General features: G+C 41.7%; 2 protein-coding genes across 3 annotated transcripts in view; one reads left to right on the forward strand and one right to left on the reverse strand.

The window, feature by feature from the left end:
• Positions 1–63,384: 63,384 nt before the first annotated feature.
• Positions 63,385–118,454, forward strand: TMEM178A (transmembrane protein 178A; the record flags this gene model as incomplete). 2 transcript variants are annotated; one of them, XM_084234313.1, is made up of 4 exons in its annotated part: positions 63,385–63,784; positions 103,546–103,663; positions 108,280–108,467; positions 118,213–118,454. In XM_084234313.1, the coding sequence occupies 4 exons, from the start codon at positions 63,385–63,387 to the stop codon at positions 118,452–118,454; spliced, it is 948 nt and encodes a 315-aa protein (XP_084090439.1). The 2 variants fall into 2 exon arrangements, with proteins under 2 accessions (XP_084090439.1, XP_084090440.1); XM_084234314.1 differs by having other exon boundaries at positions 103,546–103,659; positions 108,330–108,467.
• A 19,992-nt stretch (positions 118,455–138,446) lies between these two features.
• The window catches only part of THUMPD2 (THUMP domain 2 tRNA and snRNA guanosine methyltransferase), a gene marked incomplete at both ends in the record, with an annotated part of 25,537 nt that continues 19,804 nt past the window's right edge, over positions 138,447–144,179 (reverse strand). Inside the window, one exon of the mRNA XM_084234776.1 lies at positions 138,447–138,807. Within this exon, the coding sequence (XP_084090902.1) occupies positions 138,447–138,807 (361 nt within the window). The remainder of the gene's footprint in view (positions 138,808–144,179) is intronic.

Here is a 144,179-nt window from a genome sequence, read left to right on the forward strand (position 1 = left end):
ACCCTTGGTCTAGGGACACATGTTGAGAATCAAAGATCCAGAATGATGGTTCTCCTCTATCTCTGCAAGTGTCACTTGTGATGCTCTGAGAAAACACAGATGCCCAGGCCCCTCCCTGATATATTCTTAGTCCTATAGCTGTACCAAAAAACCCCACTCTACAAGTAGGGAGAGAAACACTTTCACACACTGTTGGTGGGAATTCAAATTGATGACAGCCATTTTGGAGGTTGATTTAGCAAAACTTTCCTGGAAGAAACCATAAGAAGCCAGCTGGCAAGGCAGTTTGGGAAAGGCAGTTTATTCATTCCTACTCCAGAGTCACAAAGCAAAGTGTAGGAGGATGGGCTTTGGCAAAGAAAATAGATACATGACTGGCATGGGTACATTCTCTGTGACCCAATAGCTCCACTTCTAGGAATTTATCTAAAAAATGATTACTTGTATCTAAATATACATATAAGATTGTTCGATTCCATGTTTCCATTTTTAGCTTTTTAAAGATAAATCCAGATTGCTTTCCATAATGACTGCACCAGATTACATTCCCACCATCAGTATAAATAGGATTCCTCCATGTCTGTATCTTCTCCAGTACTTGTTGGGGTCTTCTTAACATGTGCTCTTCTCATGGGTATGAGATGATATCTCATTGGAGTTTGTTTTTTTAATATTTTATATATATTTTTACATCATTTTTCATTTTTGCACAATGTATGCTTTTTCGTCTTGGTTATAGTCCCCATGCAATTCCCATGGGTAAAATGATGGAGCTGGAAGGGATCATGCTCGGCAAAATAAGCCAGAAAGAAAAAGAAAAATACTGGATGGTCTCACTCATAGCAGGAATTGAGAAAACCCAAATAAGGGACCAGGAGAAAGACTAATCATTGGGGTTTTAACGTGCATCTCCCCTATTGGTACTGTGTAGCATAAGATTTTTGCCTTCATCCTTGTTATTTAGAGGTATTACATTGTATAGATATATCACAGTTTATTACTAATAGATACCTGGGCTTTTTCTGATTTTTGGATGTTGAGAGTAAAAATTCTCTGAATATTCTTCGTTAAGTATTTTTTTTATATACATTTTCATTTCTCTTGGGCAGATGCCAGGAATAGGAATCATTTCATCATAGAGTACCTCTATAGGTTTAGTTTTGTAAGAAGCTGTCAGGTATTTTGAAGTGGTTATACTAATGTACACTCCTATGAACAGTGTATATAAGAGTTACAGTTCTTTCATGTTCCAATACATTTGCTCTTGTGATTCTTTCTATCATTTTACCCATGCAGTTGGATGTATGGTGGTTTCTCATTGTGGCATTTATTTAAGTATATATTCAATGTATCTGTTTGTGTACACACATATAAAAGATTTTCAATAATTTATCCTGAAATAATTTCAGCCCCCAGAATATTACTGGTAACTCCAGTACTCTCTTCCCCAGATCCTTCCATTGTTAATATTTTATGGCATTTGCTCCATTGTCCATTCTCTCTCTACTATACCCATCATCATTAGTCTTTTTCTGAACCTTTTGAGAACAAGCTGAAGATATGATGTGACATCACCCTCACACACTCTATGTATTTCCCCTAAACAAGACAGTCTTTTACAGAACCAACATACAGCTCTCCAAATCAGGCTGTCAACATTGGAATAATATTGTCCAGTCCACAAACCACATTCAAATATGCCAGTGACCCACCTTGCTGCCCAAATTCTTCTGTTTTCCTTTTTGTTCCAGGATACTATCCAAGAATATATGCTGTATTTAGTTGACACGTCTCTTCAGACTCCTTTAAACTTGTACATCTCCTCTATCTCTTTCATGTACTTAATGGTTTTAAAGAGCACAGGTGTTTAATTCTGTAGGATGACCTCCAACCGGGGTCTGTCTGATATTTGTTTTCTCACGGCTGTACTGAGGTTGAGTATTCTTGGCAGTAATTCTATAGAGATGGTGCTTTGTTCTCACTGTCTCTCACTAGGGGGCACATGTTGTCATCCCTCCTTATTACTGGCCAAGCTCACCTTGACTGCTTGATCACGTTGTGGTCTGCTGTGTCTCCCTGCCTTAAATTCTGTATCTTGGTTTTTGTAGTTGGTTAGCATTTCATGATGACAAAAACAGATATTAGTCGATATTTTATTCCTCCTCAAACTTCTAATGACTGGCCTAAGTATCTCTTGACTGAATTAACCACTTTTGTGAAGGTTGTCAAATATGATATTCTATTTCCATCATTTTCTTTATTTTTTAAAGAAGCATTTTAAAAAATATTTATTTTTATTAGAAGAACTGGGGTGTAGACCAGAGGTGTGGGGGTGAGGATTCCCCAGGGACAGAGTGAGGAGCAGAACAAGCAGAACAGGCAGCTCTACTGAAATACATTGCTGAGGGGAACAGCAGGTGAGACAGGAGAGGTCTGCTGTGCCATGTGGGTTATCTCCCTGGCTGGGAATCGAATTCAGGCAATAGTGGTGATAGCGGTGAGACTTAACACCTAGGTCACCAAGGAGGCCCTATTTCCATCATTTTTTCTATTTTTAGTAGTTGGCATTCTATTATAAGAAAATTTTCTTCTCCCTCAGTTATTCATTTAGTTATTCCAATTTTATTCAGCGGGTTGTAATCCTCTATTATTATTATTGTTATTATTATTATTATTATTATTATTATGCTTATTGCCTCCAAGCTTGACCCTTTCAAGCTCACTCCTGTGTCCTTTTAGCATAGTCTTCATTATCCATTGAGAATTTCCTTATTTTCTTGCATAAAACAGTGTTTCAGATTCAACTTGTTCTTTCTCTGTTACAGCCCTGGGATCATTTTCTAAAGGATTGTTAGTTTATTTTAATACAAAATATTAGTTAGGTACCAAACTTGGGCACTCATTGTTTTATTTCATTTATTTATTTATTTACAAATTTCTTTTTTTAAAAATTAATTTATTTATTTATACAAACATTGGGTATAGTCAGAAGCGCAGGAGGGTGAGAGAATTCACCAGAGACAGAGCGGGGAGCAGAGCAGGCAGAAGGACCGAAGTACACTGCTGAGGGGAGCAGCGGGCTGCAGGAGAGGTCTGCTCGCCATGTGGGACCCTCCTCTGGTGGCCGGGGAGCAGCCGGGGATCGAACCGGCGCTACAGAGGCTGCGGGCAGCTTTGCAACCCAGCGCTCAACCGCTGCGCCCCGGGGAGGCCCTGGGCACTCATTGTTTTAATTGTTACCAGGATCTCACTGGTTTTACTCTCACTCAGTGGACAGATAGGAAATACCTATGTATGTGCATACATACATCTATCACCATTTTTATATCTGTGTATATGTACACATTCACATGCACACATAATAAAACATAAATTTATATGTGTAAGGGCAGGAATGGACGGACACAGGGCAGGTTTTTTAGGATCCCATACGAATGGGTAAAGGAGGAGTCAGAGTCCTCAGTGGCTTTTTGCAGGTCTTTTATTGGGATTTAGCGGGTACATGGCAGGCAGGAGTGCTGGGGGGCTGGGAGGCTGGCAGTCCTCCCAGCCCCCAGCAAATGTTCACTCTATCTGGGCTCTCTGGCGTTCTCTGCTTCTGCTGCTTCTTCTCTGCTTCTCTCTCGGCTTCTCTTTCGGCTTCTGCTGCTGCTGGCGTCCCCGTGATGGTGCCCTTAAAAGCCCAGTCTTAGCCCAGGTGAATCCCATCTACCTAAGCCCACACCCTATTCCAGGTGCCCGCCATCAGGCATGCATTCAGGACTGCAAGGATCCATCATCTATCCTGATGGCGGGAGGGCAGAAAAGCCTGACATTTTTTACCTTACCCTACAATATGTCAATTTGACACATATGGTTTCTTTCTAGACTTCTCTGTTTTGATGTTCATAAACGAGAGTTTTGACTCGTTACCCTCAATATATTTATTTACGTGCTGTAGGGTAAGGAAAAAAATGTCAGGCTTTTCTGCCCTCCCGCCATCAGGATAGATGATGGATCCTTGCGGTCCTGAATGCATGCCTCATGGCGGGCACTTGGAGTAGGGTGTGGGCATAGGTAGATGGGATTCACCTGGGCTAAGACTGGGCTTTTAAGGGCGTCATCACAGGGACGCCATCAGCAGCCAAAAGCAAAGCCGAGAAAGAAGCAACAGAAGCCAAGAGAAGAAGAGAAGCCAAGTGTAAGGGCAGGACTGGGCACAGTGCAGGTTTTCTGATCCCATGCAGACCGGGTAAAGGAGGAGTCAGAGTCCTCAGTAGTTTTGCAGGTTTTTTATTTGGGGTTCACCAGACATATGGCAGGCAGGGGTGCTGGCTGGGGGGCTGGGAGGTTGGCAGGCCTCCCAGCCCCCAGCAAGTGTTCACTCTATCTGGACTCTATGGCGTTCGTTCTGCTGCTTCTTGGCTTCTGCTTCGGCTTCTACTGCTGCTACTGCGGCTGCTGCTACTGGTGCTGCTGGCGTCCCCCAGTGATGCCGCCCTTAAAAAGCACAGTCTTAGCTCAGCTGAATCCCATCTACCTATGCCCACACCCTATTCCAGGTGCCCGCCATCAGGCATGCATTCAGGACAAGGATCCATCATCTATCCTGATGGCGGAAGGGCAGAAAAGCCTGACATTTTCTTTACCCTACACCAAGAGAGCCCAGATAGAGTGAAGGTTTGCTGGGGGTTGGGAGAACTGCCAGCCTCCTGGGCCCCCCAGCACCCCTGCCTGCCATATGCCTGGTAAAATCCCAATTAAAGACCCATAAAAGCCACTGAGGGCTCCAGGACTTCTCTTTTACCCGGTCTGCACGGGATCCTAGAAAACCTGCACTGTGGTATTCCTGCCACTACACGAGCTCAATCTCCCAACCACCCTGGCTGTCTCTTCCACTCACCATCTCCACATTGCACCTCTGTGTACCATCCACTTTCTGATCTGCAACCTTTGTCTTCCAGTTTCCTGTCCATGTTTCTCTGGTTTCCTAAACCCCTTATTTCCTTGTGAATTCAGCTGCTGTGTCAACGTCTCCATGCTGGGAAGGGAAGTGAAGGCAGCATCAAGCTCACATTTGTGGTAAAAAACCCCAAATGAACAAAACCAACCCATTGTCCCATTATCATGGATTTATTTCCTGGCTCCTGGCTCCGAATTTTTTAACGAGGAAAAACACTGAAGTGTTGTGTTTTTTTGTTTGCTTGTTTTTTGTAAGGGAAGATCAGCATGTTACAATTTAAAGGTCCCAAGTAAAACAACTTATAAACAGCTTATCAGAATTAAACCAATGCATACTGTAGAATCAACTCAAATCCATTGTGATGTGGCTCAGCAGGGGCTAATCGTGTTCTGTAACAAGTGAAAACACTTATGGCCTGCAAAAGGGTTTATCAATAACAAGGAATATTTGTAGAAGGCTCCATTTGCAGCCATCTTGGCCTCAGTGGGCACAGCAGACAAGGATCCCAGCCACTCACACCAGTCCTCCGGCCTTCACATGTAGGTGGCCTCAACCATGACAAGCCTACAGGTACCAATGTTAGACCCACTGACTTGAGCTTCATGGGAGCGCTCTCATCTGACCCTTTGCCTGTCATCTGAGAAACAGCAATAGTTAGTTTCACTGTTCTGAAGCCAGAGAAATAACTAGCTTTTGGAAAACAATCTGATAGTGCTTTCTGGAAATTGTGGGAGGTAGGCACACCCTGAGTGCACCAAGCCCCATGCAGGCACTGGCACTTCCAGTTCTAGTTTGGTGTTTGTTCATTTTCACACTATACAGTCCCTGCCTTCGCCATAAAGCATAGATTCTTAGCTTAGTACAGATCAGATTGCATAAAGCTGGGAACTCTCAGGGTCTGCCTTTATCACTTGCCATACACTCTCTATGTACCAGGGAACCCACTTAATCATCTCTGAAATATGCCTCATTTGCAGGCTTGAGGCAGTCTATGACCTAAGATAAGGATGGAAAATTTGTTTCAATACATATGCCAGCTCTGATGAATTGTTAATGCAGGCATGAGAGGCTGTATGATAAAGGACTTAGAGAACTCATTGCAACCCCAAATAAGAAAGAAAGCTAATATTGATTAGTAATGTCTGCCATGAGTATGGAAGGGAGGAATGGAGTAAATGAACACCATATTTGCCATCCCTATCCTAGGATTTAACCTCATGTTCCAGTAGAACATAGGTAAGATAGTTTTGCCTTAGGCAGTTGGCAATTAATTTCAAAACTGTATTTGATAGTATCTCATGTCTGTTGTCCTTATTGATTTCATTAATAATTTGGCACATGTGGTTACCTGACTAATGATAAGAAAATGAATATCTATTGAGCATTTACTAATTGTCAGTTACTTCTTTTATTGGGAGCTTTAAAACTATATGTTACTACACATTGAGATAATCATTACTGCCTTTAAAATAATAAAGAAACTCAGCCTTATAAAAGCAAAATATTTGCCTAAACAATAATACAAAATTTCAAGTCCAGGGATGATTCTCATATTCTGATATACTTGGGCAATGGTTCTCAATCTTGGGAGCATATTGGAATCTCCTGGGAAGATTTTAAAAACATTTGAAAATAGCGATGACACCACCTTGGCCCAGAACAATTACATCAGAAGCTCTGGGGCAAGGGAGGAGCAGTCATAGAAATGGCTTTTAAAACTCCCCAGGTTATTCTCGTCTGTAACCAATGAGATAGGGAGCAGTATAACTGACATTTGCAAAATGCCCACTCTAACCCTAGTTTTTTTTCTTTTTCTCCCATATTCTAATTTAATTTTCATATAATTACTTAAAGGAAGTATTAGGAGCCTTATTTTACCAGTGGGGAAAACTGAAGCTCAGAAAACATAAGGCCACTGCTGAAGATCTTACAGAAGAACTAGGCTTTGAATGCAAGCATTTTGAAAGCTGGCATACTGAATCCTCAGGCCTATTGCATGTCTGACTTGAACCTGAAAAACAGGGCAGGGGTAGGGGGAGGAGGAGGAAGAGGTGGAGATGATCTAGGCTTTGAATACTATAGTGGGCAGGAAATGGGCACCGAGCAGGTTTTCTGATCCAACAGACCGGGTAAAGGAGGAGTCCTGGAGCCCTCAGTGGCTTTTCAGGCCTTTATTGGGATTTACCAGGTACACAGCAGGCAGGGGTACTGGGGTGCCGGGAGGCTGGCAGGCTTCCCAGCCCCTAGCAAGTCTTCACTCTGTCTGGGCTCTCTGGTGATCTCTGCTGCTTTCGTGGTTCTTCAAGCTTCTCTGCTTCTTCTGCTTCTGCTCTTTTGGCTTCTGCTGGCGTCCCCATGACATCCCATCTACCTATGCCCACACCCTATTCCAGGTGTCCGTCATCAGACATGCATTCAGGACTGCAGATCGGTCATCTATCCTGATGGCAGGAGGGCAGAAAAGCCTGATACTTTTACCTTACCCTACAAATGCAAATTTGTAGGTTTCCAAAGCACTTGTTCTTTGTACTTTTCAGTACCCCTTCTGTCAGGTCTCTGAAACCAGGCTCCACCCTTTACCTTCGTGTTGGGCAAATCTAGATTCCCCCTAATTTCCAAATCTCATTCCAACCTGCCTTCTTTCTTTGGTTCTCTAGCTCCAGCTCCAGCACCATTTAGGCATTTAAGCATTTGGTTCCATGATAGAGAAATGCAAGAGGCACTGAAGTTTCCACCTTCTGTGCTTTGGGCTCTGGGCAGCTGAGAGACAGTGACATTGTCTATCTAGGGCAGATAAGTTTGGAGTCTCTTCTTTCATCCCCAGGCAGTTTAAAGGAGGAGTTGTGGCCTGACTTCCTCATACTGTCAGTTGTAGGCACCTGTGTAGGCTTTGGCTGTTGTAGAGCACACTGATTTTAGCTCCTTTGGTCAGAATCACGAGCCTCCATGAGATAATTGAGTGAACTATGAAAACCTCAGAACTGAAATGGACTTCCAACTTGATCTTGTTCCAATGCCTGCTGAGGCAGAAATGCCCTCTCCAGCACCATTGTCAGAAATGTCAGACTCCCTTTAAATGCTTCCCAGGGATGCAACGACACTATCTCCTGCTTAATTGGCACAGTGTTAGGCGAGTCTGGCAGGGCAGAAACTTTTAAAATGAAGCTTACATATTGCTTCCAATAATTTTCAAGTTCCTTACCTCATTGATTTTCCTCAATCTTATCAAAGATTGATTTCTATAAAACCAACTCATGAACCAAGTAGTTTATGGAAATTAGGTTGGACAGAGCAAGGGTAGCTCTGGGCAGTATGATTAGGGTCTCCAGTGGAGTTTATTTTCAGTGTTCTCAGTCATCTGCCTTCCTTTCTAGTCTGACTTTTCTTCCTCCATCTGAATTCCTGATCAGAAAAAGTCTAGAAACTCAGCCACCTTCAAGTGTAAATGACTGAGAAAGCATGATTGTCTCCTCCTAGGAGCATTTGCAGTTTATTAAAGATGAAGCCTTGAAAGGTTTGCTATAAAGGAACATGTTTGAAATGAATCTTAGTCATCAAGCAGTTTGAGGGAGTGTGGGGGTCAGAGAACAAACTTTGTAGAGCTTATGTTACCTCACCAAGGGGAGCCTTCCTCCTCCAAGAGCTGCTTTCTGGTCTCTTGGGGGAGATGGCATGGAGCAGAGGGAAGCTGCTTGTTTGAGGTTTAAGTGCAATAGGAAGTGAACGATTTGCTAACACTAAAGCCCCGTTGGATTTGACTAGCCACCCTGGGTTTGACTGATGATCTGTTTTAATTCTCTCCTCTAAGATGGCACCTCCAGTGGTGCAATGTCCTCTCGACTCCTCCTGTGACAGAAACAGGAGTGAGTATGTTGGGCACCAGATGACGTGAAAAACCCCACATTGGGCACCATATGTTGTCGTTTTTGGAGTCTGTGGGTTTGGAGTGCAGGGTCCTGGGGTTCGCTCTGGAAAAGGTTTCACCAGATCTCCTGTTTCAGTGACAAGTGGCGAGTTTCCCTGCGAGTTTCTCTGCGAGACAGAGACAGTTATATTTAAAGGGTAGATTTATTAGAGAAGGGATGAAACAGTTAAAGACACTTGCATAGACACAAGCAGGCAGGTAGAGCTGTCCCAGAAGGGTCAGGTTTGCTAAAAGAGGCCTGCATGGTTGCAGGCTGGTGGCCTTGACAAGTCACTGGCAGGCAGGAAGGCTGCTGCCCTGCAGAGGGAGAGGGTTGGTGAAGAGGCACCTGCATAGTCTCAGGTGGGCAGATGGAGTGCTGCCCTGAGCCTGTGCGGACACTGAACTGATATAGTCTTCTTCTGTTTGGGAGGGCCTCACTCTATGTGAGCCCAACTAATTTTGGATAACTATATAGAATTTGAAAGGGACTGTAAATTCTATAATGGGCTCAATCTCCATATCTTTACCTTTGGATGCACCTGCCCTCAGATACCTGCTTGGATGTTATGCTTTGTAATCTAGGCTTCCGGGCCTAAGGATACCATTCTGCACCTAAGGATATGAGTTTCCGCTACTGTGTCGCCTGTGCCTAAGGATCTTGGTTTCCATAGCTGTGTCAATGGCTATGCTAATCTCTTCTGCCTCCACCTCCTTGTGTGAGCCAGGTTTCTGGTCTTGTGGCGCACCTCCTTTTCAGTTTTTTCTATTCTTGTCCTCCTTCAAATACATCTTTGGAGGGAAGTTTTCCTCAGAACAAATGACTACATCCCTTGATGTAAGGCACACACAATCCCTGAAAGGCTTTCTGTTCGAATCGACAAGGTCCCAGCCTGCCTTCCTTTCAAAGATGAAAATATCACAGCCTGTGGTGGATGAGGGCTCCGTGGATGCTGAACTCCTTAGCCCTGAGGTGCAGGGATGGGCCTGTGTGTTTCATTTATTATTTACTAAGAAACCTGTCCAAACATGGCATTTTAGAAACTGGTAAGAAACAGATAAAAATATGAGTGCCCAGGGCATAACAGAGTCTTTGAAACTAGGACTGACTTTCCTAACAGCCTGCCTGGAGTCTGTGGGCAGGAGGTTTGTATGCACGACCCTCTCATCCTCACAAATCAATTTTTAAACTTGGTTTAGACTCTGGGAAGCAGTGAAATTGGGGATTTCAAATGAGCCTTTTAGTCCAGATGTGTCCATAATAGAAACCACTGGGCAGTGGGGCATAATTAACTCTCTCTCCTTCTCTGAAACCACAGAATGGCATTAATTTTGCCAACTGGGCTTGACGTGAATTGGCTAGAATGTCTGAGTAGATTTCCAGCTGCTGCTCATGTAGCTCTGGCTTCCAGCAGTATTTGCATTCCAAATAAAACGAGGCCTGAAATAGATGTGCAATACATGTTCAAAGCTATTTTTAATCAATGATCACTCGGTTTGCCGTGAAAGATTATCAGCAGGTCACAATCCATTTCAGATTTTGCTGTGTCCTGCAGAACTGATCTAAACACACAGCGACTTCATCTTCTCCTGCAGTTACTGTGCTTTGTCAGCTCAGTGGGTGAAGGGAGGAAGGGACTTGAGTGGACAGAAGCAGCACATATGTGCTCATAGTTTCAATACCAGACCTCTAGGGTCATTTCCTCAGGCCAATTCCCTATTTAAGTTTGCCTTGGTCCCATAGGGAAGCTTCATGGAACAATCCTAAGCCTGAGGACTCTGTCCTCTGAATGTCCAGCCTGAAATTTACTGTGCTTCTGCCCAGCAGGTCAATCAATCTCAGTTCACAGGAGAACTCAGAGAAGTGTTTATTTCTCATTTACTAACCCCAGATCTAGCTGTGGGGATGCTGTAAGCACAGTACATTTCTTTATAGGTAGTATCTTTCTGGAAGCTTGAGGTTTCTGTAGGAATTTCTGCCAACATCATCCGCTTTTTTTTTTTTAAATAATAGCACCTTACATTTATTTACCATTCTTACTGTTTGCAAGCAGATCTATAATCTGATTTGCAAAAGGCAGTTACATAGTATGAATACTTAAATACTTACAATTGCATATTATTTTTGTTGAACAGAATATGCTAGTATTGCCTTTCTCTTCCATATATTCCCTTCTCATTTTTTTCTATTCTGTGTTTCCCTTTTTGATCCAGCTCTTCTGACATTTTTATGCAAGTGTTGGCATCTGATCCCCAGAATCCTTAGTTTTAGTGATTAAAAAATCGTGTATTTATCATATTCATTTTCCTTCATTTTTCGTCTCCCCCAAATATTAATTATAGTTTCCAAAAAGCTATAAATTTTGTCATGGTTCATTTAGAATTAAGATGTGGCTTTTCCCCCCTCCAGAAAAGTAGAACTTTTCTATTCTTCACTTTTCTATTCTTTCTTTCTTCACTGTGTGTCTGTCAGGAGAACTTGATTGTATTGTCATGTACATGAAGGAAGGAGATAGGTACCTGGATTTCACAGATACTTAAATAAAAATATAGGTAGGGAGACCAACTGTCTCTGTTGCCTGGGACTGTGCTTGTGTTAGCCCCAACTATCTAACATCTGAGAAAATCCTCAGCCCTAAAAAAGAGGGGATGATTGTTCAGTCTAACTCCTGGGGTGACTTCTATAAAAAGAGAAAATACAACTGACCAAGAAAGCAGAGATTTGATGACTCCTCTTTTTTGCTTGCATCCTAAGGGGATTAAATAGCATGCACTGGCTCCCTGGTAGAGGAAGGGGCTGTTTTGTCATCAACTCTTCCTTTGTTTTTTCTAATCTCACTTTTATTTTTTCTATCTCTATATCTATCATTTAGAACTTCCACCTCTGCATTTTGACTCTGGAAGCCAGGACAGAACCCTGGATGTAATCAAAGGAGTATTAAGTAAAAAAAATAAATTCAGGGAATAGGGGATAGGGGTGTGTGTGAGTAAGGAGTTGAGGGGTGAGTAGGCCCAGGGTATACACTAAATAGAAGAACTCTCAGATCTAAGCTTACTTAATTTAATATCTTCTGTGACATATTCCATGTTCTTATAAACTTTTAAAGAGCTTAAAATGTCTTCACTGATAAACCCACCACCAATCTCTGTTTTGAATAGACGTAGACTCCACTCAGTATTTCTTTGTATATGCTTTGTTGATTTTGCCTTTAGAGATTACCAGCCTTTGTTCTCCACTCCACTACTGTATTCTAAAGGCATGTTTATAGGTTGCCCCTTTTTGCTTAAAACAAAAACAAGCCAAAAGAGTTTAAAACAGATTCCACAGTTAGCCAATCTTTTAATATCTGAAGGTAGACTTTGACGTTGTTTTTCCATTGTTGTTTTCTGCCTTATCGAGACCAACACATTAAGCTGAAATCAGTGATTTCTCTGCCTCCGTCATTCAAATTTATTGTACTGTTAGAGGTTAAGGAGACCTTCTCTAGGTTTTGCTGATGGTTGATATAATACCTACCTTCCCAGATAGCACTGCTGTTGTGCCCTCAATGTGCACACGCCCTCCCCCCACATATTAAATAGGGTTGATGCACAATTAAGATATTGCAGAAATAATGGTTGTGTGACTTCTGATACTAGGTCATAAAATACATTGTGGCTTCTGTTTTGCTGTCTTTATTGAAACATCTCTTGCTCTGAGGGAAACCAGCCACTGTGTTGTAAGAACTGAAGCAATTCATGGAGAGGCCCACATGGAAAGAATTGGGAACTGCTACAATCACCTTTAACTGAGCGGACCAGGTCAGAAACAGAGTCTCTAAGCCCCAGTCAAACACCCATGTAACTGGAGCCCCAGTTGACAACTTAGCTGCTACCTCTAGAAATGGAACCATAAGCAGGCTGCTTCCCAATTCTTGACACATAGAAACTGTGTGAGATAATAAATCTTTATTGTTGTTTCAAGCCACAACGTTACACATAATACATAAACACATAAAGAATATAGTCTATAGAAGAACTTCATAAGAGTTTTTCTTTCGGGCCTCCCCGGTGGCGCAGCAGTTGAGCTCTGGGTTGCGAAGCTGCCCGCGGCCTCTGCGGCGCCGGTTCGATCCCTGGCTGCTCCCCGGCCACCAGAGGAGGGTCCCACATGGTGCGCAGACCTCTCCTGCCGCCCGCTGCTCCCCTCAGCAGTGTACTTCGGTCCTTCTGCCTGCTCTGCTCTCCGCTCTGGCTCTGGTGAATTCTCTCACCCTCCTGCGCTTCTGACTGTACCCAGTGCATGTATAAACAAAAACAAAGAAAGAAAGAAACAAAGAAAGAAAGAAAACATGCCTAAAAAAAAAAAAAAAGAGTTTTTCTTTCACTTACCAGGACTTCAATTTGCAATTAATGGAAAATATAATTAACACCAGAAACTATACAGTTTTACCCATTTTCTAATGACAATTTCCAAATCCTTCCCAAATTTGTTTTCTCTTTTTTTTTTGCATTCTTTATTCTTATTTCCCAATTTTTGTCTGCCTCCTGTCCCCTCCACAGCATGTAAGATAATTTTTATCATCTATACTCTTAATACCTCTAATAGTATTATGTTGTATTTTTTTAGTTTAATATTCTTGTGTTCTATTGACTTTAATAAAATTTGTTTCTTCAACTATTAAAGTAATATATGTTTATCAGACATATGATAATAAAGAAAAAGCAGAAGGAAGAAAAATTGCCTCCCATGATTTTTCCATCTGGTGACAATTAGTTCTGTCATTCAAGAAATAATTGAACATCTACAGTGTGCTAGATACTGTGATCATAATCATAAAGAAGATGAGGTATCTGTTCTCACGCAGCTGATAGTCTAGAAAGTAATATAGAAAGGAAGCAGAAAGCCAAAACACAATGTTATCAGTGGAAAGATAGGAGTATGTGCAAGACCCTTTTGGAATACATAGAAAGGCTCAGTTTGGGGGTCTTCTGAAGGCCTCTTAGAGCAAATGACCATTAGATTCATCTTCACTGAGAAAAGAAATGCATCTTGAGATACTTTTTATCTCGCCACCACCAAACGTATTGTCCCGTCAGCGGTGTCCTTTTCTTTCATCCCATTACAGAAGCGCCCCCATGATGCGAAGGACTTCACTTCAGAGCAGCATTCAAACATGCTCTAGAATATCTTATCTTAAAAGAACTCTCCCTTGACACCAATTCCTCTTCTAGTGGTGCTACACTTCTCTGCTCTACTTCACACTGAACTGTGTAAATGAGTTGTCTTTACCTGTTTTTCTGTGTTCTCGCCTTTGATTTTTCTCTTCAACTAATTTTTACCATTTCACTGAAGCTTTTCTTACCAAGATCACTAATGAAAGATACAGTCTAACTGTTCTAGTACTGACCTCATGCAATCTGATTTTCTGGGAAAGGAGCTGGTCTTCTTTAGAGCTCCATAGAGCCCAGCCATGGCCAACAGCATAACTTGTCAACCATAAGGGTTGGATTTTAGCTTCCTTATTGTGCCAGGAGATGGTCTGCTTCTTCCACAAATTATAAATAAATACTGAACTGGAAGGATAGGGCTGGGTCTTGTGTGCACAAAAAAGACCACTCTTGTGTGTCCTTGACTCTGCAGGCTGAAAACCTCTTAGCACAATGGTTGTAGTCCTGCTCCTGGAATCTGACAATTCCACCCTGCTAGATCTTGGTGCATTGCAACAGGCATCCCCATGCCTATTGCTCTTCCTATGTCTTTGTTTGCCTCCATGAATGCTGTTTCATTAGGCCTGCAGATTGTGCTGCCATTTGCCCTTGTTATCATGGCAACCAACTAATCCATGTTGCCAAACTGAATCCCCATTTCTTTGTCCTCTTGTCAATCAGCCTCTTAGCAGCACTCAATATAGTTGTCTTCCTTTTTGTAAAAATACTCTTTTTTTCTCTTGGATTCTGTGATGTCAGTCACTGTAGGTTTTCTTTCATTTTACCAGTTGCTTCTTTTTGGTCTCCACTGCTGCTCCCTCATTGTTGACCATATCTCTAGATGTTAGAGTTCACTGTTCAAACTTGCGCTGTCTTCTCTAGCTGTACTTGCTCCCTGGAAAATCCCATCCTGCATTTTTGTATGCCAACTATTTTTCCATATACATAATATAATGTTTGGGGATGGCTTAATCCCTACCTGAAAATGGAGATATTTAGAAGCAATAAGTAAATCCTTTAAAATAGATCGGTGGCATTGTATATACATGATTACTCTCAATTTTTTAAAAAAGATTTATTTATTTATGCATACAAGAGCTGGGGTACAGGCCAGAGATGCAAGGTGGGGGATTCACTAGAGACAGAGTGGGGAACAAAATAGGCAGATTGACTGAAGTACCCTGCTGAGGGGAGCAGCAGGCATGACAGGAAAGGTCTGCTGTGCCATGTGGGTTGCTCCCTGGCCGGCTGGGGATTGAACTTGTGCTGCAGAGGCTGCGGATTGCTTCATAGTGTGGTGCTCAACCCCTTGTACCACCAGGGAGGCCCAATTACTCTCAGATTTATATCTTCTGCATTGAAGTTGTTACTGAACTCCAGACTGTAGATCCAACTGTCTTCCTGACATTTCACTTGAACGTCTAATTGAAATCTCAAAATGAACATAGCTGAAACATGTTGATTCTTTATCCCTGCATCCCCATCTGTTACTTTCCTAGACTTTTTTCCTCAGGACATTCTCTTCATCTTCCTCCTATCCAGTCTATCAACAACTCCAATCAAGTCTTCCCCATAACATAATCAGAATCTGCCATTCTCATGGTTCAGGATGACATCATCTCTTGTTTGAATAGCTACAGTAGTTTTCTACCTGGTCCCCCTGTGTCTTGCCCACATCCTCTGTTCCCAGTGTTTTTTTTTTCTTTACCCAGTATTCATAACAATCTTTTAAAAACATAAATAATACCATTTCTTTTCCTGTTTAAAACAGTTGTTTTTATTTCAAGGCTCTTCTCTATCCTTCCAGCTTAATTTCACAGCACGCTCCTTCTTCCTACAGACACCAGGCCCAGGGGCTGACTTGGTGCCCTCATATATGCCAAGCAGACTTAGGGCCTCAGCCCTTAGCCCAAAGTCATTCTTTGCATGACTGACTCATTCAGATGATCAGGTCGTTCAGTGGGCCTCTGCTTAAAAGTAGCTTCCTAAGAAATGTCTTCCAAGACCATCTAGCAAATAACGAAAAACCTATGTACTTCTCCTGCCCTCTGTGACTTTATCACTTTCTGTCTTATCCCAATTTATTTTCTTCTTCACACATTCATGTGTTGAAAAGTATTTTGCTTGAGAGTTGGTCTAGAATAACAGGTAAGAGCCTAGATTAGGAAACCAGACTTCCTGGTTTGAATCCAACTCTTCTTAATATCTCTGCACAAAGTTTCCAATCTCTTTGTACCCATTTTCTCCTCTGTTAATTTGAGGTTATTAGATATTGTGAATATTAAGCAAGTTGTAACATGTTACGTGCTTAAAATGTACCTGGGTTTGCAGAATGTTAACTATAATGATGTTTGTTTTCCTCTTCTAGAATATTTGTTCAGTAAGATGAAGGTTGGTGTTGAATGTCTTTCATTTGTTCTTCCAAATTCATGCTTTGCCCTTCTTCATTTGCTTATTGACCCAGCAGACTGGCTAATGTGGTCTACATTAATAGCCCTTGCCTCTGGCTTCTGGTTGGGTTATGGAAATGGTGGGAAACTGAGGTCATGAAAAGAGTAAGTTTGGGGAATTTATTCCTTTGGCTCCATTCCAAAGAGGGGGATTGAGGTGGTGCCACATTAGGATGGTTGTGTCCTTGACTCACAGGTTCTGTCTGGTAGCCTGTTCACAAGCTCTCCAGATTCCATTAAACACTGCTCCTTTAGACCCAGTCATGTCCGTGGTGACCACCCCCTGTGCTTCCCAGATAGCCTACCTACACCTTCTTAAATTATCCCTGTGTTAATTTCCCCTCACTGTGAAAGTATCATCTGCTTTCTTTCTTTCTTTTTTTTTTTTTAAGATTATTTATTTATACAAGCACTGGGTACAGTCAGAAGTGCGGGAGGGTGAGAGAATTCACCAGAGTCAGAACAGGGAGCAGAGCAGGCAGACTGACAAAGTACACTGCTGAGGGGAGCAGCGGGTGGCAGAAGAGGTCTGCGTGCCATGTGGGACCCTCACCTGGTGGCCGGGGATAGAACCGGCGCGGCAGAGGCTGCGGGCAGCTTCGCAACCCAGGGCTCAACCACTGCGCCACCGGGGAGGCCCCTCATCTGCTTTCTTGATGATACACTTAATGGCCCTTGATGATACAGGGACTTTGATGTGTAGCAGTTTACCCCCAGACTCCTAGCATAAAGTAGAAGCTCAATAAAATTTTGTTATAACTAGAACCAGTGAATAAATGCACAAACAAGTAATCTGAGATCTGAAGGCTGACACAGTGTTAGCATGGGTAGAAAGCTGGAGAAAAGGGTTCCCAGAAAGAAGCAGAATAGAAAGATGTGGCAGGAACAGAAATCAGCATTTAGAGTAACCAAGTGAAATTAATTCTGGCTGGATTGTGAGGTTGTGGGAGTGAGAAATGAGGCTGAAGAGGAAAGAAGGGTAGACTGAAGTAGTCTTGTCTGTGTTAAGAAGTGGGATCTTTTCCTGAGGGCAATGTGGAGGCAATAAGGGAAGAAAAACATGTCTGTAGAGGGTGTGCTTTTTAAAACGAAAATAGCAAGCTTATGACATAAATCTTTTCTAGAAGCCTGTTGTTTTTATTAAAAAAATTAAGCAAATCTTAAAAGTAAGGAGGCAAAAATATCACCTAAAATTTCAAAACCAAGTTAAATTCTCTGTATATTTTGTATGATAGCAAGCATCACAATAGCTAACTTTGATTTAATGCCTACTAAGCACTTCATAGGTGGTTTATATTTAATAACCTAGTTAATCCTCATGGTCAACCCATGAGGCAGAACACGGGTCTGGATGGAAGATGACAATGCAACATGTTTTTAGTACCATGGGTATTAACTTTTAAAATACAGAAATTCTTCAGATTTCTCATCAATGAAAATGACTCTGTCTTTGGGGAGAGGAAAACATTTCATTAGTAATTTTCCCATAGACAATTTAGATACTGGTAGCAAGTTAGCACAGAACACCACCAACTATTGTTTTTTTCTTTTTACTTTACTTTAAATAAGCTTAGACATGCATAAGAGTTACAGAAGTAGGACATATAGGCTTTTACGTCTTTTCCCCAACTTCGCCTAATACTAACATCCCACATAACCATGATAGAGTGACCAAAACTAAGAAACATTGATACCATACTATTAACTGAACTGCATACTTTTTCCAGATTCTACCTGTTTTCCCACAAATGTCCCTTTTTTGGTCTAAGAAAAGTTAAAATGAGCTCATTGCATTTAGTCTTCTCCATGTGTCTTCAACCTTTCCCTGTCTTCCATGACGTTGAAGAGTCTGATCAGATATTTCTTTCATTAAGGCCATCCCTTAATGCTTTCTCATGGTTAGATTGAGAGTATGTATTTTGTGGGTTATGTAGCCTTCCATATATTTGATTATTTAATTAAAATTATTATTTATTTTATATTTATTATGTATCTTCTTATCATGTTAAAATTGATCAGTGGTTAAGGTGGTATCTGCTAGATCTCTCCACTGCACAGATACTACTTTCTCCTTTGTATTAAATAAATATCTTGTGGACAGTATTTGGAGATTGTGCAAATATCCCATTTCTTTACATTCATCCATCAGTTTGAGCTTTCATCAGTAGATCTTGCCTGTAGCAATAATTACTATGGTGTTCTAATCGTGATTTTCTATTTTCCTCATTCCTTCTATGTTTCTTTTTTTTAATTTAAATTTTATTTTTATATTCCCCATACAATTACAACCCCCTTATTTTGATCCCAATCCCTCCTTTCCCCACCCCCCACCCTCCATAGAGTGTCTCTGGTTCATAGTTGTTTGTTGATTTTGATATTTTCTTTCTTATAGTTATTCTTTTTCCTGGCCCCTTATTTAAGTTTTCTAGATTCCTGCTATGAGTGAGACCATCCGGTATTTTTCTTTTTCTTTCTGGCTTATTTCGCTGAGCATGATCCCTTCCAGCGCCATCCATGTTGCTGCAAATTGCATGTGTTTATCTTTTTTGAATGCTGAGTAATATTCCCTGGTATATATGTACCACATCTTCTTGATCCAGTCATCTATTGTTAAGCTTTGGAAACAACCCTTCTGTGTTTCTTAATTGGAATTCCTCTGTAAGGAAGACTTGCTCCTTTGTTGTTTATTTATTCAGTTATATCAGTATGGACTGATGGATCTTCATTTTATTCATTAAATTATAACTCCATACAATCATCATTTATTTGGTTATGTAAGTTGATCCAGCTTTGGCTAATTGGAGCCAAATAAATAAAAGAAATAGAACTTTTTAAAATTAATTAATTTAATTTATATATATTTTACATCATTCTTTTTTTTAAAGATTTATTTATTTATACAAGAATTGGGGTACAGGCCAGATGCACGGGAGGGTGAGAGGCTTCATCAGGGACAGAGTGGGGGAACAGAACAGGCAGACTGACTGAAATACACTGCTGAGGGGAGCAGTGGGCGAGGCAGGAGAGGTCTGCTGTGCCATGTGGGATTCTTGCCGTGCAGCTGGGATCGAACCCACACTGCAGAGGCTGCAGACAGTTCCACAGTGTGATGCTCAACCGCCTGCACTACCAGGGAGGCCCCATTCTTCATTTTTGTACGATGTATGCGTTCTCCTCTCAGGTGTAGTCATCATAAAATTCCCAGCACTAATTCACCTGTGCACCATCCCATAGTCCCTTGTACTCTTCCCTCCCCTGTCTTAATCCCTCTCTCTCCCCCTCCCCTGCAGGATGTCTCTGATTTAGTTGCCTGTTAATTTTTTTTATTTATTATAATTTTTTCCCCTGATCCATTATTAAACAAAGCTTAATTCCCAAGTTTAGGGCCAAACCTGAAAAAAGGAAGTACACCAGTACTTATTAGTACCTGGATGTCTTTCTATGTAATATATTAATTTTGGTTAGTTGGAATTCTTCAAGAACACTTTTCAAAAAAGATAAATAGATAGTATATTTGCTGATCCCATGAATATTTGAGAATTCCTGCAATTATAGAAGACTAATATGTCAGACTGATGGAACATCTGTTGTGCTTTTTTGCTCAATGTACTGTTTTTTTATTTTTCATTGAGGAATATTTATTCACCAACCCATTATTTTGTAGCATTATCACTACAGGTTGGGACCATACCTACAGCTGCTTAAATGTGATGATCTGTCCACAATTCAATTCAGTTCTGACACTACCTAGAAATAGCATCAGTTTCCACAGATTAAGCATTCAGTCTTCCAAGACTGATCCCCTCTCTACTTCATATGCCAATCACAAACCAGAATGTTACCTGTGCTTCTGATCCACTTGTTATATAAATCAGATGTTCCCATGAAACTCTCCTTGAGTTTGATTAATTTGCTAGAGTAAATCATAGAACTCAAAGAAACATTTTACTCACTAGACTACTGGTTTACTATAAAAGGATATAATTCAGGAACAGCCAGATGGAATAGATGCATAGGGTAGGGTATGGAGAAAGGGTGGGGAGCTTCCATGTCCTCTTCATGGTGCCTCTCTATGTGTTCACCAGCCCAGATACTCCCAAGCTTTGCCCTATGGGTTTTTATGGAGGCTTCATTACATAGGAGGCTTCATTACATGTTGATATTCATGTCCACAATGTCATATGCAAGAGGTGGGCATATAATCCATAAAGGACCAATCAGGGTCCTTGAATTAAGCTACCTGTATGGTTTATAAGCTGTATGGATCTAGAGTTGAGTTGCCAGTCCCTGTGGACAGGCCAGGATTTAATCATTGGCCATTAGTGATTTATTCTACCTCCAACCCTAGAGGTTGGGCTGGGAGCTTGGGGGCTAGAACTGAAAGTTCCAACCTTGTAATAACAGGACTGGTTCTCTTAACAATTAGCTCCCATCTTTAGGTCCAAAGTCACCTCCTAACATGATAAAACACACCTTTGTTGCTTTTCTCACTTAGCAAATTCCAAGGGTTTTAGGGGCTCTGTGCAGAAAAAGGGACAATGACCAAATATATATTATTATAAATTGCAATGCTGCTTAAGCCAATACATTGTTTTAGTTTTCCTTAAGATAGTTTGAGCTGGGTTTCTGTCCTTTACAACTGAGAAAAAGAAAGGATAAAGTTGGTACTATTGTAGAATAGGCCATTTCTAGAAACGACTCTATAATGAGGATTTGGTTGGGCCTAAGTGTGGCACAGGATGGAGAGAATACCCTTACCAAGGACAGTAAAGTTGGCAGTCTTTGTTATGCTATTATGAAACATGATTTAATAGTTACCTGTTCTTTCTTTGAACTGTTGAAGAAGAGACAACAGGCCCTAAATGGAATCACTTGTGCCAAGCCCCACATCAGCTAATCAAGACTTAATACCTAACCTAATTAAACAACATTGGCCAGAAATCTAACCTTCAATGGGGCACTCTGGAATTGTCCAGTTAGCACTGATGATGCTAACTGGGAAGGTGACTTTGTCTGAAGCAATCCTTTTATTTTCTTTCACCCCCTTTCTGCCTATAATAGCATTCCGTATTTTTAAAATTTGTCAGAACTTCTTTATAATTGCTAGATGAGATGCTGCCTGATTTATAAATTGTTTGGTAAAGTCAATTAGATCTTAAATTTACTCAGCTAAATTTTGATTTTTAACAGGACTTAGACCACATGCCTGCTGAGACCAGCATTTTGGGGGAGTTGTCAGATATTCAGGATATTGTCTGCTTCTTGCATGTCTTTCAAGAAAAGAAGTATTTTCAGTGTAAATTGGTCCCTTTGAAAGTAGGAAAGAAATAGTATCTAACTCTGTAAAGAGATGCCTTTCCCTATTTGGATGTGAGCAGTAATCTAAGACTGCTATAGGTCAGATAATTGTGCACCTCATGGACCTACAAAACTCAAATCTTCTGCCTCAAGCTGAAGTTAGTGTTGGCAGAGATTGGAAGGTGGGAGTCACAGTAGGCAACATAATTGGGATTCAGGGACAATTTGAGAAATCCAGAAACCTGATCTTTTAAGTCCATCCCCAAACGATTTTGCTGAGCACTTCTGGTTGTGAAGGGAACAATTTTTTTCCTAGTAAACAGTAAACCAGTGGGTTCAGCCTGGGCACAGAGCCGATTAGTTCTGCCTCAACACCTCATCCTTAGTCATTTAGGAGTCATTTAACTGAGGGCTAAGACCAGCTGCTGAAAGACAGATATGCAAATGAGTCTGGTCTATAATCAAGGACACAACTAGACTTCTGGTGTTCATTTACAGAAGCAGCCTCAACCAGTGGATGACTAGGGTCCCCAGAGTAAGGATTCCCAGAGAAACGACAACACAAAGGGCCTAGGGATTGTTGGGCTTCTAAAATGATCTTTGGGTCCTTGTTACAACATCAGACATGCTAAGAAGAAGGACCTCTGGAAGGATTTTTGCCTTGCACTCATTTCAGGCACAGCTTTGGAGAATAATGAATTTGGGTCGCCATATTGGTACTACTGTAAATATGTAAGTCCTCACTGTGTTATTCTGTAGGATCTGGTATACAACACTAGCATATGTCATACATTCTTTTTAAATGGAATTTTAATTGACGATAACTTGTTTTCTCTCCTGTATGGTATATGGAAGTATAGGGGATCATTACATTGATCATTTGAACTGCAGGTTCTTGGAGCCTCCTGGTGGTCTAGCAGTTAAGTCTCAGGGCTACCACTGTTAAGGCCTGATTTGGATCCCCCACCAGGGAGCTAACCCACATGGCACAGCAGACCTCTCCTGTCTCATTCGCTGCTCCCCTCAGCAGTGTATTTCAGTAGATCTGCTCCCCACACTGTCTCTGATGAATCCCCCTGCCCCTACACTTAGTTCTATGCATAAATAAATAATTAAAAAAGAAACTGTAAGTTATTGATTAAGAGGAGCCATATCAGGATGTCATAGTTATGTCCAGACCCAGAGATCTTGGACATGAAGATGCATTGGTACCTGGATGTGATTCTGAGTTGTCTCTTCTGAGTGTGATATTGGTTATATGTTTGTTGGACAAACATTAGGTGGAAGAACTTTTGGAATTACACATACAGAAATGTGTATGACATTGTGTTAAGCAGACATGGGGGGAAATACAGTGGATATTTGCTTTCATTGTCTATCCATCTTCTCTGTGAAAGAACCATCCCTCTCCCATCCCATTAGGTCTTTATATGACTGTTAATCAGAGTATCCCCAGTTTTCAGGAATAGTAAGTGAGCCAGGCCTGACCAAATAGGGATAAGCCTCTCATCCCTGGTAACAGGACATGGTCTGAGTACCAGCAGCCAGAGTCTTTTAATGAGATTTAAAATCTCATGGATATAGGGTGTCTTCTTTCCATTTGAATCATGTGATAAAGTCATGTGGGCTTGGAGTTGTTTCCTAGTATAGGAAAAGGATATACTTACAGTGGAAGAGAATGGGGCCAATATAAAAAGAATAGCAGAATGAGGCTGAAGCAAGATATGGTGGAATTGAAGGTGGACAGGAAGAGAAGGAGGGAGGATGATTTTGAGCATCTGGTCCATTTGTACCTCAAGTTACCTTGGAAGTCTTATGAGCCAATATATTCATTTATTTCCTCTTGAGCTGTTTTAAACTGGGTTTCCTCAGACTTGCAACCAAAGTTGAACATAAAAAATTTGCAACTTTTGCCCCTTAAAATTGTGTGCACTCTACTTATTTTCCTTCCAGCATGTAATAATACAAAGGAGCAGTCTGAGAACTGTATGACTTTTCTTCCCTTATATGCAATTCATCATTCCTGATGTTTGAAGAGGTTTTTTTTTTATTATAATAACATTAAAACCTCTTCCAAGAATGCACTTAGTTGAGATTTTTCTCACAATATATACAATTTTTAATTCTGTGTACTTTGTGGCCTCCTTAAATCTGTAAATTGAGGTTTTTTTTTTTTTTTATTTTCTCCCTCTCCCCCCAATTATGTCATTGACTATAGTTTTCTTTCCACTTACTTTGGCTTCTCTTACCTGTGATTCATTAGTTGGATCTTTATAAAGTAGGGAAGGTAAGAAAAAATGATATTTTGACAGTCTCAAAAAGCAGCCAATAAAGGTCAGCTATCCAGTTTCTGTGATGGGACAGAGTGTGCATTCTTATTATCCCAAGGAGTCAGACTGTTTAGGAGAAATGAATGGTCTTTTACTGTGTTTCAGATGGACTGTTGTTCTGTTCTGTTCGGGGGCATAACACCAGAGTTTACCAGTTGCACTCCACAGCACAATTTCATTATCTTGATGGCTAATGAAATGTCTGCATTTTCAGAAGAGTTTGAGAATCCCCTATTCACAGATATTTTATGAGATATTTTAGAGTGATAGTTTCTGATGTCATTTAAAGGTGAAAGTCTTTTCTGTTGACTCAAGAGCCATTTTCTATCATGTACTTTTTGTTTTTAACACCCACTTAATTGATTATTTCAATTCACAAGCCAACATTATTGAGTGCCTTCTATGTACTAGACCCTGTGCTTGACTGTGAATGAAATGCTATTCAAATTCTTAAGGCCCTAGCAATCTGGTGAGGAAGATGTCAAAAACAACCAACTGTAAGTGACTGGTAAAGGTGGATATATACTCAGTTCTCTGAAAGCAAACTTTGGGAAGGCTTCTTAGGAGAAATCATAGACAGTGGCATGGAACTGTGTAGAATCAGTAGGCGCTTACCAAATCAATGCAGAAGTGGCATTGCTGTGTTCATCTGTTATCACTGGTAAGTGTCCTTGTAACTCGGTGTGATGGGCGTTTTGCCTATATACTCATATTTCTTTTCAGAATTTTACTCCACTTCTTTAAATTTCGCAAGACTCTTCTTACTAATGCAGGTCTGCATGCCACATGCAATGTATGGAATAAGTTGGTAAGAATTTACCTTCCTCCCCCTTCTCAGTTTAATTTATTTTCCTCTCTATCCAGTCTGCATGGGGAGGTGTATTCTTACATGTTTTAATTGCTTATCTGTTACCCAAATTATTTATGTAATTTTGAGGAGAAAATAATGGCTATACACAGAAAGTATGAGCTTAAAAGGGATAATCTAGTCTAACCTTCCCAACTCCCCTTACAGTTATCAAGGTCACACTGTTAAGCAAGAATGGAGTAGGAATAATAATGATCATGAAGATTGAATAATACTGGCAATTTTCACAAACATCATTTAATGCTCACAAAGATCCTCTGAGCCTCATATTATTATTATACCCTGTTTACCAGTGAGAAAATTAAATTTTAGCAATGCCAAGGTATTTGTTTAAAAAATCACATTAAGTCTATGAACTTACAGTTCAGTGCTAATGAAACCTCACTGGCTTTTGTTTAAGTTAATTCTCATTGAGAATACTTTTCAAACTAGGACCTGGAATTGTCTTTTGTTTAAAAAAATATATGATAAAATGCATAAATGGTATCAAGCATCATCTTTAATTTCCTATATTTCTTACAATCTGCATCATAAATAATATTTCCCCTGCTCCTTGATATTGTTCTGTTTTGTATTATTGTCTAATTTGTGTTCATATGATTTATGTGATTTGAGCAAAAAAATTTTGCCCTGCTCAAAATCTAGTAAATTTCCTTGGTACCCAGTTCACCAAACTGTCAGCTCTTTCTGTCCTCTCCATGGCAGACTGCCAGATTGCATATATGTTCTTATCAACCATTGCAGTATAATATTTGCCAAAATCTCTCACGCCTTCCTTCTTGGTTCTTTTAAATCATGCTCAGATCCTTTGTGTTAGGGGGAGACCATTTTGCCTTTGGTCTGTGTGCAGCCAGGTTTTTCCCATGGACTTAGTAGAAGCTGACCCTGAACTTTTCACTGTCAAAGGCACTCTCCTTGTTTAGTAGTTTCATCCCCTTGCTTCCTAAATTCATTTTTCCTCCAGTTTCCCTTGGGATCCCTAATGGGATTGATGTAACATTCAACACTGATCATGGACTTGAAAGTCATTCTCCACTCTGGCCCTGCCACTTTCTGCTCGTATTATCTTGGGCAAAGTTCTTCAACCTCATCTTGTAAAATGGGACCACATTGCTCCTATTTACCTGGCAGAATTGAGAAGGTAGAATTAGATGAGGAAGTAATGTGTTTAGAATAATGCCAGATACATTAAGTTTCTTCAAGAAAACATTGATTTCCACTTTTATTATTTCTGTAAATAATTGTCTTTGGTTGAACTTTTTCTTTGTTGCCATTCTAACCATCTTGTCAGATGTCACAAATTGGCCAATACTCCTCTTTTTGTAAACATTCTAAGTTAGTGGTTTTGTTTGTTTTTACCTAAACTCATAACTTTTGAACACCTTCACCCAACAATCTCTTTTTAGTCATTTTTGCCCTATTCCTTTCCTAAAAGTAATTAATGCCTAAGATGGTCCCTCCTGGTCTTTCCTTTGACATTCTTAGCCACTTAATATTCTCACAATAGCTTGCTAACTCCACATATAATCTGATAAACCTGTTCCCAAGAAGTCAATTTTAGTTAAGATAGTGGAATAATGGATTATCTATCACTTTGCAGTGATATGTTCTGGTAGGTCTGGTGACTCATTTCCCATTTCCTCCCAAACTCTTAGAAATGAAATCCCACAAATTATTATTCATATTAAGTTCATAGAGTATGATTGATTATATCCAAACCTATCCCCTTAGTTAAGGGAGAGTCAAGAGTCTCTCCAATTCTAATGTTTATTTTTATATAGAGGACTGTTACCATTAAACAAATATTTTTTGATAGCAATAACCATAAACCTTGCTAGGGTTCAGAGACACAAAGGTAAATAAAAGATTGTCCATCCTCCAAAGAACTCATAATAAGTTATTTGTTCTTATTTATTTAAGAGATATATCTGTCTCTTTATTTTTGTAATCATTAAACTAGGCTTAGTATATAGTCCTATATGTTTGTGATAATTCTCACCTCAGGATTATTCTAAGGCCTGCAATAAGGTGAAAAGAATTAGACAACTCTCAAAAGAAGTGGTTTGTAGTTTGTGTATAATTCGCTTAATATTCACATGTGCCTAGTTTGAAAAGACTTAGTGTTTCAAGGTAGAGCACTATGGTTATTTAAAGAGTGGACTTTTTGCTTCATGTCTGGTTGCCATAATTGATATAGAGTGCCTATTCCAGAAACATACAGCCAGAAGTTAGTTGACAGTTAAATGGAACAGAGAAGAGAAAAAAAATAAAACCAACAGTCTCAGGAAATTTTCTAAGACAGTAATAGCCCCATCTGGAATTTTCCTTTCTTCTGCAAGAGCTTTTACAGTTAATTAGAGTGTAGTGGGATTAGAGGCGGCTCTGGTCTGCCCGGTAAAAGTAGATGGTTACTACAAGTCTGCCCCATGCTCAGCTATTCCCTTTACTGGCCTTTGACCTGCTGTCAAAATAGAAATGTTTAGCACAGAATTTAATTGCTGCAAGAGATCTTACAGATCACCATACCATAGGGAGATTTCCAAGTCTTTTCAAGAATGAGAACCCTTTTTTCAAACTCATCATTTTTGGATTCTCATTCAGTGACACTTAGATTTGTGGTATCCATGGATTGAGAAGGTGGAGGGCAAAGAACCACTATGAATTCAATAATCAGCCACATAAATTTATAGCAAATTCATGTATTTGAAACAAATAGCTGTACTTATGTGAATGAGACATGTAATTTGTTTCCTCTATACACAACTAGGTGTACACATGGATTTAGAGTCCCTCCGGGACCTGTACCTTAGGAACCACTGTTCTAATCTCCTCTTTTAACAGATGAAAATAAATGTGGTTAATGGATACTAAGTACTCTCCAAGGACGCAGCCAGTTGGTGGCAGAGTCCAGTTCATGGACATACTATAACTGTCTTAAACGTCTCTGAAATGATTATTTGTATAGATCAGCAGAGAGAAGTATCATAAATGAACTAGCTCAGGGAAAACTACATGTGTACCACACATGGGATATTTAACAACAAAAATGCCCTTTCTGTTAATTAGATTAGAATTCTTGTATAACTTGTCCCTTTTGACAATTAAATATTTCTTTTGTATTGCAAGGAGGCAGAGACCAGTATTAAGTAGTTCTTATAGCCATAGAGTAAACTTGGAATGTATTAAATCTTGACCACAAATAATACTCCTTCTCCCCTAACTAAGAAAATTAAAATTTGAAAACCTTGAAGATAACAGATTTTTGACAATGAACAGGCATAAAAGTCAGGAAGAATGGATACCATCAACTTTGGCCAAGTCAGGAGATGCAGTTCTGGCTGCTGAGTTGAAAAGAGAAATGAGAAAAATCACCAGCCAAGAGATACATTATAATATTGGCAGACATAGGAGGAGGAGGAGTGTGTTAGAGATATTAAAAGGTCATTCAGTGTTAGAATGACTTGATTCAGCTGTGGAAAGATGAAAAGAAAAATTCATATTTCTTGGATATTTTTTAATGTTTACATAAAAAAGGGTGTCTCAAGAGTAGCCGGGTCTTCAGCCTAAAGTTTCTCTGTGTGATTGATACGAGGAAAAGGATGCTGAATGGAATGCTGTTCAATTCTCTTCTCTCCTTGGATAACCGTTTCTGTCAATACTGCATTGGTTTAGAAAACAGTAGGGATTCAACCCTGGTGAGTCTGGGTTGATTCTGATTCCTGTGAAAGTTTGGGCTGTTTCAGAGCAGATCTTGCATGTCCCAATCATACTTTTTTTTTTAAGATTTATTTTTTATTTATACAATTGTTGGGGTACAGGCCAGAGGCACAAGAGGGTGAGAGAATTCACCAGAGACAGAGTGGGGAGCAGAACAGGCAGATTGACCGAAGTACACTGCTGAGGGGAGCAGTGAGTGAGACAGGAGAGGTCTGCTGCGCCATGTGGGTTGCTCCCTGGCCAGCCGGGAGTTGAACCTGCACACAGAGGCTGTGGACAGCTTTACAGTGCTGCACTCAACCCACTGCGCCACTGGGGAGGCCCCCAATCATACTTTCTATATGGATATAGTAGTAACCCTCATTCAGTAGGATCCAGCAGTGTCTTAAGAAGATAAGGCTGCTCAGCTAGACATTATTAAAAAATGTGTCCATTTTCCACAGGTAGAAGATCTATCTTCAGAGCAAAGTTTGCTATCTTCTCCCAAACAAATGATTTGAAACTGTTTCATACAAAACCTTAGGGAGGATAGGACCGAATAAGAACAAATCCATGAATTACCCCTGGAAGGTATAATACAACCTGCATTGCCTTTGGGGGGAGCATGTCTGAGTGTTAGAGAAGCAAAGGGTAGATATAATTGGTGTTGAGAGATAAGCTGTACAAACAGATCATGATTAATTCTATAGTCCTTACTTACAGCTGGATATAATAAAGCTGGTAGCCAGAGAGTGGAGCTTAGCATCCATGTTCCCTACTGTCTCATCACTAAGACTCCAGGCGTCACAGGGTGATTGCCTTGGAGCAGAAGCCTTTCTCTTCCCATTAGCTCTCTGGTTAGAGCTGCAGTGCTGGCAGTGGTCCTGAGGCGGGCTTAGAAAAGTGGGCTGGTTAGCAGGAGCGTTTTCATTGCAGGCACATTCAGTTGCCTTGGTGAGGTCCCCACACATTTGGAGAGTGGCTCATCTGTTTCTGGCTGGTGGTCATTTGTGCTCACCCAGGTGTGGCCCCATCAGAAACGTGGGAGATCAGTGAGCAGGTGCCACTGAACTGTGAACCTTTAAGAATAATAAGAAAGATGATTTTATCCACTACAATTCTAGGAAGACTAATTCTTGAAGAAAAGCAGAGACAAATTTTCATAGTAAGAACCTGGGGCAGGTTGGGAAACAGAGAGACAGGAGAGTTGAGACAAAGCAATGAGAGGACTCAAGGTAAGTGTGGTGAGAGAGTCTTAGCTATTGCTTTGGGTGGAGAGAGTTATCAAGAAATGATTTAAAGGATGTGGTCTTTCAGACAGGCTGCATAAAACCTTTCCCCTGCTCCTTTAAGAAAATCAAAATAAAGATCACCATTCTGCTCTTTCCCATGTGGGAGCCAGTGGCCACATGCAGCTGTGGAGTCCTTAAAGTAACACTGGTCCAAACTGAGATGTGCGATCTGTGTAACACACACGCTGGGCTTGGAAAATTCAGGATGAAGAAAAGAATGTAAAATATTTACTCCCATTGATAATTTTTTCACATGAACCCTTGTTGAAATATTTTTTAAATACTGGCTTTGATAATTCATGATTAAAGCTTAAATTTTACCAGTTTCTTTTTACTTTTTAAAAGATGTGTCCACTAGAAAATTTGACATTACGCATGTGGTTCACATTGTGTTCCCCTTGGACAGCTATGACCTGCATCATTCTTCAAAGCTTCTGGGGATAGATCTGTGCTCTTTCTGGGTTGGTGTTGGCGCCATGGGGTTGTACAGGCAAACAGCCACACTGTGTCTGCTGAGGAACAAAATGGAGGGTCGGAAGTGAGGTAGCTCAGTCTCCAAATGCATTTGTCACCAATCTTCGTTAAGTGTGTGTTGAGACCTGCAGACATTCAAAAAGACTTGTAATCAGAGGAATATCTAGGAGAAATTGTGCCTACTCTCAAATATATCAAAAGTAGACTATGTTTTCTTATAAGAATGGAACTAGTGGTAATAGAGAAACCTTGGAGGACAGGATTGGAAATAAAGGATGTGTCTGAGTGAGGAGCAGGTGGGGCTGAGGGGAAAGGAGAGGAGAGAGAGAGGAGAGAGAGGGACGGACTCTGACTTCTCTGGCAGTGCATACACCCTGTGTCATCCCTCAATAATAATGCCTGAGAGGGAAAAGAAATAGGAAAAGAAGAAAGGAAGAAGAATGCAGAAGGGAAGAAATAGAACTGAATGGAGAAATACAGCCAGGCAAGATTAGATATGGTTCATGTGCCTTCTAGTAGATATAAGAGTTTGAAGCATCTTGCGAAATGATCAATCCATGTAGCAGAAAACCTCTGTAAAACCTCCACAAACTAAAGAAAATACAGATTTTGTCAGCCTTGAGTATTTTATTTGAGAAATGGTGTTGATGCTGGCCTAATTCTTTGTCAAGACAGGACTGAGGAACAGAGAGTGTATTTGCATGGTAATTAGGTAAGATGGCTCTAGGGTCCCTGGGTCTGCAAAGCGTCCCAGGGATGGTTCCCTTAGCGCTTTCCATCAAAGGTCAGGTTGGCCTATCTGAGGGAGTTCATGACTCCATCCTGGCATGGTATTACCATGTAGCTTTTTCTGTAACTCAACTATCCAGAGCACAAGTGGGCCCTTCAAGTTGCCAGAACAGTGTTCTTCATTTCATTTTAAGGCAAGAAAAGGCGTTCCATAGAAATATGGAAAGCCCTTCAACAGAGTTTAGTTTTTGCTCTAGGTATGAACAAGTTCAGTTCAATTTCTTATAACCTATAACTCCTGTGTCTAAGGAACTTGACAATGAAAATGAATGTTCTAAATAATGACCCGAGGCACTGCGAGGGTCTGAAGTACCTCACAAATCATCAAAGAAAGATTAAATTATATCCTGTACTTACCAAAGCCAAAAAAGTGAACTAATAATACATTTAGAAACAGTTGTTCCAGGAGTGGAAACAGAAAACATGGCAGCATTTAACATCAATATAACTAGAACATCTAAGCAACCAAAATCACCAACCCTTAATACCTCCCAGTTAATTGAGGATTCTTTTGCATATTAATAACAACATAAGAAACGTTTGTGTGCTAGGTACTCTTGAGGCAGCAATGTTCACGCTACCAGCCTGGTATACCAGTTGGTTTACCTGTGACCAATTAGAAATGCAAATTCTCAGTACATACCCTGGACCAACTGAGCAGAATCTGCACTTTAGCAACATCTCCAGGGGATTCATAGGCACACTGAAGGCCTAAGGGAATAATGTTATGAACAACCTTGTCATCAGTCTTTGTACCCATTTAATTCTTGGGTTTTTATTTTTTTTAAGGATAAAGTCTTTAAACAGCAAAGTTGCTAGGTTAAGAAGTACTGACATTTTAGAAATACATACCAAATTACCTTCGGGAAAAACTGCGCCATGAAGAATGCTGTCATCAATGCAGTAAAGAATATGAGCATTTGCATAGCAGGAATCTAGAAAACTTAAATAAGGGACCAGGAAAATGAATAACTATAAGAAAGTGAAAATCAAAATCAACAAAAAACTATGAACCAGAGACACTCTATGAGGGGTGGGGGCGGGGAGGGGAGGGATTGGGGTCAAAATAAGGGGGTTGCAATTGTATGGGGAATATAAAAATAAAATTTATTTTAAAAAAATAGAAAAGAGGGCCTCCCCGGTGGCGCAGCGGTTGAGCGCTGGGTTGCGAAGCTGCCCGCGGCCTCAGCGGCGCCCGTTCTATCCCCGGCTGCTCCCCGGCCACCAGAGGAGGGTCCCACATGGCGTGCAGACCTCTCCTGCCGCCCGCTGCTCCCCTCAGCAGTGTACTTGGGTCCTTCTGCCTGCTCTGCTCCCCGCTCTGGCTCTGGTGAATTCTCTCACCCTCCCGCGCTTCTGACTGTACCCAGTGCATGTATAAACAAAACAAACAAACAAACCAGCAAACAAATAAATAAAGCATGCCTCTATAAAAAAAAAAAAAAGAAACGAAAACAACAAAAAACAAAACGAAGCAAAACAAAACAAAACAAAAAGAATATGAGCATTCGTCAACACTGCTTGTTATTCTTTTTTGTCAATTTGATAGGCAAAGATTGAGCTCATTTTTTTTTTTAATTTGTATTCTTACTGAGGTAGGACAGTTTTTCATATGTTCATGGTTGGCATTTTATAATTTTTATTTGCAACATTCTTCTTTTTAATCACTCTACTGTCCTTTACAGAGGAAAAAAATGATTTCAGCAGCTGTCAGTTGTCTGCTTGATCCTTGTTCTAGTTGCAACTGTGACTTCCTTTATTTGATTACCCTTTCTAAAGATATACCAGCATCATATTGTCTTTCTTAGGATAATATTATTTGACTCTTAAAATAATATTTTGGAATAAACAGAACAAAAGAGGTGTAGAACCTATAAAATGGAAACTATAAAACATATTAAAAGCTATAAAAGAGGCACAAAAAATGGAATGATATTCCCTGTTCATAGATTAGGAGAATTAACATTAAGGTGGCTATTTTGCCCAAAGCAATATACATATTAATTGCAATCCCTGTCAAAGTTTCAATGATATTCTTCAAAGAAATAGGACTAACTTACCTTATATGGACAGTCAATCTACAGCAAAGGAAACAAGAATATGGAATGGGGAAATGAAAGGCTATCTCTGCATCATATATGTTGTTTGAAACCTCAATAAAACAATACAATTAAAAACAAAAAGAGTAAGAAAGCTGGAACTAAATAAAAAAAAAAAACCCAACAATATGCTGTTAAGCCCTTAGCTTTTTGTACGTAACTGTCCTATCAACATTCTATGTAGATGTTCTAGGAGAGGTGAACTGATCTCTTACATTATATGATAAAATGCCTGAGACCAAAATACTTAGGAGATGGAATGTTGGGCTTGGGGTAAAGAGAGAATATGAGAGATGTCAAGTATATATGCTCCTAAGGCATTTGCTTTTCTTAACGGAAGAGAGTTTTTCTTAACACTTGACTTATAAGGAAGGGGAGAGAAATCTATATGGGGAATTCACTTTCTTTTTAATCCTTGTTTTACTTCTAGCATTGAAATGATGGATCCTGTACTCCTATTGAAGTTGAAGTGTAGGTAATATTGGCTCTCTTCACAGAGAACCTGAAATGATTCAGGTAAAGACGATCAGATTTAGATTAAGGAGAGAGTAGGCTCATGGAGAATCATGGCCAAGATATTTTAAGAATGCAGGATGGTGGAGCATGGTATACTTCTCAGAGATATCCTTCTGTACAGGCTATAAACTCTGTGGTTTGATTCAACAGGGTTTTGCAAACTTCATGATGACGATAACCTCATGCATTTACTAAAAATAGATATTTCTTGAGTCCATCTTAGACCAATTGCTTCAAATTCTTCAGATGCAGGTCAGAGATATCTGAAAACACTGATTTAAAGGATCTGTGGGGAGGTGCCTTGTAGGAGTTAGCTTGCATCCAGCTGTAAGAGCCCCACCGACACTACTCCTTACCTATGGGTAGGCACATTGCATTCATATTTGAGTCATGTCACACCTACATCACTGGGAATGAAGTGAACCAGGATGTACCTATTAGATTCTCTCTCTGCAAGTTAGAAATTAGACATATAACCAGTATGTCTCATGAGCTGTGATGTGGTATCTCAAGAACATTGGGCAGCTTTATTCTACCATGCGACCAAAGGAATGGTTTAGATGATCTACAGGAAGGCTGAAAAATAAAGCATAGATTCCCTTTAGGCTTGGAGGAGCTTGATTTGTTTTCAATAACTTGCACTCCCAGACTAGGATACTCTAAAACTTAAAAAAATTATCACTTATACTTTACTGAAACCTTTGCGAAGATCAGATCAATTGAAGTTAATGGTTCTATTTGAAAATGTAAATTCTCCTTCAAAGATTAAGGATATCAAACTCTCATATTTTAATCAGACAACTGCACACTGAGGGGATAGAAATGTTATTTCTAGGGAAAAGGTAGGCAGCAGGCAATGAGGGTGACATGGGCACATGAGGTGAAACATCACAGTAACAGATTTAGCAACCAGCAGATGAGTGTGAAGACTGGATGTGTCCTCTCTATGTGGTGTTTACACATTTCTTCTTGTGTAATGAGTGTGCGAGTATGTCTGGTATGGGCTAGTCTGTCCACTTGCCATGACACAGCATGTATGCACATTTATTATCTATCAGACTCAGTTTTTGCTGCCTTAAATAATATCTAGGATCTTAAAAAGAAGTTTTGAAACTTGAGTGGCTATTTGAAGATGACTTGATGTGCTTGACTCAGAGTCCACTTGTCAAGTCACTGCACAATGATGTTTCAGTCCTTGTGCAGTGATGTTTAAGCTCCTCACAAAAAGATGAGACATATTCTTCTTCAGCAGAGATCTGGCAATGGTTCCTTGGGCATCAGGGCTGGGTGCATCTCTCTTTTGGGTATCTTCACCCAAGATCCCTGTTATTCTTGTTGAAAAGGCTTATGGATTTCTTGGGAAGTTGTCTCAGTGTTCTGTTTTGATCACGATTTCTAGGCTTTCTTCTGGATGGTTCAGAAGTTGTTAAAAACTGAACTTCTGGTTCATGAAATTTCTCTTTTGCTTTCTGAACATGTAGACCCCTTTGCTTGTTCTCCCCAGCATTTCCCTATTTTTTATGTCATGTGTGTAGTATGTGGGAGGGGAGAGTCTTTGTTATCTCCCAGGAAGACTTGCTGTTGAAGAGGAAACATCTGATTTCCCAAGATCTCTTTAAGTTTCTTCACCTTGTTCTTCCTCACAGTAAGCCCCAAATACCTGGAAGGAGGTGAAACCAGTCAACTTTGAAGATATTGGTAAACCTTTCAGGATTTGAAGAGCTCCTGCCTTTAATGCTTTATTACCACATCAGTGACTTATTTCATTGTTTTAAGGACTTTGATTTCTTTTTGGCCATGGAGGTAATTTTGAACTTTAAAATCCTCAGAGAACTAGAAGTGTGAGTTTAATTATAAGTTGTTTGATGCAGTTACTGTCTAATCTAATGGTGATTATATTTAGAAAGGAGTGTGGAAGCCAAGCCCTGGAAGTCCAATCCTAAAACTCTGACTGAATTCACAGGAAAACACTTGGCTGGGAGGCACATCTAGTCTCTTGAATCCAAAAACACCCTGAGACTGCATTCTGCCTGAGCATGGCTGACTGTGCCCCTTGACCTGCTGGTCCTTCATCTGTGGGCTGGGAGACATGAGCACCAGGCTGAAGAACTCTGTGCTTTCTTGATATATTTTTAACATAGGACCTAACAAACTGCAATGATTTGCATATATAGTAAATTCTTTTTTATTCATTCTTATGTAGCTTTTCAGGGTCCTTTGCATGTGTGAACCCTAACTCTCTCTATATCTCTGCCTTATTCTCTCATTCCTGACCAAGCAAACAATCATAAAGGGAGGCAATGACTTGTCTGAGATCACCAAGTTCATCAAACTGGCAGAGCTAACAGGCTGACTATCTCTTCTTGGACCTGTTGCCCAGCTGGTTCACCGTCACACTTTGTCTCCTAAAAAAGCTGCCATTTATAGCTCCTCAGAAAGCAGCAAATTCAAATGCAGATGGAAGAAAAGTCCAGTCTTCTCTTAACATTTAATTCAAACCCATGCTGTTAGACTAGAAGCACCCACATGATTTCATATAATCATGATTAAGTCTATAGAAAAAAGTAAGACACAGTACACTAACATTAATGTATATTTGAGGAGACAATTGTGAACTCAGAGGAATATACATTGATTTCAACCCCATGAACTATAGTGACTGCTATTTGTTTCTTTGTGTTCACTCAGGGATTAAATTGAATTTAAGCAGCCAGGAACATTTGATAAGTCTTCCTTTCAGCCAGGTACCAGGTATCCTGCCACTACTATCAGCGAGAATAGTAATCCACAATTGAGACGCTTTGGCTCTTTTTAGGCCCTCTACAGCCTGATTAATGTTGGAGTTGACAGTAATATAAGAAATGAATCAGAATGATGCAGAGCTAAGAGAATGAACTTTAGAGACAAATAGTCTTAGAATTCTGCCACTTAGTAAGGGTGTGATTGGGAACTCCCTGCACATTATCTTTCAGGAGATGATTAAACAGCCTATGATAGATGGGTAATAATAATGATAGTAGTGATAATGATAAATTTTATTTAAGCAGCTACCATTACATAAGTGCTTACTATAATCAACCACTAAGCTGAGTGATCTCACTTAATCTTTACAACAACAATAGTAGACATGTACCTCTAATACATATACATTTCATCAGTTTCAGTTGCTTTCTTACTTGGCTGAGCAAGTGTCTGTATGTATGTTGGCTACATGCAGACATTGTGCTGGGTTCTGGTTATTCAACATTCAACCAGATAGGTCATGATCCCTTCTCTGAAGAAGTCTCATGTTCCCAATGGGGAAGAAGACACAGGAAATACATCAAGACAAATGGAAGTCAAGGAGGGTTGAATCCTCAAGGCTCTGAGGCCAGAAAGGTTGTGGGACTGCTAGAAGTCAGGAACTTGAGTCCAGGGCCCCCTCTCATCATTGCTTCCTGGATGACAGTCACTAAGGTAAGGCTCTGGGAAGCTTATTCCTGAGGAAAGGATTACTTTAACGTAAACAAAATTCATTTTATTGTGAAAGTTTTGAGATTCACAAAAATATAGAGAATAGAATAATAGACCCCTCTGCCATCCTCCAAATTTAATAATTATCAATATTGTGTAAAAGGACACTTTTAATAGGGATGATTTTTTTTTTAAATCTTTTACCACTTTTTTAAAAAAAGATTTATTTATTTATACATACAAGAGCTGGGGTACAGGCCAGAGGTGCAGGAGGGTGAGAGAATTCACCAGAGACAGAACAGGGAGCAGAACAGGCAGATGGACCAAAAGCACTGCTGAGGGGAGTAGCGGGCGAAGCAGCAGAGGTCTGCCTTGCCATGTGGGTTTCTCCCTGGCAGGCCGGGAATAGAACTGGCACTACAGAGGCTGTGGACAGCTTCACAGCGCTGTGCTCAACCCACTATGCCACTGGGGAGGCCTTTAACAGGGATGATTCTGTGGAAGGCTCTGCTGGTGATTCCAAGGAAACTGAATAGGTCCTGCATCCTTTCCCCTTCTCCGAGGTCCATAAACTGGATCCTCTCTCTTCTGTCCCATTGTGAAGTCACCCTTGCGGTCCAACCTGCATGCCTGCTGAAGTGAGAGTCCCATACCTGGAGGAGCAGCCTCCTTTCAACCCAAGAAAGCTTTATTATTGTACTAATCAACATTACATTCTGCATATAAGGTTTTATTCCCCCAGCAGTCATAATGCCTGGCTTGGTGAACAATGCCCGAATGATCACACACCTGGTGCAGCATGGGTGTCTTTCACAAATGAATCAGACACAATGGGCGTCTTAGTTAAGATGCTAGACTTCATCGGGTGTCTGTTGTCACCCTCATCTGTTATTTGGCAATCACCTGGTGAATGCCAGTTCTGATAGTGAAAATAGATTTGGACTTTGTCATTCCACGCCTTGCCCTCCACCAGCCCTGGTCCCTGGGAAAGGCTTGGGTATAAGGCAGCATGCCCTGAGTGGCAATTTTGAAGGAAGTGAAAATTAAAAAAATGAGTGCTTAGACTACTAACCCACAGAATTGATTTCGAGGTGTGTTTTTTTGGATTACAAAAGAACTGATTGAGCTTATGAAACAAAAGTAAGTCATTTCTGGAAGGGAAATTCTTTTTTTTTTTTTTTTTTTTTTATAAATTTTATTGTTATATTCCCCATACAATTGCAGCCCCCCATTCTGACCCCAATCCCTCCCCTCCCGCCCCCGCCCCCCTAAAAGTGTCTCTGGTTCATAGTTTTTTGTTGATTTTGATTTTCACTTTCTTATAGTTATTCATTTTCCTGGTCCCTTATTTAAGTTTTCTAGATTCCTGCTATGAGTGAGACCATCCGGTATTTTTCTTTTTCTTTTTGGCTTATTTCGCTGAGCATGATCCCTGGAAGGGAAATTCTTTTTAGCACTCAGAGAAGAGATCAGTCGAGGTTTACCAAAGTTAGAATAGGTCTGCTTTTGTTGGAAAGGGAGTCTCTCATATAGGAGAAATCATTTGGATTATCAGTCTGGAGCAATAAGACCAAGTCTCAGGTTCTGCCTTGGAGGGCCAGGAGGTATTAGGCAATGCATTTCACACCTCTGCATCTCAGTTTCCTTATATGCAAAATATGCAAGAGCCTTTGAGTTTCTGATATTTTGTGTTGAGAGGATTGAATGCAGTGTAATGGTTAAAAGCAGAGACTTTTGGAATCAGATAAAACTAAGTTTCAGGCCTATAATATCTGCTTACATTCATGTTCAACATTAGCTGTATGAGCTTGAAAAACTCAACCTTTTTGTTCTCCATTTTCATCATTTGTAAAGCTATGACAATAGTAATAGCTACAGCCCAAAATTCTTTTAAGATTAAATGTATACTGCGCTTAACATAGTACTCGACACATGTAAACTCTCAGTAAATGGATGGTGCGCCCTTGTTACCTTTATACCATATTCTACTTAAATAACCAGAGATCCAAGAAGCAAACAAAGCCCTCAATAGAATGTTACAGAAAAGTGAAACAAAATACTTGTCCCTGGTGTTATTTTCACATGTAGTGCTAGCGTACATGAATATGATGCATTATTAGTTTAGTGCTAAATCTATGGCTCATTTCTAATTTTGCTCATTTAAACAACCAACCAGCATTCTAAGTTTGTGACAGTGCTACTGGCCTCAAGGATAAAAAGGCAAATGTAGTACCTTTCTTGCTATTACAGGGCTGACAGACAGCAGAAGGGCAGAGGTAGACTTAGGCAGTATCATCCCCTTATCTCCTTCACCAGGTCTTCCGTTCCTGTGCTTAATGGAGATCCTTCCAAAATCAGGGTCCTGTGCCAGTTTTTAAGGTTTTCTTGAAATCAGATTTCTCTGTGACCCTCTTTGGTTTAGACGTGTCTCTGCTTATATTTTCCGTCCCCATTATCTGATTTTCCATGTTGAAGTCTGAAATTGGTAGAATTCTTTTCTTTCTAAAAAGAGTTTATTTGGAAGAATATTTAAAACAAGCTGGGAAACTGTACAGATGTTTGTATAGTCATTTGAAACAATCAGACAAGCAAACAAACAATGCAAGAAGAGGGAGCAGCCGGGTTCCATTTCATTAAATGAGTCAACTTCTACTGAGTACTCAGTAGGTACCTGGGAGCACTCCTCTCTGTATGTAATGATTCATTCATCCTCACAACAGTCACAGTGAGTAGATTCTATAATTAATACGTGTTTGTCTGGTGAGAAAATCAAGAACAAATAGGCTGAGAAATTTGCTGATCAGACAACTAGTACCTAGCTAAGTTGGGATTTAATCATTTGCAGTCTGACCCTGGAATCAGGCTCATAACCAGTCATTTATGAATGGCACCAGATACTTGTAATAATTTTTCTATGTTTTATTAAATATTGAGCTCAAGAAAATTAAATCACAGCAGACTGCAAATATAATTCAAACTTTTATTAAATGTCAGCATAGTAGATCCTGGGATACATTTTACATCTGGGCAATTATCCAGGTTTGAAGCATATATTTAAGTATTTGCGGCTGTGATTATTACAGTGACTTATAGTGGCAAATCAGATCACAGTGAGGAGAATTAAATTACTGACACACACTTTTAAGAGGTTACCTTTTGATCTTGGTGTGGGAGTTAAGATGTTACCTTATAACCAGCAGGCCTTCTCCTGGCCTGAATGTTTCCTTTGAACTACCTGTTCTGTAGAAAGAGTTGTCATTTAACTTGCCACTTGTGAGTTCCAAAAGGGAAATTCTTTTTCCTTCAGCAAGGTGCATGCCCACCAGAAATATATGCTCTCAGTTTGTGAGTAAATTTATAGCTATTGTCACAACTATTTTCTGTTTAGTTTAGAAGATGTAAGATTGCTAACTATACCACCTTGTTTTTTCCCCAAAAGTTTTCTCAGACATAATTGTTTTAGTGAAATCTCTTTCTCTCTCTTCTATAAATAAGTCATCTTTTAAGTTTGTTCTCCTGCACCTCCTCCTCAGTTAGTTCTCATCGTCCTGATTTTGTCCTCCCTAATTCCTTAGAGCTGTACTTAAAATGCTCCCAATTCCAACCTCATGTCCATCTTGGTTACAAAGTTAATCCTGGCAGGGAGTGTATTTGCCTTACCTTTAGAATTAGTTCACATCCCCAGGCAGGATGTCCAATGACATGGTCACAAGCATTGGCTTCCAGCATTTCTCTGAGCTCTTTATCACACAGTGCCCACCAGTAACCTGCCTGTCCTCATAGCCTAGCCTGCCATGAGCATCTCTTGCTACTATGTTCCTCTCTTTGAGCTAAAGCTCACGTGTATACTAACTGGAAACTGTGCCTGTGCCCTTGACCACTAAGCCTAGAGACCGAGTCCTACCCTCTCTGCCCAGAGGCAAAGGGCCGAGTATAAGCTGGAGGTGTTGAGCTGGATGCTCTGGTTGCCTATGGCAGCGGTTACAGGAGTGGGCACTGAACATGGACCTGAGGGGCTGAGACACTCACAATTCTAGAAAAACAATGGAGGGCTCACCAAACAAGGAAGAAGAACCACTATGAACCTGGAGGTGAAGTTGGGGTGGGGGCAGTGGTCATGGCACAGAAGAACAGGTGGCCAGGAGTGCCCAGGTTATAATTGGGTCTGAAATGAATGCTTGGCAAGCACAGGAGGCAGGCAGGAATTTAGCAGGGGGTGGTGGTCATGGTGTGAGGATTGAATCGTGCTGGGCTTGTGGCCCCTAACCATCAGGTCAGACTGGGCTCAGGACCATTAAGGTCCCAGCTGGCCAGGTCTCTGCTAGTGCTCACCATCCCTGATCCTGCCTGCCCTTTGTTGCCAAGGCCCCAGCCTGCCTGAGTCTGGGCTCTGTCCCATTTTCAGTTTAATAGAATTGATGTTACTCAGTGCTCCCAGGACACATGGCACTGCTCCGTATGACTCTGGCCCTGATTTCAGTAGAAGGAGAAGAAGAAAAGAGGACTGCCAACAAAGCCGCTGCCTTCAACTGGACTTCCCACTGAGCCTCCTGCTTCTTTCCAGTGACTAGACTGCAGGATTCAGAGAAGACTTTTTGAATTAAAATTTTTTATCTGATGTTATCTGTCATAGAGCATACATAGCAGAGGGAGGAGAGTGTGTCTAGTTAAAGGCAAGGCAGACAATGTTTATCAAATGTCTAAGATTTTTCAAAAGTTACTGGTATCCTTAACCTGGTTATAAAAGTCATAAAGGAACAAATAACAGAAAATGTGGTTCGAGGTGTGTACCCAGATGTCATGATGACTTAACATTTGATGCTTATAGAAATGTAACTGATATTACAATCTAGTTCATGGTTTTAGGTACACCAGGACTCAAATTATGCCACCTGTAAAGAAACCACACAGAGAACCTTTGTTCCGGTCTTACATTACAGCACCAGTCTTTATTTATTTATCTTTAAAGATCTATTTATTTATGCATACAAGAGCTGGGATACAGGCCAGAAGTGTAGGGGGTGAGAGGATTCACCAGAGACAGATTGGGGAACAGAACGGGCGGATCTACTGAAATACACTGCTGAGGGGAGCAATGGGCAAGTCAGGAGAGGTCTGCTGTGCCATGTGGGTAGCTCCCTGCCTGGCTTCATAGGCTGTGCCTTAACCCCTTGTGCCACCAGCCAGGCCCATCACCAGTCTTTAAAAGACTTCTAACTTTAAATTGAAACTCTGAGTCCTTACTGTTAAAACCAGTAATAAAAACACACATACATGCATACATATGCCCAGATGCACTTCAACCTTGCATTCCTCACCAGTCTGACCAGCAATAAAGCTGAACAATAAGTAACTACTTGCTGGTTGAATGATCAGCCCTTTTATCATTCTGCACATTGGATCAAGGGACAGAAAAGTAGCCTCAGATAAAGTGAATGATATAATTTGCTTTCTCAGAGCGAGAGGCTCTCGTTAATCTCACACCCCTATATCTGATGTCCTTTCATTAACTATAGTAGTAGTCTACTTCTCAAAATTTCCCTGCTGGTGAGACATGCATTTTTTAAAGCACATTCTTAATTTCTGATCTATAAGAATAAACTATGCCTCTGGGACAGAAATGTGTTGCATGGATACACTTTGTGAAGGTAAATACACAGAGGCATTCTGCTTTCTGTTAATTAATGATAGCAATGCCAAGTTTTTATAGGAAACCAATTTTGCTTTTGAACACCAGGGAGATCTTTGAGCATAAGAAACATTTCAATTTAGGAAAACTATAGCACAGCCAAAAGTCCAAATGTAACAGGTGAATTACAGTTGGTCTAGAAAATTGGATATATTAGGAATGGTCTATGAATGTTCAGTAAATACAACTAGACTCCTGAAAATATTTTCTCAAAGCTAAAGACAACTCAGAAAACTGGGATTTGTTCCAGCATTTCCCAGGAGCTGGAGTTCAGAATGCATAGGTTGGGACTGTGAGAGCTGAGGAAGGGCTGGGGTTGTGAGCAACCCAACCATGCCTGGGGCATGCCAGGGCCTTGCTTGGCTGATGAGGCATCAATATTCCCAGTCTCCAAATGCAGACCGAGTTTGACCTTTTTGCAGAGTGGGATACTGGGCTTCCTCTTGTTTTTATTCATTAGGAAGTTATTTGTGAATGCTCACTAACTGTGACATGACCTCCTTGGTATATTTAAAGCAACCCTAGGCTGGTGTTTTCAGAAGCTGCATTGTACACACAGATGCCGCCAGGCAGCAAGAACAGCGGAGTTTGACAGGGTGAGAAACGAACGATGTGAGGCTGAGTCACTCTGCAGAGCACGCCAGATAACCCCTCTCTTATGCAACCAGTTCTATTCTGGTGCAGTTACCAAGTCTGCACCATGTCGACTTCATCTGTGTTAGGCTTGTGCATAATTGTCTGCCTGTAGGCGTAGTTGATGATAAAAGTATGATGAAAGTCAGGACTGTGAAAACACAGAAGTCTGCATTCTCTGAGCCCTCCCTGAGGTTATCTACCCTTTGACTTCCAGGAATCAAGTCTACAGAAATACTCAAACAAGTGCCAGAAATACTCAAACCAAGAAATACTCAAACCAATAATGTACAATGAAGTGAATTATAGTAGATTGTATAAGAATTAACTAATTGGGAACAACCTAAATTGGCAGCCACAAATTATGACTTATTGACATATGCAGTAGAATACTATATAGCTGTGAAAAATGGCCAGGAAGCTTTATAAGAATAAAGATGACCAGTGTTGATTGCTAAGAAGAATGTGAAATGACATATATATATATATATATATATATATGATTCCATTTATGTGTTTTAAGAAACCAAGTGTGTTTAATACTGCTGCCTTTGGGGAATGAGGTTGAGGACGGTGACAGAGGACCATAACTTTGTCTTCCTAAATTTCTGTATTATTGAAATATTCACTATTAACATGTATTCTGTAATTAAGCATATATTTGAAAAAGATTAAATAATTTAAGAATTTTTCAGTCAAGATTCTAGAGTAATCCTAGGGTTACATAGTAGCCAAAAAGAATAACTCCATAATTACAAATAGACTTCTGTGGTAGCTCTAGGCTATCAGATGAAACATTTTATCTGAGACTATTTCTAGGATATGTGTTCTGCCTTCTGAGAGAAGGTAGGAGTGTAAGTCCAAATTGTCTGTTGGTCTGGCCCCTTTACTCTATCAGTTTAATGATACCATTTATAATATACATTATTTGTTTCCCCATTTACAGTTTACAAAGCACTTTTCATATCTTGAGTAATACAATAAAGCTATGAAGGGTACTATTATCCTCATTTTCAGAAAAAGTAATTGAGGTTTAGGGAAGTTAATTGATGTGCTCTAAATCACACAAATAGGGCAGAATTGCAGTAGGATTCAGACAGGGATGCTATTCCCAAATAGGCCATTCATTCTAGATAAATCACTGTTTTTCTAGGTCTCAGGCTCCTCAACTGTAAAACTGAGATGAAGTATAAAAGTATGCATTGTTGAAATGAAACTGAGTAGCCTTTTCTTCACTCCCCTACCCCCTTGCCTTTGGAGCAATTCCATGGGTGTGTTTGCAGACACCTATGTTCTATAGACAGTGACTGGAACATTTGTGAAGGTGACTTAAAGGATGAATTCTGTCACTGCAGATTGTCTGGAAGACGCATAAGGTGAAATGGTTGCATTATCCTTATGGTGACTGCCCCATCCAGGGAGCACAGATGGGAAATGAGGAAGTTTCTGGACATCATACATCAGTACTAACTTGGGTGGTCACGTCCCTCAGTGGGGAATTGTGGCTTTCCTCTCCTGGCTTTGGTAGTTCAGCTATTTATGTGAAGATTCCATTTGAATTTAGAGGTGAAAGATGATTTTGTATATATCTATTTGGTATGTGGTAGCTCTAAATAAATATTTGCTAAATAATTGAATTTGCAGTGTGAATGTTTCACAGTGAATCAGAGTAAAACAAATTCACCTTTCTTATTACGGAATCATCACCTGTTCTTACTAGTAACTGTTTCCTAAACAACTGAATCCTAATCTTTCACTAATCAACACAATTTTTGTGAGCCTACACCAATAAGGCTGTGGTTAAGATGTAGATTTTGTTGTTATTTAAATAAGGTGAGGTCCGGGCCTCCCTGGTGATGCAAGGGGTTAAGACCACAACCTATGAAGCTATCCGCAGCCACTGCAGCACGAGTTCGATCCGCAGCCAGCCAGGGAGCAATCCACATGGCGCAGCAGACCTCTGCTGACTCACCTGCTGCTCCCCTCAGCAGTGTATTTCAGTCAATCTGCCTGTTCTGTTCCCTACTCTGTCTCTGGTGAATCCTCTCACCCGCCCCCCCATGCCTCTGGCCTGTACACCAGCTCTTGTATGCATAAATAAATAAAAAAAAACTTAAAAAAAATAAAAAGGTGAGGTCAACAGAGCAGGTAAGTGCCACTGAAAAGATAGTTTGTTTCTAATGATTTCTAAAGGAGAGGGCACTTTGTGCTATAAGAGTAGTGAATCAGAGTAAAACAAATTCACCTTTCTTATTACGGAATCATCACCTGTGGGTGAGTGGGGATTTGCCACAAAAGTAAGCACCAGGATCAGTCAGGAGGTAGATGGAGTGAAGGGAAATGTGAGAAAGAGGCTTTATTGTGCTTTCCAAGGGAAGAAATGCATGAGGCAGGGTGAACAGGTTTAGGGGGGTTTAGTTTGTATAATACCAGTGGGTTTAAGGAATACCAGCTGCTCTAGTTGTCTAGGCCAGGGGTGTTAAAAGTCCACAGGCTCAGCATGTTAAAAGTCCAATAAAGGGAGTGATTTGGGGTGACTCTGGATTGGTTGGTTTGAATTTGAAAGGCATACTCCAAGGAGAGTCCTTTGCTGTCTGTAGGAATTGGCTAGCCTTGGGAGGGGCACTCTCTTCAGGGTCAACAAAGTTCTAGATGTCAAAACATCTAAATAAAAAGGCATTCTTAATACAAGCCGATGTAAGTTAGGTCACTGTAGGGTAAAGAAAATGTCAGGCTTTTCTGCCCTCCCGCCATCAGGACAGATGATGGATCCTTGTGGTCCTGAATGCATGCCTGATGGCGGGCACCTGGAGTAGGGTGTGGGCATAGGTAGATGGGATTCACCTGGGCTGAGACTGGGCTTTTAAGGGCGGCGTCATGGGGACGCCAGCAGCAGCAGTAGAAGCCGAAGCAGAAGCTGAAAGAGAAGCCGAGAAGCAGCAGAGAACTCCAGAGAGCCCAGATAGAGGGAAGACTTGCTGGGGCCTGGGAGGACTGCCAGTCTCCCAGCCCCCCAGCACCCCTGCCTGCCATATGCCTGGTGAACCTCAATAAAAGACCTGCAAAAACCCACTAGGACTCTGACTCCTCCATTACCTGTTCTGCATGGGATCCCAGAAAACCTGCACTGTGCCCATTCCTAACCTCTACAGTCACCTTAGAAGGAAGCAAAGAATTGACTAGCAGGAGTACTACTAATAAAAATTGGATATATAACTTATCAGTCTGTACTATATTATGTGTACTAACATATTACACTTTTATTGCAGTTCACTGGTTTGGCATTAGTATGTGTGGGAAAGGCTTAATGTGCTTCTTTCTTCCAAGACCACTAGATTCTTTGTCATTGGAGATAGCTTATTTCTTCAGTTTTCCTGCAATAAGCTATATAATGACCAAGTGGCAGTGGGTTCTTCGTCGTGGGGTTTTATAGCCCCTTCCTTCTCCCCCTAAACATATGCACATGTGTTACCTCACTTAAGACAGAGCATATATTTACATATGTGTGAGTGTATGCAGGATGCTATATACACATACCTTTTGTTTATCCACCTGTGATCAAAGAACAGGAAGACAAATTATAAGCCTTAATACAAATACCATGGAATTTCAACAAAATGTTTTTAAAAGCTGAAAATGATTTATTGAGTCATTGGCCCTGCACTCCCTAATACCTGCTCCTTCCCTTGTCTAGTCAAAGAAAAAGCTTTCTGAAAAATGCACAAATAAGCACACACCTTTTGTTTTTCTATAGGATTGACTTTCATAAAGCTATCTCAGGGTCAATAGATTTGTTTGCTGTAACTTAGGGTACCTGGAATAAAAAATTAGCCCACATATGTTCATGAACGTTGATTTTGTTTTTAAGATGAATAATAAGTGCCCTCTGATGCTATTTTCTTCTACATACAGCCAGCTGGGTGAGCATACTGTCCTGAACACTGCTGAGTCAGGGGAACTACCTGGACTTTGTCCTCACACTGCTTTCGGGTTCCATGGAGTCCCATGGGATCAAGCTGCTACATAGCCTCTGTGCTGAAGGTTTCCTTCCATGCAGAACTGGCAAGGCAATGTTACAGAGTTGCCCCACTCCCTGACCCCCATCAGAAAGTAGAAGATTCCTATTTGCTATGACTTGGTAGGGTATGTTTTGGATCTGGAAATGCTAAAATTCTTTTCATGTAAGTGAATGGTAATAGTATTCCCAGATCCAAGAAAATAACCTACCAAATCATACCATAAAGGAACATTCTACTCAGATAGCTGGAGAAACCTGTATACAAATGTGTTTTTATTTATTTTTTGAGATAACATTTGTTTACAGCACACTAGGATTCAGAAGTATGGGATCACACCTCTTCACACACGTCACTATACCTCATCCCCTACCAAGGCACCCACAATCATCCCTCATGGTCCGTTGTGTCCCCTCTACACTTGTTCTGCATCCTCCCCCTCGCCATCTGGTAGCCTCAATTCTATAGGCAGGTTTCTAGGGTTTGTTATTGCTTTGTCTTTGACCCTTTGTTTTGTTTCTCTATATTCCACATAGAAGTGAAACCATCTGGATTTGTCTTTTTCCTTCTGACTTTATTTCACTTAGCAGTATTCCCTCTAGTTCCATTCATGTTATAAATGGCAAGAGTTTAACTTTTTTAAGAGCTGAGTAGTATTCCACTGTGTATATACACACCACATCTTAATCCCCTGATCTGTCATTGGGCAGTTAGTTTGTTTCCATACCTTGGCCATTGTGAATAGTGCTGCAATGAACATAGGAGTGCATCTATCTCTTCAAATTAGTGACAGATGCATTTTTATGACTTTCATCCATTTGATGGTTCAGCCAGATGAGCAACAAGTCTCCAGGCCAGGAGCTTATTCTGCTGGAAGGGTCCAATGTAACCCTTTAGAACGCAGCTAGTTCTCTCTTTCATGACCTCCTTCATGGATGCAAACAGCCCCTCATCCAAAGCCCTAGCAGGTCTCTTCTCAAAATGGTGCTAATTAGACACACGTAACCCAATTTCTGATAACTAGCTAGTATACTGTTTTTCTTGTCACATCATTAACAAGAGAAATAAGCCCAATGCTAGAGCACAAAAGCTGGCAGGTGTGATTCAGTTTTAGCTGAAATCTCTGTGTTTTAGATCTAAGTCCCAACTATGTTCTTGACACCTTTCACTTTTATGGTGCTAAGAATCTAAACGTGGTCTTCCCTGGTGGTGCAAGAAGTTAAGTCTCAGCACTGTGAAGCTATTGCCAGCCACTGCAGCATGAGCTCAATCCCAGCATGAGCTAACCCACATGGCACAGCAGACCTCTCCTGTCTCACCTGCTGCTCCCCTCAGCAGTGTATTTCAGTCAATCTGCCTGTTCTGCTCCCCACTTTGTCTCTGGTGAATCCTCTCACCCCCCACACTTCTGGCCTGTACCCCAGCTCTCGTATGCGTAAATAAATAAATCTTTTTTTTTTTTAAAAAGAATCTAAATATTCTTCAGTTTCTCCTTCCTTTTTTTCCCATTCTTTTGTCGCTGTTTCTCCAGAAAATATTCATCACCTGTCCAAACTCCCTTGGATTTATTAACTCAACTTCTTTTATTTTTACTTGTTAACCTTGATGTCTTTCCCTCCTCCTATGCAATAAATTCCTCCTCTGGATCAATACTGCTCACTCAGTGTATACCTGCCTTTTAAGCAACACTCAGAAATCTTGGGTCCTTTTTCAAAGTTCGTATTCCGAATCCAAAGGCAATGTGTAGGGCCTTGGTAACTTGGGTGCAGGTAATTAGGGTATAGCTACGTTTGCTTCATGCTGTTAAATGCCAGGTGAAATCCATTCTGGTTGAATTCAAAGTGAAGACAGAAGAAAAAACTTCCCAACTCTGTGATATAGAAAACAGCTCATGCTTCTACGCAAATCTCAACTGGATGCATCATTCCTGTGACTAACAGACACGATCATTTGCACCCAGGCTTCTCTGCTGCTTTCTGGAGCATCCACTAGAGTAATTCTCAAGTCTTTCCTGTTCCTGGATGGCAGACAGAGTAGCACCTCGGATGAGGGGAGGGGTGCTCAGCTGAAATAAATGCCGGAAGAAAATGCATGCCTGGCGCTGGGGTGGATTTGCTCAGACATTTATTCTCCAGCTGTTATGAACTTTAATTCTTATCTTCTGGAATTCAGAAGACCCTTGGAACATGATCAAAGAGGAAACAGGCTAGGAAGAAGGGGAAACAGTGGTGAATTGTGGACTACCTGTCTGAAAAAAGGAAGCCATTTAACCACCATCTTCCTTTCCAGTTGCAGCACAATTATTACCACTAACTCAAAGACTTAAAATAAGACAGTTTCTTACCTAACAGTTCTTAAGTCAGAAATACAAAACTAGTCTCATGGGAGCTGAAACAAAGGCATTATTAGAAGGGCTGCCTTTTCTTCTGAAGGGCTCTAGGGGAGAATTTGTGTCCTTGTCTATTCCTGCTTCTAGAAGCTTCCTGCATTCCTTGGCATGTGGTCTACCTCCTCTATCTTTAAAGCCAGTAAAGATGCATCTCTCTGAACTTTTTCCATTGTCAACCTCTCTGATATAGCCAACAAAGGGTCATGGGCTTTAAGATCACATGTGATTAGATTGTACCCAGTTGGATAATCCAGGAGCATCTCCTTCTTTGAAGATACTTAATAGAAGCTGGAAAGTTTTTCCTTTTGCCTTCTAAGGTAACATATTCATAGGCACTCATGGTGGGATGGTGGAGGCGCAGTTATTCTATTCTACCACACCACACAGTTCATGTCCTCACTGAGACAGAAAAAGGCAATTTCTACCTTTGAATCTACTTTTTTTTGTCTCCCTAAGATCTAATAAGATATTTACAGATTTAAAAACAAATTCTCTACTTGACATCAAATCAGTGACAAATGAAATTCTAATGCAAGCAAGTAATAATAATAATAATGAATCATAACTTGTCTTTTTTCAAATTACTTAATTTTAGTATTATGGGTAACTTTGGTCTTTCTCTGTCTCAATTTCACATTACATAAATACTCTCTGCTTTCAGACTCTTTAAATCTTCCTGTCCTTTTCTTCCCCTTTGACTGCCAAAATTCTGCAAAAATTAATTGAAATGTGTTCCCTTTATCTTTCCTCACCTTCTATTCACCCATCAAGCCCCAGAAGTTTGATTCTGCCCTAAGCTATCTATTGACACTGACCAGGGATCTGTCACTAAAAGCATCTCTCACTCTTCTACTGGATGAATTGCTAGATGTTTCTGCAATTCTTGATACCATTTGACTGGGCCCTCTTTCAAACTCCCCATCCTTGGTCTGTGTGACTATCCTGATTAACTCATGTGACCACTATTCTTTTCTGCACAGTCTCACAGACTTCTCAATATGGTTGCCTCTAGGTAGACACCTGCCAATTCTTTCCCAAATATCTGCAGGAATTTTCTATACAGATATCCTTTGTCCCCTCAAACTCAAATTGCCAATGCTTAATTGGTTCTCCTCTGACTGACTGACGTACTGGCTTTCGTAAAAGGTCGTCTTTGTCAACAGACCATCACTGCCCATTGCTTAATTTGCCTTAAATCTCCAGCATTTGTATTGGGTTCTTTTTCCCCTACTTTGGTCTATCTATTTTTATTCATGTTTCTTGCATCTCTTTCTTTGCTTTCAGTGCCGTTGTCATGAATCTCATCACCTCAGTGATTGAAAGTCCTTCTTATCATTGATTTCACCACCACTTTTAGATTATCTCCTTATCTCTTCATTGCCTAAGATCTTAGTGAAATTTAAACCCTCTGCATTCTGAACCTAATCAATATTTCCAAATTTATCCTGAACTTTTCATCACAAACCATGCAGTCTAGTGGACCAGGATGCTTACTGTCCCATGAACATAACTCGTTCATGAGTATCTCTAGTATCTCTTCTATAGTATCTCTAGTATCTCTTCTATTCCTGAACTGCAGCTTCTCTACCAACTTACTTTCATAGATCTTTTAAAACTCAAGTCCCAACTTCCTCATCAATACTTCTTTAGCTGTCTCCACTTAAAGGAGCTCTCCTGTCTCTGAACACATTAACATTTTCTGAGCACATTATAGATCAGTAGAAAACTTTCATAAGGTTCAATTATCCATCCGCTCATTTTCCTACAACTGTCACCATGTCCTCAATTTTTTTTCACTGTAACTGTGGATGAACTCTGTATTCACCCAGGACCATCTTTCCCCTTGTCTTGCAGATCTCTTCCCGCTTGTTCATTCACTGACTTGACTCCAGTACTTCTCCCTCTTTTGCCTATATCATTTTTTTCATCCCTCTTGGATCATTCTCATCAGCATACAAGCATGCTGTTATTTTCTCATCATCAATAAAACAACCCTCTTAATCTCATGTCCACCTCTAGTCATTACCCATTTTTTTTCTCCTTTTTTTATGGCAAGACTCCTTGAAAAAGTGATCTGATCTATATCCACTGCTCTAACTTCCCACTTCCCATTCTCTCTTGAGCCCATTCCAATAAAGCTTATATCCCCAACACTCCAGTGAAAATGCTCTTATTAAGCTCATTTTGCTAATTCCAATGCTCAATTCTCATTTCTCAATTCTTGCTTGACCAGTCAGAAACTTTGAGGTGTTAATGATTCTCTCCTGTTTGAAACACTTTCCTTACTTAGCTTCTAAGACTCTATACTTTACTGTCTCTCTGTCACTCCCTTTCAGTCTGATTCCTACTCATCTCCTAGATCTCAATATGTCATGATTTCCATGTCTCAGTCTTGGTCCTCTTCCCTTTTCTATCAACACCCATTCCCTGAGGGACATCATCAAGTCCAATGTTTTTTTTTTTTTTAAAGATTTATTTATTTATGCATACAAGAGCTGGGGTACAGGCCAGAGATGCAGGAGGTAAGAGGACTCACCAGAGACAGAGTGGGGAACAGAACAGGCAGACTGACTTAAGTACACTGCTGAGGGGAGCAGCAGGTGAGACAGGAGAGGTCTGCCACGCCGGCCGGGGATCGAACTCATATTGCAGAGGCTGCAGATTGCTTCATAGTGCGGTGCTTAACCCCTTGCACCACCAGGGAGGCCCAAGTCCAGTGGTTTTAAACTACCATCTGTATGTGGATCCTGTTGACTCTCAAATTTGTATTTTTAGCTTGAACCACTCCTCTGAGTTCTAGGCTTGTATATCTAATCAATCACTCAGAGTCTCCACTAAACATCTAATAGATATCATCTTGAACTCTGTGTGCCCCAAACTGAGCTTCTGACATTGTCCCTGCTCCAACCTGCATCTTCCATCAGTTCCCGCATGCCTGTGGATGACAAGTCAACGCAGTCACTTTCTCTCTTCCCAACACTTGCACATGCATATCAGTAAATCCGGTTGGCTCTCCTTTCAATGTCTACCCAGTATCTGACTGCTTTTTCCACTGTGTTATCATCTGGTCTAAAACACTGTCATAACAATACAAATAACAGTTAAAGATTGCAGGCCCTGCAGTCACACCATACAGACTTGAATCCTAGCTCTGCCACTTACAAAGAGTATGATGTTGGGCAAGTTATTTACCTTCTCTGTGTTTCAGTTTCTGCCTTTGTGAAATGGGGATAATAGCAATATTACTATTTATTGTCAGAAGGAGTAAAAGATATAAAGTGTTTGGAATAGTGTCTGGCAAGTAAAATGTGATAAATATTAACTGCTTATTGTTACTCTAGAAATCTATAAAAGCTTTGTGACAATAGGTGGAAATAGGCAAGATGATCAGGGAAACTGTGGAAATGGCCATTGTCCTCAGCTCAAATCATCCAAATCTTCAAATACCCAAACTTACACTGAGACAGGCCAGGGAGGTGTTGTTCCAAGCCACTCTGAGCTGTGTCTACTTCTTTATATGTTGTTTATTTTGTGCAGTTTTTTACCTGTAAATTTACAAAATAACAGTACAATGCTAACATTTTTTTGATCGTGTTCTATTTGCTACTGTCATTCTTTTTCCTTTGTTGAGAGTATTTTCTTCCTTTAAAAATGTATACTGTCTTATTGAGGTAATGTTGGTATAAAACACCCTTCATGATTCAAAGGTATAGTTCATACCTCTCAGAGGTGTATGTTACCACACCACTTCCACTACCAAAGCACCCATGATCCTCTGCCATAGTCCACTGTGCTTCTTACCTCCTTTCTTCTCCATTCTCTCTCCCCCTTTGGCAGCTTCAATTCTACAGTCAGGGTTTGTTTTGATTTAGTTTTGTCCATTCCTTTATTTTGCTGCTTTTAATTCCACATACGAGCCAATCATCTGGTACTTGTCATTCTCCTTCTGACTTATATCACTTAGCATAATGCCCTCGAGAGTATTTTCTATAGCTCTTCTCCAAATCTCCATTTGATTCCCAGGAACTTCACAAAGCCTTCGTCCTGATCCTGGTTATATTCTGGGTTGACCTCCCCCTTTCAGGATTCCACATCTAGTTTGCTGTCATTGCTACCAAATATAACATTTAAAAAGATGTTCTATAAACCCAGTTAACAGTATGGCTGAAAAGAACCTGAGCTTCTTGGCAAAAGTGGTTGATATGGAAAAGGATAAACTCCTGAGTGAGAATGGAAAAAGCAAATAATTAAAAACTATGCTCACAAAATTCAAGACTAAAGAGCCAGACAGTCTTCAGAAAGGGAATTTGAGAAATGAAAGAATTTCTCTAAATACCCAGAAAACAAACCTCTTGAAGTGATTAAACTTCAGTGTTTAAAACTTTAGGGATTTCTTTTGGCTAAATATGAAAACATTCTTGGGAAACAATCCCTTTCTGTTGTGTTTTTATTTCAGCACAGTTTATAAGGACACATGGTGACCTGGCTGGAAAACACTAAGAAACAGCTTCCCCATTGCCAACCCTCTCCCTGACTTGCCACTCACATAATCCAAGGCTCTTGATCACATGCAGATTGCAGACACCAAATAAATTAGGCAGATGGAACTCATACATCAAAGCCACCTACTTGGATTCCTTTTTGGCTATTGGTGCATTTCCTCTTTCTCTTTTTTAATCAGCCTCATAAATCTGACCCTGACAGGGTCCTGCCTCTCCATACCCATAGTCAGGGGTGAGATGGTAATTTGTCCTCAAGATTTCATTTGCCTCTCCACTTGAGTGACCATCTGTGCCACGTGGCACCCATTCATTATAGGGGCTCAGGTGCAACCGTGTGGAGGTGTGTGCCAGGTCCTGCCAAACTGGCTACTCCTTCCAAAAGAACAGGATGGTTCTCCAAGCACTGTGCACATCAGATGATTACATTCCACAGTGCCTCGTGGAAGGCTAGCGTGCCAAGAGCTCTAAAGAACACAATACATTGTTATGTATTCTTCAAACGATCTGATTCATAATAGCTATTCGGTATCGCCTAGTGATTACCTGGACTCAGATAATTTTCCAAGAGGTTTATTCAAATCAGGAATTGAAGAGAAAAATAGTTACCCAGGTGGTGGCCTTGCTCTCTGGGGTGGGAGCAAGTATCTGTGGTCTTGAGTTGGAGTCACCATTTTCAGGAACACCTGACTCAGCCTTTGTCTCGGGATCCTGAGAATGTGAGTCTGGACTATTGACCAAATTCATATGGGCAATGTTTGGATTTCTCCTCATTCTCGGAGAGCTGTCTCTGGCTTCTAGCAGCTGTACCTTTGCTGTATCTTGGATCCTTCCTGAGTCCTCGCCCTTTTCTCCCTGCCCTTCTTAGAGGGAGGCCATCTCCCTTTAAGACATCCAGACACTATCCAAGACTGACTGATGTCCCCTTGCATGGGGAGAGGAAGGCCCAGGAACTCCTTCAATTCCCCTAATGTTATTTGTATCCACAATATGCAATAGCTCTGGGCAGTCATTTTCTACAAGGGCCTTTCTATCTAGTCCATTTAAAGACCTTGAGAAATAGAGATACCTTATCGTCCTCTGGCAGCTTATTTCAGCTATTCACAAAACAGCATTAAGCCCCTTTATGGGCTCATAACAAAATAGCCTATTGAAAGAACATAATGGTTTCTCATAGTTTTGAATACCCATCATTCCACCAATACTGTAGGCGATTTATGTTTTTAGGGTCTTATGGTAGGCTTCCATGCTTTTCATTAAGGCACAATCCTTGGGAGAATAACATTCTGTACTGGCTATAGGATCATAGCCTGCAAATGTGATTAGTCACCAAATATTATTGTTGGAGGTGATAAGTGACAACAATGACAATAGTTGCCATTTATGCACGGAGCACTTATTAGCTGTTGGTCTTCACATCCACTGTGTTGCTAAGTGCTTTGTATCCATGTTTGATTTTCACAGCAACCCTAAGAAGGATATTATTACCCTAATCCCCATTTCATAGATGAGAAAAAGGAGGCTTGGAGAGGCTGAGTAAATTTCTTCTCTTCCCTGCCCCCGCCGCCCCCAAATCACACTTAAATTTAAATCTGAGTTTGATTCCACATCCCAGACTATCGCATCTTCTCCCTGTATCATCATATAGGGACATATCATCAGACTTCCTTCTGCTTGTTTTGGGGACATGCATTTTTTTTGGATTCCCTCCTACCTTTCTTCTTAATCTCTGTGGCACCTCCTCCTCCAGTGGAGCTCTAAATGCTTGAGGATCTCAGAGTCTGGGACCCAGACCGCTTGGTTTTTCTAGCTCTACTTTAAAGTAATCTCTAGTTCTGTGAATTTAAATGTCAGCACGTGTGTGACACCTATCTGCTGAAATCTCTTAATCTAAATCTTCATTCCAGACGGCTTCCCTTACCCTAAGATTCATATATCCTATTGAGATTTCGAAATGGCATCTCAGACTCACATGTCAAAACAAAATTTTTCACTTCTACCCCAAGTACCTTCCACATTTCAGTACATGATGCCACCACTTTGACATACAGGCACGGATCTTGATTTCTCTTTTTCTTCTGTGAGTTCACTACCTACCCGCTTCTTGATTTCCATAGCTGTCTCTTTATCCCAAGCTACTAACTTCCATTACCTGGACCATTGCAGTAATGTCCTGGCTGATTTTCCTATTTTCATACTTGCCACCTCCAGTGCTAATTCTTTCCACTGTCTTCCGAGTGACATTTAAAACATGAGTCAACTCATGCCCTTCCTCTGCTTAAATCTCTTCAAAAGTTTCTTTTGACTACAGCCTGCACACCACAGCATGGTCTTCAACACCATGTATGATCTGGCTCTTGACTAACCTGCAATGAAATCTTACCTCATTCACTGCTCTGCTCTGTAGCTGCGGGGTATCATTGTAGTTCTTCAGTGACCCTGAGCTCTTTCATGTATCAGTACTTTTACACGGGCTGTTCCCTCTGCTTGGAATGTTCTTTCCCTAGCTCATAGGTGCTCAATAAATGTTATCTGAACAAATAAGAATAGCAGATTGCCTCTCGTACATGAATAATAGAAATTTTAAGTAATGTGGAAAAAATCATGTCATTAATAATTTATTTAGCCATTTGTATTTATATTTAAATGACATGGGCTTAATCTAGGCTATGGGTTTTCCAGCTAGCATGTTTGTGTGTTTACATGAGTGCAGTAGGGAGTAGAGGGAGAGTGAGTGGGAATGGGAGGAAGTCTACCGAGCATTTGATGATCATAAATCATTAATCCTGTGAGGTAGATGCTGATATTCCTGTTTTCATGAGGTAGGCAGCTCAGAGGCTAGGTAACTGGCTAAGAGTGAGCAAGTAGAAACCAGTGGGTCTGAAATTTACAGGGGGTTTGATTCCAGCATGCATGTGTGTTCCTCATCCTGGTGCCTTAGAGCAGATACAGGTGCTAGAGGATGTTTGAAGGTAAGAAAAAGGGAAGACATCTGGAAACACTGTTTTGTTTTTTGTTCACAAGGGCAGTATCACAGGGTGCTGTCAATCAGAGAGACCGGACACCACTGTTCGATCTGATTCGGTCCTGGCTGTCAAATAAGACCTGAATAAGTTGTATTAGACCCTGATTGCAAAACTCAGTATCCATACACACAGATAAGGTGGGGAATAGTTAGGTATGGCAATTAATGAGCCACCATCTGCTAAAACATCACACTGTGAGTGGGATTTAACATGGTTATGGGTTTCTTTGAAGGTTTCTTTTTTTTAATTTTAACCATATGTGCTTACAGGCTCCAAAAAGGAAACAGCTTAATCCAGGAATGTGATAAAGAATGGTGACATTCTGTGGTGTCTCACTGAAATGAGAATCTTATCAGGCACCATCTATTTCAGGGGTTTTGTGGTATTTTATGGTTTCAGGCTTCTAGTTAGTGACAAAATGGCACTGCCAAGATGACTTACCACATGCGTGGGGTAGAGAAAAGCTCTGTGGTAGGAGCTACTTCTAAAATTGACTTTTGACTTTGCCCTGGTAAGTTGACACACATACAGAAAATGTCCCTTTTGCTCTAAGGCCTGTGAGTAGATAGCATCTATTCTTCTAGGCTTAACCGTAGACTTCCCAAATGGAAATTCATCTCTCTGCACTAGGTTTTCCTGTTGCTTTTTGTTTGCATCCTATGATAGCCCTAGTCCCAGGCTATCCTTTGTAGCCTCTAGCATTTTGATCTTCCTCCTCCTTTATCTCCAGCAACCTGAGGGCACAGACCTTTTTTTTTTTTATTTTTTGCATCTTTGCTTATTCTAATGGGAACTAGCACAGTGACTTACATTGGAGGTGCTCAATAGATATTGTTGAATTAAAATATTATTTTTTAGGGCCTCCCTGGTGGTGCAAGGGGTTAAGACGCAACCTATGAAGCTGTCTGCAAACACTGCACCACAATTTCTATCCCCTGCCAGCCAGGGAGCAATGCACATGGTGCAGCAGACCTCTCCTGGCTTACCTGCTGCTCCCTTAACAGTGTGCTTTGGTCAATCTGCCTGTTGTATCCCCCACTTTGTCTCTGGTGAATCCTCTCATCCCCCCACACCTCTGGCCTGTACCCCAGCTCTTGTATGTATAAATAAATAAATCTTTTAAAAAAAACTTTAAAAATATTATTTTTTAGAACAATTTAGAGTGGTGACTTTAACATACCTCATTATATTATTGAACTCAAGTGGAACTCAGTTGTTTGCTGAATTGACTTATTATAAATCAATAGTATAACTGATGATAACCTTACATGAAATGCCATGATAAAAGAAGAAGCCTCCACTCTTCATAAAAACCAGGGCATGGTTTTGGTTAAATTGCATAGTCTAAAATCTGTGCAATTTAAATGTTTGAAATGAGAGAGGATATTGCTTTTGGTCTCAGCACTGGAGCGAAAGGGTGGAAGTCTTTTAAAAGAGTGTTCGTGGTTAGTTTAGCATAGGTATGTCAATAAGTCATTGGATTTACTGGGGATAATTGGAGATTTGTGTATATGTGAACTTTTTTAAAAGATTTATTTATTTATGCATCCAAGAACTGGGGTACAGGCCAGAGGTACGGGTTGGGGGAGGGCTGGGGTGAGAGGATTCACCAGAGACAGAATGGGGAACAGAACAGGCAGACTGACACAAGTACACTGCTGAGGGGAGCAGTGGGTGAGTCAGGAGAGGTCTGCTGCACCATATGGGTTGCTCCCTGGCTGGCTGGGGATCGAACTTGTGCTGCAGAGGTTGTGGAGCGCTGGAGAGCTTCATTGGTTGTATCTTAACCCCTTGCACCACCAGGGAGGCCTTTGAACATTTTTATAAAGAAATGTTTTTAAAAAGAACTCCCTGACTGTAAAGAGAAATATGATGAAAGCCGTAAAGCACCTCGATAAGCTTAGAGAAGGCAAAAAAGTATTTTGTTTTCTAAATATTTAAAAATGGTCAAATACCAGTAGGATTGCTTAAATGCTATAGAAATGCCCACAGTAACAAAAAAAAAATATTTCCAGAGTAATATAGTGGATAATTCTCTAACCTAGAAAGGAGAGTTGGGAGCTGAAGTAACATTTGAAGAAGATGCATTTGACTGCAGTGTCTAGCATAAACTGGGTTGTTCCTGGAACCATGGGGGTACAGGAGGAAACTGTAATAATAATCCAGCTGTGAGGTGATAGAAGCAGAGTGATAGCAAGTGGTACAATTGAAAAGCAAGGGCTAATATTAAAGACATTTCAAAGGAAAAATCCCCACTGCTTTGTGAATGTGGTAGATGAATCAAAAATATTGAGTCTGAGAGATATGTATGACTTGTCAACGAGAGAGGGGGTGGGGAAGGCAGTGTGACCCCCTGGAAATAGAAGAGTTTACACTTTTGGACATGTTGCATTCAATAACATGGTGAGATACCCAGCTAGAAATCCTTTGGCTCCACCCCTGTCACTTTAGGGCACTGCTATTCTGTGAGAGGTACATTGGGGATCTGGAGATGGCAGAGACATTTAAGACAAGTGAAGAACAAGTTAAGATGGACAGTGTTGAGGTCACAGCACAGCCACACCTGAGACAGGCCCCAGTGTTCTTGCTGGATATTTGATTTTCCATCATTTTGACTCCCTGCCAGGTTAAATGCCTCCAGACGTGGGCTGTGTTCTGGCTTTGCTTTCAGCTTCTCCTCATCCGCAAGTATTTAGCTTGTAGTCAGACATTAGAACGTGCAACCTTTATGATTTAAAAAATGCAGAAAAAGTTCTTTTTTTACAGTGGCTCAAAATATAGAAGCTTGCAAATTTGTGAGACAGACATATAAATCAAAGAGTTACAGTCTGATTACAGTGCCAATATCTCTGATATAATCTCCTTGGTAAAGCTTAACTCATCCTTTGAAGACTCACTCAGAAGTTACTCTCTGAGTAGCCTGCCCAGATCCCCAGGCAGTTGGGCTTTGCGTTGTCCACCTCACTTTATTCTTATTTCTACTAGAGCACATGGACTTCATTTCTGTGTGTCTTGAAGATGGGAACCATTTATTTATCGTTGTGTCTCCCCTCTCTCAAAATAGAATGGTGGCTAATGGGTGATCTTTCATTGTTGGACATATCCAAAGGGAAATTTTAAGAACATGGATGGAGCCATATGCAGTTGGCTGTAGCAAAACCTGTGTCTGCATCATATGTCACCTCCCTGCTCCTGTCGTGGATGCTGCACCGACGCAGGCAATGCCCCCATTACACACTGCTGGCCTGAATTTGTAACGTGTGACATTTTTTATGAAATACTGTCAAGGGTAATCCATCATATAGTAACCTTTGGATTATATGCTGAGACTCATCTTAAACATAGACATAAATGAACTTTAAGGATAATGCTTTTTGCTAAGAAGGGTATGATCAAAGAGTTCTGGCTAGAAAAAGGAGGCAGAAACATTATTTTTTTTATTTATGTGTATTTTACATCTTTTTTTTTTTTTTTTTTACAGTGTTTGCTTTCTTTTCTCAGGTGTGGTTAAAAATAGAAACATTACGTTCCTTTAAGTTAAATAGAAGTGCCTGAAAAAGAGGTTTCCTTCTGTCTGTTCCAGTTGGGGAAAGGGTTATTTTGTGAAGATAATCAGATGACACTGGAATATGGGGGAATAGTTTTTTCTTTCATTCATTTTTTTCATCAGTGTTTGAGAAGAGGGCAAGGAATTGCTAATGGTTTGACCCCCCCTCCCCTCCCTTGGGACTTGGAAGGTTTGTAACAACTTTATCTCAGGAGACTTTTTTTAAAAAATGAAAGGATGAATGACAACTTGGGTGAATTTCAGATGTCAACTGCAAGCTCATAGTTAATGGTATTCTCTCTGCATATCCATAAAGATCTAGGATTTTACACATATTATAGAGTATAAATAAAAGAAAGCTTCTAAGTCTCATCATTTTTGCGTAAATCCAGATAAGACTCCTTTGATGAGCTTAGCGTTTCCTGTTAAGGAAAAGCTTATAGGTGAGAAGAACACTAAAATTATAATTCTTTGTCTCCCTTAATTAGACTAGGGCTCACCATAGAACTTGCTGAAGCCATGAGAAAATCCAAGCAATAATTCACGTTGTCAGGTCAGCAGAAATGGGCACGGGGTCCAATACGACTGAAAGATTTGCTTAAGTGATCTATCTGTGAACTGAACAGCTCAGAAGAGCTGCACAGTCTTCATTGGAAATACACCCTCTGGAGATGCAAACGGTGAGGAAATGAATCCCAGCAAGATTCTTATGCCACCTTTACAGATGTCATTCCTGAGGAAATATATAAATCACATTAATACCAATTGATGTGGGACACTAATTAATAAGTCCCATTAAATTGTGAAGTAATGACATTTAGTATCTAATGAGTGCCTCATAATCTCTTGATCATTAATATTTCATAGCATAAGAACACTGGAATTGGCATCCGTGAGCTCATGCAGCAGGGTTTTGTGTCCCTGACATGGCCCCAAGGGCATTAAGTGGCACAAGGGTATTGTAACTCCATTGTAAGACTCACAACATAAGCAATTAACTCTTTCAGTACCCTGGGTCCTAACATTTCTTCATTTTAGAAAATGTGAACTTCCTGCCATTCTCCTAATTAACATCTGCAACTGCTGAGCGTCCCACCAGAACAGAAGCCAGCTGAGATGTTGACTTTGGCTGCAGCATTGCTTTGTTGTTGACCCACTCATGCCAGAAACTTGCAGGAGAGGAAAGTAATAAATTGTTCCTTTGATTTATTACTGGGGGCTTTCTTTATTCACCTCCCAGAGCAGGTGCCATTGCAAGGGCTTATTGATCCTCTGCTCTTCTAGAAATTCCAGGAGGCTATCACTCTGGAGGGAGAGGCAGGTGGTTTAGGAAAAAGAAGTCCATCTCTGAAGCTGACTGAAGCGAAGAGGGAGAAAATTCTCTGGCCTTGGTTCTGTCCTTCCAGTGACATTTGGTGGTGCCTGGAGCCCTGAGGAGGCTTAGATGTTGCAGTGGGTCCGTGAGAGGCAGAGAGTGTCTGAGATTGCTGCTAATGGTTCTAGCAGGCTGCATCTTTTAGACACGAGAAAGGGTCTTCAGCTCCATATCAAGAGTCCAAAGAGTTAAATATTACCACGCCGCCGACCTGCATGGGCTTTGCTTCTGGGGACAAAACGGGACACCGATCAAAATCCACCTGGACAAGTGACAAGACTGAGTCTGATGTCAGGTCGTAGGAGGGGGCGGGCGGGAGGTGGTGTGTTCTGGGGTAGGTGGAGAGAAGCGCCGAGTCCAGCGCAGGGATAATAAAGGGACGCAGAGCCAGAAAAATGTAGGGACAAAATGAATGGGGAAAAGCGAGGGAGGAAGAGTTGAAGAAAAGTAAGTGTGAAGTGGGGACAGGGTTAAGGGGAGAGAGGAGCTCAGCGAGAAAAGTGAAGGTGGCGAGGAGGGAGGACTAAAAGGGGCCGGGGGAGGGGGATCGCTGGAGGTTGGGCCGGAGATCAGACCCGGAGGTGGGGTGCACACGAGGGGAGTGAGCGGACGAGGGGGTGCCGAGCGCGGCGCGGGGGCTGGGGAGAAGGCGGAGGACCAGAAAGTGAGAGCGGCGCAGGGCAGGGCGGGCGAGCAGACTGGGGGTCCGGGAGGGGGCGGGGGCGGTCGCCCGCAGAGCTAGGGGCCCGGAGCGCCGCGGGCTGGGAGCCGAGGGCGGGGAGGCCGCGGGAGGGAGGTGGGGGGCAGGTGGGGCGAGCGGGAGGGAGCGCGGCGGAGAGCCGAGGCCAAGTGCATTGTGTCTGGCGGCGGCGCGCGAGCCCACCGGCGGCTGCGGCGGGGCGGGAAGCCATGGAGCCGCGGGCGCTCGTCACGGCGCTCAGCCTCGGCCTCAGCCTCTGCTCCCTGGGGCTGCTCGTCACGGCCATCTTCACCGACCACTGGTACGAGACCGACCCCCGGCGCCACAAGGAGAGCTGCGAGCGCAGCCGCGCCGGCGCCGACCCCCCGGACCAGAAGAACCGCCTGATGCCGCTGTCGCACCTGCCGCTGCGGGACTCGCCCCCTTTGGGGCGCCGGCTGCTCCCCGGCGGCCCCGGGCGCGCGGACCCCGAGTCCTGGCGCTCGCTGCTGGGGCTCGGCGGGCTGGACGCCGAGTGCGGCCGGCCGCTCTTCGCCACCTACTCGGGCCTCTGGAGGAAGTGCTACTTCCTGGGCATCGACCGGGACATCGACACCCTCATCCTGAAAGGTGAGCGGCGGGCGCGCCCCGCGTCCAGGGCGCCCGCGCGAGGAGCGCAGCCCGCGGCTCCCCAGGCGCGCGCCGGTCCCCGCGGCCCCGCGCCGGCACATTTTTGCATCCTTCCCAGCCACCCCCTTTCTTTATCTCTGTCCCTTTATCGATACCCTCCGCCCCCCCCCCAAGCCCCCCATTTCTCCGCTCTCCCGGCTCTTCTCTCTTTCCAAGACTCTTCTTTCTTCCTCAGCCTGTTCTTCCTTTCCCCCCTTCTCTCAAGTCTGCGCTTAACCCGACGACCCCCCCATATTTTTTCATTCCATCTCCCCCCCCCCCACCATTCCCTTGGTCTTTCACTGTCTTTGTACACCTGCCTGACTGGGAACGCGTGTGGATTTTTCTTGACGCTGCTCCCCAGGAGGGCGACAGTCAAAAAGACCTGACCTTTCCCCATCCAGCTCCTTCCCTCAAGTTGTGTTTCCTTTTGGAGAGATCTTTGCAGGAAAAGTGGTGCAAGCCTTAGAAGAGGACAGACGGGGCTTTCTCTTGTATTGTGCTGGTACCGGTATCAGACAAACTGGCGTGGTCATCCCAGCCTGGCGGGAGCTGAGGAGGCCAGAGCTGAGGAGGCCTGAGGAGCCCCCAAGTGCGGGGTTCCTGTGAATTAGATCTCAAGATGACATTAATTCATTGGTGGATGTAACTGAAGGCAAATAGCACCTCTGCTTTGTTTTTTCAACCTCCCTACCACTCGGGGTCTAGGCACTTGAGGGTAAGAAGGGGAGGGACTCGCCTCGGCCCTTTAAAGTAGAGCATTCCGGGTTTGCGCTTGGAGTCACTCCATAATCACTCTCTGGGGTCTGTGATTCCTTGCAAGGTTGTGTTTGTTGGTGGTGTGGTGTTATTTGGCACTGAGTTGTAGATCATCAATTTCCTTTTCTGAGATCTATGCAGACCTGGCTCCCATTCGAGTAATCAGATTGATTTCCTTTTTGTAATCTCACTCATGTAATAATATTCAATGTAACACTCCTATTGGTGAAGCTCCTTCTTTTAGAACTCTACAGTTAATATACATTCCTTTTCTCTGAAATGAAAAAAAAAAAAGACCCTTCTTTTCCTTGTATTCATTATTGCAGAAAAAGAGAAAGTCTCATATTAAACATTTTAATATTTAGTTGCCATTCAGGAAAGCAAAAGAACAGATTTTTGTGGAATTTCAGTGTGAAATGGAATTGCATAGAAAGGAGGGAGTTAATAACATTTTGGCCTTTACAGTCTTGTTAGTTGGCATATTCTTCATTTCCCAAACATGTCAACTTCCTTCTTCCCATGGCTAACTCAGCTGGGGACTGCCATCTGAAATCTGTCTGAGTATGGAAGGACTCCAGGCTTTTGGGGGAATGAGATACAGTAACCTGCCTTTGGGAAATGTGCTTTTTTCTTTCTTCTCCTTACTTGCATCCAAATCTGATTTCTCCTCATGAAGATGCTGCATAATTAATTTTGATAGTAGCATAGTACATGAACAAACTGTAAAAGCTGAATTTGGAGGCTCAGTTATGGAATGTTCATTTAGGCAAGGCAATTTTGAAAGCTAAGCAGTGTAGTCTGTCTTTAGAAATGACAGAGCTGCATTTCCTTACATTCTTTCTATGCCTAGAGTATTTGATTGCATGTAAATTGAATAGAGAATAATGCCTGAAACAGCAAAGCAGAGTTCAACTCAATGACAGGAGAGGAACATTGCACATTCTCCACCTCAGGAAGTTCCATGGGTGCCTGGGTAGTCTAGAATCCTAGAGATGGAAGGAACATTAGAGGTCATTAAAGCCAACCTCCCACCTACTATTCTAACTTGCTTTTTCTGTAGTCTTTCTGTCAAATAGTTGCCTAGTGGCTCCTTAAGACAGACTTCACATACTGGTTAAAAGAACCATGTTTTTGGGCCTCCCCGGTGGCGCAGCGGTTGAGCACTGGGTTGCGAAGCTGCCCGCAGCCTGTGCAGCGCTGGTTCGATCCCCGGCTGCTCCCCAGCCACCGGAGGAGGGTCCCACATGGTGCGCAGACCTCTCCTGCCGCCCGCTGCTCCCCTCAGCAGTGTACCTCGGTCCTTCTGCCTGCTCTGCTCCTCGCTCTGGCTCTGGTGAATTCTCTCACCGTCCTGCGCTTCTGACTGTACCCAGTGCTTGTATAAATAAATAAATAAATCTTAAAAAAAAAAAAAAAGAACCATGTTTTTCTAGTCTGTGCACATGTTTTAGATTAAAACAATCTCAGATTTGTAATGTTCAATGTGTTCAGCTAATCCTTTGTGCAGAGCACTAGAGAGTTCTAGGTGTAATCAGAAGACACGGGCTCTATTGCTAAAGGCAGCACATCTTCCAACAATTATCCAGACCTCCTTGGACTGGTATTCGGTCTCCTTGTCTATGGTAGAAGGAAGGCTTTAAGGAATTTTGTAGTTCTAACATCTGTCATTGTTGTATTAATAACAATGTAAATTTAGCTTTGTAGGAAGTTAATGAGCTGACATTAGTAAGAAATGAGAAATTTGGAGGAAGTGACAGATATTGGTACATTATAAGATGATAATTTGCTTGGAAGAATGACAGAAGTGCCTCAAGTACTTTCAACATTGCTGCAACTCTAACTGGGGCTAATTACATAACTTGGATCTCAGTGTCATCATCTGGGATATGAATGGGTGAAATGAACAGCTAGAAAATTTTGGCACTGGTATAAGGTACACCTTTGTTTTGGCATCTGACATTAGTGGCTGTGGTATGAATTTCTTAAGTGAGTCACTTATAACTAAAGATTGACATGACATAAAATTAAAAAAAAAATTGGGTAACTAGAGTCCCAAGTTCCATTCTTATTTTTTCCCCTCTGAATAGCCCTATTTATGAGTCTCAACATTTAGACATTTTAATTCTAGAAATGAAGAAAAGTTGACTCAAGTTAGCGAATTGGAAAAGGTGGAAAATAGGCAAAAGAGCTGTGGTGTATTTGGTGAGCTTTGAGAGAAAAAGAAGTTAATCTTTCTTTTAGCAGACAGTGAAGGCAAAGCCAGGTGGAAATTGCAGGGAGGGGAATGTAGGGTCAATAATTTGGAAAGCGGGACTCACCTGGTGGTGCAGCGGTTGAGCGCTGGGCTGCAAAGCTGCCCGCAGCCTCTGCAGCTCTGGTTCGATCCCCTGCGAGGGTCCCACATGGTGTGCCGACCTCTCCTGCCGCCCCCTGCTCCCCTCAGCAGTGTACTTCGGTCCTTCTGCCTGTTCTGCTTCTGGTCCCTCTCACCCTCCCACACTTCTGACTGTACCCAGTGCTTGTATAAATAAATAAATAAATCTTTAAAAAAATAATAATTTGGAAAGCATCCTCACATTGCACTCCTATTTCCTGCTCCTAGAGACCAGGCGAGTATTTCTGAGAGAGGTAGAGGAGATGGAAACATTCACTGTGGACAATGAGGGATTCTTTTAGAAATGAAATGTACAGTATTAACCTCTTTAAGAGAAATAACATAAGCCAGAAAAGTTTTGATCTCAGTGGGTCAAGTATTTGGGAAAATCATCAAATTCTGATTCTTATTCTTTCATTAAGATTATATATCCCAGAGTGACCCTAAAGGTCCTGGTTAGAATTCCAACCATGCTACTCCAACCAGGATCTTCAAGAAGAATGGAGGTAAAGTTAATGATAAATCCATTTAGAACCAGGGCTAGAATCCTGTGCTAATGTACCAGGCTGACAAAGGACCATTTCACCAGCACCTGTTTTTCCGGCAGGAAGTCTTCTTACTAGCATTGTGTTGACTAATCCACATTTCATAATCTTACCCACCAGGATATCATGGGAACTTATAAATACTTCAGAGATGTTAGGTTCACTCTGTGTTTCCATGATTTATTATCCAATGTAATAAATGCCCATTGAAAGCCTATGATATAGGTGAAGGTTCTTTTGTGTTTGAGTTGGTAAATTACTCTAAGCTATTCTTCCATGTAGTGCTTCTTGTAACTAACTTTTGATGCTAAGGAAACCTTGCTGGTAAAAGTAAGGACTATCTTTGATTAAAATGTGAATGAAGTTGTCCTCCAACTGGCAATTCGAGGACTAGCCTGATTGGGGGAGTCTTGTGTTAGAAACTTGAGAGAATGAACTTTTAAGGATAGGGCCTCAGGCTCCTCTGTGCCACTGGGAATGTCCGGGGCTGGGAAGAAGCCTTTCTATGTAAAAATCACAGAAAGCCAGCAAGGCAGGTGGGCAATGCATAGATTACATAAGAAACCTAGGAAATGAGAGGAGGTGACCTAAGGCTAGGTTTTTCTTTCATTCATTCCTCTATTTACTCCCTGAACAAATATTTATATTGTTTCAGGTATAGAAGATATAGGGGTGAACAAAATGGGTAAAAATGTCTAACCTCATAGAGCTTTTATATCAAGTAGTGGAGTTATTTGGTGGTGGATGATATAGTAACTGCTCTTAGTAGATTATAAGAAGAATTTCTGACTAGAGCCCAAGAGCACTTTGGGAAGGCAGATAAGTGAAAATACAGTGCAAAGTGATGGAGTGCTGCATCCTTTGTGCAATGCCCAACTATTCTGTTCGAAGCAGGATTCTTATGTTTAAACTTTTAGATGAACAGTAAAATAGGAGGCCAGATGGAAGGAGACTCAGTTGGAAACATTATATAATGCCTATTTTAGTTACTGAAAACACTAACTTCAGTAAATAAACATTGATGAGGTTTATGAATACATTATGTAGAACTTTGGAGAAATTAATTTTGGAGAAGAATTAGTCACTGAGATTATTGCGAAAGTTCCAACTGTTCTGCTAGCCTTAACATCAATATTTTTTATTTTTTAATTAAAATTTTTCATTAAAAACAGCAATTGCTTTTCAAATATATGTACCTTGTTTATGTAAATCAAATTTTAATGTTACATATTGCCTGTAATGAACAAAAGGAAATACATATTGTAGTGTTTTGTTTTATGAACTTAAAAATGATAGAATTTCAGAAATGTGAGGATTATTATTATTCTGTGTGCATAATGGTAGCATGTGTAAATCATCTGGGATTGAATTCTTGAAACTTAAAATAAAACATGTCCTTGTGGTTTCAGAAGCATTTTTCCTTTAATGAGATAAACAGAGATATCAAAGGCTGTGGGACATAAATACTTTGTCATTTTGCTCTCTGCGAGAAAAAGAAAGTAGAATTGGGAGAAATTCATTGGGTCTGCTCTTCACTCTGCTAATGATTTATCTGTTTCCCCTGTTGCTTATTTTCCATGAAATTAATAGTCTGTACAGGACCCACCAAGTTCTACCTGACACAGAAATAGATTGATGATTTTCTTCAGCTCATTTGTAGACCAAAGTATCATTTGTATTAGAATAATTATCTCCCAAGAGCAGGTATATCTAGGGAAGCTGAGAGGCTTCCCCTACCACAGTTTTCTCCTCCCTGACCCATTAGTTCACATAGTATTCTCAGACCCTCTCTTGCACCAGAGGATGCTGCTCGGTTTATGGGGTGCTAGGGATATCATTAAGACTTCCTTGTTCTTTCTTTACTTCTTCAGGCAAGTGGTCTCCAAAATTGTGAGCATCACTCTATGTCATTGATACTTACTTTTCTTGAAATTATGTGCATGAACTGGAATAACATGTACATCACATAAGACAGATGAAGGTAAATTCTAAAAGGACATTGTGATAAATAGACACAAATAGAAGTTTAACTATTTCCACTCCACTTTCTAAGGCATTGTTTGTCCCCCCCCCACATGTACATGCTCACCTGTGTCACTTACTGCTCATTAGCAGAGCCAAGTCTGTCACCTGGGCTGAGGAAGGAGTGATTTCTCCTAGTATGGCTGAAATTTATGATGGGTCTCCCACTGCAGTGTTATATCACACACATTCAGCTTGCACAGAGGAGCAAAGAAGAGGCATTTTATTTCGATATCTTTCCTGACCTTAAGTGACTCCTTTTGATTAAACAATTGCCAGCTCATACTACACAACTCCAGATTTGTACTTCTGTCCCACACTATATTGAGGTTGAATAGATCCAAGTGTGTGCCTCTGTATTTCAACACATTCTATTGCTAATACTCCTGAAGGTTGTTGTGAGCCAAAATTAAATTATTACCTGCCAATTCTGCTCAGATAAAAATACATTTTTCCATCCTCTATGTCTGCACGCCCGAATTATCTTTTTAAAGTAATTTATAAACATACAAGTGGATGATGCTTTAAATAGTTTGTGACCAGAATTGCCGGAATCAATGACATTTATATCCACCATGGATAACATTTGACAATGGCCTTGAGGGGAAAAGCGAAGAGTTTTTGCTAGGTCTTAGGAAGTTCACATTCAATTATACCCAAGTCGCTGTGATTTTCTTTTCCTTAGCCTACTGATTTTTCTTCTTCAAAGCTCAAAAAGAGCCCTCAAATCCCATCAGACAGACTGCTCATAATTGCAAGTATTCTTGATTGCCATAGAAGATAAGCTTTTGTTGGGGGAGCATGTGGATGTCCTGTTTCATTGAAGGGGTAACTGAGACTCCCAGTGCCAATGCTAAATCGGAGACCGTGAGGAGTGGGAACATTACAGGCATTTAGGTGGGTCATAAATTTTCTCAACAGCTACCAAGAATGAACTCTCCTTTCATCTCTGTGTATGCCTGCAGTGCCCTATACTCCAGATTATTGACCTTTACCAAGCAAGTCATGACCTTGGATTTACTGTTTCCTTATTCCCTGAACTCACCTTTCTTGTGGGTTATCACCTTATCTTTCAGAGTGATTGCACTGCTCCTCTTTGATACTCAATGGGTGCATTTCTGGGGCCCATTTTGGGGTGTGTGTGTGTTATTTGCTAGTTAAAAGAGTGAACGCCATCAGATTTGGTCATCCTCCTTTTTCCTCACCTCTTTGTATAAACAACTGGTGAAAAGGAAAAAGTTGAAAACAAACTGGAAGATTGGCAAATCATACAAATACCAAATGTGTCTCTTTTGAATTAAAACAAAGCCTAGTATTTGGGAGAATCTTTCAGGGAAGATCATCTTAATCATGTAGATTTGACTCAGGGTTAAAAATCTGTTCTGTAGTTACTTTTTAAATAAATGCCATTTTATATTGTTTGAAGCTTTGCACAATTGCTTGTAAAGGTTTTTTTTTTTTTGTTTTACTCAAAGGCATTTGTGAATAGAAAATGGACTTTATCTTCAAAACCTGATAAAATGTATAACAGTCTTTATTTTTTTTGTTTTGTTTTGTTTTCTTATAGTGTTTCCTGTGGTTACAAGTGCTTGCTGTGATTAATCTGTTTTATTGCAAGTTTTAACTAAAAGGATGTAACTGAACTTCTTGGAGCATGAGCGTCTGCAGCGCCGTCATGAAGCTGACATGACAGCCTTTGTTTGCTGCAGAGTAACGGGGAAACTGCATGCTGTACTCCATCTTTCTTGTAACTCAGCCAGATAAGCTGATTGCAGACCAAACAATAATGTCATGGGGACACCCATCAGGGAATGCATTAGCAAGTGAAAAAAGGGGAACAATGCAAACCATATTTTAGTTTCCTTTATCTTGAATTACTGAGGACACACTGAATTAATTTCTGTAACTTGCTGGATGTCCTGCAGTGTTCATACTTTTTAATATTTTGTTCCTAAGTAAAAATCAATCAACGCATTTCTCCTCTAAGGACCTAAAGGGTATATATGTTCCCTTTTGGTTTCTCCAAGTTATTTGACATTATGCAGATAGACAGGGAAGAAACTCCAGAAATAAAAGTGAGGAATTCTGAGTGTATAGATAATTCCAGAAGGCTTAGTTGTCTTTTTAAAACAGGTCACTCAATAGCAAGTCCACACTGATGTTTCGGTTTGCACTGACTGCAAACTTAGGGTGTATGGCAGTGGAACAGGCAGGGTAGGGGGGAGCAGAGGTAGGGAGTGGGAGGTGATAAAGTTCCATTTTAAGGAATTTTTATTTGGCGTAAGGGATGTTAGCATTTACTTCACTTAACAACCAGTAAACAAATATTACTAAGTGATGGAAAAGAAGTGGACCATGGTACTGTCCTAGCCCTGTGGGCTTGTGCCTTCCCTAGTCTCACCCAGAACAGTGAGGAAGGTGTCTGAGTAGGTATGAGTAGCTGTTGGTTAATTTGAATCGAATGCCATTTCTTAAGTTCTCACAATTTTGAAAACTACTTACAGTCATGTTTACAGTTGTCTTGGGATTTTAAACATGTTCATCTGTTCAGACACACTGATGGTGCTCAGTGAAGTTATCCTAAGAAAAAACAGGGTCGATCGCTTGCATGTGATTGAAAATTATGAAACAGGTCATCACTGTGACAGTTCTACTTAGAAGAAGATAAACTGTAGTGGGGAAAATTTAAAACCATAACAGCCAATTGGAATAATTGAGTGAAGGCCATTTGGAGCTAAGTTTTTGTTTTATGACTCTCATGCTTAAGAATCACTTAGTCCAGGTGATATAATCCTTAGCATCTAATATATTGTAGAAAACTTTGGTGTTCAGACAATGGAAGTATTGGAAAAAGCAAGTTAAAACTAGCTAACACATTGGGGCCCTCCCCTGAGGCGCAAGGGGTTAAAACGCAACCAATGAAACTGTCTACAACCTCTGAGTTCGATCTCCAGCAGGCCAGGGAGCAACCCACATGGCGCAGCAGACCTCTCCTGACTCGCCTCCTGCTCCCCTCAGCAGTGTGCTTCGGTCAATCTGCCTGTTCTGTTACCCGCTATTGTCTGTGGTGAATCCTCTCCCCCTCCCCTTCCCCCCCCCCCAACACCTCTGGCCTGTGCCCCAGCAATGGTATGCATAAATAAATAAATCTTTAAAAAAAAACCAAACTAGCTAACACTGAAAATATAAAGAGAGGCTGAAACTAAAGAGTGTCAGGAAAAGCCACAGTGACTGCAAACATGAATGCTTCTGGAAAATACTATCTTTTTGTTCAGGTGTTTGTAACAAACAAAACAAGAGACACAGGGAAACCACTTCCTATTCAGCAGTCATAGCCAGTTGGAAGATGTTTGCTGAAGAAGCCATAAAAGTCGTGTTGTATTTTCTCCCTTTCTTTCTCAAGGGTTACCTCTTCTTTCTAAAAGAAACTCAAATTGGTAAAAGGAAAATTAGGAAGCACATGTAGAGTCAAAGATTCATAGAGCTGAAAAGAACTTGGCGCTGTGATTCTCTCCCGAGTTTTACACTGTGATGCCGCAATGGATGATTTCCACAGAGTCCTGCCAGTGACAGGCTTTCCTGGTTTTCCACTTCTGACTCCCTCCTTTTCTCTCTGAAAGGGTATTATGGGAATGCCTGGGGGGAAGGGATGTGGCATCGACATAGTCTCAAATCAGTTTCAATTTATAAAGCAGAGTCTATTGTCTGGATAGGGCAGGCCCTTTGATGTTGTGTAGAAGAGGCTTAGAGATTGAGTCTGATTGGGAGTGGAGTGGAGGTTTTATCCAAGTTGTGTATTTTTTAGGGATGGGGGTTGGAAGGGGGAGCTGATGGACATTATGAGCAAGGGTGTTTCAGGGCTGCCAATCCTATCCCTCCATTATGATTTAGAAATTGAAAGCTATATAAACGTCTCATTACCTATTAGTCTTTGGAACCGTCCCAGAACATCTGATTTGGGAAAGTTAACAAAATGACAGAAGAAATCATAAAAGGTCACAGTTTTGTATGTCCTCCAAATATGACAACGTTATTGAAATAAATCTGTTGGAGAGCCGGAGAGGCATCACACTTTGTGTAATGCCTGTTCTAACACACACATACAGATGATTCTGCAGCAATATTTGATTACACCATGGGGGGATATTGAGTGCTTCTTAAAAATATGCCCTAGATTTTAATTTTTGAAATTTGTGGCATGGGTGTTTTTATAGCATGTTTTATCTTTGTTCTGGTCTATTTGTAGGATAAAATGGCAGGCAGATATATATATATATATTTAACCTGGCCGAGTATTCTCTTATAGTTTTCTGGAGTTGTTTTTGTTCCTGAAAAAGTCAGGTATATATAGCAGCATTCCGATTAGGTGTGAAACATTATAATTTGGGTTATGGGTTTAATTTATACAACTGCAATTTTTATGAATTATTTCATAAACATCTACTAATGTAGGTGGGTTTATCAGTTAAGGGCCTTTGGAGCCAAATAACAGGAAACCCAAATAAACAAAGCTTAACCTACAAGGAAAATGTGTTATGTCCTGTAAGAAGAAGTCTGGAGGAAGCCCACACTGGGCTGGTTAATTAAAGATTCAGTGCTGTTGAGCTTCAGTGGTCCCAACATGGATAGTTTTGCCTTCAGGCTTCTCTTCCTGGTCACAGCATGGCTGAGTGTCACTTTCTCACACCACAGCGGTTCAAAGGCTGGAAAGCAGGAGAGGCCATGCTCCTTGTTTATGAACTTTTTTTTTCTTTTTTTTACAATAACTGTCTAGAAGTCTTCCTGCAGGCATGCTACAGGTCTCATTGGTTAGAGATATGTCACATGACCATTCTAAAACCAGTCCCCAGAAAGTGGAGTGGGATTACCATGGTTTCTTCTGGCCAATCATATTACCACCAAACCCACACCCAGGGGCCGGGGAAGGACTCGGTCTCCCCAACAAGCTTTTGGCTGCCTGACATTGGACAAAATCTGGCTTCTGTTAGCTCAGGAAGTGTGGCTGTTGTGTACACAACCATAGTGCCGGCCACAGCAGGGAAATCCAAATGGCAGTCCCCTCCTGCCTGCTGTCACTCCAGAGCTGGAACAGGACGGAGAGGAAAATCCAGATTCCTGCCAGCATTTCCAGATTTACTGTGTTCTCTCTCCACATCCTGCCCTGATGGGCACAGTAAAGGAAACTCCTCTTTCCTCTCCATGCCCTTAGCTTCTCTGACTGGGACCCTATGAATTAGATTGACAAAACACAAGAGAAAAACAAGGTTTGAAAAATGTGCATCATGCATACCCGAAACACTCAGAGATGAATGACTCCAAATGGTGGATAGAACCTGGGCTTAAATAGCATCTAAAGAAAACACAATCAATGTTTAGAAAAGTGACAAGATGAAAGAAAAGGATTTTGAGTTTATAGGGGTGGCAAATTGTGGGCAGGCAAATATAGGAGGAAAGCACTTGCAGGTAAGGGCTAGTTTGAACAATTTTTTAAAAATGTAAATTCCTCAAGTTCCTTCTCCAGGCTGATAAGAGTCCAGAGTTGGTTCCAGTGATTAACTTCTGTCCTTTGTGGTAGAGAGGAAGGGACAGTGGGGGGCTCCTTTACAAATTTATGTCCTGCTTTTAGGCATATATGAGGAGGGTAGAGAACTTTTCTTGTACCTATTTCTCAGTCGCCTTCAGCTCAACATAATCCTTACCCCTTTATGGGCACATGGAAGAGTTCTGAAAGTGAGGTGCTTTGCTTTTTGAAGAATTGTTTGTAATTCTTTAATCTCCAGTGACCCAGAGCCTGCATGTCTCTAAGGAGGCTTATATATAATTGCACTTTTAAAAATGAAACCTAGCATGTTCAGGATTGTCCATTTTAGGTCATATTAATGTACTCTAAGATCGTTGCTATAAATTTAGTACACACTGGATTGGTGAGGTCAGTGTTTCAATGCTTTCCAAATGCACAACCATTGTTTCCCCCACCCTATCCCTGTCCCCAAAGGTAGTCCAGTGCACTCCAGAAGGAGCTTCTTAGAGATCATTATTTTGAACATGCCCCATCCCCACCCCCACCCCTACCCCACCCCCATCCCTAAGCCAGAATGTTTTGTCAAATCTCCACCCCACAATATGACTTGTTTTAATTTCTTGGAGGGAAACAACAGCAACAACAGGATATTTCCTTTCCATCCATTGCAAAACCCTTGACTATAGTAGTTACACCATCTAAGTGCATCTGTAACTATAAGGACTTTGAGAAAAAAAAGTAGCAAATCACTCTGCTATTATTGTGTCCTGAGGTGCTGAGAGAGGCACATATTCAAACTTTGAGACATGAACCATTCTTATTTGAAGAAAAGCCACTTTACTTGTGTCTGTATTGGGCTTGAATCATCCCTGAAATTGTGTTAAGAATTGTTTGTTTTGAAATAACAAACCTGGAAGGTCACCCATGGAAGCTGTTATTTAGTGGTGCATGATTCTGCTGGGAGGAGAGGAATGGAGGGGGAGTGTGAAACTTGGTATCTCGGCAGGAATATTCTGGTCAAACCACTTGAGTGCATCTTGAGTCTCCTGGTAGAGTTGCTACACTCCTCTTGGACCTTTCGTTTGAAACCAAGAGGTATATTTCTTAAAGCTCAATACCATTTTAAAGCAAGAAGAATTATAAGCAAGAAAACAATCTGAACTGCTTACAGATGGGCTGAGCTAGCAGGATTTTAGTGCAGAAGCCTCAGAAGATGGTGTAGAGCCACGAGGTATGTGGGTGGACATATATTTGGACCACCAGATTGCATGCCAATTCGGAGGTTCAAAAAGAAAAAAAAAAAGTGAGCAGGCAGGAAGTAAAAAAAAAAAGCAAGAAGGAGCAAAGGAACAGCTATTTGGCGGGTCTTTGGGGTAACCATCTCAAAGGGATCTTGGTTCTTTAAATATCTATTAGGTACCCTTATCTTTCTTAAATACAATCTCATCATGTCTTTCCTTTGATTAAAAATCTCTATCTGATGGGTTTCTCAATCATTTGGACACAGGATTTACCAAGTGATTCAGCAATTCCACTCCTAAGAATATACCTAGAATTAAAAACAAGGATTTAAACAAAATATTTTGTTTATTTATTTTTTAATTATTATTTTTATATATTTTACATCATTTTTCATTTTTGTACAATGCATGCATTTTCTTTCTTTTTTTAAGTTTTATTTATTTATGCATACAAGAACTGGGGTACAGGCCAGATGTGTGGAGGGTGAGAGGATTCACCAGAGACAGAGTAGGGAACAGAACAGGCAGATTGACAGAAGTACACTGCTGAGGGGAACAGCGGGCCAGTCAGGAGAGGTCTGCTGCACCATGTGTGTATCTCCCTGGCTGGGGATCGAACTTGTGATACTGTGGTTGTGGAGAACTTAGTAGATTGTGTCTTAACCCCTTGCACAACCAGGGAGACCCCTAATGTATGCATTTTCATCTTGGTTATAGTCCCTGTGAAATTCCCACCACCCATTCACCAGTGAACTATTGCCATGGTCCCTTGTGCTCTTCCCACCCCTGTTTTGATCCTACTCCCTTCTCGCCCCCACCCCTATAGAATGTCTCTGGTTTATAGTTGCCTTCAAACAAAATATTTTATGTGAATGTTTGCAGCAGCACTATTAACATTAGCCAAAAGGTGGATAGAATCCAAGTGTCCATCAGCTGATGACTGGATAATCAAATGTGTTATAAGGGTACAATGGAACATTATTCAGCCATAAACAGGTTGTGCTGATGCCTGCTACAACACAGATGAACCATGGAAACATATGCTAAGTGAAAGAAGCCAGAGACAAAAGACAGTGTCTTGTATTATTCCATCTTAATGAAACACATGTCTCTTTAGCCTATTCTGACCTATGCTATATGGGAATAAGGACAACTAAGGAAATAAGGAAAAACAGGAAATAAGAAGGGAAGAATGAGGAGTGGCTGCTTCATGGGCACAGATTTACTTTTGGGTTTGTGAAAATAGTGGAAATGGCTGCATACTGTGCTACGTGAAATTGAATCATGTATTTTAGATGCTTAAAAAAATTTATGGTTTCCATTACCTACAGCTATAAGTCTGAACTTAACAGGTCAGGAAAAAAGCCTCTACCATGTGTTTCTAACTACCTGCCTGGTTGTGTATGCAGCCACTTGGCCATGAAATCTAGCATCAGGCTATACCAGGCTATTCGCTGTTCCCTCAATACATGTACCCTTAACTCAATCATGGGGAATCCTATTTCCTCTACCTGAAATACCTTCCCCTTTTGTTCATCTGGGCATGCTTTCTTGAAAACTTATTGCCATTATTATTTCCTTTCTAGATTTTTTTTTCTTTTTACTCTACCCTTAGCCGCTCATTCCCTGCAGAATTAATTACTTCATTAGCTGGGACCCAGTGTGCTTTACACATCTGTTATGGTGCTCCCTACACTGTATGGTGATTTGTTTCCCTGTCCATTGTACCCCCTACCTTAAGGCCAGGGACAGATGCCTCCCCTGCTCGGTATCTGGCATGTGGCAATCTTTCCATAGGATGACTGTTGAAAAATTGCATTGGATTGACTCAAATGACAGTTGTATTTGTTCCCATTTTCTTCTCATCCACTCCATTCTGTCTCCTTTCTTTCAAGGTCACAGAAATGGGGAAATTATTCTCCATTTCCAAAGACTAGGACACTTATAATTACTTCAGAGAAGACAAAGTACTTAGCAGTAAAAGAGTAGTAATATTAGTATATATAAAACAAAATTTGTGGTATGCTTTTGTTTTAAAAGTATTCAAAAAAACCAGCGTAAAATTAACAGTGCAGCTCTTAAGGAAATTTTCCTCATAAAATATTCTTAATCCTTAACCGAAAGATTATATTATTATTGAGGTTTTCTTGTCTTTCTGCTGAAGGCCGGAGGAAGTTCCTAACTTCAAAGCACTTTTCCTTTGTCTCTGTTGTGTCACAGGACCCAAGAGGGCCATCTTCACATAATAGGAACTCACCTAGCTAGCATTTTGCCAAGTTCATTCTAAGTATTTCCAGATACAAATTCAATAAAATTGTTGCAAGTCCAAGTTACTTGGGCCAGAAAGCATAATAGCTGGAATGTATTTCGCAAGTCTCTGGGTTGTGGCTTTCATCAGGCTTTTAACTGAGCTTTCCTGCTGCTGTGTCAGACTGGTTACCAGGGAGGCTCTTGTATGCTGAGAAAGCCTGGAGGATCCCGTGGGTGCAAGAGTGCTCTTAGGCCTCTCCTAGCAGAGGTGCCTCTCCAAGAGACCAGTGGCTTTGCTGGTATTCTGAAATGCTCTCCCTCCCTGCAAGTTTATTTTGCAGTTTATGGAGGTGACAGAAGTCAGGAGACTTGGAGCCTCTTCACTCTGCTATTAACAAGCTCTGTGACATTGGGCAAGTCACCTCACCTCTCCAGATCTTCGTTTTCTCACTGGTAAATATAGAGGTTGGAGCAGTGTAACCTTGTGGGGTCTCTTGCAGCTTTAACCAGCTGTAATTATAGGGTGCCCAGAAAATAGCACCTTAATTAACTCAGCAAAGTGTAAGGATAGTACAAGGTCAATTCTCTCTAGAAGCAGGTAAGCATTAGGACAATCCAAATTGGAGATGCTTTGCCTGCTGTCAAATTGTTCACCCACATGTCTTTCCTTTGCTCTTTTGAATGTGACATGCTTTCTGCTTGTTAATTTTATTTTTCATTTTCTGAGGGTTTCCAAGGAGAAAACAGGACTTTCTATATTGCCTAGGAATTCTCTTCTGTGGGACAAACATCTTGTCGTATGGTTGGAAGGACTCAGTTTTTTTCTTCTTAGATGATTCCCTAGGGTATTGGTAATCATAAGTTATATCTGGTTTTAGGAACTGGAGTTAGAATTTATAACAGGGAGCAAAATGGTGTACCCTTTCGAAAATGTCATAGTGTAATATAAATTTTGTCTTATTCACTCATTTTAAATTGCTTTGAAGAAGTTTTGAAAAGATTTCAACCAAAGAAAAAAAAATCACTAATTTTTTTTTACTATAGGGAAAAATTCCAAGTTTATTCCTTCTTTGCTTCATGAGTGTATTTAATATTCACAATCCACACAAAGTCAAAGAGAAGTCTACAATTATGTGCTATGCTTCGTTTTGTTCAGAAGTTTTACAGATGGGCTTTCTGAATTTAATAATCCACTGTGTTAAATACCTGGAAGGTATATTTGATCATTTTAATTTAATTCATATTATGAACCTTGATCATTCATTTCAGGTTCTTTTTTTCCCTCGAATGATATTTTAGGTGGCTTGCTACCTATTGTAATCGGCATAATAGCTAATTTCACTGAAAGCCCTATTCAAAAAATGTGAGCAGAATATGACTTTCCTTGACCCCCATTTTCTTCCTTTATGCAGATGAAAGGATTACCCAGGTAAACTACTTCAGTCGGCCATGACAGTGATTAACTGCTCAACTCCTATGGCTTGATAGAACCAGTTGCTTTTACTTAAATCCTTTCACACAAAGCAGAGCTTAGGCAGACAAGTCCGTCATTGGCCTCATCCCCATCAGGGGCAGGATGGCTCTGCGGGAGAGAGCCAGACTGTGACTCCAGGCCAGACTGTATAAGTATTAAAATATCGAGTGTATCATCTCACCTTTGCCCTGTCTTGAGCATTTTGATCATCTGAAAGAGGTACTTAGAATATTATCTAAGAAGGGGAAATAAGCTGTTCAAAACCAGTAGGACAGAATTTTACTGAATGAAGATGGAAAGAGGAGGGACAAGGCTGCTCCATGGACAATGACAAGAGCCAGCTCGTGATGGTCTTAAATTTGGTCTCAGATTTGGGAATATATTTCTTTGAAAGTCTCTTCCTCCTTTTGGGATCTTGTTTGTTTGCTTCCTTTTACAAACAGGAACACTTGGGAACCGTCTTAACAAAAGATTATGAAGTCGGGAACGGAAATTACTCTGTTGTGGCCATATGATGTGACACTCCTGAAATATAAAAGCACCTTAAGTATACACAGCAGATACTTCCACATAAAAAACCAAAGCAGTTTTCTACAAAGAGGAGAAGGAGACATGTTCCCTGACTAAGTGGAACTGGAATTGCCCTTGGTATGCAGGGGGAAGGCATCTGGTGGCAGGTGGGGGAAGGGGAGAAACTCTGGGAACTAGGAGTTCCAGGCCTGGTCCTGGCTCTTCCTGCCACCTGTGGGATCTAAGCAAGTCTTTTTTTCTTTTTTTTTTTCTTCATTACATTTTCTTTTTTTTTTTTTAAATAAATTTTATTTTTATATTCCCCATACAATTGCAACACCCTTATTTTGACCCCAATCCCTCCCCTCCCCGCCCTCCACCCCCCATAGAGTGTCTCTGGTTCATAAGTTTTTGTTGATTTTGATTTTCACTTTCTTATAGTTATTCATTTTCCTGGTCCCTTATTTAAGTTTTCTAGATTCCTGCTATGAGTGAGACCATCCGGTATTTTTCTTTTTCTTTCTGGCTTATTTCGCTGAGCATGATCCCTTCCAGCGCCATCCATGTTGCTGCAAATTGCATGTGTTTATCTTTTTTGAATGCTGAGTAATATTCCATGGTGTATATGTACCACATCTTCTTGATCCAGTCATCTGTTTTTGGGCATTTGGGCTGTTTCCAAAGCTTAGCTATTGTAAATAGTGCTGCTATAAACATAGGGGTGCAGGTGCTCTTTGGAATTGATGTTTCTGTGTCCTTTGGGTAAATACCTAGGAGTGGAATTGCTGGATCCTCTGGAAGCTCTATGTTTAGTAGGTCCAGAAATCTCCACACAGCTCTCCATAGTGGTTGGACCAGTTTGCACTCCCACCAGCAGTGCAGGAGAGTTCCTTTTTCTCCACATCCTCACCAACATTTGTTGTTGCTAGTTTTTTTAATATGTGTCTAGGCAAGTCTTTTAAACCTCTTTAGATCCCAATTTCTCCTTTTTAAGAAAAAGGTTCAATTTTCATAGTTTTCCAAATTATTACATTATTTATTTAGAGCATCAGGGAGTAAAGGGTAAGTTTCTCAGAAATCCCAAAGCTACCTTTTTGTATATTCAAACTTGCTTTTACCTGGCTGGCTAGATGTATTTATTCAATGCATTATGTACTTCCTGCTTCCTGGAACAGAGAGGACCAGATTTAACGGTGCTTAATGACTCAAGGTTATCATTAATAACTGTGATGTAATACCTGGGCCCCCTTAGAGAATACAGAAGTTTGTAGAACTGTGTGCCTCAAAACTAAGTGATAGCAGTCTGCTATCCTTAAAAAAAATGGTGCTTGTTCTGAAATGTTTTAATGTTTGCTGTTTTTTGAAGTACTACTTGCTTCTGCTTTCATCGTTTGCCTCTAGCTGTTCCTGAGATGCCTAGGTAAAAGAAATTGCGAGCTGGTAGGATAAGAATTACCTCAAGTCCTGTTTGAACAGGTGGTGTAAATCATACACTGGGGAGTCCTGTCCCAAAATCCTGTCCTAACAGCTTGGCCCACCTCACTGACCAGAAGGCTCTGTGCTAGACAAAAAGTGTTAGATCCTGACTAATGATTACCTCACAGCGTCCTGGAGGGAGAAGGCTGAGATCTGGAATGCACAGTTGGAACATGACCCGTCTGTGCATGCACAGGTGTCCCCCGACCCAGGACAAGCCATGACGCTGCTCTTCTCCACTCAACCTCGTGGTCCTACCCTTTAAATATCTCCTCCTAACTTCCTTCAGGGACCCTGGCTACATTCTCTTTTCTGGTGCTGGTTCCCACATGCAAGAGCCACTGTAATTAACTCTGACCTGGTTAAACTACATCTGGTGCTCTCTGGGGGTTCCTTTCCCTAGAGGGCCAAGAACCCACTTCTCTTTTTTTGCATTGGAGTCTGTAACTTTTTTGATATTCCACCTTGCTACTTCTAATGGAGTTGGGATAGGGGACCGCAGATGGAGCGTGGGCAGGACGCTAGAGTAACAGTCTCTAGGTGAGGTAGCAGGAACTACTTTCCTGTGAGTGAGGACATTGGGATTTATTCCCTGAGGTCTTTGGGGTGTTCATGTTGCAGTAAGTGAATCTTGCATAAAGATATATGGGGTGTCCTATTTGTGGGGTGATGAGGCATTTGTGACCATTCCTCATAGAAGAGAAAGTGGGGTTCAGAGTAGGGCAAGAGCAACATAGCCTGTGGGACTAAAAAGGCTCAGAAGTAGGTGTCACTGATTGGGCAGATGGACAGAGTCTGTGAGGGTGTCCACATGATGGACAGGCCAGGCCAGGCCAGGCCAGGTCTCACTTGTTGGGCATTCCACACAGTCATCTTGATTACAGCCTTTGCTTGCCAGCCATTCTCTACCATGGCAGCCACTACTGTCCCCCTTTAGATAAAGCAGATACAGGGGACTGGTAGTGGCAAAGCTTGAATTAGGAACCAGGAGTGATAAACTTTAACTATTTGTTATTCTATTGATCCTTAGAACTACTTTCTGTAGGTTAAGAAAATGTAAAGTAGTTATTCATTGTCTGTGTATTTACATGTAAATGCTACTTATTAATTTGCAAAATACAGTATAGTCCATTTCAGCATAAATTTGGACATTGACTAATTTGTACTTGTTTAATCTGCAAGCTTGGCAATTTGGGGAAACCTCCTACCTCCTCCATTCACCCTCCCCAGCCATGGTCTGACTTCATCTGACAAAGCCAAGAATGCAATTTTACGCCATTGGAGTCATATTAAAAAAAAAAAACACCATTGGGTTTTTCTAAACTTTTCTGAAGTTTTAACATAAACAAATAAAAATAAGCATCAAATAGGTCGATCTCACTGGGCTCTCTCTGCTGTTTTTGGGCACACGTGGCAGGGAAGCAGCCAAACCTAGTGCTACCCTGGGAATACCAGGAAGGTGTGGACACTCATCCTGCACAGGAAGCTAAGCCAGGTCTGTTATTGTGGCCATGGCTTTACTGGGGCATGTGTTTATTTAACTCCTGAGGGTAATAGGAAGGTGTGGGGGAAAAGCTTAGAGGTGATTTGTAATTAGAGAAGGGGGATTTTATAACACTCTTTTTGAAAAAGGGTGTTAGCATTTTCCTCACTTTTAAGGCAACCTGTTAACTGAAAACAATGGCTCAAAGATAGACAAAGAGTTTATTAGATAATCAAAAATTGGACCCAGGATACAGTCTGACAGATTTTACTCTGTGAGAATTGTTCAAACAAACACAAATTTGAATTTAGTTTACATAGGTAGAAACAGTGAGTCATTGACATTAAAATTGTAATTGTTCTTGACAGGAGGCTTGTAATTCTAATTTGTCCCAACCTAAAGATATGCTGATACTATCTCTGCAGAGGAAGGCAATGCAGGGTAGAATCTCTTCCTTTCTAAAGCTGTACTGTAGAGTCTCAATTTCTGGGGACCCATTGTTAATTTTTCTTTACCCAGCTCCTTGGTCATGGGAGTGTGTGTGTGTGTGTGTGTGTGTGTGTGTGTGTGTGTGTGTGTGTAACCACTGGCTTTATCTGCAGGCATCAAATGTTACATTATGGTTTCAGACCTCAAGTGTCTGTGAATGGCCTTGTTCTCCTGTCTGCCAGAACAGGGAGGGGTCATTTCCCAGAATATTTTGCAATATGTTCATAATCTGAATGGGTAAGAATGGGCACTTTGTGAAAGCACCTTCAGCTTCGACCTCTCTTAATACTAACCCCTCCTGGATTTTAGAAAAATACTGTCACAATTGAGCTGAGGATTCTGGAGTTACAGTCCCTGTAGCAGCGTTGCCTGCGGCCTTATTTATCCAAGGCTTTGGGTTGACTTCCTCTTTATTGATTTGGGCTGATAATCATGCAGTCTGTTGGGTTGTTTCTAATTATTTTGGCTATCTTAATTATTGGATCGTGCATGATCTGTTCTGTTCAAACAATTTCTCAGCATAATAATTGAACCAGTTGAAGAAAGCATGCATCTACCTACTTCTATCTGCTTCTGCCTCTAGCCCTTCGTGTCATGTTAAATGAATCATTCTGCTTCCCTGTTTTTCATTTTCCTCTCTGTGAACACAGAGAGAATGATATTTATCTTGTGGCTTAAGATTTAGGGTCACTAAATATCAGGCACTATCAAAATGTAAATTGTGCTATCAGTTTAATAGTGTTGCTCATGCGGACTATAAGCAGTTTAAATTTTTTTCTCTAATTATGGATTCTCATAAGCACATGCTCATTGTAGAAATGCAGGAAACTATAAAGAAGAAAACAAAACCCACCTGTAACCCCCAGCTTAGTTATAGAACCCTATTACAAGTTTGATTTATTTTCACCCAGTCTTTATACACAAAGACACATATGAGATAATAAGAAATAAACTGCTTTATATCCAGCTTTAAGCCATGAGATTTTTCCAGTTGTAATCTTTCTTAATATCTGCTCAGTATTTTTTGTGTGGATGCATAGCTTTCTAGTTAACGAATCTTCCTAACTCCCATATCTCTTCATATCCCTGTTTTTGCCCAGCTGACAGAATCATCTATCTAAAAGAAAACTTGATCATATCACTTCCCTGCTTAAACCCTTCTGTGGCTGCTGATAACTTGCTGGATGAGGCTTTGTGTGTGGGGGAAGGAGCTCTTCCTGCCTGGTCTCTGCCAACCTTCCCTCTTAGCACTGCATTTCTCGTCTTACTCCATGTCACACTTTATGCTCCAGCAACACTGAACCTTCTGTCCAGCAGTCCTTGTTAGCTCGATTTACCTCCATACCTTCGCCTCCTAGAGTCCTCTGGCTGGAATTCCCAGTCCTTCCTTGAAGAGCAACAGCATCTCCCCCACCCCCCATAATGGGGGTGGGGATGGGGGCTGGCTGTGACTTAGGTTTCAGATTCACTCCAGGGGGGCTTTTTTCTCCTCTCAGCCTGGGAATCTGTCTCCTGCAGCTCTGCAATGGCCAGCTGGTATCTCCTGGGCTCAGATGCCAGCTGGCCCCTCTAAGGCCCTGTCCACACTGAGGCAGTGTTTATGCCCCCAAAGGACATCCAGAGAAGCCTTCCCGAGATACGTCACTTGGGCTTGTGGATTATTTTGAGCTGGGGTCCATTGAGACCCTGAAGGCTCACAGGAAAGGTTTACTACTCCTTTACTAAGAAGAATGAACGAACGTAGAGGGTATTATAGAAATAACCTTTTTATCAGAGAAACATATGTCAATGGCAGGGCAAGCCTCTCTATACAGGTTCTGCTCTTCCTATGTGAATCACCTTCTGTTCTCTTTGAAGCCTCAGTCTCCCTTCCATATCTTAGCTCAGGAAATATACTCCTCATTTTGTCCCATTGGCTTGAGAATCTGCATCCATGTCGATCCTCTATATTCATTAATCTGTTCTTTTTTCTTACTACTCTGTCTGGTGCTAATTTGATTGCTTGATTAGCCCCAGAAAAACCCATAGCATTAGGGAGAAATTTCCTCTCTAGCCCTAAACGTGTTTGTTTAAAAAAAAAAAATCAATTCTGATCGTGTTTCTGATCATGATAGAGACAGAATCTTAACCTCACCTTCAGGCTCTCTCGATCAACTCCTATTTCCCTTTATTGTATGTCTTCTGTGACACCCCCCTCACCTTCTGTGACACCCCCCTCACCTTCTGGGCTGATCTGCTCTTCCTCGGGACTCGGCCTTCTTGGCTCCCTTCCCTTCCGCTCCTAGCTCAGGCTCCCTGTTCTATGGTTTCAGAGCGTACACGCTTCTCCCCCTGCAGCACTGTAATCTCTGTATTGTATGTCAATCATGTCTGTGTCCTCAGACTCTGAACTCTGCGGGCAGGGCCGTGTGCTTTCTCCAATTAGTAGATGGGATCAGATGGGGGGAGGGGAATCACTATATGCAATGATTGAAGTTAGACATATTCTTCAATAAATCAGACTAGATAAGACCAGTTGTGTTAGATGTAGGGGTAATAATGCAGGATGTGTGGCTTTAAGGGACTCATGTGTAAGAGGTACCTGGTCTTTTAGAGTTCTTGGAATATCCTATACAAAAAATATTATCAATTTCATTTTATAGATTAGCTGAGGCTCAGAGAATTTCATAAAGATAGCAGGTTGTAGAGCCATAAATTAATGTTAAGCCAACCTCCAGGATCAGGGAGGCCTTGTGGAATGAAGAACATGCTGTTAGGTAGTGACAGTGCTCCTGGTGTGTGGCTGGGGGGCCCCACATGCTTTTGCTTGCGTATCTCAGGATTCATTTTTGGCAACTGACTGGCTGGCCACGTGGTCTTGATCAGGCAGCCTGTGAGGTTGCACAGCCAGAAGTGGAGCCTGATTTCATCTCTGCACATTTGTGCTCTTGATAATTAATGATGCTCTCCAAGACCTTTTGCATTACCCTGTACAAGTGGCAGCAGCTGCTGACCAGGGTGCCAGGGCCCTCAGTGGGCACTGTGCTGCATCCTGAGCAGGGAGTCACCACATGCTCAGACTTTAGAAAATCCAGGTAAATTTGAGTTGCTTGAGGAACCAGAAGAGAGCATGCATCTACCTAGTTCCTTCTATTTCTTCTTCAGGGTTTTTAAAGTTACCCCCAGAGGAGGCTGAGGACTGTGGTATGCCCTGGAAAACAAAATTCAAGCCCTGGGGTTTTGAAACCAAACAAAGGCAAAACAGAAGTCTGGTGAAAGAATAATCCATAAAGGCTGTTACCAGAGTTTAAAATTTTTTTCTTGGAATTTTCTTAAATTAGGTTTTCCTTTTAATTACCTAGTTATCCTTCAGAAAGTTGGAACAGTCCCATTCCTTATCAACATATTCCTTGTCAATTATGCACAGACTCAGGCTTATGGAGCCCAGGGTGATGCTTAAGTAGGAGGCATCTGGAAGTTTCCCTTTGGGTTGAGGGGAGTGATAGGAATGCTAATGTGCTGCAGCTTCTCTTGGCTGAGCTGATGGCTGAGGGGAGCCCCCAGTGAGCTCAGCCCTCTGGGCAGGGTTGGAGCAGGTGAGTGGCTAAGCCTGAGCATCTTAGGGGCAGCTGGAGCAGAGCTGCTGACCCAACAAGGTGAATGGGGGCTGGGCAGTAACCTTTAATTTTTGTGATTCTGACAAACTCTGCCTTCCCGCAGATTCTGAGCACTGTATCCCCAAATAGCTGATTGAAGTGATGCTTAGCGAAACTGCCTATTGGCACTTTTTTCCCCCTGCCTGGTTGTCTATTTCATTTATGCTGCCTGATGTTAAATTAGGGCTGGAAACATTTTGTAGGCATGTTCTGATGAGATGTGGGCTGCAGTGTGGCTGTGTGTGTGGGAAGGGTGGGGGTGGGGTTCTTGTGTGTGTGTGTGCGCGCGCGCGCGTGTGTGCGCGCGTGTGCAGGTTATAAGATGCCGTGAGAACAGTAGTAAGGTACAACTCTGGACTAATGCAAGTTATCTTATCCTTTCCTCACCCTATAAGTGTTTGTTAGGAGGGGCCTCCCAGGTGGCGCAGCGGTTGAGCGCTGGGTTGCGAAGCTGCCCGCGGCCTCTGCGACGCCGGTTCGATCCCCGGCTGCTCCCCGACCACCGGAGGAGGGTCCCACATGGTGCGCAGACCTCTCCTGCCGCCCGCTGCTCCCCTCAGCAGTGTACTTCGGTCCTTCTGCCTGCTCTGCTACCCGCTCTGGCTCTGGTGAATTCTCTCACCCTCCCGGCTTCTGACTGTACCCAGTGCTTGTATAAACCAAAACAAACAAACAAACAAATAGATAAATAAATAAGACATGCCTCTAGAAAATTAAAAAAAAATAAAATAAAAAAAATAAAGTGTTTGTTAGGATTAGATGGAGTCAGCATAGGTGGTAGACAGCTTCCTTCACCCTGTCCTTGGAACTGGACTGGAAGTACATTTATGTTTCAGGTGATTTTGACTCAAGAATGTTAGCAGGGGGGTGAGTTCTGGTAGGGAGAAATGGGACATTCAGCTTAGAGTGTGCAGCAGTGGAGGGGTGGGGAGGTGAACCCTCTTCCCCCACATCCCATGAGATGTCAACTCCACTTGTCAAGAGATTTTTCCCATTAGAACCTCCTCACTCTTTGTTCACCTGCTTCCCCTCCCCTCCCCAAATCTGGGGACATGGATGTAGGGTTCTCTAGGATTACAGAGAGGTGGAATCTTCCACCCAGCACTCTTCTTCCCTCTTATCCTTCCCACATCTCTTTCCTTCCCCAATGACTCTTTTTGCCCTAGCCCCAGTTGGGGTTTAGGGACATGAAAACCTGCTCAGCTAGCAGGGAGAATCTTTGCATGCAGGACTTCGGGAATGGTTTCCTTGAGTCTTGCTGTTCCTGGTGGGCAGAGGCCAGCCAAGGGGGTGGACATGCACACATCAATATTATGATAAAAGCAGTGCCACGTGTCAATCCAGGCCTGCCTACTTTGTCCTTGTCCATTGAAAAGGATGAATTGGGGCTGATCAGGGGTAATTATGGTGAGTCTCATCTGACAAAATTTATTAAGATATCTAAGAATTGGCATAGAGATCACAATCAGGCCAGCTTTGTCACTTGTTGACTGTATTAGCTGTTAGCTGTGGGACTTAAGGAGATGGTTTAACCTCTCTGAGCTTCAGTGTCCTCCTCTGTAAAACAAGCAATGATAGAAGTTGGCTCATGGGAGAAATACGAGTGAAGCTCTCAGCGTGTGACGGAAAGTTCGTCATTATCATCATCAGTTATGTGGCCTCAAGTGGGTCACTTAAGTGGTCTGAATCTTGTTCTTATTTGAAAAAGGGAAGAAAATCTGCTTTACGTAACTTAGAGGGATGTGTTGAGAAGGTGCTTTGAACAGTATAACATGCTATATAATAAATACAAACGTAATTGCCATTTTCCTATAACTTCACTACAGCCATTCTGGGGGTCTCCAAAGTGTGCTTCTCTGGCTGCCAACTCATGGCTGAATTCACAGATGCCTGTAGCACTGTTGTGAGCCGAAACACACGGGAACTGCAACGGAGGCTGCCCGAAGACAGACCCCCATCCTCGCTATATCCTCCTGCCGCTGCTGCCAATGGCTTTGGGATTTGGCTTCTTTCCCCCATAAGGTTCTTGCCACTGGGAGGTGCTGAGTGCCATCCTCAGCTCTTGTTAGAGTGACTCCTTGATAATTCATCCAATTTGCTTCTTTGTTGTTTCTGGTGCCTCCCAGGCCACCTAATTTTGAGAGGGTGGGCTAAGAAATAAAAGGAAAGGAAATTCAGACTTGTCAGTTTCGTTTGATCATTGCCTAGTCTTGTCATTACTTAGGAAAACAGAAAGTACTGTTTCAATCAGTTTAGATTACTTTTTGAAATTGATTTCAATAACCTACAAAGCCCCAATAGGACAACTCTATCAGTTATTGAGCTGACTATAAGAACAGACTCTCTTTGGATCCCGAAGGTGAGCTTTACAGGGGCTCCAAGTTTCCATTTATCTTGATGTATATCTGTGACACATCCTGTCATAAATCCAGCAGCCCATCTGGTGAAAGGGACATGAGAACATTGTTCACGGTAGCAAGTATGTTTAAATTTTTTTCACTATCTGAGCAGAACTATTGCCCTTGTCTGTATTTTCATAAATTAGCTCTACCAAATGTTGCTTTCCTAATCTCCATATACAGTAATTAGTCAGTTCAGCTTGATCCAGGGTTCATGTTCAAACAGAAACAGGCTTCTGAAAGTATAGATCAATTAGAAGGATTCTATCAAGACACCTGGAAGGGGCCAATAGTGCATTGTGGTTAAGAATAACTTGCCCTGAAATGCTGCCAACTCACTCTAAAACAGGCAGTTTTTCCAGCAAGTTGCTCTTTTCTGAGTATTTGGGAAATGGCTGAAGCCATAATGTGAGGGGTGGGCTCTGTCTCTCTCCTCCTTTCTATCCATCCATCTACTCTTCGTTCCCTCTGTGTCTCTCTTGTCACTCTACATTTCAGAATTATGGTTTAGCTTTGCTTTGTTAGATTTTCATTTCATGGTGCCATATTCTAGATTCAGAAAGCATCCTCTGTCTAAACAGCACTTGCTAAATAAATGTTTGTTGAATGAATGAATAAATTAGTGAGTCAAAGAAAATACAGGTTTCCCTGCCTATCTGAAAGAAGACCATTCCTATTTTGTGTGATTTGATAGCCTGTTTTTGAGGTCTGGAAATGCTGTTACTATGAATTTACATGGAAAATTTTTGAACATTCCCAAACCCAAAAGATAACCTACTAAATAAATCATACCAAATAGGAACATTCTGCTTTAGAGTGTTGAGGGAAACCAGTAGATGGGTAGGATAAGGTGATTGACTTTTGATGGCAAAAGGTAATGATTAATAATTGGGCACTAATTTTCTCCTGTATGCTGGAGATAAGGATGAAATTACAAGTACTTCAATCCCTCAGGTTAGGACTCACAGTTTATTCATCCTTCTTATAATGTGTGTAGTTGTGTTTGTGTGTGGAGGGGGGAGATGGATGAATACTGTCCTTTATTAAGCATCAGCTATGGAGAAGACACTGAACTGGGTCCCTTTAGCTATATTATCTCATTTAGTTCTGTGACAATTTTATGAGATTGTATTATCTCTATTTTATAAATGAGGAAATTGAGGCTCAGAGTGGTCGTTTATTGTTCTAAGTCACACAGCTTCCCTAAAGCCAATAATCTAGCTTACACCCTTGCATATGACTTCTTACACAGCTATATTAAATGCAGAAAAAATAACCCATACCCTTAGGTTTCTCTTAATATTTGGGAGTACACAGGCAAAGCTTCTGATTAAAAAAAAATTATGTTCACTGATGTTCACACTCAATGATAAAGTCCTACCAGAGAGGGAAGAAAGCTTAAATTTGCTTCCTACACTGAGTGTTTAGACCTTCCTGAATCCAGGAGATGTTAACTTCAGGTCTGTATTAACGACAGCTTTAGACCCATGTACTATTTTTTTTTTTTTTAAATAGAGGCATGTTTTATTTATTTGTTTGTTTGTTTATTTTGTTTATACATGCACTAGGTACAGTCAGAAGCGCGGGAGGGTGAGAGAATTCACCAGAGCCAGAGTGGGGAGCAGAGCAGGCAGAAGGACCGAAGTACACTGCTGAGGGGAGCAGCGGGCGGCAGGAGAGGTCTGCGCGCCATGTGGGACCCTCCTCCTGTGGCCGGGGAGCAGCCGGGAATCAAACCAGCGCTGCAGAGGCCGCGGGCAGCTTCGCAACCCAGCGCTCAACCGCTGCGCCACCGGGAAGGCCCCCATGTACTATTAAGACAGATTTTGTTCAGAGTGTATCGATCTCTCTGAGGTTGGCATATTGTGACCAGTGCAAGAGTAACCAGCAGTGATGATCAACCTGCCCGTAACACGTGTTCCCTGTGGGTAGGGAAACGCCACTGTGTGTTATGGTCCAGCCTCCAAGAGTCGACTGCTCTATTGGGGTTCATGTGAGATGGGACTCAGAGAACAGGGTATGAGATGAGGTGCCAGCTCTTATCTGTGTCTGCCTTCTCTCCAATGGCATAAGCAGATCCCTATTCCCACACTCACAACTCCTGAGACCAAGAAAAAGAAATAGGTCCTGGGGCCTCCCCGGTGGCGCAGCGGTAGAGCGCTGGGTTGCAAAGCTGCCTGCGGCCTCTGCAGCGCCGGTTCGATCCCCGGCTGCTCCCCGGCCACCAGAGGAGGGTCCCACATGGCGCGCAGACCTCTCCTGCCGCCCGCTGCTCCCCTCAGCAGTGTACTTCGGTCCTTCTGCCTGCTCTGCTCCCCGCTCTGGCTCTGGTGAATTCTCTCGCCCTCCCGCGCTTCTGACTGTACCCAGTGCTTGTATAAACAAAAACAAACAAACTAGCAAACAAATAAATAAAGAAAAAAAAATGCCTCTATTAAAAAAAAAAAAAGAAATAGGTCCTTTCTCCACATTACAGCTCTCCTGCTACAGAGAGGCTAAGGGGAGATGCAGAGGAGAAGCGGGCAGGCGGGAGGGAGATGCAGAGGAGAAGCGGGAGGGAGAAACAAGCAGAGAGCGTTCAGCTGGACTGAAATCCCCCAAAGCCACATAGAATCACATCCTCATAGCCTCCAATCTTGAATACCTACCCCACCAGCTAGGTCTCCATTTGCCATCATGGTCTGAGAAGCTGAGGATGAGGATGCCTGGTTTTAAATTTTAAAATAGTTTGTTACTTTTTGTTGTAGACAAAACATAATATTATCACTACATTGAAAGAATTAAAAAATTAATTCAGCACACCAGTGGTCATCTGGCCCGCTGACAGTGTCTGTGTCTGCATGGGATGTGCCTGTCTGAATGCTGCTTTCTCTGCTCCACTGCCACGGCTCTTTTCTAAACTCCCCGTGGTGATATTCACTATCTCTACAATAGGCTACCTCTGCCAGACGTCACTGACGCCTTCCTCTCTGGCTCCTAGAAATCATGTGTTTACAATTTGAGGAACTCACTTCAGTCTTGCCTTTAAGAAATAGTCCAGGGCCTCCCCAGTGGCTCAGCGGTTGAGCGCTGGGTTGCGAAGCTGCCCGCGGCCTCTGCGGCGCCGGTTCGATCCCCGGCTGCTCCCCGGCCACCTGAGGAGGATCCCACATGGCCGCAGACCTCTCCTGCCGCCCGCTGCTCCCCTCAGCAGTGTACTTCGGTCCTTCTGCCTGCTCTGCTCCCCGCTCTGGCTCTGGTGAATTCTCTCACCCTCCCGCGCTTCTGACTGTACCCAGTGCATGTATAAACAAAAACAAACAAACAAACAAATAAATAAAACATGCCTCTATTAAAAAAAAAAGCTTTAAAAAAAAAAAAAAGAAATAGTCCAGTTTGGGTTTGTTCAGGTAAATAAAATAACTGCTGGTGCTGGTGCTGGTGCTGCTGCTACTACTACTACTACTACTACTACTAGTGGATGTTAACAATAACACTGTTACATGAGTTTCTCACTTAATCTTTTGATGAGATAGAGAGGTTAAGTAACTGACCAACAGCATACATACAGCTTGTCAGTGTCAGGTCAGGATGCAAATCCAGGCTGTCTTGCTCCAAAGAGAATATAGAGTGACTATAAAGATAATGCCACGAGCTTGACGCTGCCTTAGTAATAGGAACAACCATGGCAGAACAGGACAGTATGTTGTGGAGAGAGGATGTAAACAAAGGAACTTTCACACCTTTCAGGCACACTTTTGCTCTATTTGCCTTTACATTAATTGGCCTCTTTTTCACCTTCATCTGGAAGCCTTCTATCTCCACTAGTTGCCAGCAGCCCCAGGAGACTAGCAAGCACCTAGAATGAGGCCCATCTCGGAGGAGATGTGCTGTAGGTGGAAATCACACATAGATTTCCAAATGACATGTGTAAAAGTCTCCAAAACTTTCAAAATATTGATTGCATGGTAAATGAAGATATGTTAAAATTAACCTCACTTGTTTATTTTTCAGTGTGATGACCTGAAGACATAACATTTCTAACCCAATTTAAAATGATGGGTTTGCCCTCTGGCTTTATTTTTACAATTGCAATTGCCATTTGAAGCTTTATCTAAGTGAGGGCTGTTCATACCCATTGAAGGAGAGATGAGGAAAACATTCTCTTTTGTCTGCTTAACACCTGCTTTTCTCTGAAATTAAATGTCTCTGACAAGAACACAGCAGCTACCCTGTTCTGTGACCCCACAAATTGGTCGTTTCTTCAAATTGGGCAGATTTGAAAGATTTAAATATGTACAGGCAGAACTGGTGGGCCAGTTATGGAATTCCAAGTTGCCCTTGAAAAGTTCTAGAATAGTGCAGACTGCTCACTGGCCCTTTCATCTGCCAAAAGACCTGAAAGAAGTCAGTCTTGGGCTTTTAAGGCACTTGGGACATTCAGAAGAGAGAGACTTTCTGATATCTTAGGAAGTAACAAAGACTAAGGAATCAGGAGCCAGATGTGATTCAGCTCTAACATGAAAATAAAGCCAGAGAGGGGAATGAGGTGCCTGTCTCAGTGTTAGGGGAAGACTTGATGAACGAAGGTGCTGGAGGGCTTAGTAGGTTTTGGATTGTCATAAGTGAGGGTTGTAGGTATAGGAAGAATGGGCACCATGACATTGCCAGGGGGCCACATCTGGAAGAGGTGGGGGTCGCCCTTGGGCACCTGTCACAGTTAAGCCTTAAGTGAGGTGGGGGCAGAGCGAGACACAATCAGACAAGGAAGACCCTAGTCTTTGTGTTCTCAGGCACCACCAGATCTGTTTCTCGTCTTCTGCTTGCCTAAGTGTGGAAGTGTTACAGGATAGGGAGAGGGGCAGCCCAGACCCCGCAACCTGCCTACTCTAAATGGGTTCTGCCATCTGCCGCATCAACACAAAACATAGGAGACTTTAATGGGAAGGAACTTTAATAAAACCAGGAAACAATACAGGAAAGGCAAAGAATCTAGTTTCTAAATCAAACACCCAAAGTTACCTGTCCCCTCGTGGGTAAAACTCCATCCACATGGGATTGGCCCAGAGCAAGGCCCCAAAGCCTGCCACAAGTCTAAAGCATCTTAGAGTGGGGACCCACAGAAAAGGATCAGACAAGTCTGGAGGGAAAAGAGCAAAATCAAAATCAAGACAAAAACCGCCATTGTCACCTCCCCACGGGTCTCTCACCCACATCTGTGTCAACCAGTTCATGACCAAAGGCAAGCACAGTTTCTTCATGTGTCTCTCGGCTCCATGCGCCTCCTCCAGGTCTCCTTCTGGCTCCATCCTGCCTGCTTCCTTCCTCAGTTTCCTCTGCAGCTTCTTCTCTCCCTGCTCAGCTCCCCCCTCCCTTGGGTGGGGCAGGAAACCTGGAACCTCCCCCTTTCCTGGGGACCATCCTGTTACAGAAGCTGACACATTGGCACTTTAAAACTATTTAATAAACAATTAGCTCTATGTGAAGCACTTTGTTTTTAAATCAATACAAAATTCTAAAATAATGACATAATAAGTAAAACTTTTCTTGTTAATGGTAGTCAACTGAAAGAAACTATCAGTTCATGTACTGTAAAAGGCAGGAGAATGTAGCAAAAATCTTTTCTACATCTACATTCTACAAGTGGGCAACTAAAGCTCCAGAGATTCCAAAACTTCACAGCACATTTCTCTAGCAGCTGCATGGAGGGAGGGTTGTAGGGTGGGGTGAACAGCATGGAGGCGAGCTAGCCAGTGCAGCAGGGGTGAAGTGATAAGAATCCTGCGCTGAGGAGGTGAGAATGCGCTGAGGAGGAGAGGAAACATTAGAAGCATGGGTTAAACCAATGTTCAGGCCGCAGGTTAATGTGTCTGTTTATCTCTCTGTACACTTGGGTTAATCTGTGTTTAGGATACAGACTCCACGTGTGTGGCAGTGCTTCTGTACAGCGAATGTGACGAGGTGCCAAGAGAACTCATAATTGAGTGCTGATATTTACTGAGAATTTAGAATGGGCTGCCTATGCTACGTCCTTGAATTATCTCCTTCACTCCTTATAATAACCTCTCAAGCTATCTGTCATTATTTCTCCTCTCTTATACATGAGGATACCAAGGCTCAGAGAAGTTAGGTAATTCACCAAAAATCACACAGCTGTGATTCAAATCCAAGTCTCTTGGATTTGTTCAAATCCAAACTGCCAAACCTTTGGCCACTATACATAATAGCCTCATCCTTAATTGTTGCTAATTACTTTTTACAGCATCTTCTGCTGTTTCTCACCCCCCTCCCATTTAAATTAGAGTATGGGTTTCTGTATGACTTTGACTTAGCTTGGAATTTAATTCATCTAAGCATCAGAGACTACAGAAATTCACCAGGCCATAGCTCCATTCCCATTCCTATGTAGCATATTCATATATCTTACTCTGTGGTTTATATCATCATTAAAGTGGCTCTACTTGGCCCTTTAAGAAGCTAATTAATCACTAAATATAGACCACAACTTGTTCTTTTCAACCCTCTCCATGTTTCTTCCCCCCATTGTGTGATGCCATCTGGTGCTATGAGCTCATGCTTTTTGTGTTCCTTTTCTGAGAGCCAGACTCATTGCTCTCCAAACCAGGAAAACCAGTTCATTTCAAAGTTTGCATGCATGGCCTTGAAAAAAATTTGAATCTAATGCCTCCTTGTGGATTTTCACAGTATCACTCTTTAACATTGCATTGCACAGAACTTAACCATAATGGATACGTGCACACTTGTCTTTTAATCAAAAGGACCTAATTTGTCCTAGGCGAGCCATGCAGCAACTATACATCTTTTCCTGTGTGGTTTTTGTCAAGTTTCATTTTGTCGGTTTTATGTGTATGTATGTAATACACTTTCCTCTCCCAATCTATTTGATTTTATGCTATGACAGTGGAGCAAGTGTTAAGAGCAAGGAAATAAAACAACTAATGGCAGACCCCTGCTGCTGTTGCTGATCTACCCTTCGCTGCCACTTTCTCTTCTAATTCTGCCTGGAGTCTAATCATCTTCCAAGGGAGAGGAGCACTGAGGCTGTAGAACAGTTTCTTGCAAATTCAACTGAGCAACTCTGGGCTTACCAGACTCACAGTCTTTGGGATTTTTGAGTACTGCTTGTTATTGTCCAGTGAGACCTTGTCACTCTCCCTATCTCTTCTCTCATATCGGAGTTCTTAACAATTTAAATTTAGCCTAGGAGCCCAGTGGGGAGAGAAAGGTAATTTAGTGATGTGTGCATGGCTTACCTCATTCCTGGCACATGCCAGCTTCCCTGGGGAAGTGCAGAAACACTGGGCTAGCTGCCCACCTCCTTTCTGCTTCTCTCCCAATGGGCTGAGATCATGCGAGTTCCCAGCGAGTGGGCAGAGAAGATGGGCCCTGAGAATATTTGCAGAAACCACACATTTTCCAGCACAGGATTGTTCTAGAGTCAGTCCCTCTGGGCCTGCAGGAATAATTTCTCCCCAATCCACACCCCGTCTCCAGCATTAAGCAGCTTCCATGGGATGCAAGTAGGAGGAAGCTACTGAGTCAGTCGTGGAGTGAATCCAATCTTTAAATAGAATTTATAAAAGGTATGGATAACATACAGATTAAAGCCTCAACTGGGTATCAACTGTGTTTCCAAAAGAGCATATGCTGGCACTGAACTGGAAAAAAAATTGTTTTTCACTTCAAGTTAACAGTTTCATAACTACAGTTTAAACTATCACAGAATTAAGATGCATTCCTAAAGACTAAATAAAAATTTCTAACTTTCCTGAGTGGTAGTAAACAAAGTTTGGATAATAGCATGTATGTTAGAGCTGGGTTTTGCATTGTGCATTGCAGAGAGATATTTAACCTCTCTGAGCTTCAGATTTTTCTAACTACTTTATTGAGTTAATAATGCCTTTCAGAGTTAGATCACAAAAGTTGTTGGGATTTTTGTTGAATTATTTTTCTGCATCTATGAGATGATCATGTGGTTTCTGTGCTTTATTCTATTGATAAGGTATATTTCATTAATTAATTTTCTTATACTGAGCCATCTTGCTTTCCTGGCCTAAATCCCTCTTGGTCATGATGTACAATCCTTTTTATATGTTGCTGAATTCAGTTTGCACTTTGTTGAGGTTTTTTTTTTTTTTAAATACACACACGTGTGTATTTTAAATACACATACATATATATACTTAAAGGATTTTTTAAATAATATTCATTTCTTGTGATGTTTTAGGTTTTGTATCAAGGTGATACTAATCTTTCATAATGATCTAGGGATTATTCCCTTCTTTTCTAATTTTTTGAAAAGTCTGTAAAAGATTGTTGATTCTTCTTTTAACATTCTGTAAAATTCACTGCTGAAGCCATCTGGACCTGTGGGAATTTTTTTACCAAGTTAAATACTAGCTTGAGCCCTTTACTCACTAAAACTTTATTCACATTTTTATTTCTTCTTGAGTCAGTCATGGTAGTTTGTGTCTTTCTAAGAATTTGGTATTTCACATTATTAAATTTGTTGGCACATAATTTTTATGTGTTTTCTTTTACTACTTTTTATTTCTATCATTAGCAATATGTTCTGTTTTATTCCTAATTATAGTAACATGAGTCTTTTCTCCTTTTATCTTGTATAGTCCATCTAAAGATTTGTCAATTTTATTAATCTTTTCCAGGAACCAGTTTTTGGTTTTGCTTATTTTCTCTTTTTCTTTCCTCTATTTCATTGATTTCCACTCTAATTCTGTAATCCCTTTCTGTTTTGGGTTTTGTTTTTTCTTTTTTTAGTTCCTCAAGTGAGAAAGTTAGCTTATTGCTTTGAGACCTTTTTTAATGTAGGCATTTTGCAGCTATAAATTTTCCTCTAAGCACAACTTTAGCAGTTCCATACATTTTGCTATGTTGTGATTTTGTTTTCATTATTCTCAAAGTATTTTTAAATTTCCTTTGTCATTTCTTCTTTGACCTATTGGTTGTTTAGGAGTGTGTTACTTTACTTTCCACAAATTTATGAATTTCTCAAATTTTCTTCTGTTGTTTATTTCTACTTTTAGTGCACAGGGATCATAATGCATACTTTGTTTGACTTAAATACTTTTAAATTTATTGAGTTTGTTTTATAATCTTAATATGTGATTGTCTATTCTAGACAATGTCTTACATGCAGTAGAAAAGAATATATATTATGTGTTTTTGGTGACTTTAGATGTTTGTTTTGTCTAGTTGTCTAGTCTGTTTTGTCTTTCCTTGTTGGAGTTTTGCCTAATTGTTCTACCATTTTTCAAAGTGGGGATGAAGTCTTCGACTATTATTGTTGAATTGTCTGTTTCTCCTTTCAATTCTGTCAGTTTTTGCTTCCTTTATTTTGGGGTTGTGGTTGGATGTGTGCATATATGTAATATGTTCATAATTGTTTTATCTTCTGAATGGACTGGCTTTTTTATTTTTATAAATGTCTTTCTTTGTCTCTAGTAACAATATTTGTCTTAAAGTCTGTAATGTCTGATATCAGAGTAACCATTCCAATCTCCCTCTTTTTGGTGACTGTTTCCATGATATATCTGTTTTTCTTCCTTTTACTTCTAGCCTATCTGTGTCTTTGAGTCTAAGTATGTCTCTTGTGGACATTATAAACTTGGATAATGTCGTTTGCCTGTAATGCTAATCACTGCCTTTTGATTAAAAACTTTTGATCTACTTACTTGATCTGTTTATACTTTAAATAATTCTTGATATCTGCTACTTTAATATTTGTTTTTTATATGCCTTACGTCTTTTTTGTTCCTCTGTTACTCCATTATTGCCTTTTTTGAATCAAAGACATTTTCTAGTATGCCTTTTAAATTCTTTTTGTTTCATTTACTATATATACATTTATTTATTATTTTCTTAGTGACTTCCCTGTGGATTACAATTACATTTTAATTTATAACAATTTAGTTTGGATTAATGTCAACTGAATGTCATAGTGTATTCGGACTTTGCAACTTTATAGCTCTGTTCTCCTCTCCCTTGTACTGCTATCATCATACAAATTACATTGTTTACTCATCAATAAAGATTCATAAGTATTGCTTTATGCTTGTGTATTTTAAGTCAAGAGAAAAAAAGGTAACAACAAATATATATTTATGCTATTTTTGAATTTTTACTTACAGCATTATATTTACAAATCTTCTTTAAGCCTTCATGTGGATTCAGTTACTGTCCTTTCATTTCAGTTTGAAAACACTTATTATTTCTTGTAAGGCAGGTCTGCAAGTGACAAATTCAGCTTTCATTTAACCGGGAACATCTTAGTTTTTCTTTCATTTTTGAACAATGATTTGTTGCATATGAGATTCTTGGATGATTATCTTTTTTCAGTGCCTTGGATATGTCATCCTGTCCCCTCTTCGGTTCTTTTGAGGATCTTTTATCTGTGATAAATTGCTTTTTTCCTTGCTGTTTTCAAAATTCTCTATCTTTGCTTTTCATTAGTTTGATATGCTGTATCTGGATGTGGATCTCTTTGATTTATCTTTTTTCGTAGTTCCTCAACTTTTATATGTGTAGATTCATGTTTCCCATCAAATTTGGGGAGCTTTTGCTGATGATTTCTTCAAATATTATTTCTATTTTTTCTCCGTTCTGGGACTCCCATTATACTTATGTTGGTATGATTGATGATATCGCACAGATCTCTGAGCTTCTGTTAATTTTCTTCATTCTTTTTTCTTATTTTCCTGATATTGGATAATCTCAATTGACCTATCATCAAGTTTACTGATAATCTCTTCTCTCTGCTCAAAATTCTGTTGAACTCCTCTCCTGAAATTTTCATTTCAGTTTTGTATGTTTCAACTCAAGAATTTCTCTTTGATTTTCCCTTTACTTTTTCTTTTCATGCCTTATGTTACTGATAGTCTCTATTTGGTGACACATTGTTCTCAAACTTTCCTTAGTTCCTTGAACTGATTTAAAGTTTTTGTCAGGTAAGTGCAATGCCTGGACTTCCAAGTGACAGTTTTTATTGACTTCCACTCTCCACCCCTATGTATGGCTATGTTCTTATTTATTTGTATGTTTTGTACTTTTTTGGTGAAAACTGGACATTTTAAATAACATAGCAAATTCGATTCTTTCCCCTCCTGTGTTTGAGTTGTTTTTGTTGTTTCTTTAGTTATCTTTCCTGTGCTGATTCTGTAAAGTCTGTATTCTTTATCATATGTAGTTCCTGATGTTTCTAGTTGGCTAATTTAGGGGGAAGCTAGTGAATGGACAGAAATGTCTTTAATGGCCTGGAAACACTACATTTCACAATCTTTGCTTATGGGCCCTGTGTGTGTTTTGGGACATGCCTTCAACTCTGCTTTAGCCTTCACTTCCTGCTTACAGAGGTGCAAGGCCAGCAAAATGGTAAGTATCACATGAAATGACAGTTTTGAAAAATACAGATGTAAGCTGTTATATCTTTTGTCTGTGATTATTCTCCCAAAATATTACTTGCTCTTTGCAAGCCCAGTATTTCCTGACTTATAAGCACCAAACTTATATGTAGACACCTAACTTATAAGCATTAGACCTCACAACAGCTGCCACCGACCCATGTTGTAAAACAGAGAAAAATAAAAGATCTTTGAGCTTTAAGAAACTTTGTTATTTGAAAACAATAAAAGCTTCCAAAAGCAGAGATTGTCTAGCACAGTGTTTCTCAAAGTGAGATTCAAGGACTCCTGCATTAGATTTACTTGGGATATTTGTTAAAATTGAGGTTTCTGGCTCCCTCTCAAATCTTCTGATTCAGAATTATCTTGGGTGGGGTCCAGCAATCTACATTTAACTAGCTCCCCAGCTGATGCTTATGCTCACTAATGACTGAGAGAACTATTTAGGGTAGATGATCCTGTAGGTGCATTCACAGCAGGGACTGACAGACTCAACAGGCAAACTGTGCTCAAGTATTAATCTCCTTCTTTCAATGCCAGATTTAAAAAGATTTTGCCTTATTTTTACACTTACTCAAATTCCACCAACTAGAGATTTATTAGCATCTATGAAGTTTTTTTTAAACATCTGCTAGGGTTAAAGGATTAACATTTACTCATATCTTTTTTAAAATTAATCATATTGAAGTTATCCAAATAACTGACCAAGATGATTTACAATGAAAGAAGAAAATTCTGTTGTGTTTTTAATATGAAGAGAGGGTAGATATTTTCACAGGATTCAGAAGACTTTAGAAGATAAATGATTCTGTGTTAATTTATAAAGTGAAAGCATGGGTTGGAAATGAGAATATAAGAATGGAGGTATTGGGCCTCCCCGGTGGCGCAGCGGTTGAGCGCTGGAAGCTGTCCGCAGCCTCTGCAGTGCCGGTTCGACCCCGGCTGCTCCCCGGCCACCGGAGGAGGGTCCCACATGGCGCACAGACCTCCCCTGCTGCCCGCTGCTCCCCTCAGCAGTGTACTTTGGTCCCTCTGCCTGCTCTGCACCCCCCGCCCTGGCTCTGGTGAATTCTCTCACCCTCCCGCGCGCTTCTGACTACCCAGTGCTTGTATAAATAAATTTAAATAAATAAATCTTTTAAAAAAAAAAGAATGGAGGTATTTGATGAAATAATGTGTATACTGGTCCATTTAAAAATATTGTGCCTAGGGCCTCCCCAGGTGACGCAGTGGTTGAGTGCTGGGCTTCCAGGCTGGCCACAGCCTCTGCAGCGCCGGTTCGATCCCCGTCCACCTGCGAGTCCCACAGCGTGCAGACCTCTCCTGCCGTGCCTGCTGCTCCCCTCAGCAGTGTGTTTCGTGTGTTTCGTCAGTCTGCCTGTTCTGTTCCCTGCTCTGGCTCTGGTGAATTCTCTCACCGTCCTGCGCTTCTGACTGTACCCAGAATAAATAAATAAATCTTAAAAAAAAAGAAAATATTGTGCCTAGGGCTGGTCATGTAACCAGGGAGGAAATTTTTTTCTTTCACCTTTCGTCTTCATCAGTATTACCCTTTTGCTCAGGACCGAGAATTCAGGTCAGTAAAATAATGTGTTAAGGAATTACAACAGCTGCCCTGGGATTTGCTTTTTGTGGGCTATCTAGAGACCTAATCACTACCTAAACCACCATGGAGTTTGTCTTTGTGGAAACTATCTTCTGGTTTCCAAATAACACACTTCCTAATGAACATTTTGATTCATTCATTTTGAGAGTTCAGGTTAGATTCAGACCTGTATAGCTTATCTATCTTAAATTAAAATTCCAAGTTGATTTATCCCAGCCACTTGTATACTTTTAAGCCATTTCTCTTTGAGGAGTTTTGTGTTTGGTTAATAAAATTCAATGTTAATAACCAATTGGGAGACTTAGGACCCTTGTCAAATTTAATACATTCAAAAAGGAAAGATCATTTAAAAATTAGTGCATGTTTTAAGTTTTTGCTGCTCTGACTTGCTTCTATTAATCAACAGATTCCCACCCCCTCCCTCATTCAATGCAGTGGAAGACACGTTATTCTGCCTCGGGTCTTGAGAATTCCATTACAAATGCACAGACTAGTAAATCGCATTTCTTCTTTCCTTCAAGGTATTGCGCAGCGATGCACAGCTATCAAGTACCACTTTTCTCAGCCAATCCGCTTACGAAATATTCCTTTCAATTTAACCAAGACAATACAGCAAGACGAATGGCACCTGCTTCGTGAGTATCTCTGGGAAAGGATCAGGGAGGAAATGGTGTCTTTTCTGGACAAAAAGTATCCCCACCAGCCCTCTCAGGTTTGGGCTGAAAGATGCTGTTCTGACCATGTGTGGGCCCTCTGGGCTCAGTCCAACTTGGTGAGACTCAGTCATTTCACTGTGCTGTGGTCACAGCTTGTTTATAGGCCAGTGTGTGGAAGCAGGGCAAGTGGTATCTGAACACAGGCCACCTCCTGAGTCTTCTTTACTACCTCATTAGGGACAAGGACCCACTCTGCCACTTATCTTAGTAAGCCGTGGAGATTATACCTGAGATCCTCTTTGTGTGTTTAGACAATATTCATTTTAGTTACTGTGACTATCTCAGACTTTGGTGTTTCAGCTGAAACATCTTCATGAGTGTCTGTCACAATTTTCTCAGAGGGTGTCTGCTACCACTACATCTCAGTGGCTGGAACCACTCTTTTTCACTGTCAGGAAAATGTGAAAATCTAGAAAGGATCATGCAATGGGATACTAAAGAGGAACACTATTTTCCTGAAAACTGTTGATACACACTGCCTAGTGATCGTTGACTAAGGAAAGCAAAAAGAACTAGACTGTATTCTTCTCTTTGTTTATCCTCTTCAGAGTTGACATTGTCATTGTCCAGAATAAGCAGCAAGGACTTTGGGGATCTTGTTTGGTGACCACAGCCACTGCAGAAAGACAGGCAGAGTCTTTATTTGTCAGTTAAGTCTCTTTTCAGATTAAAAGGCTCTGTGTCTGAATCTCAAATCTGTTAATGGAAGCTCTTGAGATATTGCCACAGCAATGATCTAATATTATAAGTATTATGAGTAGCAAATTTAGGACTTGGAAAGTTGTTGGCTAAAATGTGGTTTATTTCTTAATAGTATCACTTCTCCAAAATTGTCTCTTGCTGTCTGGTTCTAACTGTTTTTTCTTAGGAGATCTGAGTTAGTGTTTTTATGTCTGCATTTTTTGTGTGTTTGGAGTTCTTTGCTTAAACACCTGTGCGGAAAGTCATATAGTTTCTGATCCTAGGCCCCCAAAAGATCATCAAAGGATCCTGAAAAAGAGCTCATCTCTTTGCTATAAAAGTTTATACCCTGTTACTGTCCAATAAGACAATATTTGAATATTTTCCTCGAGCATCTCATGGAAAGACGCTTCTAGCATGGTTTTTTCTAAGCAAGTCACATTTGATGATATGTACCATGTTTACTGGATAAACTCTACATGTCTGATACCAGTGAATCCCACATGGATTATATCTAAACTTTGTGGTTTTAATAGTCATTGAAAATAGAACTGTCACTTGAACCACAGGGAACTGAGCAGATTGTGACAGAGTAGTGGCTGAACTATTATTACATTTCTCCTGCTCAGATGTGGGTGTCACAAAACAATTTATACCCTGAACATGGAGCCATCCCCCTTAAATTATCATTGTCCCTTGCCCCTGCTCTGTGGTGCCTACGCTTCCTCTTCCAGACAGAGATGCCCTGATTTATTTTAGATGCTCTGGGCTGAATATGAGAAGTCCCTTTTATTTATTTATTTTTTTATAGTTGTTCATTTTATTTATTTATTTTTAATTTAAATTTTATTTTTATATTACCCATACAATTACAACACCCTTATTTTTACCCCAAGCCCTCCTTTTCCCACCCCCCACCCCCCATAGAGTGTCTCTGGTTCATAGTTTTTGTTGATTTTGATATTTTCTTTCTTATAGTTATTCTTTTTCCTGGTCCCTTATTTAAGTTTTCTAGATTCCTGTTATGAGTGAGACCATCCGGTATTTTTCTTTTTCTTTCTGGCTTATTTTGCTGAGCATGATCCCTTCCAGCGCCATCCATGTGGCTGCAAATTGCATGTGTTTATCTTTTTTGATGGCTGAGTAATATTCCATGGTGTATATGTACCACATCTTCTTGATCCAGTCATCTATTTTTGGGCATTTGGGTTGTTTCCAAAGCATAGCTATTGTAAATAGTGCTGCTATAAACATAGGCGTGCAGGTGTTTTTGTGTCCTCTGGGTAAATACCTAGGAATTGATGTTTCTGTGTCCTCTGGGTAAATACCTAGGAGAGGAATTGCTGGATCATATGGAAGCTCTATGTTTAGTAGGTCAAGAAATCTCCACACAGCTCTCCATAGTGGTTGGACCAGTTTGTACTCCCACCAACAGTGCAGAAGAGTTCCTTTTTCTCCACAACCTCGCCAACATTTGTTGTTGCTAGTTTTTTTAATATGTGCCATTCTCACAGGTGTAAGATGGTATCTCATGGTAGTTTTGATTTGCATTTCCCTGATTACAAGGGATGTTGAACATTTTTTCATATGCCTGTTGGCCATTTGCATTTCCTCTTCAGAGAAATTTCTTTTTAGCTCTTTTGCCCATTTTTTGACTGGATTATTTTCTTTGTTTTTGTTGAGTCTCATCAGCTCTTTGTAGATTTTTGTGATCAGTCCTTTATCATTAGTGTTGTGTGCAAAAATGTTCTCCCAGTTGGTGGGGTTTCTCTTTGTTTTTGTTATTGTCTCTTTTGCTGTGCAGAAGCTCTTTAGTTTGATGTAGTCCCAACTGTTTATCTTTGCCTTCACTATCACTGCTTTGGGTGATGTGTCTGTAAAGATGTCTTTGATGTGCATATCATGTAGTGTTTCGCCTATATTTCCTTCTATGTGTTTTATGGTTTCAGGTCTTATGTCTAGTTCTTTAATCCATTTTGAGTTGGTTTTGTGTATGGTGTGAGGTAGTAGTCAAGCTTCATTCTTTTGCATGTAGCAACCCAGTTTTCCCAGCACCATTTATTGAACAAACTTTCTTTGCTCCAGTGCATATTCTTTGCTCCTTTGTCAAAGATTAGTTGACTGTAAATCTGTGGGTTTATTTCTGGATTTTCTATTCGATTCCATTGGTCTGTGTGTCTGTTCTTGTTCCAATACCATGCAGTTTTGATGATTATGGCTTTGTAGTATAGTTTGAAGTCTGGGAGTGTGATGCCTCTATTCCCTTCTTTTTTTTTTTCAGGAGAGCTTTGGCTATTCGGGGTTTTTTGTGATTCCATATGAATTTCATCAATAATTGTTCTATTTCTTTGAAAAATGACATAGAAATTTTTATTGGAGTAACATTGAATCAGTATATTGCTTTTGGTAGGATGGCCATTTTAATAATGTTTATTCTTCCAGTGCATGAGCAGGGGATGTCTTTCCATTTCTTTGTGTCTTCTTCTCTTTCTTTTAATAGTGTTTTATAGTTTTCTGTGTATAGGTCCTTTACCTCTTTTGTTAGATTTATTCCCAAGTATTTGATTTTTTTTGTTTCGATAGTAAAAGGGATTTTTTTTTTATTTCTTCTTCTTCTTTAGATTTATTGTTGGTGTATAGGAAGGCTACCGATTTTTGCGTGTTGATTTTGTATCCTGCCACTTTACTGAACTGATGGATTAGTTGAATTAGTTTTTCTGTGGAGTTTTTGGGGTTCTGAGAAGCCCCTTTTAAAGCAAAGGGTGGTCCATGTGTGAGTAGGAGCAAGACTGGAAGCTTCTATAATCCACCCTCTATGGAGCACTCCCAAGATGCCAGGAGCCACAGGAATATTGCACCCAAGAGAGCAGCCCACCCCCAGGCTCACACAGTGGGACATGGCCCCTGTTTTGGCTCTGTGTTTGCACAGGTATGCACAGTCTACATGCACTCACCCAGACCTGTTTGGCTGGCCTCAAGGGTGGCAGATCTATGTCTGGGATCTATTGATTTAGGAAGGAACATAGAAAGTCAGCTAATATATTTTAAAAATAACTTTGTTTAAAAATAAAAAGAAGGAAATAGAAAAATTTAAATAGCCAGAGAGTGGACAGTCAGAGAGCAACTGTAGGGTCGCCGTCAGAGTGAAAATGTGTCCAGTTACAGGCAGTCACCCCACTTCCTGTTTTGGCCTAGAAGGCGAGGGAGGGGCAGGGGTCCCCGCTTAGTGACTACATTTGCATTTGTGTGATAGAACAAACTGGACTTGACCCCTGGAAATAGTCTCTCTGGGTAAATGGATGCTCAGGTTGGGGTCTGTCTTTAAGGGAGAAGGCTGTTTATGAGCAGATGTCTTATATGTAAGCTTTGGCCCAGTTTCAGGCACCACAGTTGTCCTCACTTCCTCAAATTCTTTTTGAAAATAGGCAGGAAATAGATGTAAATGAAAAGTGAAATAATTGGCATCCACATGCTCTGGTAAAATCACGTATCACAACAACCCCCTTTTTAGACTCTCGGCAAAGTTAGATTAATACAGTCACTACAGTGCAGTCACTTACATTTCTATTATGAGGAAAACAAGATAGTTCTCCATGCCACCCTCTCTGTTTGTTCAGTAACTTGCTGTCTATCACTAGTATACCCTGGTCTCATCCTCTAGTCTATTCTGTTCTTTGTGTGGATGCAGAAAGGGTAGATTCTGATGCCTCGATTTGTTATATCCCATCTGTCCTTGTGAGAAATGCCAGGGGAAGAGAATTTCCTAAACCACCTCGGTCCTCTAGGCCCTCAGCAGACCCAAATAACATTAATTTTCACAATGTATCCAAAACTCTTCATTTTCTAACTTTCAATAACATTTCTTCTTTACTTTATTATTTCAAATGCCTGTCGTGTCTTGAGATTAGATTTAAGAAGGATCACCGCCGGCTTCCTGGGCATGGCTGTGGCCGTCCTTCTCTGCGGCTGCATCGTGGCGATGGTCAGTTTCTTCTGGGAGGAAAGCCTGACCCGGCACGTGGCTGGACTCCTTTTCCTCATGACAGGTACGCTGAGCCCCTCAACAGGGAAGGCTGCCCTGTATGTGTCTGGCTGTCCTTTGTTATTTCTCTGCTTACTTTGACTTCAATTGTGAGAAAAGCAACCAGTAGATCATTTGCCTTAGCTGGGTGACACAGAACTTACAAGAAAGAACAGTGCTTTAAATTGCAGTCCTGATTTCCCCATCGTGGCGCCTTGAACGTATTGACCTAAAATAAAAGCAATGAGTAATTCTAACAGCAAACAAGGCTTGTTGGGAAACATAACAACAGAAGAAAAGACAGATTGGTGAGGGTGTTCTGGGCAAGACCCACGTACAAGTCCCAGAATCCAAGCTAACAAGCTTCTGCATAACCTCTGGAGAACCTGCCTCTCACTTCTGCCTGAGGGGGAGACATAATTTTTCCTGGGAGATGTAAAGCATGTTGGGTCCTGTAGTTTGCTGATTTTCACATGAGTGGGCATTGTCTTTCTAGCCCCCTGACCTTATTTAATGGGATTCTAAATATTAATCTTCAAGAAGGTTAGATGGGAATGTCTTGGTTTTACTCTCTTATTGTTGTGGAGAAAAAAATTATAACTTGTGATAGTGACAAAAGCTGTGGGCACCCAGGGAAGGCCACACGGAGCTAAATCATAGGAAGCATCCAGTGGCTGGGAGTGTGCTGAGCCCCAAGGCTGAGATGTGTATTTTGAGTCCCAAGAGAAAAGACCTGTGTGACTGGAAGGTAGGGAGGGAAAGGATAATATCACAGGAGGTGAGAGAAGCAGGTAGTGACTTGGAGGGTAATGGAAGGTTTTAACCAGAAGGTATTTTTTTTTTAAAGATTTATTTATTTATTTATCTATCTATCTATCTATCTATTTATTTATTTATTTATTTATTTATTTACAAAGCACTGGGGTATAGGCCAGAGGTGCAGGAGGGTAAGAGAATTCACCAGAGACAGAGCGGGGAGTAGAACAGGCAGAACGATGGAAAACACTGCTGAGGGGAGCAGCGGGCGAAACAGGAGAGGTCTGCTGCGCCATGTGGGAATCTCCCTGGCTGGCCATACTGCAGAGGCTGCGGACAGCTTCATAGCTGCACCACCAGGGAGGCCCAACCAGAAGGTTTTTTTTTTTTTTTTAAAGATTTATTTATTTATGCATACAAGAGCTGGAATACAGGCCAGGGATGTGGGAGTGAGAGGACTCACCAGAGACAGTGGGTAACAGAACAGGCAGACTGACTGAAATACACTGCTGAGGGGAGCAGCAGGAGAGAGTTGCCCCTGGCCGGCCTCTGCAGATTGCTTCATAGTGTGGTGCTTAACCCCTTGCGCCACCAGGGAGGCCCCCAACCAGAAGGTTTTAAACAAAGGAGCAACTTGATCTTGAAGCAGAAGATTGGAAGGAAGGTGCATGAAGACATGACTATAATCTTTCTGACTAACGGGTGAAGGTTATCTTTTCTTAAAAAGGAGTCAGGTGCTGCGTTGACATCTAATACTGACTGAAGGTGGCTGCAGAGAAGAAGTCTTTCCTTCCTCTCCTTCACCAAAAAATGTGTTAATGATACTGAATGTCATTAACAATTGCATAGAAGTATACATGGGATCAGAACAGATGTTGCTCTAGATATTAGCCACGTCCAGTAAAAGCCTGTTTCCCCTTCCCTGGACTTCGGTTATGTGAGTGCTCACACTAGGTTCTGCAGCACCGCACCTAGTGGCCACTCAAGCCCCTGGGGCTGGAGGCCATAGCACCCCTGGGGTCCACATCAGTTCTGTTGGTGTTTTAGGGCTGACAGGAAGGTGGTGCTTTGCTTCCTGGTGTGTCAGCTCATCGGCCTCCACATGCCCCTTTCCCACACTGTGGGCAAATGACCTCAAAAACAGGGCATCATTGTCACCACCTGAAGAGCATTCAGAAGTCCCAGGGCCCCTGAATAGTTGTCAGCAGGACACCAGCTTAGTACTGAGAATACACTGTGCCCACCAGGCTGTAGCACAGAGAGTAAAATTCTAATTCTTCAGGCTTTGGAGGAAGACTGGAACCCTCTGGACCAGTCCCTGGGTGCCTGCTTGAGGGACTTATTTAAAATCCCAATGAAAAAAATGAGTTGCGTGGACAGCACAGCACCAGGGGGGTGTGTTGATCACAGGAGTCCTTTAAGTCTTGGCTGGGGTTTAATGGTCATTAAAAATGTCCCTCCACCCCACCATTCTCTTCTCTTCTTTATGAGCTGAATTCCCATTTTCCCAACTTCTGGTCACACACACCCCTTCCTCCTGACCCTGAATAGCTCCTACTTCACACCCTTTGTCAGGAAAATGAGAGAAGCCTTGGACCCACAAAAGCCTCAGTAGTAGTTGTTAAAGGACATCTTTATATGGGCAATGCATGAATAATTTAGGATGCTCTCAGCATATAAAACAATTTGTAGCATGAAAGTAAATCACAGGGCTGTAAAAGCCAGGCCTTGTGAGTGTTTCTTGGGAGGCCCAGAAGCTGGCTTGGTGTGAAATGAGAGGAGGTGCATTGGCGCTGAGGAGTGGGGTTGACACTTGACATCATGGAGAAGAGTAGGGCTGAGTTTCCTGAATCAGGTTCTCCTATCCCTGCTTAGCTTTTATTTCTCACCCATGTGTGGACTGTCTAGACCAGCCACAGTGGCTTAGTGATCAATAGGATTTATCATTGGGCCTCCCCGGTGGCGCAGCGGTTGAGCGCTGGGTTGCGAGGCTGCCCGCGGCCTCTGCGGCGCCGGTTCGATCCCCGGCTGCTCCCCGGCCACCGGAGGAGGGTCCCACATGGCGCGCAGACGCTCCTGCCGCCCGCTGCTCCCCTCAGCAGTGTACTTCGGTCCTTCTGCCTGCTCTGCTCCCTGCTCTGGCTCTGGTGAATTCTCTCACCCTCCTGCGTTTCTGACTGTACCCAGTGCATGTATAAACAAAAAAAACAAACAAACAAATAAATAAATAGGATTTATCATTGAAAGTCCCCATGTAGTTGTTAAACAAAAACAAAACAAGCAAAGCGATGCCTATAAAAACAAAAAGCTATAACAATCAAAACCACCACCACCACCACCAAAGTGTGGGACTTACGGACTTGAGGCTTGATGAGCGGTCCTGAGAGGCTTATTGGCACAACATGACATTGTTTTGCTTTTGTTGCCCAAACATGTTTGGAATAAAGGGGACAATTGCTTATAGATCCCACCCCCGAAAAAATTAGGTTGTTTAAGTGTTTTCCTTTTTCTGAAGCAAGTCTTGTCCAGGTATGTGCCTTGCCATTAAAAAAAAAAGAAACAGAAACACAGAAAAGAAAAACCTTTGTGACTATCATCACATGGGAAGTATTTTGTCTCCTGCTTTTCCACTTAACATTCGCCCCATGGCACGACACTGTTCTCCTCATTTTTTAATACTTTTAATAGCTGCCTCCTTGGGGAGAATATGCTGTGTGCATCCGCTCGTGCCCTTACTGTGAGATTTAGAGAGCTTGGTTTTGCTTTTGCTCCTCCAAATAATGCCTTCACCCTTCCTTTGTAAACACTGAGACAATCACACCACTCCTTTGCAAGGGCTAACCGAGCTGCCGGGTTTTTGCATGTACTGAGCAGGCGGTGAGAGCAAAGAAGGGTTAAAAGAATTGATTTTAATTAAGCAGAAGTATCTTCAGCAGCCCTAGTCAGCGTCACTCCCACAGATTCTTGTTGCTAAATTTAGCCCCTTCTACTGTGCTGGCATCTTCATTCCCTGCGTGAACTTATTAGCCAAACCTTCAATGGAGAACATCAGTGATGTGACAGTTTGAGATGTTAAAATGGAAACGTTGGAACCATCTTTCTCCCACTTTGGTGCCGACAGACAGTTCTTGATTACCCACGTGTGGAGTGGCACCCGTTGCTGAATGCCAACTCTTAGTTCCCAGCCAGGTGTTTCACCCCCTTCCTCTTTCCTGGACTCTCAAGGAGCCCTTCAGCAGGGTCGGGGATCGGCTTATCTCCCCTGAGACGAGATGGCAGATGTAGCCTTTGACTTCATGTGATCTGAGGACATGCACACCCCCCACAGACGCAGACACAGCGGACGAAAGGGACCAAAACACTCACCCTGCGGCTCTAAGCTGCTGCTGTACCCGACCAGACCACCCTGCGTTCAGGGTACATGGATGAGAGCTTCCATCAGCGCTGAGTGATGTGTTCTATTAGCTTACCACAGTGATACCATTACGACGATTATGATTTAAATTACAAATATAAATATTTAAAGGGCTAATTTAGTCTCTGCAAACATTTTTAATATCATTTTGTGTTGGTTGTAGAATTTTTATTTTTATTTTTTATTATCTTCTAATAGACTGGGATTCTCAAAAACTGAATCAAGCTTGGGTATCTGGCTGGGGTGTCACTGCCTGCTGGATTCATTCCCCTTCACAGGCTGTGACCTGAGTGGCCACTGCCTGTGAGACAGGGACTAATGGAGAGATAGCACGGCTGCCCCAGCAAAGGTCAGGAAGAGTTAATACTCAAGTCAGGTTACCTATTGCTTTTCTTCAATACATTAAAATAAAAAAAAGATTTCACTGTGGGAGATGCATTGAATTATCTAGTTTACCCATTGATTAGGACCTAAAACTACAGGTCCTTAATGCCTTATCTGAAACCCATGGGGGGTCAGGTGTGTTCTGGAATTAAGGATTTTTTGGTATTCCTTTAAAAAGTTACCTTTGTTATGTATTACCCGGCACCCTCACCAGGGTCTGAAATCAAATACATTAACATATCTGCAGCAAAACATATGAATATTCACACTAAGCAGGATTAATAAGGACTATAAATAATCTGTCACCTCAGGTCAGGCTTTGCTGCAGTCTTTCAGAAAAAGACCTGATGTTTTTGGATTTTGGAATTTTGCAGATCATGCATCTTTTATTTTTAATTTTGTCTGCTGCTACTAGTCCTGCTCAGTCATTTATTTGCGACAACCAGGGAATGGCTTCTGAGCAATTGTAGTGAAAAGTAGCAAGAGGCATTTTTTTTTCTGGAATTGCAAAGACACCAGAATGATGGGCAGGCCATCTTTTGAAGAAGTGAGGAAAAAAAAAAAAGTCCATGCCTTTGGGTGTTACAGGTATGTTATTTATCAAGCAGACTAACCAGGGTGAAGCAACTTCCATTCCTTTCAGCCGCCTTTTTTTTTTTTTTAAGATTTATTTTATTTATACAAGAACCGGGGTACAGGCCAGATGTGCAGGAGGGTGAGAGGGTTCACCAAAGTCAGAGTGGGGAACACAACAGGCAGATCGACTGAAATACACTGCTGAGGGGAGCAGCGGGAGAGACAGGAGCGGTTTGCCCTGCCGTGTGGGTAGCTCCCCGATGGCCAGGAGTGAACCGGCACTGCAGAGGCCGCAGACATCTTCATAGCCCTGCGCTCAACTGTCTGCATCACCAGTGAGGCCCCCTTTCAGCCTTCTAAGCACATCAAAGGAAGGATGGTCAAGAGTGGACCCAGTTTTTGTCATTGCATCTTACCAGCTGGCCATAGGCACCAGGAAGACTTTAGGGGAGAAAATTAGGTGGATGATCTGGGATGGCATCATAAATTTACTTCTGTCCTGGTCTGAAAATGTGCCTTCCAGCCTTGTAATTCTGTGATATCCTGACATCTTCTAATTAAGAATATTGGCAGAAAAACTTTTAATATATGAGAAAAGTAGCTTTATACAGGACTTAAAAGAACCATTAATTACTGTTCACTCTGAAAATGTTACCAGTAATAATAGCCAGGATGGTTTTTAAGACTTGGTGACCTCTCACTCCTGCTGGGCTGTAGTAGATCAGTAACTTCTTCCCTGGTCAGGGAAGAAGGAAAAAGGGAGAAAAGTCTAAGATCAATATTGATCTAAGGTTAATAATGCAACTATAACAAGTATCCTTTTTTAAATTTTTTTAAAAAGATTTATTTATTTATTTATACAAGCACTGGGTACAGTCAGAAGCGCGGGAGGGTGAGAGAATTCACCAGAGCCAGAGTGGGGAGCAGAACAGGCAGAAGGACTGAAGTACACTGCTGAGGGGAGCAGGGGCGGCAGGAGAGGTCTGCACGCCATGTGGGACCCTCCTCCGGTGGCCGGGGAGCAGCCGGGGTCGAACCGGCACTGCAGAGGCTGTGGGCAGCTTCGCAACCCAGTGCTCAACCGCTGCACCGCCAGGGAGGTCCTATAACAAGTATCTTTTTTTTTTTTTTTTTTTTTTTTTGTGCATTTCTTTTTTTTTTTTTATCTTTATTTTTATTTTTTATTTTTTATTTTTTTTTTATAAATTTTATTGTTATATTCCCCATACAATTGCAGCCCCCCCATTCTGACCCCAATCCCTCCCCTCCCGCCCCCGCCCCCCTAAAAGTGTCTCTGGTTCATAGTTTTCATAACAAGTATCTTTTAATCAAGCAACTTTCTCCAGGTAATTTTGAAGTTAGAAGGTTTTTTTCTTTTTAAATTATATTGAATAGTGAGGTCTCTCATAAAAGCTTACTGGAAAAGTTGGAAACAGTGCTTTGTCTGCTGTCAGCACATATCATTTCCTTGTAATAATCAGAAACAATCCTGCCAATCTCACAAGGAATAGCTGTGATGGTTGTATATTTGCAAGTTTTTTTTAGAGAAGGGAAGGTCTAAAAAGGAGAAAGTCTTTAGTGGAATGCTAATTAGCTACAAAAAAGGATGACCTCTGGCCATTTGCAACAACATGCATGGAACTGGAGGGATTAATGCTGAAGAATTGGTGTGATGGGAGATAGTATTTTATATGTGATAAAGGCTTTCCCCAGTCACCTTTGGTGGGAATGGTAACCTCTAGTTCAATAGTTAAGATTCTGTTGTTCTACTTCTTGAACTGTTGGGGGGAATACAAAATTGTACTCTTGAAAAACAGGTTTTTCAAAATATCAAAGATAGATGATCTACCATACAATTCAGCAATTGCACTCCCTAGTATGTACCTGAAGAATGCAAAACCACTAATTTGAAGTAACCCTCTCTACCACTCTCAGTTAGTTGAGTGAGGAAAAATAGCAGGAAATAAAGCAGGTTTGCATCAAGGTTTGATGACTACCCTATTGCAAAAAGAACCTCAGTGGCAAAGTGATAAGAATGATTTTTTTCATGTAAAATAAATGTAAATCAGTAATTAAAAGAAAACAAAGGAGTAATCAGGTTTACAAGGTAAGAGGATCCAAGACTGAGATTAGTGGGATGCCATGAAGTTCCCAACTTTTGCTCATGGTTGATCACTGATTAACTTTCAGGGGGATTTCAGCTCTTTGGGAATGTGGTTTAAAAAAGTGAGTTTTATTGGTGACATCATGAAGGCAGCACAAACCAAGGGCCCCAGGGGAAGCACAGCTGGGGCCACTTTATGGCAGACAAGGTTTCCTTGGGTTAGATTTTGTGTGAATTGCTGTTATGCTAACAATCATTTAACCTAAAGCAGTGTTTATGACCTTGGCAGGGAGAGGTGATAATAAAATAATTGTTCAGTATAAATTCAAAAGGATTGTATACAGAAAGGAAAGTCCATGACATTCTTTTTTTTTTTTTTATTTTGTTGCATAATTCTGAGTACTGGATTCATTAGAAAGTTTTGGGAAATATTGCTTCATGCCTTATTTTGAAATAACAGAATCCCAGAAATCTGACCCAGTACCAAACTTCTGCAACCAAGTTTCCCTTTTTTTTCCTAGATGAAGAAACCAAGGCTCAGAGAGGTCAGGAAATTCCAAGGTCACATAGCGATTAGTAATGGGTCAGATAACACACTTGCTGCAACTCGGCCCAATGCACTTGGACATCAAAGGATGCTTAAAAGTCTAAATTTGAACTCAAAACTCTCAGTTCATTAATACCACGTTATGTATAAAAAATCTTGCCTTTAGACATTCAGTGCAGCTAAATGCAGAGTATAGTTGCATTTTTTTGTTTTGTTTTGTTTTTTGTAAAAAGGTCATTGTTCTATTATTGTATTTTACCTGTTGATACTCCAGAGATAATTTTTTCTAACTGCCTTATTAGTTTGTTACTGACATTGCTTAAAGAAACATGGTCTCAGACTGTTTTGGTGCCAGTAAAAGCTTACAGTGGGTGCAAGAATACATTCCCTTTTTTCCGTTATGATCTTTCTTTGGAAAACTCAAAGCAATGTGTTTGCTCTAATAATCTGTAGCAACAAGTCAGAAGAAAAGATTTTATCCTTTTTAGAAAAACAGAATTAGTTTTCTCAAATCAGGTGTTCTTTTGATTGAAAACATTTCTAAGAGTGCATTTGGAAAAGGTTTCAGGCAATGTGATTTGTACAGAGTCAGAATTCTGGCACTTCAAAAATGGCATTCAAGTGATTTTTATTTCTTCTCACTTGCTGCCTGTTTGGTGTTCAGCTAATGTCTCTGATCACCGAAGCTCTATTTCAAAAAGGGGTGGTTGGGGGAACTTGTACTTTTAGCCATTCCTTCTAGTTTCCAAATCAGATACTGCTGAGACATGTAGGACTCTGAACACAGGACTCTGGCCATTCTGATATGTCACTGGGCTTCAGACCCTGCCTCCTTCTGATTGCATCCAAAAGCAGCATTGTGGCTCCATTGTGGTAGAATAGAAACATCTATATCCTTGATATATCATTTGAGTACTAAAAATCTATGTTTGGGGTTTTTGAAACATTTTTATCAGAGTCCAGATGTTAGTGATCTGGAAAGACAATTATACATACATGTGTTGGTATAAAAACCTAAAGTTTGTAATTTGGTATCCTTATGTCACTTGAATTGTTCTCATCCTGTAGTTGAATTATATGTTCTCCTTGACTATTTTACATCAATTCCAACTTCCTGGATTTAATTTATATTATTTAAAAGTCTTCATTTTTTTTTTTTAAAGCTATGATTTATTGAGGCCCTACTATGTGCGAGGCCTTGGAAAATAATTTAGCACTTGAAAAAGTTCATTTAAAATATGATCTCCCGGGCCTCCCCGGTAGTGCAGTGGGTTGAGCGCCGCGCTGTGGAGCTGTCCGCAGCCTCGGCAGCGCGTGTTCTATTCCCGGCTGGCCAGGGAGAAACCCACATGGTGTAGCAGACCTCTCCTGCTTCGCCCGCTGTTCCCGTCAGCAGTGTTTTTGGTCCGCCTGCCAGTTCTGCTCCTCGCTCTGTCTCTGGTGAATTCTCTCACCCTCCCATGCCTCTGACTGTACCCCACTTCTTGTATAAATAAATAAATCTTTTAAAAAAATCATCTCCAGTATGACAGATGGTAATTGAAACAGAAAGAAGACTGTGTTTGATGATTGCAACATGGGTCAAAGCAGGTGTAGAACAAAGGGCAGTGAAAACCATTGTGTTAGGTTTGAGTGATTACAGAATATTCTTTTCCTTTAATATTTAGAATTTTTACTGTTTTTGAGAATAAAACCCCCAAATGTATTTCAATATACCTACCATTCATGCAAGATAATTCTGAATAATTTATGTTACCAGAATTTTCTCCTGTCGTTTTCATTCCTTTAACTTGGGTACCTAGGATACATAAAGGTTTTGCCAATGTTTGTTGAGTGAAGTCACTCAAGTGAAAGAATTATAGTTCCTTTATTAATTTGGAGTTATCGCCTCATTGGGTGATCTGATTTTCACCAAGGTGTATCTGACATTTGCCTTGTAGCAGACAAAACTGTGACCCATCATCCTGTTCTCTTGGTATTATTTATAGGGATATTTTGCACCATTTCCCTCTGCACTTATGCTGCCAGCATCTCCTATGATTTGAACCGGCTCCCGAAGCTAATTTACAGCCTGCCTGACGATGTGGAACACGGCTACAGCTGGTCCATCTTCTGCGCCTGGTGCAGTTTAGGCTTCATCGTGGCAGCTGGAGGTCTCTGCATCGCTTACCCGTTTATTAGCCGGACCAAGATTGCACATCTAAAGTCTGGCAGGGACTCCACGGTATGACTGTCCACGCTCAAGTTCACTGCTCAGTGGCGCGTCCACAGTGCAGACGACTCCTGGGGGGAGTGGATCATGTTCTCCCCAGGATCCCAAGCACAAAGCGATCTTCTACATTCCAACCTGTTGCCTGCCAGCCCTTTCTGGATGACTGATCTAAAATCATGCAAAACCTCCATACCTTTCTAAAGACAAGACTACTGTGGATTCAAGTGCTTTAATGACTATTTATGCTTTGACTGTGATAAATAGGGAGCGGTGCCATGGAACATTTCTAGGTTTAGAAAAAGAGGAACTTGCAATGGAAAATTTGTATGATTGTCACTTATTTCAGAAAGTTTGTATATAACATTACCTGAGAGTCATTTCTATTTGCAAAACGGTTCATAACAAAGTGAGTATAATTTTCTTGTCATTGTACCACGCTTGTTAAATTTTAATGCAGCATCTTCAGAACTTGTCTTAATGGTGTCTTTGTTGTGTCAGCGCCAAATATTTGTGCATTGTCTGTGGATGTTCCTTGTCACAGGAAGATTCTTCTGTTGCCTTATTTATTTATTTTTAATTGAAGTCTCTTCTCTGTCTTTGTACTAGAGTCAAAATTATAAGAAAAACAGATGAACCATGTAAGCGCTAATCCGTGACACTATGCAGTATTGTTTGAAGTCCTCTCTGTTGTTCCGCCTCTGTCTCTTTATGTTCACTGGGTTTCTGCATTAAATGAATGCCCCTTGGTAATCTGGGTGTGCTTGCCTGACTTCAGCTGTGGCCATATGACAGGTGAGAACTCTGTTGTTTTAATAAGACCCTTATTAAGCCTTACTAATTGCTTCATTTAATTAGGTTGGGCATTTCTGTTTACTTTTTTTGGTAGCAACCACACACTTGCTATTGACAGAAACATGCTTTTTTCCAACTTCTTTTAAAACCTAGCCATACCGGGGCTCGTATCCCAAGAGTGCCTGCCTGTATCTATGTGTGTGCCCCCCTTTTTTCCTTTCTCCTTTTTCTAATAGACCTGTCCTTTTAAAATGTTCAAAATCAAGCAATCATGGCATTAAGGTTTTCTTTTCTCTGCCCGACTCCTAACCCCCATTTTCCCCTTTATCATCCACCTGGTGTTTAGCCAGTGAAAAAGATACATGATTTCTGGCCTCCCCCCTGAACCTCATGGATTGGTGGGTTTCAACTTTAATCTTGGCTGCCAATTAGAATTATTGGTTAATTCTTTAACTGCATCTACACTGAGCCCACTATAGACAGCCACCTCCATGTCTACATCTGGGCATGGGCTTGAGAATTTTTTTTAAAAAACCGTCCCAGGCAACATCTGGGATAAATATCAGATCACATCTCATATGTGGCTGGGATTGAGGGCCAGTGTTCTGGCCCAGAGTGCGGTTATCTCCTTCAGAGTTAACACTTACTTAGCACTTACTGTATGCCAGTAACTGGGTTATGTTTTTTCCTCAGATATAATTTCATTTAATCCTCTCAAAGATTTTTCAGGTAGGTGCTATCATTCCATTTTCTCATTAAGGAAGTTGAGGATCAGACTCAAAGTTTGCATCAATCCTTTTCTCAATCCTTTTTCTTTGTGTGGAGGCATTATGCCCTCCTATTATTATACCCTCCTGTTATAATCCCTTATTTTCAAATGGAGAGATGGACCCTAGCTAATGTCTAAGCTTTTCCTTTATTTTTTTTTAAAGATTTATTTATGTATGCATACAAGAGCTGGGGTACAGGCCAGAGGTGTGGGGGGTGAGAGGCTTCACCAGAGACAGAGTGGGGAACAGAACAGGCAGACAGACTGAAACACACTGCTGAGGGGAGCAGCGGGCGAGTCAGGAGAGGTCTAGCTGCGCCATGTAGGTTGCTCCCTGGCCGGCCGGGAATCGAACTCGTGCTGCAGTGGCTGTGGATTGCTTCATAGGTTGTGTCCTAACCCTTGCGCCAGCAGGGAGGCCCTAAGCTTTTCCTTTTAACTCCAACATCATCCTCTACTTTACAGTGAAAGACATCCTGGTGCCTAGGCGAACCCATATCCAGAAATAGGCACTGATTCCAATTTAATTTTGTGAAAGGTGCCTTTTCCTTTTGTTACAAAAACATATTTGGTAGTTCATAAAAGGATAATGATAATTCCACCCCACCCCCAAATGAAGTCTGAATTCCAAGTGACCATGCCCATGCACTGTCACATAAGCATTTTATTAGCCGCTAGATGACTGCTGTGACCACACTTGCTATTCCCTGGCCTGTGGGTATGTTCCCTGGTGACCTCACAGGCCTGTGTAATAAACCCATCCCTCGGGATGAGATCAGAGACACAGAGGAAGGGGCGATTATTTTCATTTATTATGTGAGAAATTCTGAGAGCCGGAGAGCTGTTTCTTTGAAATCTTCTTTAAAGTTCCCCATAGAAGATGTCAAGACTCTTGAACATTTATATTCCAACCACCAAAGCAGTGCCTGAGTGAGTGACTTTTGAAGTTTCAGAGAATCTTCCTAGGGGTTTGAGGTGAGAATGGAAGAAAGCCTCGGATGACAGACGGTTGAAGGGTTCACACACCAGCAAAGAATCCCCCAGAAGCTGGCCGACTTCAGGCTCCAAAAACGCTGTGGGAACCAAGCCCCCCTGCCTTCCAGCCCCAGGGAGCCAGGGCAGGGTGGTGCAGGCTTCCTCACTTTCTCTTTACTGGCTGAGTAATGTCTCCAGAGTCAAACATTTGCTCCCTCCACCCAGTCCATGAATTTGTCTTAGAGGGTTTTCTTAATTGTCTTGTAAGTAGAGAATGTTGAAACGCTGAACAGTCCTGTGTGGGGCAGAATAACTGATGGGATATTTGTTCTCCCAGTGTTCTCTCTGTCCCACTTCTAGTGGCGGGCCTGGGGCCAGACTGTCTTTCTTTATCTTGGGGCTTTTTGTAGGGCAGAAGGCAGAGGGGTCTGAGCTCATGGAAGAGGGCATGCCCTGGGTCCAGGAGGGAGGATGGGCCAGAGGAGTGACTTCATGATTGAAAGTGCTCCAGGGAGCCCCAAAGACTAGAAAGAGAGAAGGATGGACAGTGGTAGCCGTGTGATTATCTCCCTGAAGGCATCAGGCCTCAGTAAGGACAGCTGGGTTGGGCTGTCCAGGAATACTGGAGCCCTGGGTACTAAGGTTCTCCTGCCCCGACCATGGTGTCAGAGCTACAGAACCATTGGGCTGGGATGGACAGAGCCTTGGAACAGCAGGTGTCTCAGAAGTTATGAGTCTGACTCTTGACATGCTCAGGCAATTTGGTATGATTGTGTGTGTGTGTGTGTGTGTGTGTGTGTCTCCAATAATGACCGAGAGCCAACTCTCTCCCCAGGTCCCAACACACACATTTAAGATAAGGCCTTTGAATAGAAAGTAAATAGCTTTACAAAACACCTGGGATGGCAAACTAAGAATCATGCCCATCTGCCACATGTAGATTGTTCCCAAAAAAGGATTTATCTAAAATGCGATGATTTAGCTGTAGACACCACAAGTCCCTCTTTAGAACAACCTTGTCCTTGGTTTATTTGCACTGTTAGTGTACTGCCACCCATCCAGGGAACCTACCCCCCTTTGATCACCATGGGCCCTTGCGAGTCAAGAGTCCAGGCTGTGGGAAAACTCCATGGGTGCACTTTCCCCCTTGAAAGTCACATCTTTCAACAAATATTTATTGGATGCCTCCAATGAGCCAAGCACTAGTCTAGGTCCTTGGGAAAAATCAATGAAGAAAGACAAAGGTTCTCGCCCTTGTGAAGCTTGTTCTAGTAAAATGAAGTGACATATAGTAAAACATGTAAAGTCGCTTAAGTCCTAAATGATTTCTGAAATCCAGGATTAAAGTAATTCAGTGGTTTTCAAGATAAGTTTCTTTTGAATTACATTTTCCCTGACTGTGCATTTCACTTCATATCATTCTTGCCATTTGAATGTATCCTCTGCAACAGAAAAAGTACATTAGCTTTGGGAGAGAGGAGGGAGGTTGTCTTTTGAAGATTTCTCATTTGAAACTTAAATTAGACAATGACAATGGTGTGCCTGGCCAGTAAGCCTCAGTTCCTGAGTTAAGGATCATGGGTCCCTGGGTTCCTAAGGTTACCTGAGCAAAGGTTAAGAGGAGCTGGGATCCTGGAGACTCAGGAGGCCACTGGATCAAGATAAACTACCCAGTGGGGTGCATGGGGCTGCTAATGTTGCCTGCTCACGCCTCTGGGTCTCTGCACATTTGGGATGCCCAGGCTTGCTCTGCTTTTGTTGATTCTCCTTTGTATCTTCAACGCAACACTCCTAGAAGCCATTCTCAAATGTGCCCAGTTACACTCTGCATGCTAATCCCTCCTCCCCTCTAACTGGATCATAAACTCTAACAAGGTGGAAACTGTCTAATTTGTGTCTTGTCTCCAATGCTTAGCTCAGTGTCTGGGACACTATAGTGCTCTTAAATCTTCATGGAATAAATGCACGAATTCAGAGTCACAGAATGAAATTCTCATCTTCCCTGGACAGAACTGAATCCCTTAGCACCAATTTTAGGAAGCCCATAAAAATATACAATAGTATGATGAGGCTAAATGGAATGAGAATATAGCTTGGCAAGCAAGTAAGCTTCATTAGAATAATTAAAGGGACTATTAACCCAAACTAACCCAGACATAACTTCAAATGTTATGAACTAAGTACTATGGAACATTTATTTGATAGCTCAGACATTATTAAGTTTGTAACCTCAATATGGTGCTACACCTCAATTTAAAGCTTTCCCATTTATGTGCGGGTATGTTTTAAATCTAATTGGAATTCTGAAAGGAACATTTCAAAAATTACTTCCTTTGAATGCAAATGGCTATATTGACCAAGAATCCTTTTAAATTGCATTATTTGAATTTCTCCAGGGTCCTGCCCTTTGACCAGAAGGAGCGGAAGCTCTCCTTTCTATAGGACAGACACAAATACTTAAAGAGGCTCAGGATACCCATGGCATACCGGGATGTGGCTATCTAATATATTTCCTCTCAATACACAATATATTTTGACAGTGTCCAAAGCAAGATTTCTAATTGTCCTGTGATCTATTAGAATGTCTTTCTGTCGCTCCCATAGCAGAAAAATTGGTTGGCTATAAAATAAGACACTTTTCCGGCTTTATTTCCTATTCCCTCCACCCCCACTCCCGCATGTACAGTAAAACATTGCCCGTCATGCCTAAGGGTGAACAAGACTGGAGGTTGGAGGTGGAGATGCCTGTTGGCATGGAGGGTGCTGCCGGAGCGCAGGACACACAGTGGCTGGCCCAAGAGGGTGGTGATGAACATGGAAAAAATAGGCAGATATATTTTAGAGATAAAATTGATAAGATTTGCTGGTAAATTGGAAACTAGGAGATAAAGGAAGGGATGCTATCAAGAATGACAATGAAGCAAGTTTAGAGCAAGGTTATTTACCAACGAAATTATGGCTCTTGTACCAAAAAGAGAATAAAACAATTTGAAAAAGAGGAAAAATGAAAAACAAAAACTACTAAGCTTTGTGGTAAGCTCAGTGTCACCTAGGATGGCATTTATCAGTAACTAAGTGGAGTTTGGGATTGAAAAATTGTAGTTGAGAATGTGGGACTAAGTCCCGAATGCACTTTCTTTCTAATTGATCCAATACCAGCTTTGTCCTCTTTAATTTCTAGGTATTCTCCAGAAGCTGTCTGTACCACCATGGGCAAATTGAGTTGAGTTCAAGTGTGAACTTGATCAACTAGGTGACTGGGAAGACTTCAGTTCAGTGACAAGGAGAAAGGACATAGTGATTGTGAGTGACTAGGAAAGGCAGATGTCACACACTGGGCACCCTCACTTAAAATCACACCTCATGGGCTATGGGCCTGCTCTGTAGTTAAGACCCCATTATGTCTTAGGGCCGCCATTGCTGACATTCACAAAATGCACAGACCTCTGATCCGTGATCTGCTAATTTTGCATGACCTGGTTCTGATGACTTGAGTGTAGCTGGACTGTACCCTCAGGCTTTTAGGAAACATTTTATAACTACACAGGTTCTTAGAGATAAATTCCCTTAATTTGCATAGATATGGAATAACATCCTCTGGGAATTCTGGAATATACCTAGAAGCCTTGCTCGGCTGGGGCTCATGTTGGCTCTGCTTGATGGGCCCTGGAGCTACACTGACCTTGTTCCCCCAATACCCGGGGTTCCACAACTGCAACCTGGTAGCAAGCGCAGCACAATGAGTTCTAGAATCACAAAACACCTTTTATCTTTATCCTTGTGGCTTTGTGTGTCAGTCAAGTTGACAGTGATGAGCACATAAACATTTGCTTTAGAAACTTGACCATGCCTAGACTTCACACTCATCCTCCACATTCATCCATCACACAGATTAAAGCTGTTAAGCATAAGAGCTTGAAAAGAACCCAGAGACCTGAATAAATTGTTGAGGGTTTGTCATTTCTCCCTACACTGTGGTTTCCATTTGTTAATTCTGGACTCTACTGGGTACTCAAAAACAAACAAACATACAAACAACCCCCCAAGACACCACGACTCCCTTTCTAAGGACTTGGTTGTAAGGATGGTGCCAAAGTCCCATTCCTATCAGTGCCTCAGTCCCCTTCATTCTTGCAAACATTAGTTACAAATGAGAACTGGAAAAGAAAGTTCTGGTTCTCAGTCTCCCCTTCAGCCTGTCTCTTGCCATTGATGAGCTGCCAAAGGGAGCTGTTGGGTAAATGGAAGTTGTCCGTTTTTTTCTGCCCTCCTGCCATCAGCATCAACGAGCCACACCTGTGGTCTCACACGCGTGCCTGATGGTGGCCCTGGAGTGGGGTGTGTGCATGCGTAAACGGGCACACCTGGGCCGAGAGGCTGAGTGTGTAAGGGCGGCGTCAGCGTCCAAAGAAGAGCTCGGCAGCAGGGAACGGAGCCTGGCGGTAGAGGGCCTGGTGGTAGAGGACCGTGTGGCGGGGTGCAGTAAACCAGGGGCGAGGCCCGGAGAGAACACCAGACAGCCCAGAAAGAGTGAAGATTTGCTGGGGGCTAGGAGGCCAGCCAGCCTGGCCCCCACCCCCCTGCCCCCCCAGCATCCCTGCCTGCTCCACTACAAATGGTGTAGAAAGATCATAAAAAGCCTGAAAAAGTCACCGAGGGCTCCAGGACTTCTCCTTTACCCATTTGCCTGGATCATAGACAACCTGCTCTGCGCCTTGCTGGGACTACAGGAGGGACGCAGCATTTCCTCAGTGACTATTCCAGGTCAATCTTTTTACAATCTTGCCTTGTTATGATGACCCCCACTTTATGGATGGAGAAACGAAGCCTCATGGAAGTTAAATAACCTTCCCCAACTAAGGTCCTCAGTGGCAGAGCCGAGGTTTGGATTCTGGCCTCTTACTCCAAAGTTGTTACTCTTTGCACTTGCCAACACCATCCCCTGCACAAATACCAAGAGTACATTTTCAGCTGCCGATGAGCTTATTTCTCAAAATTTTATACATCTATATAGGTTCACATTTCCCCTCATTTTTCATGGTTTCCCTGGGAAGTTACTTCTCTGCAGCTTTTAATCAAGCGGCTCCATTTCTAAACCAGAGCACACACTGCCCTTTGTAATGTTGTAAAGAATGCCGCGCTTATTTTTATAAGCACAGAACCTCTCCTTACATGACTGACCTTCAGGAGACCCTGGACTCTGCAGTAGCCTAAAGGTATGACAGAAATTTTAATTAACTTCTTGGCACTCCTTCTACAGGACGTTTTGAGAAATTCCCTTGTCACTAGGCTTGCTCAAAGATTAATATTTAAGTGGGTAGGTCCTTCTTACTTGGTCCTGTGAAAGTATTCCTGATGGCTTTTAAAAAATTATTGAATAAAAGCAATTATTCAAAAAAAGGAAGCTATATTGCTTTGTGGTTAGAGATAGGATAGGAACTCATGTATTTTAGTCCTTGTTTCGTGACTGTCTTGATATATCAATCGTCTCCTAAACCTCTGGAGTCATTCATGAGCTGATGTGTTCGCCAAGGACGCTGGCAATCACCTCATCTTTAGGAAGCCCATGGAGACTTTAATACCTCTATTAACTTTTATTTATCCACGTTGAATGTGAACAAATTTTAAAAACATTGCATGTAAATCACACAATCAAATAAAGTCACCTGATGCTGCGTCAATACAAGGACATCTTCCGAGTTTTATTGTGCATCACGGAGAGGTCTTCATTTTATATTTTCTCTTTCAGAGGTCGGTTGCTGTGCAGTGACTTCAAAACAAAGAAAAACAAAACCCTAAGGAGGCTCGGAGGTACGTGGAGGCTCTGATTATCATCTCTTTCATGGAGGATAGTGAGGCTCTGAGTGTTAACCCAAGAGCTCTCGGCCAATTGCTGGCAAAGTGTCCAACTCCCCAGAAAGATGAACTAACTAGGCTTTCAGGTCCACCTATTTGGGTGTCTGTTCCTATAAACGTGTCAATGGAACACCAGTCTCTGCTTTATATGCTTCTGCTGTGACTACAGTAAATCGCTCTTCTGCCAACATGTTTCTCAAGTAAAATGGACTCGGGAATTGAAAGTAAACCAAGTGTGAAAGGTAATCTGGGGGAGATAACACAAGTGATTAATGCAGTATTGATTCAAAGGATGAGCCAGTTCTTAAACAAAGATTTTCCAAATAAAGCAACAGTTTAAAGCGTGTTCACAGGAGTGGGGAATGGCTTTCAGTGGAACTGAAGTGAAGGTGAGGGAAGAGGATGGTGAGCTGGACAGAAGTAGGCTGAGTGCCACAGATCCTGCTGGAACCATGTGGAGCAGAACGTGTGGACACTTTTCTTACAAACTTGTCCAAAAAATTTACCAACTGCCCTGGGGAACCAGATGAGTGAAGAATGCAACGGGTTAAGATGAAAGTTAGTACAATTTCATTATTTTCATAGCATTCAGTCTGTGGGTCTGTGTTACGCCTACATAATCAAAAAGGGTGTCACCGAAAATGTCAAGCTTTTACCTAGTGACGACTGAGCAGCTGGTTCTGTGCTGCGTGATTCCATACATTCCCGTGTCACAGAGGGAAAAGGGAGAGAAAATCTTCCTTCAAGGAATAACAGCTGAATTTTTTTTCTTTTATCCTTAGTGACTTTGGAATGTAAGGATTTGATCAAAGCGAGGGGAGGTTCCCTGTGACCTCCTTGACCCTTCTGTTTCTGGTTCACTCAGTTGACTGATGAAAAGTAACCTGCATGGGGTTATTCATTTATCAGATTTCTAATGAGTGCCTAGAATGTGCTAGAGACTGACTTAGTGCAGGGTGTAAGTGGAGAGCGAATCAACAAAGCTTCAAGAGCTGCCACTGTTAATGACCAGGGAGACGGAAAATGCACACACATGTCATTTGTATGAAGAGAAACAGAGACAGCTAGAAAAATAGGGTGTGAAAGCTGAGGTGGCTGGTTTAGACAAGAGCCCACTGAAAAGGGCCGTTTGAGAGCGAGCATCTAAGCAATGCCGTATGTGGGGACGTGTCTCTGGGGGGAGAGGGGCGAGAGTGCAAGAGCTGAGTTAGGACTGGGCTCTGCCTGTGCCAGGGCTAGCAGGGAGCAGAAGGAAAGGGAGAGCCTTAGAGATGACATAAGAGAGATACCAGAGCCCAGCTCAAGACTTTGGGTTTCATTCTGAATGAAATGGAAAGACATTGGAGGATTTTAAGCTGGAGAGTGACATCATCTGACTTACATAAAAACAAAAACACCTCTGATCCTGTGAAATTATCATCATCATCAACATCATCATCATCATCATCATCATCATCATCATCATCATCCCATGTTTATACCCAGGAGCCTGTACTGGGCATTTGGGATCCCGTGATGGGATCCTTGGCTGTTCTGGCCATCCTTTCAGGGGAAACTCAGTCTCAAATAGTGTCCACTTATCAGGGCAGGAGTCTCAAAAGAGCAGCTAGAAGCATGACCACTAAATGGTGGAAAAAATGCATGAGCGAGGAGGCGGCAGGGAGGAGCACCTGGAGTAACTGCTCCCTGTGTTTCCACCCTTGAGCAGGCAGTTACTCACTGGAGGGATAGAGGAAAACATATTAAGTGACTGTGGAATTTGGCTGGCAAAATTATACTTTGAGTCTCCTGATTTTCCTGAACATAAAAATTTATGGAATTTCACTGAAGGACAAAGTTGAGCTCACCATGTACATGTTTTCAGTTGTTTCTTTAAACTCCCAAAGATTTCACTATTTTCACCCTCAAATATTTTCCTGGACTCTGTACATCTTTCTCTCCCTCTGTCAAGCTTTTCCTGGGCATGGTTTCATCCCTTCATTTACTTCTAGAAGTCAGGGAGAATCCTGTTTCTTGTAAACACGGACTTCTGGCTGGTGCTTTTCCATCCCACCTGTTTCTCTCAAGAACCATCATAGCAGCATTTCAGGGCCAGGCCAGTTTACCAGGGGAATCCCAAGAGCCTGAGCATACCAAATATTCAGTAAATGCTTGACAACTGAATGAATAAAGGAGCAGATGAGTGAGTAAAGAAATAAGAGAACTGAAAGGCTATGAAAACTATGGGAAATTATGCCTAAAAATAGGCACTTGGGATTTATTAATTTCCAGGATTTCACTGTAAAGACCTTGCATCTCACCTAATTTTAGTCCAAAGGCTTTTTGCAGAGCCCCTTGAATAATCATATTTCCCTGATAATATCTGAGCGAGTGGTTCCTTTTCAACATCAACATATTTGGACAAGATTTAACTTTCTAGGTTATGTAGGACTCCTGACATCTGTCTGTCTCCTGTGTGGCTTTCTGGGTATCTGTTTCACTGTTCTCAGGTCCATAGGCATTTGTTTGCTCTTTTCGAAGAGGAAATAATAATTGTCCTGTGTGCCACATCCTGTTCCAAAGGAAAAAAATACTATCAAATACTCCACCTAGAAGATATCCTCAAATATTAGAAAAAAGCTTCACTATCAAGATACTTCAGTAGAAACTAAAATAATGATTTAATTCTGTGAAGTACACTAATCAGAACCACTGCCTCTTATGATCTCCACCTCTGTCATGCAAATCAACGAAGACACACATTTCCCTACCTGCCATTTGCTGCATCTTGATTACACAAAGGTGTCTACCCCTCCACCATTTTTTTTCTCCTAAAGATGCAAGTCAGGCTTAGGCACAGAAGGAAAAAAATTGCATTGTACAAAATCTTCGAGACCAAAACAGTAAAAGGAATTGAGGGGGGTGGCAGCAGAAAATATAAAATTGAGAGCTGGAAAGAAAAAGTGCAGACATGTGGAAGTACTTCACGAGAATAAGCAGGGCCGTCCCCAGAGCTTCCGTACCTAGGAGGAGAGGACAGGACAGGGGTCCCAGTTGCACGCAATAGAATCTACCTGGGATAGTTTAGCAGAAAAGGAGTTCCTTTGTTTTTATTTATTTTTTTAATTTAAAATTTATTTTTATATTCCCCATACTATTACAACCCCCTTATTTTCACCCCAATCCCTCCCCTCCCTGTCCCCCACCCTTCCATAGAGTGTCTCTGGTTCATAGTTGTTTGTTGATTTTGATATTTTCTTTCTTATAGTTATTCTTTTTCCTGGCCCCTTATTTAAGTTTTCTAGATTCCTGCTATGAGTGAGACCATCCGGTATTTTTTTTTTTTTTCTTTCTGGCTTATTTCGCTGAGCATGATCCCTTCCAGCGCCATCCATGTGGCTGCAAATTGCATGTGTGTTTATCTTTTTTGAATGCTGAGTAATAGTCCATGGTGTATATGTACCACATCTTCTTGATCCAGTCATCTATTTTTGGGCATTTGGGCTGTTTCCAAAGCTTAGCTATTGTCAACAGTGCTGCTATAAACATAGGGGTGCAGGTGCTCTTTGGAATTGATGTTTCTGTGTCCTTTGGGTAAATACCTAGGAGTGGAATTGCTGGATCATATGGAAGCTCTATGTTTAGTAGGTCCAGAAATCTCCACACGGCTCTCCATAGTGGTTGGACCAGTTTGCACTCCCACCAGAAAAGGAATTCTTAAAAAAAAATACTTTTCTGGCTCTGAAGAGGACCAGAAAATCAGTCCTGGTGGCTATACAACCAGGAAAACACTCAAACCCTCTGACTCATCCGTTGTCAACAGGAACCAGCAGCCTCTGCTGGAATCCAAGTCACAGCTCACATTGTTGATGTTGGCCCCTGAGGCTTCTCTCTGTCCTTGTTTACCCTGGGGCCTAGAGGCTTCTGCTGTGGTCCTTCTAGTGGGTTCCATCATAGCACCTGCTTCCTCACATAGCTCCTGTCTGAAACAAATGGTCCAATGTCAGTATCTGGCCTACATTTTATCTATATAGGTTGGCAAAGCTACTGCTCTGGTTTCAGCCTTGGAGAGGTGGAATTCAAAGGTGGAAAATTCTCCAAACATTAGGAAAGTTTTCAAAAGTTTGGTGGATGACCGAAAGCATGAAGGTTTACCATTTTATTGTATCCCTTTAGATGCCCCACATCAGCATCTATTTTTGTTTAATATTTAGACTTCCCCCAAACAATGTTCCCATGTAACAGAATCCTTCACACAAATAAAAACATGCTCATCCTCTCTCCTTCTGACACATTCACTTCAAACATGTGATTTCTGGGTGTTTCCATTCCTCCGCCAGCTCCATTTGATGTTCTATAAATTATGAATTACATTGTGGGAGTGAAATCCCCCTACCCTTGACCAATGGGAAAGAGGACCTGGGGGATAAGAACCCTCTTTTGTCTGTGAGATGACAGGGAGACTACAGTACTGTAAAGCATGTCCTGACCTTCATGCAGTCGGTGCTAGCACTTAGGCGCCCACCAGGCAGAAGAAGCAGTGAGTCTTCTAACCCAGGGAGCCCAGAGGTCCCAGTGATAAGATGAAAGCGTTTTAATAGGGTAGTCAGAGGTACTTGGAGACAGGTCCTTCCCACTTTGAGCAGCTGGTGCCTTTAATTCTGACTGTGGGAGAAACAGCACCATCTAATGGTGGCTGGTTCATAACACACGGCACCGGGTTGCAGCCTCTCACCCTCTCCAGATCTCTCTCTGCTGACTCAAAAACTGAGTGTGCAATAAACTGTTTCATCATATCATAGACTTGTTTCAGGTAATGGGGTGTATGGTAAGACTGTATTTCTTAATAAACAGGTTTATTCACAAATAGATAAATTTAAGAGCATAGGTCTAATGTCTAACATTGCTATAAATGAACTCTGGTGAGAGGCGTCTTTGATTGGGAATAAATGCTAGTAAACAGGCAGTTTGGCAGGTCCGTGCAAGGTGCTGCTGGTGTCAGAACCCCAATCCAGAATAAGTTGTTACTCTGTAAGGACAAAATATTGATCTCTTCACAAGGGTAGGGTTCCCCTATTGATTCCCCTTCCGTGTGTGGTATTATACATGTCTCAGGGGTGGTCATCGGCCACCGTGGCAGTGGCCAGATCAGCCTCAAAGAGGAGCATTGGGCCACTGCATCCTCCCTGCGCCAATGCATTATCTTGGTCCCTGGAATCACGGCCATTTTTTCATGAAGTCATTAAGCAAGGGTGACCGGGGAGATGGGAGGACTGATGTAGACAGGACACATGACAGGCCAACTTAAAACCTTTGCCACAGTGGGAAGTCTTGGCCATTGCAAGCAGGCACAAAGGCCTGCTCTGAGATGTCCCTGTACATGCCTTTTCCCCACAATTTCCTTCATACCTCTGGCCATTCGAACCCGTAGTAACTGTCCTTTTAGGCAGAATGTACAATGTGGATGGTCCAAGTGGTCTGCTCCCTGGGAGAATGACTTTCTTTCCCTGCTGTCCCTCAACTCTGAGGGGGCCCGGAAAGTTCCAGTAGTTAAATTTTAGGAAGTGCCAACCTAACTTGCAGAGCTCTCTGTCAACCAGCTTTGACCTTTTCCTCCTTGATGAACTGCTCATTGGGAATTCCCCGTGGGCCCGGGGTTGAGAGGGAGGAGCAGGCAGTGCATACCAGATAAGTCTGGTTTCCACCTGATGAGGGGATGGGCTGGCTTGATCAAATCACTCCCAGCTCAAGATGGGCAGTTTAGGTCACATGGTCTCCTAAGGTCTTGTGGTCAAGCCCTCAGTGGCATGCCAAGAGTTATTTCCAAAGGAAAGGGAGTCACTAGCATAAGAGCTTGGCTTTGCTCCAGAAGCTAAGAGGCTACAGCTGTGCTTCCCCAACTGGGACTTGCTGCAGGCGGCATGCAAATGGTCTCCAGGTCGGTCACAGGCGCTCTGAACACCATTAGATGTCGGGGTCATAAGGGCAAAAATACAGTGCTGCTTACAGTGAGTCTGGGCCAGCTGGAGAGCCCTCTCTTGCCCAGGCCTCCAGTAATAGTATATGAGTCAGAGCAGCAAACCCAAAGGTGACATAAAATTGCCTTCAGATTCCAAAGAGTTCCATCAAGCATCTGTGTCTGTTTCTCCTTGGTGGCACTAATAGCTGTCGTTTCTATTAACGATATGATATTGCTTGGTTTGGCTATTTTTTTTTGGGGGGGGGGAGCCTAAGGCGTTCATGATCTTGGCCCTCCAGTACTAGACAGCCTCATTCCATGGGTCGGAAAGCCGCCGTGGGGATCTGTAACTCCCCGGGGTAGCTGTTTCAGCTCGACTCAGGAACTGGAAATTAACACACACTTTCTCACTGAGAAATTGAAATAGTTAGAAGAGAACTTCCAGTCTACCACCACCACATCCGCCTGCCTTCCAGCATCTGCTCCCACTTACAGTCTGTTCTCCTGCAATGCCTGTTTCTGTACTGGGCAGTGACTCAAATATTATTGCTAAGCAGGGAGATGACATCACCATTATGAGGAAATTCAGCTTGTTCATAAGGGATATTTCCCCCCCCCCCCAGCACATTGATATTTTGTTGCCAGCAGATAAGAGCAGCTGAATGTGAAGGACACCAATGGAATGGGTTGAATGAGCAAGCGCCAGAAGAATAAGACACCCTACAGGTGCTAGTTCACCCCAGTTTGCTCTTGGTTCACTTTGGCCATAAGTTCTGTCTTGGAGGTGTGTATAGTGTACCTGGGCAGCTCAGCCTTCCCAAACTCTGTCAGCTGCCTTTGCACTTTTCTTGAAAAGATGAAATTCTTTACTTATGGATGTATTTTTTATTAGGAATATTGTTGGAGGAGCGGTATGTCCTGAAAGAACTCTTCCCGCTGATATTTTATGGACTCTCCCCAACCTCCATGCCAGAGAGCTCAGGCACCGAGGACTACACCGCCCATAATGCCATAAATCTGCCTTGACCTTGACTTCCCGAGGTTGGGGTTGCTGGGAACTAAAGGTGGAGTTAGCAGCCACGCTTGTTATAAAACCAAGCATAAGGGGGTTTGCACTCTCTTGCTTTTGCCTGCTTTCAGTGTGCACCAGGGTTCCAGCTCAGCGTTACTGGTAGGAAACATTGACCAGTTAACCTCTCTGTGTGTCTCTCTGTGTTCTCCCAATTCTCATTTCCTTTGTGAATAAACCTTTTATCAGCTTTTCCCTGTATGCTTCCTTGAGTCTTCTCTTGAGTTGTGAAGCATGCAGGTGAGGACTCACAGCCAGGTCAGCCCATTTCCCCTGGGGTTGCCCTGTAACAATAGCACTTAAAAAAAAAAAAAAAAAAAGACATGAATTAGTGTTATTAACTGAGCATTTTGCAAAGTTGGATAGATTTGGAGTTGGAGTGGTCTGTCCCAGTCCATTTTTAAAAAATTGTTACTTTTAGTACATGAATTTGAGAATGAAAAAATCTTCAAGGGTGAATTTATCATGTTATTGCAGAAATGCCCGTATGCAACCTTCCCACTAGTAACCTCAGGGAAATTATTCAAGCTCTTATCTAAAGCTCATTCCTCCCTTGCAGACACCATTCCATCTTCTTTTTCAAGGACACTGCTCCAGCTCCTACCTCATCAGTTATGCATCTTTCCCGGAACATTCTTTCAAACATTAAAAAACACACTATTGCTTCTCCCACCTTAAGAAAATATCCTCCCGATTCCACATCATCTACCAGCCTACAACTGCCATTCTTTGCTCCCTTTTCAGCAAAACCAGTTGAAATATTTATATGCACTACTTCCAGGTATTTCTCTGTTTTCTCTTAAACCCAATCCAATCTTTTTTGCCTTCTCTGTGCCACCAAAACTCCTACTGTCAAGGTCACTAATGACCTCTTCATCTACATCCAGTGGTTAATTTCAAGTCCATATTTGGTTAATAATATTTAAATAGTAGATCACTCCTTCCTCTAAACACTTTATTTACCCTCGGGGAAGCCATTCTTGCTACCCTCCTGACTAGCTGGCTGCCCCTTAGTCTCCCTCTCCGCTTCCTCCTTTCCCCTGGCTTCTTAGTGTTGGAAGAACCTTGGGCTCAGTCCTGCTTTTCTTCCTTTCTCTCCCGTGCCAAGTCTTTTGGTGAACCCCATCCAGTTCCATGGTGCCTATATGCTGAAAATCCCCCCAATTTATACCTCCAGAGCAATCTTTTTCTTAAACTACAGAGTCATATAGTCAGTTGCTGAACCATCATTTCTACTTGGATATTAATCGCACATGTCAAAATTGGCAAGTGTAAAACTCAGCTTCTGATGGCTCCCATCCAGTCTGCTCTTCCTGTCCCTTTTCCCCTCTCAATTGATGGAAACTTCACTGTTCCCAGGTGTGTGGCTAAAATCTCACAGTCATTCCTGGTCTCCTCTGCACCTTCCAGCTCACACGGCAAGCACTTCAGTGATGCAGCTGGTTCTGCTTTCAGACTAAATCCAGAATCCAGCTGCCTCTTACTGCCTCTGCTCTACACTTGGGCAAACTACCTTTTCCTCTTGCTTGGATTATTACAAAACTCCCAAGTGGTTTCTCTATAATCAAGTCACAATCCAGTAGTCACAGCGATCCTGTAAAAATGCATGTTAGATTGCTACCTGTTAAAAATGCTCCAGTGATTTGAGGAAATGTCAAAGTCCTCCTAACACTCTTCAAGTCCTATAAGGTGGAACCCTCCACCTCACCTGCCACTCACTTCCTCTTTAACCTCTCATTCTCCTCCTCACTCACTTTGTCTCTCTGCTGTTCCAGTCAGACACTGTTCTTGCCCCAGGCCTGTTCCATTTGCTAGAACACTTTCTAGAACACTGTCATCTAAATATTTGTTCAGGGCCTCCCCTGGTGGCACAGGCGGTTGAGCGCTGCACCGTGAAGCTGTCCACAGCCTCTGCAGCACCAATTTGATCCCGGCCGGCTGGCAAGGGTCCCACATGGCGCGGCAGACCTCTCCTGTCTCGCCCGCTGCTCCCCTCAGCAGTGTATTTTGTCAGTCTGCCTGTTCTGTTCCCCGCTTTCTCTCTGGTGAAGCCTCTCACCCTCCCGTGCATCTGGCCTGTACCCGGTTCTTGTATAAATAAATCTTAAAAAAAAATATTTGATCATATTTCACATTCACAAAGGGGCCTGATCTATTTAAAAATGGAAAAACACTTTTGTCCTTGTTATTTGTCCCTATCCTCTGTACTCCCCAATCTCATTACTCTGCTTGTCCTTAACTGGCCCCAACCAGTTACTGTTATAGGACAGGGAGAGGGGCAGCCCAAACCCTGCAAACCTGCCTATTCTAAATGGGTTCTGCCATCCGCCGCATCAGCACAAAACATATAAGACTTTAATGGGAAGGAACTTTAATAAAACTAGGAAACAATACAGGTAAGGCAAAGAGTCTAGTTTCTAAATGAAGCACCCAAAGTTACCCGAACGCTCGTGGGTAAAAGTCCATCCAAATGGGATTGGCCCAGAGCAAAGCCCCAAAGCCTGCCACAAGTCTAAAGCATCTTCCAGTGGGGACCCACAGCAAAGGGTCAGAAATAACCAGACAAGCCCGGAAGGAAAAGAGCAAAATCAACATCAAGATAAAAACTGCCATTGTCACCTCCCCATGGGTCTCACCCACATCTATGTCACCCAGTCTACGACCAAAAGACAAGCGCAGTTTCTTCACGTGTCTCTAGGCTCCATGCGCCTCCTCCAGGTCTCCTGGCTCCATCCTGCTTCCTTCCTCAGTCTCTTCTGCAGCTTCTCCTCTTCCTGCTCAGCTCCACCCTCCCTTGGGTGGGGCAGGGAACCTCCCCCTTTCCTGGGACCACCCTGTTACATTACCACCTTCTAACTTATCAAATACATTACCTAGTAATAAATTATAATGAATAAAAATAAATAATAGTAATTATAAATTACTCATTGTTATGTCTCCCCCACTAGAATATTTAAGTTCTATTTTTAGCACACGACTGAAAGGCACATGGATACCCCAAACTGCTAAATGGTGCATGTTCCAAAAGGGATCCAACCATTTACTGCACAAAGATAAAGGGAGCAGACTTAGTGTGAAAGAGCTTTACTAAATTAGTGTACATGGAGATAGAAGAAAGGATATTCCTAATAATAGCTTCCCAATACTCCCCACCCCAAATTAACCCCTGTGGGCAAATGCCTAACCCAACAGGCTCCACCTGAAGAGGAGCCTCTGAAGCCTGAAAGCTTGCCACAAGTCTGGTGGAACAACAAAAAAGGGGTTAAGCCGGTCCCAGAGATCTGGGATAGAAGAGAGAGAAAATACACATAATCCACAATGAGGTCAAGGTATTGATTGCATTGTCTCTGCCAAGTGTCAGGAACAACCTCCTCCTGTGTCTTTCACCCTGGTGTCTTTTCCTAGTAGCTTTACATGCCTCTCCTCCAAGTCTCCTTCCCAACAGTACCAGAGTGCAAGTTGGGTCACAGAAGCAGGACTAAGATGGGCTGGCCTGCCTTCCGCGTTATATAGCTTCACCTGGCTGCTCAGCTCCACCCCTAGATCCCGGTAGCTCCCCTTTCAGGAAGTCCAGTTCATGGCCTACTGGGACTTGTATGCTGCATATAAGGAGGTGAGGAAATTGCGACTTCACAGAATGGTGTCTAACACCATGACGGTAGTTTGTGTGGCTCACGGATGTAACCAAGGGCCTGGCACAGTGCAGTGCCTTGGCAAAGAGTAGGTATACTGCAGTCAATGCTTGTGTGAGTATGATAGGCTCAGGTCCCACTGGGATTATTAGATGGAGCTTTCAGATAAAAACTACTTACCACCTGTGCCTCATTAGTCCCCCTTGTCAAGTGGCCCTTGGTTTTGGGTCTTAGGCTACATGCGACACCCTAGCTCAAAGATAACTTTTCTGTTTCTTGTTTGGTGAGGTATAATTCACAAGATGAAACTCCCCCAAACATGGGAAGGTTGTTCAAATGATACTAAAGCAGTCAAGAAACTAGGCTATTGAAAAAAATGAAATCATGTTTTTGTCAACTTTCTATTTCTCAAATAACACAAGGAATGCACTGAATATAAATAAGAGCAAGGGAATCATTTATTAATGCTTTTAGAAAAAACATTTCCATCATGTTGGAGGTTGGCGTTAATTCATATTTTTATTATTCCCATTGATGTTTTACATAAAGTGGAACATACAAAAATGTATTACAAATAAAAATTTCATTCCAAAGGAGAAGAAAATTACAGGTTCAAAATATCAAAATTAAGTAACACAAACATTTCTACATTTAGAAAAGTCTGACTTAGGATATCAACAACCTTGTGATGTTGACTGCAATACACATTCTGTGAACCTCGAAAAATTTTCAAGTTGAAGATTCTGCTCAGAAACAGTGCTGGCAAGAGCAGACCTTTTCACATTTTAACGGAATACAAAGTTTAAGAGTCCTTTAAGCATCCATTGTCTTTGGTCTGAAGCAGGGAACTCTTTAGAGAGTAAAGCAAAAGCTCCTAAGCACTGATGCCCAGACCCTGTCTTCAGGGGAGTTTGGTTACTTGGAACTCTGGGGTTCGACCAAGATCCCAGGCACAGCCACTTCTACTGTTGTGTTGCTGCTAAGGGCTTGAACCTGGCTTAGCGCAGCCAGTGTGCTGTAGTCCAGAGGAGTGCACCTTCTTATATTTATGTATGAATGCATCTGTTTTTCCAAGGCTAACTCGGTAGCATTCCACTGACACTAAAGAGCCAAATGGTGGCATTTTGTCTAAGCATCCCTGGTTACTGGCTTCTAAGGAAGATGAAACTGTCTCTGAAATGGCAGTTTTTTCTTTGAGATTCAAGCATTTTTCAATTCCAGATTCATCTGTGCGGCTGTCCTTGGAATTCAAAGGGCTGCTGCTCTCTTTACCATGTTTAAGGCGCCTGTAATGATCTTCGCTAAGCAGTAATACGATAGTTCCACCAACACGAAGCACTCTGTAACAAAAAAATGGTAATTGGCATGAGTATTTCTTTTTTAGACAACAAACAATCCCACTTTATTTTAAATATTTGGTGTTTTTAATTTGAAATTTAATTTTCTCTATTTAAATACAAGGATTTTGATAATTAGGTAGTATCTTCCACAATGCATATTCATTATAGTAATTATGGAATCACTAGTACAAATCTGCTTTAATTATCTATTTTTACTCTACTTAAAAGGCAAGCCTCAAAGTAATTTGTAGTCACATTCTAATAAATGATTGTACAAAGGAAAAGGCAAATGAAAGAATCCTAAAGAATCAGCATATATTCAAGGCAGTAGGCCGATGGCAGAAGAAAGTCGCTGGGAAAGTGTGAGGATGTGCACAAAGGACTGTAAAAGGGAAGATCAGAAAAAGACAAGACCTTGAAATGTCAGCTTGTTGAAGAGACTTCATGTACTGAATCATCTGATCAAAGTCGATGGACCTGGAAAAGTAATGACTAACACACAATCCACCTGAGTTGAAGAAATTGCCCTGAACAGGGGTGGAGAGAGACAAGTTAAAGAATGTGGCGAATGTTACCGTCCAGGCACAAGAGCGGCTGAGAATTACCTACACTGAGAGTTAAGGACAAGCAGGAGAGAACCAGGCAAGTGACAGCCAGGGGCTGGAGCAGAGGAGGGTGTGAGAGGCAGAGAAGCAGCAGAGGCAGAAAAAAGAGGAAGGAGAGCTCAAGAAAGTCAGCAAGAGGGTGAGTCAGAGTGTGGTGAGGAGTTCTGTCTGGGATGTGCTGAGGAGCTAAGAAGCACATGGGTGTGAATTCCACTAGCCGGATATGCAGCCTGGAGGTCATGAGAAAGACCAGGGCTTGAGGGAGAGATTTCAGTTTCTAAGAATAAAATGGTAGATAAATTCCCAGTGGTGGAGATCATTAGGGAGCAGTACAGAGGGGGGCGTGAACACGGCCCAAGGTACAGAGGCTGAACACTTAAGGACGGACAAAAGAAGAGGCATGAAACAGAGATCCTAATAAATCTGGACAATGGTGAAGTTGTGGAAGCCCAAAACATACAATTTCAAGAGGGAAAGGTTTCAACAGTGTCAGATGCTGGAGGACTAACAACTGACTACAACTATCCGAAGTTAAATGAACCTGGGCAGCAACCTTGAGGACAGGAAAAAATGCTTGTCTGCAGAAGTAGGAGCACTGGAAACGGATGTCAGGTGCAGACAAATATTTCAAGAAGCTCCAATGTATAGGAAAGAAATAGGAGCAGAGGACCAAGAATTAAAGGGAATCTCGCCTACGCCCAGCGAAGATGTCAGGAGCTTAAGTAGCTTTCCCTCATTGAAACAATCAGTCAATCTAGACAATTCTCTCTCCAACTTGTATCATACATGCATCTACTTCATTTGATCTTTATGACCTGCCTCACATGGCCTGACAGGTCTCGTTTCCATGCTCGATGCTCCTCCCACTCTCCCCAGTTGCCAGAAAGACAACTATAAATCCCTGCTAACTCCCCCTTCATATATATGTCAACGAAATTCTAAGCTTCTACCTATCTGACCCTCACCCGCCTTTCCAATGTCATTGCCTGCTTGTTTCCCTTTGTACACTGTGCTCTAAACACAGTGATCAGTTGTTTATCAGTTGTTCAGACCCACTAAGCTTCCTGCCTTAGGACACGTGGCCTTCCCAATTCACTCCACAGTTCTCACTCCATTGGGTGATTTCCCACCACTCAGCTTCCAGAGTTCACTGATCATCTCTGTGCAGAGATTTTTTTTCTCACTAGCTAAGGTAGTCGCTGCTTTCACTCTAGCCAAATATCCCGTTTTCTTCCTTTCATGATCTAAAATTATTCTGTTTTTTTCACTACTGATCTGTGTTCCCACCCTGGAAAGCAAGCCTGAGATGTGCAAGACCTCTCAAAGTGTTTGGGCACAGGTTGGATGACTCTGGAAAGAACAAGGAGATAACAGGTTGAAGATAAGACGAGAAGTGGGCAGAGCACAATCCCTGAGGAGGTGGGGACTGAGAGGATAAGTCCTTGCTGGAAGAGAGGGAGCTTTTCTACTGAGGGGTGGGTGAGGACAGCTGTGGCTGTAGACATGGGCCAGAAACAAGGAACCATACAAACATCTCTGAATACACGAAAGAAAACTTAACTGGTCATAAATGGAATATAACTTTCTGTCTACTGTACTAAAAGATCACCACATTCAATGAGAGATTTAAAAAAATCAGTACTTTTGAAGACACAAATTGGTATGACTTTTTTTTTTTTAATTTATTTATGCATACAAGAACAGGGTACAGGCCAGAGGTGAGGGGGGTGAGAGGATTCACCAGAGACAGAGTGGGGAACAGAACAGGCAGACTGACTGAAATACACTGCTGAGGGGAGAAGTGGGTGAGACAGGAGAGGTCTGCTGCACCCTGTGGGTTGCTCCCTGGCCTGGGATTGAACTCGTGCTGCAGTGGCTGCAGACAGCTTCATAGGTTGCGTCTTAACCCCTTGAGCCACCAAGGAGGCCCTGGTATGACTTTTTGGGACAGCAGTTTTTAGCAATAATGTATTAAAAATATATGTGCAGGCACTGTTTTAAATGCTTTGCATTAAATGTCAATTAATCCTCAGAATTATGACCTATTAGCATCAACATTTTGCAAATAAAAAATGAAGGTACTGTGGTATTAAAGTAATGTAGTCATACAGTAGGTTTGAAAAACTGTACAACTATGCTCAGGTCATCGTTTATTAAAATGAAAAATGGGTGATTACCTAAATGTTCATAAGTACTGGCTATGTAATAGCACATAGTCACTTGAAATCATTATTTTGATAACTAGCCTTTTATGCATCTTTCCTTCCTCATATACAGATAATTTCATACTAAGAAAGCTATGCAGAAATTATTAAGCAACATTTCCCAAACTGTAATCCTCTAGACACAAGCATAGTATTAAAGATTATTTCTCGAGAAAAAGAATCCCGTGGTCAGTAAGTTGGGGAAATTCTGTATAAAAAAAAAAACAAAAAAAAAAACCCCAAACAAACATAAACTAGACTTCTTTTTATAAATAAACCTGCAAGACTGGAGAAAACAATACAAATAATTCCAAACTCTTTAACTGTGGAACTCACTAAGATTTCACTTTTGACCACCAATCTCTGTTCCAAGCAGTCTGGTGTGTTCATTGTTCTTGCTCAAGCCTTTTGTTTCACTATTCACTCACACGGTTCCTGGACAGCTGCATGTATAAAACATGGTGTGGTCCCTTTCACTCTAAACTTCACTGAACTCTTGCTGCTTCCAAGAATCCGACTCAAACCCCTTGGGCATGAGGAGCTCCTTTTCCTGAGAAGGAAGCTGAACAGGTTTGAATTTCTGATTTTGCTCATCTGTTTTGCATGATTGTATTTGAGAGGAAAATTCAAATATTATACTTTTATAAATTCCTCACTATGCTCTGTACTCTTGAAATGGTTACGTTACTGTTGAAATAAATTAAAGGAGGAAATAATGGAGCTGAACATGCACAGCTCACGCTGCCAGAGCCATCACTTGTCTGACAATCTTTTTTTTTTAAAGATTTATTTATTTATGTGTACAAGAACTGGGGTACAGGCCAGAGGTGTGGGGGGGGGTGAGAGGATTCACCAGAGACAGAGTGGGGAACAGAACAGGCAGATTGACTGAAATACACTGCTGAGGGGAGCAGCGGGCAAGTCAGGAGATGTCTGCTTCGCCATGTGGGTCACCTCCCTGGCTGGGGATCGAACTCATGCTGCAGTTGCTGCGGGTAACTTCATAGTGCTGCATCTTAACTCCTTGTGCCACCAAGGAGGCCCCTTGTCTGACAATCTTTTTTTTTTTTTTTTTTTTTTTTTGTAGAGGCATGTTTTACTTATTTATTTATTTATTTATTTGTTTGTTTGTTTTGTTTATACATGCACTGGGTACAGTCAGAAGCGCGGGAGGGTGAGAGAATTCACCAGAGCCAGAGTGGGGAGCAGAGCAGAAGGACCGAAGTACACTGCTGAGGGGAGCAGCGGGCGGCAGGAGAGGTCTGTGCGCCATGTGGGACCCTCCTCCGGTGGCCGGGGAACAGCCGGGGATCGAACCGGCGCCACAGAGGCTGCGGGCAGCTTCGCAACCCAGCGCTCAACCGCTGCGCCACTGGGGAGGCCCTTGTCTGACAATCTTTAATTCTGACTGCACATTCTTTTTCGAGAATCCAGTTCTGAATTAATCATACAGCCAACAATTTCCATTACCTATTAAGAGTAGTTTTACTGACCTCTTATATATATTTTTTTATTTTTACTAACACAATTCTTCCGCCCTTCCATTTTCTATCTAAAGCCTTAAACTGTTGGTAAGTTATGTGTCCTGAGATATATGTATCCCCACTTACTTCCCAAAAGGATTTGAAGTGTTTTACATGGATAGATCAGGTAAAAGCTAAGCTACTGCTCTTCTCCTAGGTGCCAAATACCGTTTGTTCTAAGAGCTGCAAATCCATGGACTCCTCAGAACAAGGCTACGAGGTAGGTGCTATTATTAAAAATGAGGCACAAAGTGGTCAAGCAATTTGTCAATGACTGAAGAAGAGTAACGGTTAGAGTGTCCAGGTATTCTGGCTGTACTCTTCAACATTCTCTTATGCTCGACTGTCCTTGAAAATCTCAAACCATAAAAAGTCAAAAGTCAAACCACGAAAGCTATGGGCAGGTGGTAGGGAAGCCTGGCCACAGAAGTTCTTTATGTCCAAATAAGTCTACTTTGCACTGGCGCTACTCAGGCACTCCAATTATGTGGAAAATCTCAAATCCCGATTCAAAGTAAATATTTAAATTTTCTGTCACAGTCTGAGGGCAGTTATTATCTATCACTGTCTCAGTTTCAGCTGCCTCACATAAAGACCAAAACCAGTAAAGAGAAAGTTGGGCTGGTATAAATCTACTGGTGCTGAAAGTACTGTCTGCTCAAATTGCTGCCCCCTGCTGCCTGTGGAGAGTCTACAATTGTGCCACTAGATTGTCAGGGGAAGCCATTATTTCTGGGAAACTCCAGATGAAAATGTAAGTCACTGCTCACACATATCAGTGTCTCACATTGTGCAGCTGGCGAATCACCTTATTCGGTGTGAAGGCTATGTGTGGTTTTAACCCTGGTTGCACAAAAAAATCACCTTCTGAGAGTTTAAAGAAATGTTGACATCTGGGCTATACCCAGACTAACTAAATTGGAGACTTGATGGGTAGGGGTGGAGCATGGACATCAGTGTTTCCAAAACTATTGAAAAAACTTAAAGTCAGGGCGGTAAAATCTTGAGGCAAATGTGATATTAGGCAGAAGGGAGGTCAG

Source organism: Talpa europaea (assembly GCF_964194135.1).
Source record: "Talpa europaea genome assembly, chromosome: 6".
Lineage (NCBI taxonomy): Eukaryota > Metazoa > Chordata > Mammalia > Eulipotyphla > Talpidae > Talpa > Talpa europaea.